Raw genomic sequence first — 144,179 nt, 5'->3', positions numbered from 1 at the left:
TACAATTAATCAATCCAGCAAACATGCAATACTTTAAACCATTATTATTCACTGTAGACATTCAGAAATATCTGCAAGTTTTGCAAATTTCTTGTACATTTTTTTACTTGCAAATATTTATTGCTGAAATCAATTTTTTATTATTTAACTAATTGAATGTGTATTTGTGTAGAATGTTTCCTTAATTAATAAATCTAGTCGCAAATGGATTAATGGATTTCAAACTGATTGATGAGTAAAATAAATGTTATTGCGAATAATAGTTGATTTACAGTATGCAGGGATTAATGGGCCTTCTGTCATTCACATTGTAAAATATGGATTTAATTGTCAAATTATGCATTAATTGCTAAATACATTTGAACTTAATTGATATACCAGATACCATGAAGTATGTGATTTAGAAGTCATAACTTATTCTTTAAGTATTTTAACCTGCCAATGAATATCTTGAATCCTCAGATAATCTCAAAGTTTTTTCTAGGTCCCATTGGGTTTGAGATATGGAGGTTTTACTGTATAATATTTACAGGCAAAGTTGGAACAATTCCATGTTGACTAGCTGACCTATGCATGCATTAATTAATGTAATTGTATTGTAAATGTTGGTAATGGATATGAAATTAAAAATAATAATAATGTCCAACCAATTTTCAAAATGAGGAATTAGGGTACATCAGACATAACATTTGTTATTGATCATGATGATAGTCTCATGGTCATTATCTTCTTTTTTGTATATTTAGGCAGTTTTAATACAGGTCCTCAAGATGAATATTATGTTCATGAATCTTGAAGGAAGTGAAAACTTTATGAGAGCCATAAAGGTATAGAGAATGATTATGTTCCTTGCATGGCATGTAATTAATTGTAATTTATAGATCCCATTGGACTATATAAAAACTCCACTGACACAACAGGTAGCTCAGTATCCCTCAGAAACTGGTAAAGGTACATAGTTTTAACAACATCTGTCTTCATAGTTTTGTCATGCGTCCAATTAACTCATTAATTAGGGAGACCAATGTCGCTGTGGGCGGCAAAGGTTTTGGAGCAGAGCTCTTGACCTCCAACTCCCTAACTGTGTTGGCAAAAAACTGACACCATTTGGCAGATAACTGTTGGAACTTCTTGTCTGTCCAGTGGGAAAAAAAAAAAAAAACTTGTTTGACAAAATTGCCCTTGTTTTTTGGATTCAGAGGAATGTTTGATCATTGGCATAATCGATTGTTGTCTGAGCACCGTGGGGTTTTGGTAGAAGCAGTGATAAATAGGAATGCGTCTACCCTAAGGTTGACGAGAAATGAAGACTTGGAGGCAGAGAATTGTGTGTAGAACAAACATTGAGCAAGTTTATTACCTCCAAACTTCTCATTTCCTGTGTGTTAACTAACCATGGGATCTACTTCTTATTGAATAAGAGAGATTTATTGCTTGTGTTTCTGGGATTAAATACAAGAGTATGTACTTTCTACTTGGTGTAGGAGATGAAAAAATTATTGTGGTCTTACATTTTTATTTACTTAAAAGTAATTTTGTAATTACATTTGAATGCATGTGGAGAAAAGCTAATATCAAGAGTGTATATTACTCTTAGTTTTTTTTTTCATACCTTGCTATTTTATCAGAGAATGGTTCAGACATTCTTGACAATTCATCTGCAAATAAATAACTATACATTTAAATCATTTCAGATACTCATCCTAAACACACCTTAGGTGGTATTGGAGTTTAACCGAGTTGGAGATATTAGGCGATATGACTCAAATCGGAAAATATATGCACCACACTGGTATTTCCGAGCCTGTGGCGCAGAATTAGGAAGTATTGATTATAGAAGTAAAGGCATCTGAACTGAATTTCTGTTCTGTTTTTCAGAGGTTGGGTAAAGATGACGATGTCATGGAACAGTCAATGAGGAAATATGAAAAAAAGCAACAAAAAGATCCGCCAGATCAAGCCCCCATGGGAGCCTCTATTGATGATGCAGATGACCTGTGTGAGGACTGCTGTCCAATCATCCAAGACATGACAAAGCTATCCTTGCTGAAAAATTCCCACCAAAGTCTTTCATACACAGGGACCAAGTCTTCTACAAACTACTCTATCAGTTTCCGGAGCACTGACTGCAATTGTATGTTAAGCAACAGTAGTTGCTCACATCACACTGCTGGACGGTGCACTTGTCAATGCAATAAATATGGGCTGCCACAACATCGCCAAAGAATAGTGCAATGTAGGACTTATTCACAATCCAATACTTCACCATTTCCATCCATAGCTAGTGAATCAATTATAAAAGACCAAACCAGAAAACATTCCAGAAACAGTATCACAAATTCATCTTCTTCATTAACTCACCCAGAAAACATTCCAAAATCTGGAAGTGAATACTCAGTTTCTAAAGAGGCCAGTTCTTTTAGTTCTTTAAGTACACATAAAATACCTCAGATTGTGCTTCAAAGGGCATCTTCGTGTGACGAATCACATGGCGGATCATCATTAGTGGAGGTCTTATATGGTGCTGATGTTGAGCTTTTTAAAAATGCCAAAATTCTCTCTGATCATAGATTTAAGGGTAAAGATGATAGTTTTGTGAGTCCCTCACTTAAGGTGGACCTGGACATAACATCACACCTTCCATTAAGCCCCAGAAGCAGTAACGGCAGTATCTGTAGTGGACGCTCCAGTAACGCAGATTCTGCCGTAGATATTCTGACTCCTGACGAGGAGTTTTATTCCGTGGGGGATGTTCAAGTCCCTCCTGACTCTGTTGATTGGTTCTCTTCCAGTGACTTACCACAAACAGACAAATCAACAGATGCCATGTGGTCCATTCCAGCGGTGGTCATCAGTGACCACAGTGAGCCACAAAAGGAGGGGCATCAAGACAATTACTGCCCAGACAGTGGGACAGAGTGTCGTTTAAATCTTAGGAGGAATACTTCTAATACATCTCTTTGTTCAGATGATTCCTCCCTTAGCTCCTCACCGGCTTTATCGAGGACCGGGTCCAACCTCTCCCTCACCGAGACCGATGAAGAAGTCCCAGAAACGAAACCAAAGGTGAGACTGTCTTTGTAGTCTGTCATCTTTATTTATTAAATGCAATGTAGTCTGATAGTTTGTGACATTTCATCACACCTGAGCCAAAGATTCTTGAAAGTGAGCTTTTATGAGTGAAGTTTGTCTTTAGTCCATCTTTCTGTTAACTTTTCACATTTTCAATTTCTTCTCCAGAACCACTGAACCAATTTCAACCAAACTTAGCACAAAGCATCCTTTGGTAAAGGAAATTTAAATTAGTTCAAATGATAACATCCTATTGAAAGGAGTGATAATCAAGAAATGGCAAAAAAAGTTAGTGTTTTAAATAATCTCCTTCTCAAGAACTACATGTACAGGGTCAAAATAGATGTTCAACTTACGTGAAAACCTCCAACAGAGTGTACATATTTTCATGTTTTGCAAATCATGCCCTTCCCCAGGGGGTTAGGATGGGGCCACAGTAGATGATTAAAGTTTAACATGAGAATATACATGATATATAAGAAAAAAAAATTAAAAATCTTATTTATAAGAACAATAGGACCATGATTACAGTATGAAGCATCAGGATCCAGCGAGGTCCTGAAGATTAGAAGTTTTTTTAACTCCTGGGATAGGATGGGGACTGTTCTGAAGGACAGCAAGCCCAAGGTGACTCAGGTGAGGGTTGTAACCCATGGGCCTCAGGTTTTATAGTTATGTTGAATGATTTACTAGTACTTGTAAATGTAAAAGAAACTTATTATGCAACCACTCACTGGTATTAAATATGACTATCATTGAAATAGATTTAGATTCTATCCTTAATTCGAAAGAAATCAATACAGTTGCTATAAGCTTAAAATTTTCGAAGGACATTGCTTGAACTGTTGTCTCATTGGCTGGCTGACTCTGTAATTCTTTTTTCTTTAAACCTCAGATGAGTGTTATGGTCTTTCAGTACCTCTTGTTTTGAAGGTATTCTGTCTAATCCTTTCAAACAGATAAATGAGTTTGATGTGTTTACACAAAGGTTGTCTAAACTGTTGTTCTGCAGGATGAATGTTTACACAAAAGGCTGCTAAAACCTGTTATTTCTGCAAGAAGAGTTATCTCTCTTATCTTATAGAAACATTTTTTTTAAGGTCAAGATCTAGTAAATAAAAGGAGCCTACAGATTTCTCAAATTTGAGAAATAAATTTCTTTAATGAAGCTTTTTAAGTATAGCTTGGTCAAATAAGGTGTTTCGGGGCATAATTTGTAGGTAAACAAGACGAAAAATCATATCTTAAACTTTCATTTTCAATGAAAAATTAAGAAAATCAGTCATGAATATGGGAGTTTTTTCCATATCAGACAAATTAAATGTATCCAGATTGCCTACAGTCTCTCAGAAAACAGTATTTTGTATGTTCTTAGCCTCTTCTTTAAAATAATATTAAATTGAATATAGGTTTCGGGATTACTTTTCACATGATTTCAAATTGAATTCCAGAAAAGTACTTTATTTTCTACATAATTCTTTTACAGCTGTAAAGTACGGGAAAAAGAAAGTTTAATTTGTTTATGACGTCATTTTATAATGGATCTAGCATCAAAAAGGCAGTCTAAAATCATTTACTAGATCTTGACCTTAAAAAGCAACACATCTGTGATGAACAGATCGAGTTCAATATTTTTAGGGTGTAAATAAACTATGTTTATTGTATTTAATTCTAGTCTATAATCATATTTTAAGGAGAGGTAGTAAAAACTTGATTGTGAATTAGATAGTTAGGTTGATAATTGGCTTCAAGCATTCAGTATACTGTATATATACATGTGTGGGAAGTTGATACAATCTTCATCAGATATAGTCACACACAAACTTGAATTTGATATCTCCTATGATCAGCTTCAGGGATTGTGAACATGAAAAATATACTTTTCAGGCACTGAGATGAGGAATCAGGTACTTGTAAGTTGAATGGGTTGTTTTTGGTAAAACTGGAATGTTTTAGGACTGAATTGGTAATTGTCGTGATCAGTTGTGCATTGTATCTTCTTGGTGCTCTCCTCAAATTTAAATGTGCTAGGATTGTTTAAACATATCGAAGTATTACAGCAATTGACACTAAGCTAACGTTTCACTTAGAAAAACATATCCTAGTATATGTGTTAATTGATTATGAGGAAACTTATTTGGTGGAGACAATATTCATTTTATAAATAGAAATGAATCAATATTGAATATTGATGATTCCTTGAGTATGTTGCTCAAGAGGAAACATTTTTCTACAAGAAGGAAATCTGTTCAAGGGAATAATTGATACATGTCTCAATCATGCTCATAAACAAGCCAACAGCACTGTAGATTCATACCTGATATGTATAACATTTATTCCTGCATCAATCTGCATTGGTACAAACAGTAGATGTTAGAAATATGTACACCTTACTACTGATACAATGCAAGTCAAATATTTTTGAAGTCCTAATTAATTTCAGTAAACAAAAACACATGAAACCCTTCCGAGTACATAAATAGTGATGAAATTAATAGACATTGAGATTTAAATAAAAATATATGGCTATAGTGGAGACAAGAGTTACAATATCCTCTAGGAATACAGTTGAATTTTGGTATGTCGAACACTGATATCTCAAGTACCATGGATATGTCGAAGTGATTTGAAAGTCCTAACCACTAATTCTTTCAGTATTTTACCTGCATATCTTGAATCCTTGGATATCTCGAAGTCTTTTTCTTGGTCCCATCGAGTTCAAGATTATGAGTTTAGACTTAGACTATACTCTAATCTTGTGAAAAATTAAATTATTTTTCTCCTACCTAAATTATAAATTTGCAAAAATTATTTTTTTGCATAGAAAGGCCTATTTATAATCTATCATAAAAAGAAATATTTTGTTGCAAAATTAAATTTAACTCCGACTCAGTTACTGGACTTTGATCATGCTGCAATGCCAGGTGCATGAGCAAATATGCTAATTGCTTCATAACAGAATTGATATTTGCTACGTAGTCTTTAGACACTTAAATAGAACAAAGAATTCTTTCCTTTAATTGCTATACTTTCTCTAAAATAAATTTGGAACATTTCATACATTTATGGATCATTTATTGTTCACTTGTGGACATTACATTGAAGCAGTGTATGACAAAGTGTGTCGATTAATTCCATACATGAACTCTCAGGGATTTTGAATTAATCATTAACAAATGAGTGAATGTATAGTTGTTAATTTTGCTCATTTTTGGGGTTACTGGTTTTGTGGGGATCGAGAGATAGAGGGGGAATTCAGGGAGACAGAGGTTATACATGCAGTATGAACCCTGGCAATCAAAACCGTGAAAATATCTCATGCACGATTTTGTGAAGCACTTTCTGATATGACTTTTAAAAAGTTCTACATGTATATGCTATATATATATAAGTAATATAACACCCATTAGTGGTTAATTACCTTATTTTTCTGTTTAGAATATGAGAATCAGATATACATCTGTTGCATTTAAAAAAAAAAAAAAGCTACAAAAATTTAATGCTTAATTTCTACAACCTCTAGTACATATACTGCAGATAACCAAATAATTTTCATAAGATGGTACGTATTTGGTATTTATATGCAAGATAAAATTTTCACAAATTCTGGTCATTTTTATATATAATCTATACTTATGAAAATATATGCAAGAGTGAAATTTTTGTGAACAGACCACCTCTTGTAATTACACGAAAATAATGTTTTCGTGAATAAAAAAATTTACAGTATATACTTCCATACAGATCAATCATTTATTTGATTTGAAAAACAATTGATCTTTATTTTTAAGGAAGAAAATGTCATTAAAATATGCATAATTTAAACAGTAATTACTGTATGAACATTACATGTGTAATGTAAATATATAGTTGATATCAAAAACTTTTTAGACATGATGTGAATACAAACTAGCCGTTAATGTAATACAAACCATTAATGTAATATCATTAAAACAAGAATTTTAATAATTTTATTATTTCCCAGCAATGATCATTATAATATTTTCAATCCAGTGTTATAAGAATCAACTCATTCAAGTAGAGACATATACCTCAATTATAATGAGAGGAAGCTCTATAGAATAACCTTGTCCATATAATAAACAGTTTAACTGTTTTATTAACATACAAAGCTCTTTTATTTCTGTTGTATTTTTACAAAGTATGAACAGCTGGGAAAGAGAACCCAGTGGCCCACATAAAAATTAAACATCGACAGAATACATTATACAGAGTTTTCATGATACCAAATTATCAATATTGTATTAAGTTTTCGAATGCATAGATCTAGTAGGTCTTTTTTCTGCCATTTATTTACAACTGTTAACAAAGTTTTAATATCATTTATCCCTTTCATGTGAGTGAGGAAAAACAAAAAAAATCAATGCAAATTCATTCTGACTGGCAAGAAAATGTAAAACTGTAATACTCATGTAAGATTTCCTTAGTGTTATTTCCGTAGGAGGAAAATGTATCTTTTGACCTACAATACATACTTTGTTTCCTGGAGATGTTGGAGGAAATAATCGCGTGAGATCAACACTGGTCTGGGTCATCAAAGGACATATAAGTTATATATATAAATAGATATATATATATACATATTGTGAACAAAATGACAGATAATGGAAAGTGCACTGTATCCTATAAAATGTTGAGTTTATGAAGAGCTGAGGTCATATTATTAGTATGTGATTTATAAATGTCTCGAAAACAAATATTTCTTCAACCTATCGTGGATATAATTGGAATGACATTTACAAAGTGTCAATTAACTTATAGAGGAACAGATGGGCAATATTGCAAGTATACAAGTAACATATAATGTTTTCCTAGTGTTGATAAGTATTTGACAGTTTGTGGTCAGGAAGTGGACAGAGGTATCTTTGTTGGAGGCAGCCATTTTTTTGTGAGCAGTGTCCGGAGAGAGAGAAAATCTTCAGTGACTGTCAATCAGAAGTCATCAAATTGAGAGGAACCTGGGATGTGTGGGTGAATGTACATAAGCACACTAAAACTTGTCCATACTATGATGGATTACTAGATAGGAAAGACAATATAGGGGCTGTGTATATATTAGCTGTGATTGACCGAGTGTAGAAGAAGTATTTACACACTATATGCCAATGACTTGGGGCTAAAGGTGATAATTCCACATGATCTGTGTTCACTCTCATTTCTTTTCTGGTGACCTTGGTGACTCTCAGCTCTTATGTACATTTAAAGTTACTCCAGGCATTTAGGATATGACTCCACCAACAACTGCCTTCAAACAACAATGTTATGTACCCCTGCTGAAGTTTAAGTAGAGTTTTCATCAACAGCTGGATATTTACAGTTTTATGGGACAATTTTAGTGCAGTTTATCAATAGACTCTGGAATCAGAGGGGTGTTAGGGGAACGTGGTGGAGTGCTTCAGGTGTTTGTTTTGTTCTGCTCCGTTTGAATCTCTTGTACCTTTAATTGAAGAAATTCAAAGCACCACAGTTCATTCAGGTGAGACACTGATCTAAATATAACCCTCACTAAACAATGTAGAAGTCTGCTGTGTACCCAGGGTTTTCAGAGATCAGGAATACACACAGCATGGAGGAAGGTTGTGAGATTCAGACCAATCCTCAGAATGGGGAGGGGAGGGCCCCAGAGAGTGTCACTGCACAGGAGGAGGAGAAGGGTCCTGAAATTCCTAATGGAGAGAACAGTTCTTATGGGGAGTGTAAAAAAAGAGCGAAGTGTAACTCTACTGACTCTCTTCCCAATGGTAAACTTGGAGAAGTGGACAAAACTTCCCCCACAGTTACACCCTCCCTACCTAGGCCAGAGGTCAGCAACCCTGTGGGAATAGAGACATTTGATGGGAATGTCCAGTACCAATTTGGGGAGCCTCCCCCATGTGAGTGTGATGAGTGCATTCTAGAGCATGGGGATGAGATCAAACCCCCAGTCAAAAAATTCTCCAGGGTAAGTTGGACTTTATTTTAATTGTCATCCATGTTCATGACAATTTCCAGTGTACATATTTGTTTGGTAAATACCTGATCAAAATTAGATGGCAGTTTTCCAAACAAATATGAGGTGGATGTTTTTACGATAATGACAGGGGACAATAATGGCTTCAATCTCTGAATAGTTGGCCCAAATATTTGGAGACTTGTTTTGATCTGCATTTGGTTGATATATATTGGTGACATTACCAGCTCTATGCAAATAATTTTTTTTTAATGTGGTGATATGCTAATTGAAGCTTTTTACTTGCTTATGTGTGGGAGTAAAGGCACTTGAATATTTAGTGTCAACATTTGAAGCAGGCATTTGTGCACAAGGAAGAAATAATTTTTTTTATAAGGCTTTGTCAAATAATACAACTTGCACATAATTATATTGAGCAATTTTTCATGCACAATATGTTTTTTCGCATTTGCGGGTTAAAATCCATTTCGTGGGCTTTACCTGAGATACCTGCGTTGTTGACGAGGACAGGTGATTAATTTACCTGTATGATCATTTCACACTCCCCCACCACCAGCTCATTCCGCTGGAAAAGTAGGTCAGAGGAGATAAGGGACGATTTAAAATCTTATGCCTGTTAGGTCAACTCTAAATTACAAATCTCTTTGTATAATGACAAAGTAACAAAAAAGGTACAAGTCTTTGTTGATATCTTCCCTGAGGGAGGTCACAGAACCAGTTAAGTAAGAAAATAGAACCAGTCAAATTCTTCAATGAAACATTATTAATTTGTTCAGATATATATATATATTTACATGTATATAACATCTTTAAAGATCTTTTATACTTTTTATACTGTAAATAATCCTTCTGGCATGGCCTGCTTGATATTGATGTACATGTACAGCTGTATTAATAAACTATGAATATTCCAGGTAAAGACATGTTTTATATGAATTGGAATGCATGCTTTCTTGTCCAGGCATTTCGTGGAAATCTCAGTTGACACACTCATCAGATTATAATCACAAAAAAGCTATAAATAGTCCTGCAGTGAATGCAGCTCTGATCCTGTAGTCTCCGTAAAATACTGTAAACATATTATATTTGGCTTTGTTTTCTATTTAGCTATTATATTTGGCTGTGTTTTCTATTTAGCGCCCTTGGCTAAAAGCAACTTTCACTTAATCAAGTACATTGCTAAATGTCATGCACATACATATTAGTCCAAAATGTTCGATGTTTTCCAAGCGTTTTTCATGATTTTGATATTTGACGTGCCAAGAAATGTCAGAACTGGCGCCATTATGAAAAATAGAAATTCACCGCCTCCACCTGGATGCGGCATTCTCGGGTTGATTTTTCAATACATGCGAACCTTAAATTAAATGTCTAACTCACATCTCATCAACAGTACAATGCTTCCATTACTCACCAATATTGCTTTTATTTGTTCCTTTGTAATATAAAGTGTCTGATGAAAACATTTTATCAAACTGTAGAGGTTCATTTTGATTTCGTGCATTTTGAAATCTCACGAGACCTGAATCGGAATCTGGAGTGATATTTTCTTTTAAGCGATATTGGTGAGAACTAGAAGCATTGTGCTACTGATAAGTTGTGAGTTTTTCATTTAATTTGATTTGTAAGTATTGAAAAACAAGTCCAGTTTGGGGTGGCAAAATTAATTTCCACTTTTCATAATACAGTGTAGCACTGTTATAAGTTCTGACAATTTCCTGGCATGTCAAGTATCAAAATCATGAAAAACATCTGGAAAACATCAAATATTTCAGACTAATACGTATTCAGTGTATGAATATGTGCTATTATTAAAGCAAATCAACACTACCTTATTGAAAACCTATTTTCCACAAAAATATCGCTAAATATGCTAAATATAGTACATTTACAGTCTTTAAGTTCAATCCCTAAAACTCATTGAATTCCAAATCTGTTGTATTTATTTTTGTTTGACTTTACTTGGAGTGGAGTTGCTTCAGTTAAATAATTTTTAGAGCTTAAATTAATGTCCTTCATGTAGAAGGATATTAACAATTTGTAACACATACATATACCTCAGCAAGACTTAATTAGTATAATCAAGGAGGGATGAACCTGATTGTGCTCTCATTTTTCTGAAAAATATTTTTTTTTTTTTGAGATCTTTCATAGGCCAGATGAGGGTGTGGTTGGTGACCCAGAAATTTGATATGTAGGTCATGGTAGTTCCTGCATGTCATGCTGACAGTGGGAAGAAATGGATGAAACATTATGTATCCCACATGCATGAGCTGTACATCAATTACTATACACTAATATCAAATGTACTATGTAAATGATGCTTGACAGCTAGCTAATATATCAAGAATCCAAAATGTGCATGGTTTTATTTTTTCAGTTTGGAACTGAAGGGGTGAGTTGTCTTAGTTCAAGACATATATTATTGCAAATATATAATTTGATGCTCACATCCAGCTTTCAGTATATTATTTATTGGTGTATACCCTTAGATCATTTGTATACAGGGAGCACTTTCTTATTCCAACTCAATCTATTTCCAAGACACCACTCTCTTTGCACTCCGAACATGATTGCTTTTAATGTAAAATACAAGACGGTTTATTAAATACAGCAGCTGCCACTTGTAAAGCTATCTATATTCATACAATTCTCTCTCTCTTTCTCTCTGACTAACACAGGGGTCATCTGGCTTGCTGACAACATTATATTGAGTGACAATACTTGCTTTAGATTATCTCACTTAGGGTTATGATGGGAAATCTGAATAGACTTTTATCTCAGAATTCTTTTTTCTTGATTGCTAATATAAATGTAAATGCACCTGTGAATCCACAGTAAAATGGTGTGGTTAAAAGCTATAGAAATTTTTAATTTATACCACAGCAGTCACATTTTTCAAAATTATTTGTAAAATCTTTCACATCCAAGGGAGTTACATTATACATGTACAATATGGAAAAGAAAACTAGTGGAGACCATGCAAGAACATTTAAAATGTACATGTATTATCATGTACGCACATATATTCTAAGGGGAACTTTTCAGAAACATGCGAACATGGAAAGATGAATTTGAAAAAAGAACATGCATTATGACAATCTTCATTTTTGCATTATTTTTAGAATGACAGTGGTAATTTGTACATGTTTTTAACAAGTGTTAACTTCCTAATAATTCGACCAATCAGCTCAGGTTGCCATGCATATAGGAATGGATGGCAAGATTTTAAAATTCTGCTAAGGAGTTCTTGTTCATGCAGGTTCAAAAGAAAAAGTTTGATATTAAGTATGATAGAATGCTCTTTAGAAAAGTTCAAAAATAGCTATTCGCTCACAAATATGATGAATTAGAATTTAAAGTACCTGTTTACATTTGCAGGCAGGTTCATTAATGATGAAAGACATGGTGACAGTACTTTAAGTGTCAAATTAGTACAGTTTGTGTTTGGTTAGGATTACATCTGAAAGTTATAGGTTCAAATCTCATAATCTGCAGTACTGAGAATTCCAATTATATACAAGCCAATTACTTGTCATGCTTGTAGGGACTATCCATTTAAGGGATGCATAAAATTACAAAATGTAATAAACTGGGGCTAATGTAGAAGATCCCTTGCTTTTCCATGGCAAGGTTTTATGTATTTGGTTGCATCCACTTTACCTTTGTATTATCCCCTCCCAGTTTAGTTGGAGGGGATATGGTAATGCCTGTGTGAGTGTGTATAAGTGAGTGAGTGAGTTTGTGGATAATGGAAGTAATAATTTACATCAGGATCGAAGTGCTTGCGGAGGGAATCCCCCACTTTGTGGTTCCCTTGTTTGTTTTAATACAGAATCCATAATACATAAAGTCATTCATGGCAGCAATCATAGAAGAAAAGAATTAAGGTGTGCTTAAAATTTGGTTTCGTAGATAAGGAAGTCTCTACTTGTATGTAAAATCTTTAATTTAATGAAAGCAATATTCAATAAAATTGGAAAGGACAACAAACTCTGCAAGTTAAAGTGTTATACTTCACTTCAATTATTCAACACCACCACCCACCCACCCCACCCCCCTTAAAAAAACAACAACAACAACAAAACCGCAAACAATGGTACTGACAGTACTACTGTGGTAATTCATCGAACACCAATTTTTGTTGTTGAGTTGATCCACAAAAATCAAATGTTCATTGAAGTTTTAATGCCTCCACTAGATTTATAATGAAGAAACCTATTCCAAAGAGGGAGGAAATCAGGAGGAAAAGAGGATTTGGGAAAAGGCGTTTAAGAGAGATACAGGGTGGGAGGAAGCAGATAAATATCCCCCACCCACCCCCCACCATTGATGTTGGGGATCATTATAAAACATAATGATGTAATAAATGTATGTTATAAAGTGATGGAAATTCAGTCCAAAGTTTATAAACTGTTAACTGCTTCATTGTATTAAATAAGTGATCAACAGCTAATAAATGTATGTAGTATACATATAGGGACAACATAAGATTTACATGTGTGTACATGAACATTGAACAAAGCATTTATTATTAATAGTTTAAATAAGTACCCTAATGTAGATTTTCCATAAGATCCGTGGAATTCCATAACAAATTCCGTGGAATTCCATGGAAAAAGTGTTCCATGGAATTCCGAGGAATTCTCGAGAGTATTGGGACGGAACTTTTTTGGAATGGTATGGAATTTCAAATCTAGCCTGGAAAAGAGCGGAACAATGCCAGAATAGAAATTTGCGGAAATAGCTGGAAATCCATGGAATTCCAGGATATTTGGAAATCTATGGAATTCCACGGAAATCCAAGGAATTCCAGGAAAATACAAAAACTGGAATAATCAAAATAATTTAAGGGCCAAATAATTACAAAAAAAAAATGACTACATCACAATTTTTCATAAATCAAATCTATATTTTCAAAATAAAAAATCATTTTTGCTTTACAATGTGTTTGGGGACAAACATTGCATACACACTTCTATGTATAATGAAAGCACAAATTTTAAAAAGTATTATCAATGAAAGTATTTTACATCAAAGATTATTTAAACAATGTTAAAAATCCACAGAAAAATATCATTACTGGATGATCACCTTGGTTTAATTAATGAGAATTATTATAATATACATGCATGTACATGTAGTAAATTACGGTCTGCATGAGAAACAAATGACTTTTGGTTAAAGAAAATCCTTTGTACCTAGAGTAATCTCAAACATATGACATTTTTTAATAATAAAACAAAATAGATTTTTAAAAAAAACATTAATTATGACCTTTTGCTTCATTGAATGACCTTGGGAAAGGTCACTAAAGCCTTAACAGGGTATATTTGCAACATTTGTATACAGTTACAATGATCTTCCAGTGGTCCATATACATTTACCATACAAAGTTAATGACTAGAGTGACAAACATATGTATTAAGTACACAAATATCTACTACACAACTATATTTGAAAGATCCCATAAAATCAACACATGCTATTTTTTTCCCCAACATGCCCCAAGATCCTAATTATTGAGGGTCCTAAACTTCTGAAGTATTGGCTAGAATCACTTCCTCACTGGTTCTGTTAGAGGGTGGTCAGATAACTGGTGTCACGAATGGATTCACTTTTGGTACGACGGCTTCAAAAGCTCAGCAAGTTTGATGTTGATCATTCCCAAAGACACTTCAAACTTTTCTTGCTCAATTTCTGAAAGAAAAGATTACCATAAAGATGTTTGATATCTATCTCATGTATAAATATATGACAAATAATAAACTAAAGCTATATAAGACAATTGGTTCTTTCAACCTGGCAGATCAGTTTAATACTGTAGAATAGGAATTTATTATCTTGTAATTTTTTGTTCAGATTAGGATTGATTTCTTTTTAAACTAATGGAAGTTGTGAAATTAAAAAAAAATGAAGAGACATGATTGTGTCTAAGTTAATTAACCTTGAATATGAGAGAGAACATTGTAAATTACATAAACTATGTACCCTTAAAAACATTCAGCAAATAAAGTTAAGGTATGAAAAAAAGTACATTAGTAAATATAATTTATATACCATATAAAACATTCAGTTTTGCCTTGTCAATGGCTCGTCTTTTGTCTCTTAAGCTTCTGATTAAAAGCACCTTGAACAGGAGTTTGGACGCCTATGCTGCCTTTGATATATTATCCTCCATATCAGCTTACTCCGTTAACTGACCCTTGAAAAGAGGAAAAGACGAATTTATAGGCATATGTAATTGCTTTAAATGCACATTGGTTAATTTACAATGTAACAAAAATATAGACAAAGCAAATAATATAAAGTGAATATATAGAATACATTTGTTCTAGGCTTCAAACATGCAAATACATGTACATATACTTTATTTTTGAAAAATTAAGAAAATATTAAATAAACTGTTATAAATACATGTAACTTCCATGCCTCAACAATTCAGTATTGAGTAAGATAATATATTAGTACATGTATACATGTGCTTCTTTATTTCTGGAAATTTATATCTGCAACGAAGGTTATAGGTTTGTGTAAGAATATGATGAATGACATTGACAAGGCGTAGGTAAAAACTTGTGAACAGGACAGAGAACTAGCTGACATAGGAAACATTAAGTTAAAAGCAACAACTTCTTAAAATAACTAAAATATATTTGAAAGAGTGGAGTCTAAGGTTCATAATAACTTTTCTCAATGCCTGGCTAACATTGATAAACACATAATTTCAATTCTTTTGATTTTATTGATTAGGAAAATGATTAAAAAATCTTACCTTTGTATAAATTTCCATACAGCTCTCTCGCTCTTGTCCTTTTTGTGAGCATTCCTGTAAATAATGCATGCATGATTTTATGTCATAGAGTATAGTCATTTTTAATATTTATACTTAAATAAAATGTAAAATGATTATGCATGTAGCATTTAGCATGTTTAGATTACCTGTCAAAAGTTATAATTGTTATGCATTATTAAGGAATTAAGAATATAAACCTCTTGTTACTTGCTCAATAAAAAAAATCTTACGCTATAAAACATTAATTAATAAAAACAATGTTAGTTTATTTGTGCTGAATGATAATTTGAGCAGGCTCTCACCATTCTCACAAGCTAGGTGACTGAATGACTTAGCATCTACATCTACATATTAGGACATTTCATCAAACTTGATGATTATATGCAGGCGCTGTGCAAATCGAGTACTTCAGCTATAAAATAATAAAAGTAAGTGCTGTGAATGATCATGAACATGCATTAAAAAATAGATACAATTATTTACAATGTACTCTGTAAATGTAAGTAGTACATGTACTAAGGAATGTTATTAGCTAATAATTCAGACCAGAGTTCTGAACTGGCCCCAAAGAGGCTGCCGACACCACTGAGCATGGAAGAGAAATAAATTTCCATAATGGGGGGGGGGGGGGGGGGGGACTATATTTAAATTATCTGTGCAAGTACTAAAGGTCTGAAAGTAAGGAAGACTTGAACAGGTCTGGGCGGCCTCCGTTTTTGGAGGATAACTAGATTCAATATGGCGGCCAAATTTTTTACCATATATGGAAACCGCATTGCATTGTAGGATAGTTTATCCTCCGATTTCAGAGGATAACACAGGTAATTTTCAAAGGCCTCGTGCCTACCTTTAATCAAAAAGTACATGTAAATAAAATTTCAAACATTAAACTATCGATTGTATGTGGCGATTTGAGATTCTATGTCTAGATATTTTGTAATTTATTTTCAAAGTTGGCACTTTTTGCGGTCCATTATTACTGAATATTTCTTGTTATTTTGTGTTATTTTTCATTTTTTCCCTACTTAAACAAATAAAAAAAGGACTTTTATATTTCTTCGATATTTTCTTTTAATTCAAAAATGGAGGACGAAAGGAAACACAAAAGGAAACGTATTTTAAGCGTATTTAAAATGCAAAATATACTCTGCCTTATGATTTAAGCAAACAAAACTATAATTAAAATGGATTGAATGAATAATTATAAAAATAAATAATTTGAATAGCATAAATAAATAAAATAATGATTTAACATGTTTGCGAAGAAATTAACATTTATTTATACAGCCATGTTTATACATAAACAAATAAAATATTACAAAGTGATGTGCTTAAGAATTATAAAATGAAAGAAATAATACATGATTAAACTTAATTTTTCCAAAAAAAAAAATTGATTATCAAAATTTCTAAACTGCTTATTACATAACTACGGTACTTGGAAATAAGCGTGGTTATAGTTTACCTCAGTCACGGGCAGGTAAGCGTAATATTTGTTTTCCAAGCTGTATACGGAATACTGATTGACGGCAATTACAAAAATATAGTTATATTGATTTAATATCTAGAATTATCCATCATTATATGAAATTATACCTTTTATTTGTTTTGATTGCGAAATCAGCGCACAGTTCATAAGTGCAAGAGTTGTGGTTATTTGTTTGGTGACGAGTTAACTGCCCTTGGTTTTGAAAATTCCGGTAGGTGGCAAGACCGCTATCCTCTGTTTTCAGAAGATAAAATCTATCCTCCAAAAACAGAGGCCGCCTAGACCTGTTGAAATGCCTTTGTTGGTGGTAGTCTGTGAAACTAAATAGAGGCTTGGGTCTACCGCAACTAAGTTGTGCACAACTTTATATCATATAGACAGCTTATAGAGCATTATTTGTCTACCACCGTCTACACGTTTTTTCTTTGTTGTAAACATGGTAAAGATAGCCAATTTAGATGTTGCATGTTGCAACATATTGGAGACACTAATAGTGTTATGATGTCTGTGTACGATGTAACATGGACTGTCGTGGCGCAATTGGCAAAGTGCCACTAGCATATATAGCGAGGTCTAAGGACATGTACGAACGGAGGAAATTTGGGTTGAAATCCACACATTGTTCAAACATATTTTGATAAGAGATGTTTAGAGTTGTACAATAATTATTAAAGAAATGAAACTCGCCCTAATGGTTTCATCGTCGGGCATTCTATGTGTGTGGTGCCCAGACTGAGGAACAGTCAATTATCCATTCAACTTCAAGAACACATAAAATACTGATTACTGTACATTGTACCTACCAGGTCTTAAAATGTCTGCATCTTTTGTCAAAATACAAATTCCATTCCAAGCTAATAATAACAGCAGTTCCCTTCTTCGTGACACTCTCTTTCCTTCTGTCCAACAATACAACACGGCAGCCGAATTGTTGAATTTTGGCGGGCTGTAGTTTAAATTAATTGTTCATCGAGCCCGACATCGATCCCGACGTAATTGTACTATGAGCCGACAGTTTAAGGAAAAAATCTAAGTTATTTTCCACAGCTTTCCAGAGCAGAAAATGTCTAAGTTTCTCATTTTATCAGCTTTTCCATAGAATTCCACAACTTTCCAAACCTCAAAATGTCTAAGTCCAAATTTGTTATTCAAATTCCAAAAGATTCCAAAAACTTCCAAAAACACTTTTAGACTCTTGTATGGAAATGTTTGGAATTCCATGGAATTCCAAAACTTTTCCAAACCCTTTGGAAAATCTACATTAGGGTATTTAATCATATCTATGAATTGTTTCATTGTATTTCCAAAATTTATTATCATGGCTTTGTAAAAAAAAAAAACATAAAATAAAACAATAAATTTGTCAGCAATGATTAAACTGTAGAGAAAGAGACAGATCCCAATAAAACACATCCATCAGAAAATCCTAGCAATTTTTATGCCCCACAGGGGCATACAGAGTTTGTCATGTCCTCTTCCATCCTTCTGTCCCAATTTGCATTTAGCTCAGTTCAAAGCTCAGTTTCAAAGAAACTATTCATGACAAGATAATTTTATCAAACTTCATATATGCTGATACATTAAGTGATGAGAGCTTTTTAATTGCGTCAACTTTTTTTTTACCTTGAGCTATCCTTTGACCTTGACCTCACTTTTCTTTAATTAGTGTTTAGCTCAGTTTTAAAGAATCCATTCAAGATTTCATATGCTGATATGTATTATTGAGAGCTATTCAACTGCATCAAAAACTTTTGACCTTGAACTTTCCTGTGACCTTGGCCTCCCTTTTCTAAAATTTGCATTTTGCTTAGTTTTATAGAAACCAATTAAGATATTTTAATGTAAGCTTATGCACTTATACATAATTTTGATGAGAATTTATCATCCATATCCAATTTTTTTAGATTTCAGTTTCAATTTTCAAGAAACTATTTAAGATATTCTCATCAAACTTCATACAGTAATGCAAATTTTCATGTTGCCAGTCTATGCGAAAGTCACCGGACCGTCGGTTTTTACCGGTAAAATTTGGTTCGGGTCGGTAAAAAAATTCAGGATCCAGGACCAAATGTCCGATGAAAAAATAAGGCCTAAAAATCTGAATTTACATGTTCATATGGTCTTATTTTCCACTCATATCCTTTATTCGATCCATTTAGCATGATTAATTTTAATCTATATCAACCCTGTCATGATCGGTTATTTCGAATTTCCTCTGTCATGGAATATAGATCTATAGATAGCTCATACTTAGATTCGGTTGGGTAGATTATTTTCATTACTAAACAAGAGTAACTATTATGAGTCACTTCAGGAAATAAATAAATATATTTTAAAGTGCATTTTCTTAAGTTTTAGAAAAAAAACTTTGACACTGTATATTTCGTTTGTATGTGTCAAATAACCAGAAAAAGAGAAAATTGTATGCATTTGTCATATGTACTACCTTTAAACAAAAAAAAAACAATAATAAGTTTGTTCATTTCAATAAAATCATTTTTTTTTAATAATCTCAACTCTGGATCTATGTAAGGTTCAATTTAACAGTGAGAATACACCCCCCCACCCCCACCCCCCCCACCCCTCTTTTCAATCTCTGAATCATAATGATGTATGAATTAATTTAAAGAAAAAGGTCGGTCTGGTAAGTAAATGCTTGGTCTGGTAAAATATATATTTTTACCAGACCGTATGTCCTGTAAAAATTTTAGACTTTCGCATAGACTGTGTTGCATTATTGATATACCCACGGTGGGGCATTCATGTCCTATGGACATGGTTTTAGTTGTTTTTAATTGAAAGCACAAAATTTTATAATTGAAATATTTTGTGTACATGCATACATGTATACACACTGACAAAAATTTTAACAGGATGGGTATACATGCTCATTATAGCCAGTGATTATAAATAAAAAACTAAAAAAAACAAATGAAATATTGATTTATTAACAAATGATCATAAAGATACAGTAAATTGTATCCTTTTGCTAAAGGACTATGTGCTGTAATTATAAAGATTACATTTAAGTGAATTCAAATTGTCATTTTTGGTACATGTATTAAAAATCAAAATATAATTAAAAAATTTATGATCTTCTGTTTTAAAACCTTTTCTAATTTAGTAAGGATTTTAGAACAGGACTTTAATTGATGAATTACTGCATTCTTTGCATTTCTGAGCGATTGGGTGTAACCCAAAAAGAGGGGCCAAAAAAGGGCAGTGAACTCATATCAATGATGTAACAAACTGTGAGAAAGGATATTAAGATTTAACATTACGTTTATCATCAACATTGTCATTTATATATGCAAATAATTACCAGTATTATAAATGAAATTGGCTTCTTAGTTTTTTGAATGAAAATGCATGCTTTTCCAACACAGGTACTGTCTGTAGCTCAGATGGTAGAGCGCTCGCTCCATGATCGAAAGGTTGTGTGTTCAAATCACGGCCGCGACTGACCTAGCTAAGTCGATAAAATAGGTAGCAGCTGTTCCTTCCCCAAGCGTTCAGCTCTTTGAAGTGAAAGTTGTGGATCCTTCGGATGAGACCTTAAAAAACAGAGGCCCCGTGTCAAGGAAGGCGTTGGCATGATAAAGATCCCTCATTGCTCAATGGCCCTGAGTGCCGAGTAAAGGTCTAAATTTGAAGCCCTACACCGGTATATGGTGACATCTCTATTTGAGTGAAAAATTCTCGAACAGGAGATAAAACAACATACAATCAACCAATCAATCAATCCAACAGAGGCTTTTAATAAAGAATGATAGAACTTTGGCTGAAACAAATTTGGAAATTAAAACATTATACTCTTGGGTAATATTGTAAGAAATAGGCATGTCTTTGTTTTATCACTTGGTTAACTATTAGACAATCCCTAAATTACTTCCTTTAGTACATACTAATTAAGTTAAGTAAAAGTTAATTACCCAAACAAGAATATAATTGTGTTCTTTGACAAGGTTTTTAATGATGTTGAAATATTACAATTAATAAAATATATATAGGCTAGCAATTACATTTCATAAGTAGTAGAAAATGGGTGTATATCTTTAATAACATTATAATTACAAGTTTCAAAAGATTTCCATGTGAGTTTAGAAAACATGTGGATTATTAAGGATAAATAACTCAAACAAACTTTTTTCACAAATCAGCAATATTTCTCATAGATTTATATTCAAATAGGTAACCTGTATAAGGTTTGCCATGTAAAGTGGGAGAATTTTGTACAATTTTTTCACAATGTTAAAAATATGTGGAAATTTTTGTATTGATCGAATTACATAGAAAACGACACAAAGTCGCATATCTAAGTACCAAAGAAAGAAAACTTACGACTTCTTTATATTTTAGGGATTTATTATTTATGTCTTTTCTAAACAAATTCAGTCAAAAAATTTATATCAATCCATGCATCAAATTTTTGTTTGTGTTATGTATCCTTAATGTTGTTTGAATATGCAGTGTTACAATGATAATCCTTTATGGATAAAAAAGTTATATTAAGCCTGATCAATATGTCAGCTGTGACGCACTAGGTAAAAATAGATTTATTTCAAGCCTGTATTAAAAGCCCAGTAATATATTGTTTATTTTTTATTAAATGTAAAGATTCTGACCACTTCATATTACACAGACAGTACCTTTTGTTCATGTTGTTTATGACCGAAGAGGATTTGCTGGGAATTTTTAAGGCAACGTAGCGAAGACTTTTAACAAGTTGCGAACGGAAGGCTAATCGGATGATATTTATAGGATACATGTGTTGCTGCGGGTAGTCCGTGTCTTTGTACGATATTATATCAGGTGATGAACAGTATAATTTTAAGGAATACCTGATTTATCGTATGTATTTAAAAAAAAAAACAAAAATCAAAAATTGTGAGAAAATGTGTAATGTCATTATGAAATGCGTAATGTCAGAAGACATATAATATCAGTATTTATAAAAGAGCATTATGCATCAGCGTTACTCAAATCAAATGATTAAAGCATGGAACAAAACGATGGTACACTCAAAAACAGACTTCCATTAAGCCACCCTAATTTTCAATTTTTATGGTCAACAGCTTTGAAAATATTACTTTAGATTTAGATACGCAGACATTTTATGTATGTGCTTTGAATTCAACGTTAACTCCGATTCCCTTCCATCCCCCCCCCCCTACATGAAGGAGGTACAGGAGAAATACCCATTTCTTCCCTTTTTTTGAGCTACATTTAATGTAGGACCTGTTTTAAATTAATTCACTATACATATGAAGCTGACTTAATCCCTTTATTCCATTTTCAAGGAATGTTGTATTATAAATTTCAGTATTCAGATCCCAACCCCCTCCCACCACCCCATCCCTTTTTTAATTCCTAAATTGCTTTGTCACTTCTGTTTTTTCCAACTGTTTTGCAGATATCTGATACATGTAATAATAATCTACAACATTTTTAGCAATATTCCACAATAGTTACCACTCTGGTAGATCCAAATATCGATAATGTTACAAATACTGTGAATTAATTTAGCTTTTATCTAAACTTCATATATGTAAGATGATACAGAAATATTGTCCTCTTAAAATCAGGTACCCTTCTTATTTGTGAGCCAAATTATATACATGTATACCGTATATACTCACCTATAAGTCGGTCCGCCTATAAGTCGGTTGTATTTTTAAAACTTACATTAAAGGGATTGACCTGCTATTATACCAATATTTTCATAACTCGTCTATAAGTCTGACAGGGGTTTTTGGACCAAAGTTTAACTCCCAAAAAACCAACTTATAGGCGAGTATATACGGTATTTATAAAGAGAGAGAGAGTGAGATTTTTTACCACTCCCTCAAGGGAAACTTTTCACACTAGTTCAGCAAAGGCTTTTCTTTTCTTTTTCGTAGAATTATTGACTTTGATACAGTATTAGTCTGCATGTACAAATCTGTTTGACAGTCAAGGAATTAAGGAAGCAATGATTCACTAAAAAATGGTGTAATTTGCATGCAAACAGTGGTAAAAATATCAGTTTTATTATCTATATCCATATCATTTGATAAAAGACTTTGCACATTTACATAATGAGCATTTACTTGTACCGTATACATGTACATTTTACAGCAAGTTTGCCTGAAAACACCTTTAAAATTGAATATCGTTGACAGAGGCTGTTATTGGTTTGTTGTTATAATCATCGGTCCGTGACTGTGTTGCTGGGTAAGCAAACAGGTTAGAATCGTCTAATGTAACCTGTGACACAGGAGCTCTCAATATCCCTTTTCTAATTCCACTTCAATTCAGAACTAATCAAACAAAAACCCATATAGCACGATGATCAGAATGTCATGTCCCTCTCTGCATTTGCGTCACAACTTAAGTAATTTTAGAGTGATTGTGTTTGCCTTCGGGGATTAATTTACATTTTGATGCACTCTTTGAGGTCATAATTGAAGACGGAGTTATCAGAGTCCAGTAATCTGAACATTTTAGGTCAGATCAAATCATCCTCTGGCAGAAATTTACTGGTATATTGGTTTGAAGTCCACAGCAATTGTTTCTTTTGTCAGGTTTAAATCCTTTATTGTTTCTTTATATACCTTTATTTGAGGTTCTGAGATTTCATTTGTCTGCAGTACAGCTTTCATTTGTTGATTTTGAATTGGAGTAAAAAGAGGCAAAGGGGGGGGGGGGGGGCTGTGTAATGAAGATTCTTGATTCCCAATGAGAAAAAAGGAGGGTGTTAAGAAGATAAAAATATGCATGAATTGTAAAATATATAAACAAATTGTTTTGGAATGGAACAGAATTAATTAAGCAACAGAGTAATTTAATTTTTTAACAAAGACTAAATGTAATTTATTTAATGAAGGCGTTTATTATCCATCTGTCTGAAAGAACAAATTTCTCCCACATTAAGTTACCATATTAATTATCTCAGGTACAACATCAGAATGTTAATTAGCTTTCATTTATTATATCTTACATTATTATTAATTTATCAATTTCTGTAAATATCAAATCATCTTAAGAAATTATTTTGATGGCGTGTTTATCGAATTTAAATCTGTTAATTGTATCATGGACGGACAATTACTTCGTTGTGGGGGAGGGGACCTTGGGGGGAAGCCATGGAGTGAAAATGACAAGAATGCCCGACTGATCTTCCTGAAATGTGCGGAAAATACCAACCATTCACATACTTACCACACATTTACATTACAATTGGAGATCTCATTTGTTAATCGTGTTATAAATATTAATGCTGCAGAAATTTAGAATATTTAAAACGTAAAAGAACCCATATTCTTGATAGATTTTACCATATCTTGGTCTTATGATTCTGTACTTCAGAATTTTCCAAATTCTTCAGACTTTTAACTAGGGCAGCAAGAAATTCACACTTTTAAGAATTAGGCCTACTGGTAGATTGAATTATTTTCAGAAAAAAATTAAAATGCTATTGATGGAACTGACATTTAATTCCATTTTTCATAGTTCTATCACCTTATGAAATACTGTAGGAAAGAACATCTATTTCTTACACTCTGACATGTATATAATGTTATAGATATCTGAACAGTAGAGCTGTCAAAGTCATTTCTATTGATAATGGTGGAGATAAGTTTCTATGAATGATATTTACAAAGAATTACAGAAAAATTAATCTTCATTAAGGTCAAAATTTATTTTAAAAGTGACCCCCTCCGCCCTCCTTAATAAGTTCTACTACTGGGAATGGGGTGGGGATCTATCTGAAAAACAGAGGTCTTTTTATCAGGGAAACAATTTTTTTCGAGGCTTCATTCAGTTTACTGATAATTATGAATATTGATCTTAAATATAAGTGTTGATCTCAGATTGAGTGTGACATTTCAGAAAGTCACAGTGGTTAAATCGTGCATGTAAGACCGTGTGTATTCCCTGCTGAAAGCTGTTTGCGTTAATGACATGGAACTAATAAAAATAAAAGTGAACCAAAAAAGTCTTGCCATTAAGCGCAAGGTAATTTGATGACAGCTGTCAGCCCAGCGTGACGAGTTATATTTTGATCGCTGACAGCGAAGCAGTGTAATGTGGGACTTCTTGACAAGGTGTAGGAGGAACTGCTTTGTGGAAGTGTGAAGAAAAAGTCCAACTCCAGTCCCTCGATTACACCTCAAGACTGTATTATAACAATCGTCATCCACATGTGAGGCTAGTCTTCAGAAGGATTGTACTAAGCTGACATATTATATTCTAGTGACTAAGTTAAAAAGGGAATATCTGATATGGTGTGGTTTAATCAGTGAGTCTTTTTATATAGTGGAATGGCTGAAGTGATGGAGCTGATGTCAACCGCTTTGTATCAGCTCCCTGGGAATTGTAGAGTGCAGGGAGAATTTATTATTGTCAAAAATGGGGATTTAATTAATGTTGATACAAAGGTAAGTTTCTTCAGAAAAGGAAAAATAATAAGATCTCACCTGTTGTTTTCAGACACCTTTTTATTTTTTTTTTCTTCAAGGCTTATACATTTAAGATGGATTATTAATTTCAAGATTTTGAAATTTTATCCCTCTAAATTCAATTAATTTAAAAAATAAAATAAAATTCTCAAAAAGAAGTGTCTCCTGGCCTGTACATGACAGTAGAACCATAAAAAATTCAAATTTGATGCAAATTTAAGCTAGAAGATTTTAAGATCAAAGACAATATGTGTCATTAGATGTGTTGGAGGGTAATATTTCACCAACAGTTGACAGCTATATTTGTATTCTTTTTGTAATTGGAATAAATTCAGACTGGGGTATATATTGGTCATTATAAATAGATCTTTGACAGGGAGTATAATGTATAGCTGTCAAGTTCTTCATAAAGTCAGTATAGGTCAAAATTCCAACACCTACAATATAAATTATTGCTTAGTTGTCTTCATGTTCCTGCAGTGTTTTCAGTAGATATTGAGATATGGTTTTATATATCTGTTTATATATTAGCTCTGCAGTGCTTGATGGAGGGGGAAAGGGGTGCTTATGAGGTGTTACATCAAGCTAATGGGGTGAATATAAATCCTGTTCTGTTTCATAAGTATCTTTATGTACCAGCCTCCGTAAAACCCTGTATAATAAGAATGGGTCAGTTTGATATATACAGCTGATGGCTATTGTGTCTCAGTGACTGTAGCTTGATGGTCTTGTATGATTTTAGATGATGGGTACTCATGTCTGTGTGTCTGGTTTCAGTAACATGGTGGCCGTATTGTTAGCAACCCTGCTGGTCATTGGATGTTGGTTTCTGATCAAACAACAGGTCAGTTTCGAGAATCGGTGTATGAGGCAGCCTACTAATAATCTGGTTAAAGGAAATAAAAAACGTTGGCTTGTGGATTTGTGATGACGTTATGGATGTATATATAAGTTGACATGGTGTACTATACAGTTTCTGAGTTCCTACTATAACTTGATGATAATAATCCACAACTTCATGACCCATTTTTGATGTCGGTGTTGGAAACTTTGATATGTGCCACACAAAGGTTGATGCGTTCCCACACAAGGGGCACTACTTGTCTCCAGAACCATCATATGCTGGACACGTTTTCTGTAGTGAGAGACCAGTTTTCTGGGGGTACCAGTCTCTAGTGTGTCATGTAGATACATAAATCATATGTTATTTAACAATGAATGTATCAGTATTATATAGTATATATAGGGCATGTCTTTCATACTGTATTGTTATACTTGCACAGAAAGGAAAAGTTGTGTGAGTCATTTACATGTAGTGTACCTAAAAAGGTGAAGTTTTTTTTTCCTTTGTTGTGTACATTTCGTATTGAATTACATGTTATTACGGTCAACTATCCCTTTGAATTAAATATATAAAGAGAGAAAAAAAGATGCTTTTTTTTTTTTATAAGATATATATACAAACTATGAAGAAACAATTGTTGAAAGAGCTACATGTAGATTATTCTATTGTGTTATGAAGAGAATGTGAGACAAAATTTTATTTTATATGGTGATGGTTATCTAAATAACATGCTCTACGATTTTGTGACACATAAGTTTAAGCTATATAGGTGTGGTATATCTGAGTGCGATTGAATCACGATCGATAGGAATTCTCACCTTTTGAATAAAAAAACAAAATTGAAGATAAACTGTGTTAGAAATGCCATATATGTACTTTTTTTTTTTAACTTACCGATGATAACAAGGATATACAATTCACTTCATTAGCAACCTATAATAGACAATTCTTTTTAAGGAAATGTTATAAAATGTTGTGCATGACACAATTATTCAATTATTTTGCACAGGTGTTGAACAGAAAATGTTGATAATTATTTAAGTAATGGATTAATTGTATGTTAATTGACCAGTAGTGAAAATGTTCAGTATTTGTGTATAGTTTTATGGAGGTACATGTAGCTATAGTTATCAAAGAGATATTCTTGTCACTTGAACATGTGGAGGTGGGAACTATCTAGTGAAACAGCAAAGAAATTAGATCAAACTCACCCAAACAGAAGGCTTGAACCAAGGACCATCAACAAAGTGTGTGGTACTCTTGGTTGCAGTTTCATTCATATGTTGTACAGTAACAGCTTGTTTGTAATTTTTTTTTTACCTTTTTGCCCTTCACTTTTGCAGCAGAGCTCGTGGAAGAAGATACGCAACATTGTTCACTGGTCTCCCTTCATCCAACAGTTCAAGAAACACAGGTATCCATGGATACAACTAGCTGGTCACCAAGGTAACAACCAATGAAGAGATTAGCTCTGTTTAAAGTAATAATTGTCAAAAGGGTGATTGGTGGAAGACATGTACATATTCTTTTTGATTGAGAAAAGAATGGATTCAAACATGGTATATTTAGACTTCTATTCTGTTGACTTCTGCACGCGGGCTCAACAATCTTAAATTATATAGAATTTCTCTGAAAAGTTGAACTTTATAGCCATTGCCTCTAAACACTTTATAACAATGTTTTTTTAACCTAGCTGTTTCATAATTGTGATGTAATGTTCAATGTTTTTGAGAATTTTGATATTTTATCAAATAAAATGGTTCTTATAACATTTACTTAAAGTGCTTTCAAACACCATTTCATTTGTTGAAAACGTGGTAATTAAAGTGACACGTACATGAAAGACTTATTAGTAGAAAGGAAAATGTGACTTGCATGAATATTGTGGTCCATTAGCTATTATACATTATGTGTGTATACATGTATTGCTATGAACTTTATTTGAAAAAGATAATTGTTTTATGTTAAAATTATTAGAGGTTTTAATATTAGATGTATTTTGATTGACAGGCAACTTTCAAGCGGGTGAACCTGGAGCCGTATTAAAAAAATATGATTCCCGAGAACAAAAGGCATTTGATAAACTAATGAAGGATGTGTTACGATCCTACGTACCAGAATATCGGGGTGACGTCTTCAAAAACAATGAGAGTATCCTTTAATAATTCAAACTGAACAGACAGTTTGTCAACAAATATGGTTCACACAACCTGAAGCTAAAAGCATATAATATAAGAATCCCTATCTTTAGCAATGTTTGATGGGTTATTCATCTCTGTAGTGTACTTTAATATGGAGAGTATAAGTCAAGCCATTCATCATGTACATGGTTTCTTTTTGAAAGATTTATTCACCAAACTCTGAAAATTACACATTAATTAAAAAATGGAAGTATAGTCATTCTGGGTTTTTTTTAAGCATACAGAATGAATTGAAAAAAGTAAAATAAAAACATTATCACCATTCTGTTTTGCATGCATGGACATTAATGTTTAGAAATTGATGTTCCATCAACTAAATACATGTAATTCAATACAAATGTAGTGTAAGAAAATCAATTTTTTTTTTGTAATTTTGGAGACTTGTTCCTTATCTAGATGTAGAATATTTACAACTCCAAGATCTTCTGTGTGAGTTTGACTCGCCGTGTGTCATGGACATTAAGATGGGGACGAGGACTTACCTAGAGGAAGAGCTGGAAAAGGCTCGTGAAAAACCCAAACTCAGGAAGGTGAGTTAAAAATAGCATTGTGTCGATGTGAATTTGATTTCACACCAAAAGTATTATGTTTGAGGTTACTAGTTAGGCTGGATGACACAATTCACAAAATATGTCTGAGCTTACTGCCAGCTTGATGACACAATTCACAAAATATGTCTGAGCTTACTGCCTGCTGGATGACACAATTCACAAAATATGTCGGAGCTAACTGCCTGCTGGATGACACAAATCCCAAAATATGTCTGAGCTTACTGCCTGCTGGATGACACAATTCACAAAATATGTCGGAGCTAACTGCCAGCTGGATGACACAATTCACAAAATATGTCGGAGCTAACTGCCTGCTGGATGACAATTCACAAAATATGTCGGAGCTTACTGCCAGCTGGATGATACTGCCTGCTGGATAATACTGCCAGCTGGATGATACTGCCTGCTGGATGACACAATTCACATTTAGCTAGTATTAGAGCTCACAGCATGCTACAGGACAGTAACCACAAAATTTGCCTATTAAAGCTCTCTTCATAGACAAGAAAATATAAACTAGTAAGAAGACAAGAACTTTAGATTTCAGATGAGTCAAGACTTGCAGATCCTTTATCCATCTCTATAAATACAAGTTACTTGTGTTTTTGTAGGATATGTATCAGAAAATGATTGAGGTAGACCCATCAGCCCCCACTGAAGAGGAGCGTGCCCAGGGAGCAGTCATTAAACCCAGATACATGCAGTGGAGAGACGAAATGTCCTCTTCAACACACCTAGGCTTCCGAATAGAGGGAATTAAGGTAATTATTTGAGAAGAACAAGATAACCATGTGATTCTTAAATTGAAATGGTAAAAAAAAAATGATGTGGTTGGGTAGAGTGATTTAAAAGTCAAAGGGAGGTTACTGCAGAGTTAAGCTCCAGTTGTTAAAAGCATTTTTTTTGCATTGGTATAGTATCTGTCTTCCATCTGTCTGTTTGTTTAAATTCTTTTTAATTACTTCTCCAGTTTTTGTACAATTTCAGTAAACAATGTTTCTAGTTCTCACCAATATCGCTTAAAAGAAAATATCACTCCACATTTCGATACAGGTCTCACAAGATTTCAAAATGCAAGAAATCAAAACAAACCTTGAGAGTTTGATAAAATGTTTTTACCAGACACTTTATATTACAAAGGAACAATAAAAGCAATATTGGTAAGTACTGGAAGTACTGTTGATAAGATGTAAATTAGACCTTTAATTCGGTTTGCATGTATTGAAAATCTAACCAAGAATGCCACTTCCGGTTGGAGGCGGCGAATTTCCACTTTTCATAGTGGCACTGGTTCTGATGTTTTCCCGGCACGTCAACTATCAGAATCATGAAAAACGCATGGAAAACATCAATTTTTCTATAAGGGTGCAGGAATTTCTTCTCTTCTGGTACATGTATTTTAAAAAGTTTATATGATACTGAGTATTTTGAAAAAAAACTTCATTTGAAAATGAGTGTTAATTTGTCCAGAAGGTACTTACTGACTTCTTGTGTAACTGTATGTGCTATTTCTTATTTTTATAAAGAATGACCTTAAAAGGAATTATACTTGTTAATTTTTGTGTAGGGCAGATCTTGTTATGATTACTATAAAAACAAAATCTGTAAATTATTTTTTCTAAATGCCACTCCTTAGTCCACCTACAGATTTGGTCTTGGATTTCAATAAGACTTTGTTTCCACGTGGACATTATCAAGATATAAAATTCTTTGCGTTATTTATATCATATTTTATATTAATCATAATTTTTGGTAAATGGTGTTACCATGTTGACAAAAATTGAATAATATTTCAAAATTCTTTTAAAATGCTACACTTAATTCCTACAGTTTTGAGCTGTTTAAAAAACCTAAAGCAGTATAGAGATGACCAAGATAAATAACCCTGTTTGATCATAATTATGAAAAAGAATTTGTTGCCATGGTTGGAAATATGTTGTCACATACTGTATAGAGAAAAATGTCCAATTCCAGCAAGAATAGTAAGAAATAACAGTCCAACTTAAATGTATGAGACTGCTATGATTTCAAGCCAGCAGAGCTACAGTCTCATCAGGGACTTCTTGTCATAGCTAGCATTGAGCTAGTTAAAATCAGCATTGACCGACTAGCATCAGAAAATCACATTTTTTTAGTTAAAAAAAGCGGGGGGGGGGGGGGGGGGGGGGGGACCTGGAAAACTAGTTTAATAACTCAAAATATGAATGAAATTGTCATATAAAGCATTTTCAAAGCTTTAGCAGTGTTAAATCTGAACTAAAAACTGAAATTCAATTATTTATTTCTGCTACCATGATGCTACTTCTTGTAGCATTGACCTACTTTTGAAATATCAGCATAAGGATAACTAGCACTGCCAGAATATGTGTCAAAAATCAGGAAATGACAGCATCTTTATATACAGAAGTATTATCTTCACAAATACCATTAAGAAATGTCACACCCCCCCCCCCCCAATAAAAAAAAAATATTGTACATTCAAAGGTTTTTGAATAGTAGAGGTAGTTTAATTGGGACATTATGATTCTCAATGCAGCCATGCCAAAAATGAACTCAAATTTTATTTTATTTTTGAGAAATAATTTTTGTTATGTCCACAGAAAATGGATGGTGCTTCCAGTAAAAATTTCAAGAAAACCAAAACCCGAGAGGAGGTAAAGGAGGCCCTCAAACATTTCGTGGGAACGGATGCCGAAGTTTACGTGAGTGGTTTATTTTTGTACAGGGAGCACATTCAAATACAAACCCAAAGAAGTTTTTAAAACTGCAAAGAAGTTTTTATACTGAAAAGAAATCTTTGACTTTTAGAAAGGAAGGGGGATGTGATATTGACTTTTAAATAAAATTTGGCCAATTTGAAGGGCTGATATATGTATATTTTTTGTTTTTAGGTTTTTGTATACAACATGTCATTATTGTTTCATCCTTCTGAATTCATTGATACATGTACATGTATCTAAGTTATGATCAATCCCATTGTGTATTTGTGTGTAATTAGGAAAGTAAAATGTTCCATTGGTAAATTAAGTTTCTGAAAGCTTAAAAGGATTGTATGATCTGAGATTGATAAAATGTCAAACATGACAGCATGTTTACTTAGAAGATGTTCTAAATCAGTCCAATAATGTAGGCGAAAATAATTGAAGAAAAGATCTGTTAAGTTTATAGATTAAAAAATGAAATTCACACCAGTTATAAAAATAGTTGTCTTTGTTTCTGAAATACACAACAGTTTCGTGTATAAAAGATTATGAAACACTTTTTTATGGCTATGACATTTACGTTTTACAAATATATTTCTAGGCTCGATACAGCAAGAGATTAAAAGCCATTAGAGCCACACAGGAGGTGTCAGAGTTTTTCAAGGCACACGAGGTTGGTGCAATCATTAAAGCAAACTCTACAGTACATTCACTTATTGTTAGCATTAGATTTATATGTAAATTTACTACTTCAAAAATATCTGTTTGATCTGAAAATAAACTCTGTTTATTACCTCTGATTTTTTTTTCGATAATGATTCATCAACAGCACCATGGTCTAGGGCTGTCACGGTTCCCCGAAATAACCGAAAACCGCGGTCCAAGTTGTTTGGTTAGGTTTTGGTTCCATTTTTCTGGATTTCCGTTCAGGTCTGGTTTATATACATGTATTAGAATATGTTTTATATAAAAAATGGCATTGAAATCAAAAGAATGATGACAATAACAGTGATAAATAAATATCACAACTGAATTATACATCATTCCATGACAAAACTCTTGTCACGAAAAGATTATATAATTATCAAAACAAGCAAGAATGATCAGATTGTAGCTAATAACCAGCCTAATAGTCCTAAACACCAATGTCAAGACGTTAACATGGATAAGATTTGTTTTAAAGGTGAATGTAATGTAACAAAAAAAGATTTTTTCTGTTAAATTCTTGAAATTAAGGTTTAAAATAGAGGTAAATAACCGAACCGAAAATTTACGGAACCGACCTGACCCGAAAAATTTTAGAACCATGACAGCCCTACCAGCGTCCCATTGTAACAGTAAAATCATTTTGTGTTCTCTAACTTTCAGATTATTGGCAGCTCTTTGTTATTTGTACATGATAAATCAGGACATGCTAGTGTATGGATGATTGACTTTGGGAAGACAAATCCCCTCCCAGAGGGGGTCAAGGTCAACCATCGTGACCTCTGGGTAGAGGGCAATCATGAAGATGGATACTTATTCGGTTTGGACAATCTAATCACCATTCTGGATGAAGTAGAGAGGGAACTGTTAAATGTAGAAGATACAGAGAAAAGTAGTGCGCCTTGTGAATAGATCTGTCATTCTTATATACTGCTGATGGAGTTGTGAAAAAAAAACCATACTCATCAAGCCCTCACATTAGGGTTGCCTGTCCTCAGGGGCAGAGACAGCCCAGGGACTCTCGGCCCAGAGAAGGGGGAGACTGCTGTCTTATTTAAATGATTAGATGTAGTATAGGGCATACCTGAATTTACTCTTTTCAAGATATTAATCCTCTAATTCCAAATGTAGAAGATTGACCAAGCTCAGTGTCTAGGTTCCAGAGATTGGATTCATAAGTGCTGATAGCCCAAACAAAAATATTTTGTACGAGTAGTAAGGAGGTTTTTTTTTCTATTTTTGAAGCAAAGTTAATTGTTAGAGATTTAAATTTTGAAAAAAAAAATGGTACAAATACCTTATAAGGTGTACAGCATTGCATTATTATATAATGTAGAAGAGTTAGGCTCATCAAATGTATGAAATGGACATGTAGATTGACATCTCAGACAGTAACAAAAAAAGAAAATGTTGGATATATATATATATATACCCTTTACATTTACTCTAGAGTAGATACCAAAGAACTGCTATATTGATGAAGAAAAGGTCACATGACTATTTTTAGGTTCAAAGTTCATTGAAAAAGTCCCAAGCACTGGTTAGTAATCAACTTCCGTTATTCAATGTATATTTGGATAAAATTAGTCTTGAAGACCATATTATCTGTCAGATATCACTTTTGTTTATTTTTTCTTGAGATTTAAATGGGAATACAATAATGATCTAAATATGATAAACAACTCTATTTACAGAGATTTGCTAATTTGTGTTCTTTTTTAATTCAGTTTTTACAAGATCTGAAATTTAAGCAAGTTTTAAAAATTTTGTGTCCAAAGTTAAACCTGTCCTGTTTAGTTCTTTGACTTTGATGTTGATGTGTTTATTTCGGAAATCAGGATCTTCCAAATGAGAGCAGCTGTATATTTCCTGTCGTTTTACTGAGTACTGATTGGTTCATTTCTAAGGGGCCTGTCCTTCAGTGGGTCATGTCTATATGTATAATATTGTATATATTGTATAGATCTGATATTGTATACAATCTTGTAGTTGCATAATCAGTCAGTGAGACTACTTGTATGTCTTTAACTTTTGTTTATACGAGAACTGCTCATCCTAGAGATGTTTTGTTTTCATCAGATTGTTATCCATGGTCAGAGTCATGCCACAACTGTTGCCTTTTATTGAGAGAGTGTAGATATATACAAACTATGTACTAAATACTTTACTACTAAAAACTTAAGATTTTACAAGCCAAATGGTTTTCATAATGCAGGTCTTGCCTTATGTAGTCATGTTGAATTGTTTTACAAAGAAAAAAAAAATATTTAATTATATATACATGAAAGAAACAGTCCAATGTTAACCAAAATATGTCTCATTCCTATAGACTATTCCAAATGTATATTTAGTGAAACTAATTAAGAAAATATGCTTACTTTGTCTGATTTAATATATCTGTATATTTATTATAATATTATTAGAAAGAGTTAGAACTTGACTCTGACATAGCTATGCGGTCTGAGTGCTGTTATTACAAGCTACAGAGAAGTGCAATATATAAAAGTGCCTATCCCTGCAGTGTGGAGAATAATGATGTATAATTCATAAAGCCTGAGATTCTTGTGGTGATCTGTACCCTTTTGTACCCCCCTTTTTTTTTGGGGGGGGGGGGGGGGGGCTTTCCTAATTATGCAGGACGTAATCCAACATTCCTTCTCATTATATTGTATGAAATCATATCTGTTAACAGTTTTTTTTTGGGGGGGGAGGGGGTGTATTATAGGTGTTACTCTACCTATTTTGTAGTTAATTTTGACTAATCTGTTAATTAAGATGTAAAATATGGGATTATTTCATAAATTATCTCGTAAATTTTATTGAGTGAAATTATTTTGAACTTGATCTTTTTTGTGTGTGTTGAACTCTGCTGTGTTAAGACCTGGTGGTTTTATCATCAAGTGTAGAGTTACATTTATTTATCAACTGCTTCTCGTGTTTGTAAAAAAGGAAATGTTTTCTACAAAATCATGAGATGTATGAGATTGAAAATATTTTAATAAAATTTATTTAATGCAAGTTGGAGTTCTCTTGTCTATTTTTGTAGATTCAAAGAGAGAGAGAGAGAGCAAGGGAGGGAGAGAGAGAGAGATTTCTTATGTACCTAGTTATTTTCTGATATGAAAATGGAATGGACAAAAAATATATGATTGAGATCAGTATAGCCACTAATCAAGGAGGGGTCTTACATAATATAAATTTTCTATGAATGAACGAAGGAAAATGAACCTTAAACAAATTATATAAAATGTATATATTATTTAAGACCCATAACTCTGGTAAAACCAATTTGATTGCAAAATATTTTCACAGTTTGAACAGACCATATATATAAAATCTGTATTATAGAAAACTAATTATTTGAATAGTGGCTATATGTTTTTTATTTAATAAAGATCATCACAGTTTGAGCAAATTAATAATTATGAAACAATCAACGGTAAGTTTGACAATCTTAGAGACATTCAAAGTGCACTCCTGAGTGCAAAAGGAATTTCTACATTAAAATCTCCATCAAGAATGTTGGAAAAAGAGCGTATCTGTCTTCAATATGTCTCAAACACTTGTAAACTCCTTATGAAGTATACTTATACCAGTGTTATATTTGTATGTTATAAAATAATGGTACAATGTCCATAATTTTAAATTCATTGTTTACTTACTTGGTGTAAGACCCAAGAGATATAATAGTTGTACTGTCAAATGATTAGAATGATATATTTGTAATAACACATGTATTAATTAACAAATCCACAAATCTAAGTAGTTGTTAAAACTTATCTCATAGTAGTTTATGTAGGGTAGGTATAGGCAAAGTATTAAAAACAAGAGGCCCATGGGCCACATCGCTCACCTGAGCAAATTGGCTAGGAAAAAGCACAAATCAGTTTAGTATTGAAAAGTTTACACGGAATGGGGGGGGGGCTTGAATTTTAAACTACCTGAGGATGCTTCCATATCAGTATAACAAAGGGCTTTGCTATTCTTGAGCAGAAGATTTTTTTCTTGTATATTCCTTTGTAAAAATTTGATCCCCCATTGTCGCCCTCCCTATCTCCAGGGGTCATCATTTGTACAAACTTGAATATACACTGCCTGAGGATGCTTCCATATCAACTAGATTAAACATTGCTTTTCTGTTCTTGAGAAGAAAATTTTTGCCTTAATATTCCCATGTAAAACTTTGATCCCCCATTGTGGCCCCACCCTACCCCCAGGGGTCATCATTTGAACAAAATGAATCTTCACTACCTGAGGATGCTTCCATATTAATAAGCCTAAACATGGCTTTTCTGTTCCTGAGAAGATTTTTTCCTGTATATTCCTACGTAAAACTTTGATCCCCCATTGTGGTCCCACCCTGGGGGTCATGATTTGAACAAACTTGAACCTACACTACCTGAGTATGCTCCTACATGTATATCAATATGACTAAACATGGCTTTGCTGTTCTTGAGAAAAAGATTTTTTCATATATTCTTTTATAAAACTTTGATCCTCCATTGTGGCCCCACCCTACCCGCAGGGATCATCATTTGAACGAACTTGAATCTACACTACGAGGGGTGATCAAAAAGTTCGCGAACTATCTCTATATTTACAAAACCACAATTCAGATCAGAATGAAATTTGGCACACTTATAGTCATACACATGGTCTATAAAATTAATAACATATGTTAAATAATGTTTTGCTCCGTGTTTGTGACGTCACAATGTGAAAATGACGTCAATATGTAGGTCACTTGTGACAAAAAATGGTTGACTCAGTCGTACTCGAGCAACGAACGGCTGTAAAGTTTAACATATATCTTGGAAATTCCTTTGCAGTAGAATATGATAATTTGTACAAGGTTTATGAAGACAAAAGACTTACCAGAAGTTCAATCATTAATTGGATTGATTGTTTAAGTAAAGACAGGGAGACGGTTAAAAATGATGTTTGTTCTGTTGTCCAGCGAAAGCAAGCCGGGGAAAAGATGTGTCCTTAGTTGAGCAATTTGTTATGAAACATCGTCAAGTAACAATTAGAAAAATGGTTGTATATCTTAACAATAATATAATTATTAAATCGCTAAGATATCGTTTACTTTAGACTTTAAACGTATGAGATATGATAAAAAGAAGGCGCCCATACATGTACTTTATCCACATTGGAAAAACGACTCTCCCGAGAGAGAGGACTCGGGTTGTGATGGGTCACCATACTAATTGTGGGAAGGGATATCCTTATCCACCCATCCTATTGCCGAGATTTGGCCATTTCTGACAGATGGACTGTTTTTGTTAAAAAAAAATAACTTGCATGGTAAGAAATATAAGACTATGAAAAATCTTTTAGCTTCTTTGAACAGATTGCTTCGGAGCATGTCACGTGACTGCCTGGATCACGTGATTCACGCATGGGCAGAACAATGGCAGATGTGCATTAAAATCGGAGAGGACTACTTTAAAAAATAATAAACACTGAAACTTCATTTTATTTCTTTTAAAGAAGTAATTGAATTAGTTCGCGAACTTTTTGATCACCCCTCGTATCTGAGTATGCGACCATATCAATTAGACTAAACTTGGCTTTGCTGTTCCTGAGAATAATATTTTTAAATTTTTTTCCTACATGTATACACTCCTATGTAAAACTTTGAATCCCCATTGTGGCCCCATCCTACCCCCGGGGGTCATGATGTGAATAAACTTAAATCTACACTACCTGCGTATGCTTCCATATCAAAATGACTTATAATGGCTTTGCTGGTCTTGAGAAGAAGATTTTTAAAGTTTTTCCTATATATTCCTATATAAAACTTTGATCCCCCATTGTGGCCCCACCCTACCTTCAGGGGTCATGATTTGAGCAATTTTGAATCTACACTACCTGATGATGCTTCCATATCAATATGACTGATCACAGCTTTGTTGTTCTTGAGAAGAATATTTTTTTTTTAAAAAAAAAAAAATCCTATGTATTCCTATGTAAAATTTTGATCCCCTATTGTGGCCCCACCCTACCCTCGGGGGTCATGATTTGAACAAAATTGAATCTACACTATGTCATTAAGGTTTCACATAAGTTTCAACTTTTCTGGCTTAATGGTTCTTGAGAAGAAGATTTTTGAAAGATGACACCAAATTTTCACTAATTCTTAATTACTTAGTATCTCCCCTTGGAATGGGGCATGGCCCTTTATTTGAACAAACTTGAATCCCCTTCACCCAAGAATGCTTTATGGCAAGTTTGGTCAAAATTGGCCCAGTGGTTCTTGAGAAGAAGTCGAAATGCGAAAAGTTTACAGACGGACAGACAGACGGACGCCAGACAAAATGTGATCAGAAAAGCTCACTTGAGCTTTCAGCTCTGGTGAGCTAACTAGAAGCTGTCATAAGACAGTTATACCCGCTCTAGCTCTCCTGTACCTGCCACAAAAGTTATTCTATAATTTACGTCCATCCCCAAATTTGCATCTTCAATAATACATAAAATATGTAAACATCTATCAAATTGAGCATAAAATGCACAGGTGAGCATATGACCATGGACCATCTATGTTAGTATTTCGAATAATAAATTCATTACCGGTTTGAAATTAAAGATTGTAATGAAGTAAATTCTGATTTGAAAAGAATGAGTTTCAGAAAAATGTTTTTCTGTAAAGAAAAAATAAGAAGAAAATCGGCCCAATGTGGAACTTGAAAACATTATTTTTCGTCCCCACTTGGTCCCTAGAGTAAAAATGAAAATTCCGAAACCTCAATGCACATATCTACAGAGACCCAAAATCATCTTGAAAAAAAGATGAGAGGCTATGCTATTGTGTGGAATGTATGAGGAGTTCTGGGAACCAGACTTTTGTAAAATGAAAAACGTTGTTTTTCTACCCCTTTTTGTCCCAAGGGTGAAAAAAAAATCCGAAACCTTATTGCACATCTACAGGACACCACCTATAATCTTGCAAAAGATGATTTGGCTCCTGCGTAAAATGTAAGAGGAGTTCTGGGAACCAGAGCAGGATAACAACAATATACCCGAAGTTTCTTTAGAAAGTGCGGGTATAAAAATCTACACTTTAAAAAGCCTTGATTTTTTTTTCTCTCTAGTTTTTCAGTTATTCGACTCTGTCGAAGTGTCCTTTGCAAACCCAGGATTATAGACATATGAAGAAAAATCGGCAATCTAAATTGAATGGTGACAAAATTTTCACTCACTTGTCAAACACAAGAATCCATTTCTTTTTTATGTTTTGCATACCCAAACTGAAAAAAAAAATCAACACAATGTAACTACATGTAAATCGTCAAGTCCTCTGACATTGTTATATTGATTGTAAATTCGCATTCAGTCCTTTTAGAAATTATAGACAAAAATGTTCCTTCCAGTCCGTTTTTTTAAAAACTTTCTGAATAATACTGAATTTGGAAAAAAGAACTGCATTTTCAACGATATTTTAAATTAAAATTGTGTTAAACGAATTAATTCACTCAGCAAAATGTGCATTCTTGGGCAGTATTTAGCATCTCCCCGCAGTATCATTTATAAAAGAAATTCGCATCTTTCACACTCCAAAACATCTCATTTATACAGTTTTTGATTGTCATTGGTTGTATTTTTTTTTTTTTTTTTGAAATTTGCATAAAATTACTTCTTTTATCAAGTTCGGTAACTCAAACTATGTCCCTTTGAAGAACGATCTTGGTTTTCTGCTATATATTATGCAAATGTTCAGTCACCGTTAGAGAGCAGCAAGCTTCTATACTATATAAGAGTTTAAAGACTTTCAAAACTTATCAGTGCTCCTATAAAGTCATGTGTTTATGTGAGTGTATCTCACTAAACAAGCACTGCTTAGGACGTCAAGCAATCTTCAACGAAGATCGGCGCGTTTGTTCTATCCATATGTACAACTACTTCTTTCAGAAATATTAAAAACCCAGAATTGAGGTCATTAGATGAAAAATCAGCACTATGTCCGTTCTTTCAGACCAAATTGGGTTGAAATCATTAACTCTGACCAACCAGTTACAAAATTCTCATTCATCTAGTGTGTTTAATAATATTAATATTAGGAAGTTTCTTTGCATTGCTTCCAGTTGTCATTCCCAAAAAATCAGTGGCCAGCATCTCAGTGTCGTGTGATGAGAAATCAGCTCTAAGTATGGTTCCCCGTAATTCATCACTCTGCTCAACTGCATCAACTAGGTCACAAAATCTTTATTGATCAGTCAAACTCGAGAACTCATTATTTTCGATGTTTTGCATACACAAACATAGTTTGATGAAGAAATCAGCACCATGTAACTTCATAAAAAAAGTCTTTCGACAATATTATTCATTGCAACAGTTTGACTGCTTGATAGAGTATAAAGCAGAAGATTTTTAAATATTACATTTATTTTCATGGTTTTAGCCCTACCCCCTAAGCCCAAGGGGGGCAGGGACTATATATAGAAAACAGTCATTTTAGACAATATAATATATAAGCCATTTCATGCATCCAATTTGTCTTTCAGAACACTGAATTATAAAAATTATCATTTGTTAACCATATTTTTAAGTTAATATGGAAATCGTTTCCTTGTTATACAATTTTTATTTGTACATGGTGCTACTTTTTTGAAATTTGCAAAATTTAACTTTTGTTATAAAGTTCCCTAACTCAAATTATGTCCCTTTGAAGGACCTCTTGGCCTTCTGTTTTATATTACGCAAATTAGTCACCGATAATGAATAGCAAGCTTGTATACTATACAAGACTTTAGAAACATTTAAAGTTGAGCAGGTGTTGAAGTCAAAGTGACTACCGGCAATGTCACGTGAAAAGCGTCGTGTTTTAATATGGAGTTTAGTCATTAGAACATGTACATGTAAATAGTGAACGTTTTTCAGCATATAAAGTGTATGCCAAATGTAGCCATGGTTACCACATATTTAGAAATATATTCCAAAAATAAAAAAAAACTTCACATCACAAGTGGCAACTACATGTAGGTGTAAAGTTTTTGTGTTAGGAGTTAATTTCTTTTTCTTAGTCCTTGTTAAGGCTTAATGATGATTGAAATGAAATATAAAGATAACGAATAGTAATCAAGCTCAAAGGTCCACTGGACCAATACAAATTGGGAACAGAGCAACCAAGGACCTCTAAAAACACCAGAGGTGGGATCAGGTGCCATAGAGGAGTAAACTTCCCCTGTCGACCGGTCACACCCGCTGTGTGCTCCTTGTCCTGACCAGATAAACGGTAAAATCCGTAGACAATTCAGTGAAAATAATGGTCTGACAACTTCTGTCAACATTCAACTTATCTGCTAACAAGGTCATTGTATCGACTAAAGAATTTGCGAAATGTTGACCCTAAATGAGACTGTTGATATCCTTGTATCATCAACTTACTTGTCAATAGCTTGCCTCGTTTTGGAAATTGTTCGTATGTGGAACATGTTTTTGCGTATCGAATCAACTGGGAGACGTGTCTGTGTTTAAAGACGGAGTCGGTAAATAAATCGGTTATTGTTTTAAATTTCTAATATCTCTTAAACGTGATTGATTTAAACTGTGTAATTTACAGGAAAGTCCTATCTTTATAAAAGATCTGCTAACAGGAGCACAATTAGTAGCCATGAGAATTCCAACAGATTGTTGGAAGACCAGGTCTTCAAAAACTACATAGAAATTGTTAATCAGAAAGTCATGCATCTTCTTTAATATCAACTTTGGAATACTTGTGGTAGAATCAGAATGTTGTCATCAAAATAATTTTGCAGATGACCAATGACAAGGTATGTGAATTTACGAGTTCCATTTTTATTGAAAGAAGATCGAAATCTCAATTTTTGAAAAAAAATTCCATTGCAACCAAGACTCATAGCATCCACATTTTGACTGATTTATGTTTCTTGTGTCAAACTATGATAATGAGCAGAGTCGAAGTTTCATTGAAATCGGTGACCATGCGTGCCAAAAAAGTTAAATTGTTCTTAATGTAACTATGCGAGTTAATCTCAGTAATGACCGCTAAGCAGGACTTACTACTCTACAATGAAAATAGAATCCCCCATCCCTCTCTTTTAACAGGTGAAAATGTACATGTACCAATGCATCTTTATTTGTGACTATTAAAACCCAATAATAATAATAATAATAGCCAATTCATAAAAAAGCAGCTTGGAATATCCATAGTTTCACAAAATGCTCGGCTTACAATATTATACTTAAACGCAAAAGACACGCAACATCCTATTTTAGGGAGAAAGAATTTATACAGGGTTTAACTTTGTACTTAAAACAGGCCCGTAGGAAGCAAATTCAGTTTGGGGGGCACAGCCATACATTTTCAGTTGACAGCTGAGGGGGCACTACCAAAAAAAAATTTCCTGACAGAAAAAAAAGAAAAGGTCATCAGACGTTTTTATAGTATCTATGTTTACTATAATAATCAATATACCGGCAAAATTGGGGGGGGGGGGGGGGACGGCAGTCCCGTGCCCATCCCCGGTTCCTACGGCCATGTGAAAAGTAAGGACATCTTTAACTTTGCCAAATCGGTAATTCAACGGAAATCAAAAATCGCATGTTTAACAAAACATTTGACAATAATTTGGGTTTTCAAGGGTTTGTATCTGTTAATCATAAGTATTGCACTAAGTAATGCCAAGATTTCCTCAAAATGACTGAAAGCACGCATTTCCATTGCTCTTGCTGGAAATTCTCAAAATAAAGGTAAAGGAGAGTTGTAGATGCAAATATGCACTACATCACAACTCATTACATGTAAGCTCATACGTATCACAAGCATGAATGACAGTTCCTGGACCGGAATTCCAAGGGTTACTACACTGCGCCAGGTTAGAGAAAATTCTACCTCAGCATCTGAAAAACAGGCATTTAAAATGCCAAAGAATATTTCTTTCGCTCAGATCAAGAGACAGATGAACCTACATGTAATGCATCGTACAAATCGAGCTGCAATTGTTGTGGTTGGCAGACTTGCACGCTGTAATTGAATGGTTGGAGGGGGGCGGGGTAACAGTTATATGTTACTTTCCGAGGTTTTAAAATAACATTCAACGTTTAAATTAAATCTCTGATTTTCTAAATTTACGTTTTACCTTACTGTAATCATTTTTTTGAAAATTATTAGATAAAAAATTCAGATATTTGTAGCTTACTGCTTGTTGCGTTTCTTTTGCGTGTCAGTATATCATTGACTGTGATCAACTATAGTTACAATGTTACAAGATCAAGAAGGAACCCCCACCCCCACCCGACTCCAGTTTTGTTTTGAATTAATACCGCTTTCCCAAAGTTGTGCATATACAGGAAAATATTATAACTGTTCTGCAACCCGCAATAAAAATCTAAATTTGCGTTAATTAATTTTAGTCTAGTTTCCAAGAGTGATTTTGTTTGCAGGCAAAAAAATATATTACATATGCACTTTTTTTTAATCGTTTTAAACTTTTTTCCCCCAATCATTTGATATTCATTAAAGGCGTATGGAAAATTACTGCAGATTTCCTCTAAAATAATATACCTTGACCACACAACGGCCTATTTTCAAAGTATCAGATTGAGCAAAATTCGTGAAAATTGGAGAACATCTTGACAACAGCTTGAAATTTCACTTGTTAAGATTAATCATGAGTAAAAAAATTTAAAAATCCAGATATTTGACAAAATTAGACTCAATCCAAAAGCAAGGTCAAAATCTTGCGATGCTCACACTTTAACATTAGGAAGTTCTCGCTTCCAGCTGTCACTATAAGAAATTGTAGTACCAGACCCAGCATCTGTTGTTTGATGAGAAATCAGCTCTATAAGTACTGTTACTCAAATTGATCCCAGTATTACCCTTCACTAAGCTCAACTGCACGTAATAAAAATTTTCACTCAATGGTCAAACACGAAAATTTGTTTCGCATACTAGCTTAAGCTTAGTCGTTTGATGAAAAACATCAATTAACACTCTGCAATTCAAATATAGGCAAGGAAAACAATTATTTAATTATTTTTCTCTGCTTATTAAAAACAAATGCCATTCATTATTAGGTTGCTGACCGATCTCGCATCAGGCTATTCAATTGCGACTTTTGATGCATTATGTAATTCTTTATCTAATTTGTTAGTCGGAGAAATGAATCAAATGCATCTAGCCCATTAGAAATATAAATAAGTTAATCTATTATGCATGCTTTTGTTCTCACTTTACTATAAATATATCTTGTCGATAACGAACCCACGAGAGAATATATTCAACATACAGACAAAAATAGTGCATAAAAATCTGGAACATTACTGCTGAATTTTTCATGATGTAGAATTTTATAAATACGCAAAAAAAGAAAAAAAGAACAGCAGCTTACGTAACCCTGAACATTGTGTGTTCCCATTTCACTTTCCCCATTAGACAAGAATAGATATGGGTTACCCCATATCCAAGATATTCGACTTTTAATTTATTCGAATTTTCATTGTGTTCAGATGATTTCTAATAAAAAAAGAAAAACAAGTATTTACTGACAAAACGTCAGAGATACTCAAGCTGTAGAAAGTCAACTATAAAAGTGCCATATACATAAATATCCTAAAATGACATAATATTTAGGCTACTGAGTTTCAACATCTTTTGTTGAATAAAATATGCATATAGTAGGAAACAAACTGCATGTACATATATAACGTTACATGCATGTAGTGACATTATCACAAAGTTGCACATGCATAAAAATAGTTTTAATTTCACATTGAACATAAACTAAATATAATTAATCGTATAATATTAAAAATGTATTTAACACCTCACTCATTTTCAGGAATATTTAATCCAAATAGCATGTTACAGGCCTATAGCAACGTTTTCAAAGTGAAAGGGGGGGGGGGGGGCTCCCAAAAAATCCCGTACTATGGGCCTGTGCTACATGTGTACCATCTAACTTTCCAATGATAGAATCTTCTGTAAAAAAAAAATCAAATCAAGTTCAAGCTGTTATGGATTATCAAAGATAGCCCATTTTCACAAATAGCAAAACTTTAGATCTATCAAGGATAGATTTTAATTTATTTTTTAATTTTGTGCTATTAAAAAGTACTATCACTCAAAGTAAAGGCAGATGTTAAAGATGGTCCAACCTGTCACCTTTTAGAGTAATCAATGAACTCGTCCAGTGATGCATTGACGGCCGTTGTTAAACGCAAAGGAAAGCGCGAGATCGGTTGCGGCTATGGAGCATCACTGAATATTCCTCCACCATATACTGATTTTGAATATACAGACGTTTTGAAGATAAACTTCATTTTTGTTTCTAGAAATGTTTTTTATTTACAAAAATAGTACATTTTCGTGTAGATCGATGACCATAACTCAGCCCCTCTAGCCCAGTCTAGGGCTTCACCTTGAGTAAAAAACCTGCACTTGTTATGAAACTGGTGTATAGTTCTAAACTTCTTTATGTCCGTAGCAAGTACTGATACCCAGTCTACTGATCTAAGCGTCACTAGGGAACGGTGCACACACCTGTTCTTGCAAGACAAAATAGCCTAGGTCTACACACGTGCGAAGATCTTTCTGAGCTCGGAAAATCACGTTGCTTTGCCGAGAAGTGTTTAGCCATAATAACCATTCCGTTATTTAAAAAAAGAGAGAAAAAACACACACACAGTTAATGATTAACATTCTAACTCAAAAGAAAATATACGGCAATTAACGAACAATAATCATGACAGTAATATAACTGGTGAAAAGATTTATCATTATCAATCGAAGTGTGACCTATATATTTTCGTGAAAAAGACTGAGGAGGCAGCGAGCGTAGGAATATGAAAACTTTTTATTTGCTTTTCTGGGGAAAAAGTGATTTTCTTAAAATCTTTTAACGTTAATTTTGTTTTCTTTAACGTATTAAATATACATGATTATTCTTAATATTTGTTGTAATGTTTTATCTACTGATCATGAATGGAACTATTTTCTTCGGAGCAATTGTGTGAAGAGTACCTGACTTTAGTAATATATCTTGAATAGATAATATGCACTGATCGAATATATTAAAAATTAGAAAGTATTAATTAACTTCCAGTACAAATGGGAACTTGTGATCATGCAACTCCTCAAAAGAATTTTTTTGAATAAAAATTTCACTATTTTGACTGTATTTGTAATAAATATGATTCCCCTTTATTAATTTTGGAATCTTATATACGTCAAAATGCAAACAGAAGAGTTGTCTCCAGTTGCTGACCCAAATTCTAAATGACCATGCCGTGTTTGTAAACAGACATAGATAAGCATAGTTGGTTAGTCCAGATATCACCGACAATGTCCGACGAAGGAGCACACGTGCTTTTGGGCCTCTCGGCGGTCTCCCTCGCGCGATGGCTAGCCTCTGTATGGACCAGTCGTATCAGGAGGGAGAGCTTTGTGAAAGTGGGGAAAGTTTCAGAGTTAAATATATTCCCCGTGAAGTCGTGCCAGGGAATTCCTTTACAGAAGGCCAGGGCAGAAATCACAGGTCTGGTATCGGAGGGAATGTATGACAGGTATTTATCTCTCTCTCCAAATTTCTCTCTCTCTCTCTCTCTCTCTCTCTCTCTCTCTCTCTCTCTCCAGATCTTTCTTTTTCTATCTCTCTGATGCATGGGTATGCATAGTTCTTTATATCATACATTCATCATGTAAGGCAAAAGGACGGAGGACAGAAATTAATGAGAATTAATGTTTACATGTATGGTGCTTGTGTTGTCAATTTCTTTACCTTTTTGAAGCTCCAAATGAGATAAGTAGCTTAAAAATAAGCTTTAATATGCTTTTTAATTTCTCGTAATGAATACCTGAATATTATTTCTGTCAGATGATTAAAATATTAGTCGACAGACAGTGATTATCAAGTTTTCACACTTAGCCTCTGACATATTATTTAAAACTTTTTACGTTTTATTGTTTTTACCTTTCAGGATAAACTCTGATAAGTAAATGTTGGTCAGTGAACGCGATCGAAGCCATTTCTAATGCTCCATATTTCCTTCCTCTCTCTCTCTTTTTCTCTCTCTCCTTTTTTTGTTAAAGATATGTAAAATACAAAAGCATTATTCCTTTTCAAGAAAATGGGAAGGGGGGATGGGAGATATAAAGGGGGGGGGAGAGGAACAGATCGAGGAGGTGGAGTAGTCGCCTGCATGTCCACAAATATTACGGCATGAGATTAGACTTAATCAATGAAGCCCCCTCCCCGATTAACTATTGCCATAGTAGTTTTATTAGATGTGTTTAAATTAAGTCAAGGAAGTTGTTTTTGTAAAGTGAAATTTTCAGATGACTGGTCACACACTATTTTGAAGTTTGTCAGAACAATCACTTAGAAAGATCACATCTTACAATAATTAAGGATCACTTACTTGTACTCAGCCCTACATAATATACTAAACCCATGAAAAGGAAACAGAAATTAAGGATTTCTAAAATAATTTTTCGTTCTGTACTGTTCCGTGGAAAATTGATATTGATATGCAAAAATACCGTAACACTCAGTGATCTGTTTGCTACATGTAGTAATAAACAGGCAACCCCACCCCCTTTCAAAAAACAAGCAAACAAACAAAAAAAAAAAAAAACAAAGAAAATCAAATACACAAAAAATAAAATAAAACAATAATAATGATTAAAACAAAACAAAACACAAAAGTAGAATATTATAAAAAATGATAATAATAAGTACATGTATCTAAGGAACAACGATGTCGTCTGCATAAGCAATATTAAATGTTATATACTAAATTATAGTTGCAATCTAAGAAGTTAAGTTTCGGTCTTAATTCTGTGCTCTAATACATGTAGAACCTTTGTCAAATAGGACTTAACCTCTGAGAATCTCAAAAACTCTCTCAAAGTAACTTATTTTTTCACAGAAATATGTTGTTCTGTTATTACTAGTATCATGCTCTCCTCTTGAAAAAGGTCAGCCGTAAATGTCATGTTAAAAAAAAAAGAAAGAAAAAGAAAAAAAAGTATTAGGCCAAAATCAAGGAACATGTATTTTCTAACCGTTTCTTACAAACACACATACATCTGAATATTGGATATCAAGCCTCAGTCCACAAGAGAGAGATACGTACAGAATGTTTTTCTTTTCAGAAAGTATGATAAAGTTCAACGTCAAGGTCCAAGGTCGAATTTTTAAGAAATATATGTTTCCTACCTTAAACAATATAGATTATGTATGGTGTACATTCATTGACATAAAAAAAAGGTCCCAGTTAAGATCAAGTAACCTTGAATTTTTTTTATCTCTACCTCTCTCGTGTCAAAGGTAGATCAAAGGTCAACATGAAGATCATGAGGTCATTAATTTTATCATTTTAATGATTTCTGAAGTGAAATATGACAAGTTATAAAATCTGCTACACATCAAAGCATAAAATACTTGGGGTATAAAGAAGGTCAAAGATCAAAGCAAGGTCAAATATCAAGGCTAAGGTCACGTTGTCATTAACTTCAGTATTGTGAAAAGAAAAACACATACAGACTATAAAAGCCACATCTATTACAGATTCAGGGTATGACAGACAGACAGACGTCTGTTTAGTTTAGTTAGACATTCAGTTTAGCTTTATTATTTCGGACACTTACGGTCAGTTTAGTGATCTGGCACAGTCAGTTTAGATTTATTGCTCGTGATGTACATTCAGTTTAGGTATAATACCTACATCGCTAATCTGGTAAAATCGGCGTTTTCAGTCTGTCATATTAATTATTTCTCCCGGTACAGCTGAAGGCAACATTGAGATGAGTACATATCAACTCAGGTTCAGCCAGAGACATTGACTAATATTCTGGTACAGACGGTGTCACTTAACTTTCTCTAACTGAGGTATAGTCAGCGGTATTTAACTTTCTCGGTTTAGTAAATGACAGTTACCTATCTCTACTGGTAGAGTCTTTGGCAACTAACCTTCTCCGTAGAGTCAACGAGAGTCATCTTTCTCCACTGGTATAGTCAGTGTCAATTCAGTTTCTCGGTAGAGTCAACGACAGTTATCTTTCTCCACTGGTATAGTCAGTGACAATTCAATTTCTCGGTAGAGTCAATGGCAGTTACCTATTTACACTGGTGGAGCGAGTTGCAATTAACAATAACCTCACTGCCACAGACAGTGGCAATATACATTTACTTAACCATCAATGTTAAAAATGGTAATCTACTGAGTCGATGGCAATCAATTACATTGTACCTCCAATGGTAAAGATCTCTACCACTGGAGCATACGTGTTAATGCCAATGACTGTACATTGAGGATATTTCTTTTATAGTCGCTGGCAATTAAAAATCTCCACTGAATTAGAATTTTTCTTCAATGGCACGGTATGTGATAACTTTCTCTTCAATGGATCGAGTGGTCAGTGATAATTTCGCTATCCATGTTAAGAGAAATAATAGTCAAATGACTGTACAAGGTCGATAATAATTTCAAACTTAATCTTCAATGGGCCGGTCAGAGTTAACTTTAACTTCTAGAGTACAGAAAAGAGGCAATATTAACTTATTTTTCAATAGTACAAAATGAAGAATCAGCATTTACAAGTACAAGCTGTACATGTATGAGCATCTGCTAAAAATCACGCAATCAACTTGTCGCCCGCGTGGCCCAGTGATTAGAGCGTCTTAAGAGTCGCGGTGTAAGGAGTTGACCCTTACGTCACGGGTTCGAATCCCACTGCGGGACGTGGAGACCGGTCCTTCGGAAGAGACCGTATCGCAGAAGGTGCTGGCACGAAAAGATCCCTCACTGCTCATTGGCCCTAAGTGTCGAGTATAGATCAAAGTTTGGCAATTGGTGGCGTCTCCATATGAGTGAAAAATTCTCGAGAGGAACGTTAAACAACAATCAAACACAATCAACTTCTAGCATACGATCAGCATTGCTGACATTTAAATCAACGAAATTTGATAAATGTTGTTTATAAGTTATGGACCAGCTAAGCACAAATTCAGGGAAATTTGTCTATATTGTAAATGCATATCACAATACCCCTCAGAAATATTTAGAATTCACAGGTTTGCATTGCTGGAATTCAAACTCAGCAAAAGAATCAACGCTGCTTCCTGCAGCATTCACTCAATTACACATGTATACGATAAACTTGCCTAGCATGCATATGTACTCAACAAGCAAGCATCAGCGTGCAAGAATTCAAAGGAGTCAGCTATACATTAAAAAAAAATTCAGCATTAATGATCTAAAAGAAATAAGCAACAAGTCTTGCAAAGATATATCTTATTACATTAAGTGGTACATGTAACTATACTTGACTTGTCTATAAGACTTTGCCCCTATTAATAGTATGGTTAATGAGCAACTGTGATTAATTAATTATATAGTGAGTATTATTAATATAATGAACTTGCGGACTTTGATTTGTTGTTCTTAATTTTTTTCCACTGTATACATGCCCTGTTGATCTTTACCATCTATATGACGCACAGTCTACCACTTTTTATGCCACAATTTGTGCAAAATATATGAAGGCTTGCGTTGTTCTTATCACGTACACCCTTACGTTTTGCTAGATGATAATGAATTTGACGTCATCGTGGTTGGAATAATTTTAAGTTGAATTTTTATGGCATGTATTAAACGGTCGTCTTAAATTTATTTTATTATAATACGCAGTATATACACATCTGTATGCTGGTCAGGAATTTTATTGATTATTATTAAAGTCTTTACAATAACCCGCACTCAAAACAATGACCCGAAAGTTTATTGTCAACTTTTAATTTTAACTCCATCGAGTTTCATAAAATCTTGCAGTAGTAATGACTAGAGTATTAAACAATAAAATTTAGGATTTGATTTTGTTTTAACTATATTTTATCGTTCAAGTAAAATTGAGAAGAAAATTAAAGTTCATTTGAAACTTGAATTTACCCTAGAATTGATAGGAAAACCAAAGTCAACGTTCAAAATGGCAAAGGGTTCAGTGATCTTTAAAGGCCTGATATGGTCCTGGACATTCATTCTCACATAATACTGTTTCAGTATGTAGAGAATATGTTTCTCCAAAAATATTCGAATAGCACACAAGATCAAGTTCAAGGTCACAAGGTCGTCAAAACTTAGTATATTTTTGACAAATCCAATTCCACGCTAATTATGAAAAAGTAGGACTTTTATGGTCCAAAGATCAAAGGAAAAAGTGATTTATTTGAAGTAGGTCAAAGCCCAAATTCAAGGTCACGATGTCTGTTAGCTGAATAATTTTTGAGAATTCTTAAAAAATCCTAGATATCGAAGCTTGACTCTTTATACTTCAAAAGGTGTAGGGCATTTTTTTTCTTTTTGAAGGTCACATGGTCTATAAACCAATTCTTTCTGAAAGAAGAAGGTATCAAAACCTGACATATGACTGCTCTTAATATAAAAACTAAGGGTCAATGTACATGTAAGTAGGCCAAACGTTCAACATCACAGTCATAGTCTGTAAGTCTATTTTTAAGAAAGATTTTTAAAAAGTATTACACATTCTTAATATCATCACCATATATAGAATATTTTGAAAAAAAATAGTATTTCAAATTATAAGTTCAGGTTCCTAAAGGCAAGGACCCTGATATATTTTTTTTAATTGAGAAGCATTGCCATATATTGGTAAATATCACAGCCCTTCCCCTTTTCATTAAAAAGATACATGTATGAAATATTTTTGAGAAGTAAGTCAGAGGTCAATTCAAAACCATGAGGTCAGTAACACTGCCACTTTACAAAAGCCGTTACGCAAAGCTTTTTCAAACCATCAAACCCAAATCTCGATATGCATGTAGGCTGTGATAGACGGACAGACAGACTCTTTGCAGCGATTCCCACGTATTGATCTACTTTGCAGGGGGTATTGAAAACAGTAAAACGTGGAATTCCTTATAAATCGTATTACTAATTAGACATGAAAATTAATCTTCTTACTAAATAAAATAAATTTTAAATCAGGCAATGGATGTTGGCAAGACCAAACGGGGACTTTCTGAGCCAGCGCCATTATTCAAAGATGGCCTTAATTCGAGTATCCAGCCACAGGGATTACATCCACCTGGATGCCCCGGGACAACCCACCCTGGTATTAAAGAAGAATCCTCCAGTGGATAAATCAAGATTGATTATGACAAGGTGAAGCTGAACGTTCATGAAATAAATGTTATTCCGCTGCACTACTTTCTTTAATGTACATGTGTATGTGTAGCTTGTTTTATTGATAAGTCTGGTGAAGTAACAAGAAAAAAGGGATATATTTGTGCGATTGAGATAAATATTTAGGTACAGATATACTTAAAGAAAAAAAATCATGATGTTAAGTACTATTTGTTATAGAGTATGGGGTCTTCGTGTTCTCGGAATGGATTGTGGAGACGAGGCTGCCCGCTGGTTCCAGAAATATCTCCAGGCAGAAGAGGGTGTTCGATTGGTTGTGTCTTCCGAATCTATGCCAAAGAAAGATTCATCAAAGGAAATAAAACCATGGGGAAATCCTGCACAGCCTGGCGATATGGTATTTTCAAAGAGACAGTAATCACACAATACGCAGTTCTTTTATTTTATAGCTCTGTTCTATTTGATTAAGCGGTACAATTATGTTAGCGTTTTAGAATCCATAGGCTTCCATGAACAAACTCGCCAAATTTAGAGTGTTATCTATTTAAAGATTCTTTGGGTGTTTAGATATACCAGCAGTGTAACTATATATGAACCCTGTCTCTGATTTGGCGAAAGATTTTGGAAAAAAACATTAAATTAAATCGAAAAATAACGTCTAATTTTTTGTATGAAAATCATTATAATCTATTATAATCCGATGTCAGAAACATTTTTAGTGTATGCAATTACATGTCATAATCATGTTTTAGTGTATGCAATTACTACTTCTTGCTGACCTCAATATATCCAGACCCCCCCCCCCAAAGCATGATGATATCCTCTAATACACTTTAAAATGTTTTTATAATGCTGACCATTGATGTTGACAAAGATTTCCTTCATCTTCAGTATCTACTGAGAAAAAATTATTTTTATTGAAAATAACAAAATCCCACAAATTCGGATGAAATATGCATACTATTAGTGTACGTTGATGCGACTGTTCTAAAGGACACGTTTCGCTTTCTTGGCAAGAAGGTAAGAAGGTGAATAAACATCAAATACATGTATGTGAATTTTTGGCCCATAATAGTTGTATATATATATATGTAGTGACTTTCAAATTTCAAGAGATTTCAGCATCAGAGAATTTCTCGCAAGAATTCTGTGACCGAGTGAAATGAAACAGATTTTGAGTAACTATTATTTTCTTTGATATTTTGCTAATAATAACATAATTATAGACCTTGGCCGCCAGACATTTGATGCCACCTGTACCTGAGTGAATGTGTTGAGTATTATTCAATTATATGTTCCTCTCTTTAGAGTTCCACTTCATTGTTATTGTTTCTTTCATCATTGTTTACCGGTCATAATTCCTTACGTTGCAAATTAATTTCTGTACATTTTAAGGCATTGTTTTCTGATTTTGGTGGATTCTTGGTGATGAATGAAGCATCGTTAGACGCGTTAAATGAACGTCTAGAGAAAAAGGTCACCTTTAGAACTTTTCGACCCAACATCGTCGTATCTGGATGTGAAGCTTTTGCTGAGGTATTCCTTTATCGTCAAAAGTAAACCGTCATATCAGAATCAGAATTATTCATACTAGTAGGGAAGGTATTCGCACACTTATGAAGTCTTATCAAGTTTCAGTTAATTTTTTGTTTATCATAAACAAATATATTTATTAAAACTAATCACAGATTCTTCTATTCATTATATGACAGTGAAAGTATCTTATTTAACTTCACAAAAGAGTTTTTTTGTTATAAAGTTTATCAATTTTAAGATTCAAATTTTATGTTACCGATATAAGGTTCATTTTATTTTATTCATGGAAAATTGTCGTATAATATTAAGATGCACCAAGTCCTGTCCTGTCCTTTATGGTACATTAATTTTCCATATTTTTTACTTTATTTGTAGGATTGTTGGGAAGAGCTTAGAATCGGGGACACGAATCCACTCTCCTTAAGAATACTGGATCCCTGCACCAGGTATACTAGAATCTTTTATGGTGTAAACATTTCTTTTGTTCTAAAAATACATGTATTATAGATTTTGTGAGCGTACCGTTGAACTGCAGACATTTGTACATATTTCAAATAAAAACATAAAAGAAACCTGTATTACACACACACACAAACAAAATGAACAAACAAAACTCCATCTAAATTTAATTAGCAACCGCTTTCAGTTGCCACAAATTCTGGTATTGTAGTATAAAAGCTGAAGTAGAGTTGTCTATCATTTTTGAATCTCTAAGACACAGAACATGAGGAAAAGAATATCAAAAGGGATCGGGTAAAGACATTAAATAACTGCTAATCCGTCTTCTTAGAAAGTAGAGGAGTTGCTGAAAACTACCATTGTACATATGTTAACATTTGGGTAGGTGTGTTCTAACGACGGTGAACCCAGACACGGGAGAGAGGAATAAAGACAGACAACCCCTGGAGACCCTCAAACAGTAAGGATAACCTTGCATTCTACTGAATATTCATAAGATGATCACAAAGCTTGTGGGAAAGGAATATTATCTCTGTTGAATATTCATTAGATAATAACAGAACGTGTGGTAAAAGAATATTACTCTACTGAATATTCATTACATTATCATAAAATTTTTGGTAGAGAAATATATAATCACTCTCTATTAAATTTTCTTTATATAATCCAAAAGTTTTTGGTCAATGGAATGCATTTATTGCTTTTTTTTCTATTCCTTGGCATGTTTTGATTTTTGTGCAGGAATTCATACGAAATTTTCTTGTAATGTTGAACTAGGAAAGGGGTTAAGATCCCATACGCAAAGATGACCATTTTCTGCTCCCAAAAGTGTTGTTTAATATAAAAATCATTTAATAATGTCCTAAATGAAAGCAATGCTTATAGAAAGGAGAAAGAAGATTGTTAGCCTTAGTTAATTAGTTATGGAAAATGATGAAAACGTAATTATGTATCTTGTAGATTCCGTTGTTTTCCCGTTTACGGTAACGACCCGATATTTGGAGTGAACGCCGCATTAGACAACATAGGGAGCATACAGGTCGGAGATTCCGTGTACGCCCTTCGAAAATGAGACCAAGAAGTCCGTGTACGCCCTGAAAAATAAGAACCGGAAGTTTGCAAGAAATTTGCCATTGAGATAGGTTCAACCACTTCTATGATGTGCAAAACTGTACAAAACAGCAAAAGCAAAACTAAATAAGCGTAAAACAAAAATATGAACAAATATAAAAGTACATGTATAGCTGAGAGTAAGCAATCTCTTGTGAACTCGTTCTAATATAAATGGACATATTATATACAATGTATGTATTCAGATAGTTAAAAGTACCTGAATAAAAATGTAGATATACTGAGTGTTTTAATGAAGTGTCGTATGTGTTAAGGTTTTTAAAGTTTATAAATGTCAGCACACTAAGAGGATCGTGAGAAAAACCAGCTCTTGAGAATATTAACATTCTCGACTTTACCTACTCAAAAAACAAACAAACAGAAACAAAAAAAAACACACACACACACACAAAAACAACAACAACAACAAAACAAAACAAAAAAAAAACCGCTCAGCTTGTCCTTGACTAAGCTTAAAGCTTAGACTTTTTTCGTCTTTGAATTTAATCTCCGGATCCCTAATGTAAACTTAAGATATTTTTATTAACTGTTAAAACAAATGAAAGCTTAACGAAGAACAAATAAACATTGTCAAACACAGCTCACGTATTCGCACTACGTACTTCTCACACTTAGTTTAACAATAATAAAACTAGAAAAACTAATAATAATAGAAAACAAACAATCAAGAAACTGCGCACATCTCCTTGTACGCTGAGCATATTAATATGAATTTTACTCCTCTCCGATTCTTAGGTAAAACACGGGATACATGGCTCAGGTGTAAACAGACTAGTTCTGTAATACCTTTTACATCTGACTGTCCAAACATAAAGCATGCATAATTATCTCACTGTACATGTATATTATAAAATGTATGCAATTCTCAGTTTATCCAGTCCTTCTCTCTCTGACCTCCCACCCCAACACGCACACACCAGTAAAGAGGTACAAACAAGAATAAGAAAACATATGTACATCTAAAATGAACAGATATGGGAAAAGAGTTATTTAGAGGTACATTATGTAAAATATGCTTGTAATTAAAAAAAAAAGCAATGTTTTCAGATGTACAATACATGTGGATGTTAGCAAGTCAAAATATTTCAGTATATTATGTTTCTAATAATGCATGTATTTTCATTTTAAACTTCGTTTATTTTAGCTGATAATGATTCCAAATCATAGTGATAATAATTGCAAATTAGACCAGAATTACATAATTTACACAATCATTTAATCTGAAAACAGAGAAATACTAACGAGTCGACATTTAAATGTAACACTGATTAAAATCATGGAAAATAGATTGTATATAGAATAATTGTGTCTGGTTTTGCTTTCTTTAAAAACATGTTTTGAAGTTTAGTAGGGCATTTCTGCTGAAAAAAATAACATATCACTGCTGTTGTTCATTTCCTAAATATCCCCTTAAATTAGGAAATTCTCACTACATGTATGTATACAAGAGAATGACAAAGGTATATTTTTACACATGTATCTGAGTGTCACAGTTTGTGATTTCGTCTTTAAATTTTACTTATCAGCATGTGTGCATATCAAAATGGGTAATCTTCTCCGATATCTTAAGCTAATACGTATCATGGATGTATAGATTTTTATACTGGGACTGGGTGGTGGTGGTGAGAGGACATAATTTTTTAAACATGAGAAGTACTTCAGATGAAAGCAGACCACTGTAGTTTATTTAAACCAAATTGTCAAAATACTTAGCATTCATGATATAATATACCATTACCATTTTTTTAATGTATGCAGATTTCATTTCTGTCGATAATCTTCCTCTTCTCTCTCTCTCTCTCTCTCTCTCTCTCTCTCTCTCTCTCTCTCACTTTCTTTCTCTCTTTCACAAAATCCTGTCCATGAGATTCAAAAAAAGAAGAATCCTGATATATCTTGTTGATTTCTTTTTTTCTCCTACGTACGGTAATGAGCCAATATTTGGATATTAGACAACATTGGGAGCATACAGGTTAATGATTCCGTGTATACCCTCCGAAAATGAGACTCAGTCTGGGAAATCTGCACACGCCCTCACAAATGAGACCGGGGACCGTTGCTACAGTTTAAAAGATTAATTTAGAGGTACATCTTGTATAAATATGGATAGCAAGATATGTTATCTTTTATTGTTTTGAATTAATAAAAAAAAAAAGGGTTTTAAAGTTTCAGATGCATAATACTAGACAAGTAAAAGTCAGTAAGTCACAGTATGTCAAATTCTGATAATATTTTAATTTAAAAATTTGTTTATATGACCTGAGATTGATTCAAAAACATATATATATTTATGACATTTATAGCGAAATAGATCAAAATTACATAACTAACACAATTTTTTTATTCTGAAAACGGGAAAATACTAACCAGTTGACATTTAACATTTAAATCATGGAAAATAGTTTGTGTATAGTATAAACTTGCCTGGCTTTGCTTTCTTCGAAAACCTTTTTAAAGCTTAGTGCTTTTTAAAGGCATTTCTGCGGGGGTGGGGGGGGGGTGTATTTTATTATTATTGTTTATATCAAAATATATGCATAAAAAAGTTATAAAACTAAGATTGATTGATTGATTGATTGATTGTATGTTGTTTTACGTCCCATTCGAGAATTTTTCACTCATATAGAGACGTCACCATATACCGGTGAAGGGCTTCAAAGGGGGAGTTTCGATAAGGCCGCTTATCGGCCCACTTATTTTCATAAAAATAAATTTCGTTTTATTTCTTGAAAATTGGTTTAGAATTCAAGATATATATTTTTGTTATTTATATTTTAAGAGTTTATATGAGATGAATTCACGCCGCAGTTGGCACATTCTTAGATGTACCCTCAAATGCTTTAACATTAGGCTAATGGGAAAATATAAGAGGGTGGCATATATTAATCGATGGTTAGAATATGAAGTGCATGAGGGACACTCACCTAGTTTTGTTCAGTAATTAGATATACTATGCACACTAATATCTTAAAATATGATGAGTGTCGCGTGTGCACTTCATATCCAAAAATTGAAAATTGTCTAAAATTTGCATATCTAAAATCAGAAGCTCCTGGTTACTTGATCTTACGCCGTGTTAAAATACAAAGCCAAAAGTAGCATATTTTTTCTAAACCAAAGAGAACTCTCGAAAATATTAACATTAGAATACATAATCGTATCCTATAGTTATTTCCATACTTATTTCGTCGCCCACGCATAACGTTAACGTCACATATTTAGCTCACCTACACGAAGTTGGGGAGCTTTTATAATACCATCGTTATAGGCGTTCCAGGTTATTAAAAGTTTTTAATCAATTTTTTCATATCACAGTCGCCTGATCTAGAGTGTTTTCTTGTCATCTGTCGGGTTTCAGATGCTGCATTTTCAGTTAAAGAATGTCCAGGTTAATGTTTTTAAAGCATGCAGGTTAATGTTTATGGAGCAGTGCAGCTATAGCACTTGTTGAGAAGACGCGCTTCATGATGCATCTTCGGATGCACACTGTCAGACTTGCTTCAGATGCTATATCTGACTTACATTTTCTTGATGAATGCTCAGGGTATATATTTTGAAGCATGTCTTATTTTCATGTAATTATAATCCCTATCTTGAAGAAATATGCACCGATGATGCATTTAGGGTTTCACATTATCAGAACTGTTACAGATGCCGAATCTTAGATTTTCCGAATGACTGACTGAACTAAAGAGAAGTTTGAGGATTAGTCCATTCATTAACGTTCTTTATCAAGGATATGGTTATAGCCATTCCTTTGAATAGAAACCCTCCTCGCTTCAATCTGTTAGAGAAGGTTCACATATATTTCCGTGTGGTCTACATGTAGGGAACGTAGATTACATTTAAGACTGGATGTTGATTTGTACGTTTCTACAGGATATGATTTAACACATACATTTGGTATTTACAAATGTATTTTAAATTGCGGCTATGGTCTAGCAAATCAAATAGTGACTAAAGTTGGTGAAACAACATAAGCATCAAAAGGAAGTTGGGAAGCGCGAGGAATTACATGTAGGTACTCGCTTGCCTGAATTGTCTCATTTTTACTGAAAACATAATGCACCTCTTAAAGTGCGTAAATACTTTTAAGTTTAAGAATGAATAGAAGACATGAACTCAATGTGTTTTAGTTTTTTTAATCATTTGGCTATTTATTCACGCATTCTGTAAGCACTGCATTAGCAATAATTGTCCACTATCGGCACACCAAGTATAACCTGGTTTCCATTAAAAATTGAAAATGCCCTATTTGAAAAATCATTGAAGCGGAAGAAAATGCCAACTTGATTTATAACTCATATACCAAAACAAAAATCAGCTCAATATATGCGATTTTTATTTTTTAGAAAAAAACAAAACAAAACAAAAAACACCGAACCCCCCCCCCCTTTTTTTTTAATTTGTAAAGTGCGAAAAACTAAGTGGAACAGACTGACAGATAGACAGAGGGACGGACGGACAACGGACAGACGATGAGGAAACCTATAGACCCCTCCGGCTTCATCGGTATGGGACTAACAATTACTATCTTGACAAAATATTTTGACTGGTAGTAATACGCTTGGTATTATTAAATACAATGTACATTGCAGAATGATTCTTATAAATATACTATAAAAATATAAATAGCTGCATTTTTTAATCGTACCGAATTCCAAAATCTGTTAATTTCAAGATTTTTTTAAAATTCAATTTAATGAAATTACGGTACATTTTATTAATACTATAATTAGCACAATAACTTTAGTTGACAAAAATGTGTTGCAAACAGTGTCAAACACCTGTCAATGACAGTTTATGTTTATCTATCTCTTGTCTATATATCTTTACATTTGCTTTTCTACATACGGGAAAATGTTATATATTGATTATTAAGTTTAAGTATAAACTGTCGATTAATTCATTTTTTGAAAATTCCTGTCTTTATTATTCATATACGTTTTATATGTTACATTCATCCTCTTTGGAAGAAGAGTTACAATTAAAACACGAGAAAAATCTTGCACCTTAAAACGCATTCAAATAAAATAAATATCATTAATTTTCTGTAAAGAAAAATATTGAAATCGGTTATTTGATGCCTTTATTCACATTTGTAATATTTCATTTATGATTTTGACGTTAAATAAACTCCATTACCCCCTTTAAATATGACGCCTCCAAAAATCTAGGGAAGAGGGTATACTTAAATTTTTAATTATCACGTGACCAGAAAATGTGCAGTATAATTTTTTTTCATATTTTTAGGAAGATAACACTTTTATCTACAACATATCACAATTTCATTATATTTCTTGAGGGGCCGAAAAACAACCTTATCGAAACTCCCCCTTTAGACCTTTACTCGGCACTCAGGGCCATTGAGCAGTGAGGGATCATTATCGTGTCAACGCCTGCCTTGACACGGTGCTTCGGATTTTAAGGTCTCTTCTCGAAGGACCCGCAACTTTCACTGCAAATGACGAGCGCCTGGCGAAGGAACAGTTGCTACCTATTTTTTATAGACTTAGGTAAGTCGCGGCCGAGATTCAAACTCACGGCCTTCCGATCACGGAGCGAGCGCTCTACCGACTGAGCTACCGTGACGGCTATAAAACTAAGAAACTATCTCAATTGTCTCCTTTACTCACTGTGTATACAAGGAGAATTAATGACAAAGGTTAATACACAAGATCGGTCGACATGGGATGCTTACTCATCCAAGGCACCTGATCCCACCTCTGGAATTTTCGGGGATCTGTGCCCTCTTCATAGATATGCATTGTTTTTTGATATTTTGGAGATCAATCACTGTTCGTTATATTCACCTTTTTTACTTAATTATGTGAGTCGCCCGAGTGGCGCAGTGGTTAGAGCGTTCACTCAAGAGTCGCGGAGTAAGGAGTTGATCCTTACGTCGCGGGTTCGAATCCCACTGGGGGACGTGGAGACCGGTCCTTGGGATGAGACCGTATTCATAAACCGAGGTCCCGTGTTGCAGTAGGTGCTGGCACGAAAAAGTTCCCGCACTGCTCAATGGCCCTGAGTGCCGAGTATAGGTCAAAATTTGCAGCTCTCCACCGGCAAGTGGTGGCGTCTCCATGCATATGAGTGAAAATTCTCGAGAGGGACGTTAAATGATAAAAAAAAACAAAACAAAAAACATAATTATGTGTCACAGTGTGTGGTTTTGACTTTACTTCATTTTAAGGTAGCTCTAAACACTGCACACTAAAGAGTTCTATTTGTAGGGTAGTTTTATTGAGTTAGAGTGATCCGCCCTTAGAAGAAAAATAGAATAAATGGGAATTAAAGTATTCTTAATGTTATGTTAGGTCAAGATTAAGTAATTGAATACATCATTTCCATTAATTTTCCCGATGCAAGTAAACAACAGTGATTTCTGTTCATGAATCGTCCATTGTCTTTGAACATTTTTTCTGCAGAAATAAGGCAGGTACCCTATGTTGAAAATGAACTAGATACACTGAATATGTGCACCTTTATATGATATATTTTTTTCAAAGTCCAAAAAGCATTTTTCGTTTATTTAGTGTTTAGAGCTTCCTTAAACCTCCATGTGCGCTGGACACGTCCAAAGGTAAAACTCGTGAAAGTCCATGGATGTGAATAAAATAATGCGTGGAAATGGAACAAACAATATACATTAGATGTCTATAAATTTCGATCACCTTCAAGCACCAACAAGCATTGAAAACAGAGATTCAGAAAACAATGAATTATAAGAATTTTTTTAAGTCTTAGAGTAATAATAATCAAGAAAATTGGACAATTGGCATGAATGACGAACGGAAAGGGGTAAGACTGTTAGCGGGGGTCATTTAATGGTAGGGACACGAAAACATCTATACATAAAATAAATACATGTATGGGAGAAGAGTTATTTGGAGATACATATGAATAACAGGGCAGATTGTAAAATCCAGAAAGTCTTTTCACAATACCAGTGGATGTTGTCAGTAAGACAAAATATATTTCATTATTGTTTAGGTTTCTTATATAATTACCATTTTGAAATCTACTTTATTATTGCTTATACATGTAATTGATTCCAAAACAAAAATGTGTAAATTGCAAATCGGAGAAAAGTTACACATTTCATATGTTTCATGTTGAAGAATAGAAAAAAATAAATACCTACCTGTTTATATTTAACATTGAATCGTGGAAAATACATGTATGTGATTTTAACAGAAACCTCTGTAGTGTGTTTTAGGTCTCTGGTTTGCTGTCTTCAAAAATATGTATTGAAATTTTGTATATGTTAGCAAAATATAAATGAGAAACAGGTTTTTCTACAAAAAAATAAACAATTTATTGCTGTGGTTCATATGCTGAATATTCATAAAACAGTGCAACATGTGATAGCTATTTTTAAACGTGATAAAAAGAATCTCCCCTGTGACTTTCAGTTCAATTGATTATACATTCAAAATATAAATAAATGAATAAATTGCACATGAGGTACAAAACAAAGATGAAAAGCATAATATAGACAAAGGTTGATATTATGTGAATAGAGTTATATAGAGGTACATTATGTAAACATATGGAGAACAGAGAACATTAATTATGATAATTGTAATGAAATAACACAGCCTTTTCAATATTAGCATATGTCAGTAGGTCACATCATTTCATTTTAGCAGGTCTCAAATAACATTTCCATGCATTTAAAAATCTTTTGTCAGAGTTGATAATGAATGACATTCCAAAACATAATGATATTAATGACAAATACGGCCATAGTAGCGTAATTCACATTTATTGTCTTTTATTTTGAAAGCAGAAAAAATATAAGAACTATTCTACTTTAACATTAAAATAGAGGAAATTAGGTTATTTTGACAGACACCTTTATAGAAAAGTCTTGGTTTTGAAAAGCAAAATGCCGTTTGAAATGTATATTTTTAATCCTTAATAGCTTTGGATTTAAAATAAAATGACGAATAAACCTTTCGAAAAAAACATGTAGTTAGGAAATATAATTGATGAATCTTTTCACAAATGAGTAAAGACATTTCACCAAAAAAAGCAAACAAACCAAATCAAAAACAAGCAGGATATGTGTGTGTAGCACAGGTGCCCACAAATACGATTTAGCTGTATCCATGAACCTATACTATTCATCAATTTTCTGGGACAGTCTAAGTTATTGCGTTAAGTAAAAAGTAAAAAAAAAAAGATAGTTACGGAATCTTCTTTGTATTTCTAAACATATATAAGTTCCTAAAACGTATTGCAATTGTTCACTGTGGCATGTAAACTAATCGTCACGAGCCCAGCATCATAGAGAATTGAGGAAGTAAAATTTTTGTTGCATTTATGATTACCAAGTACACTTTCAAACTAAAAAAAAGAGACGTATGGTTAAAATAGACATGTTTAAATTTATCTATACAGAAAATGTTTAAGTAGAGTAAAATCTTCAAACTGTCCATTCTGTGAGAGAGAAAAAACTATTCTCGACCCTACGGGCCTCGAACAGTTCTTTCTCTCACAGAATGGACTTTTTTCTGAGCTTTCTCCTTTACATAATAAAGAATTAATGGTGAAACATTAACTTAAACATTTGTTACTGAGGTAATATTGCAAATAAAATATGATACCTACTGATGAAGTTTAAAATTCATCAATTATTGTTATTAGTCAAACTTTCTAATATAATTTAAATTTAGTAAAGGCTTTTGCAAGATAGTTATCTAACTTGGACAGTAATGACCGATATAAAATTAAAATTAAGTACAGGTCCACGTAAGAATCAGGCAATCGGTGATAAGTCGAATATTTCATATTCGGCCAATATTTTTTTATATTATTACTTGATACAGTAGTAATTAAAATAAATCATGATTTTTCCAAAAAGGCACATCCAGGCTGTGATATGTTACTATAAATAGATTCGGGCATTTATGGGCCAAAATGTCAACCAAAAAAGAGGAAGTTAAGTACAGAAGTAACAAGTGTTGTTGTTTTTCATAAATTATCTAACCCTATTTTATTTTGAGAGGATTCTGTATCCTTCTTGTATTAGTTGTCATGGAGTTGGTATCTAGGTCGTATCCATAGTAACCATTGTAATTATATGTCGAGACATTTTGGATGTCACAAACATTGTGAATTTAAAACAATATTATTAAAAACAGCAAACACATTATGTAGCTTATTACACATGGAAAAATAAAACAACTGCTCATTATTAGTTTTCCAGTTTAAAAAGTGTGGAAAAATCAATCAGCAGTTTTTAATGAAAAGGAAAACTATTGAGAAATTTTGATAAATTGCTTGAAGTTTGACAAGATTTTTTTCCTAAATCTAAGTGCATTGTGTGTAAAATTTAACTTTTTTTGAATTGTTTCTTAATCACATTTATCACATTATTATGAATTTTTCTATTCAATGTACCAAGTTTACTCTAGAAGTAATTTTATTTCTCTAAAATAGTTTTGGGGAGAATTATGATCGGGATCGAAATTCTGTATATTAAGTACCCAACTTTGATGATTCCAGATTTTTTTCTGTTTTTATTTTAAACAGCTGTTAAAACTAAGCAGGCACATCCAGTTTTCTTGTATTACTTTTTTCATATAGTAAACATGATGACCAATCACTATCTATTTGGGTGATTCTTCTTATATAAGCATTTTTTTTTTTCATTTAGATTTTCAGCTTTTATTGTTTGTCAAATACTAACTTATATATAACAACAGAGAATACATTATGCTAAATGAAGATATAATTATTATGTATAAACAAGTCAGAATATGTTGGTCTCTGCTAGCAATGTCCTAAAACTCTCAACTTTTATAGATAAAATTATAAAATCATTAAGTTCTTTGACTCCTTCTAAATCATACTACATGTATATGAAAGGAATGTAAAGGATTTTGTTCAACTGCAGAAAATGATGCAGCTGCAACATTTGATTTACTGTACCATTATATGAGTAGCAATATGATATTTTTAATTGCATATTTAACAAATATGTCATGTTGTTCAACATACTAAACTAAATGTTTTAATATGAAAATTTCCAAGTTTATTCTTAAGAAATCAACAATGACCAATTTGCAAAAAGGTTTACATGTTTATTAAATGTTAACAATTTACATGATTTATAAATTACATTGTGCATTATACAAAGATCAAAATTTGTAGAAGAAAAGTTGTTACAATATCAGTTCTTAAAAATCATCATTCCATCCCATGATTTAAAAAAAATGCTTTTTAAACTACAGTACTTTTCAAGCAGACATGCACAAAATTCTGAACTTGATCAATTTAATATATGGACTTGTGGTGCTTCTACTTTTGGATGGTTTCCGTTGTTTTCTCATATAGTACTCGCCACTCTAAATCTCAACTGGTATGCTATTCCCCATGTTCCCTTTGTTTACAAAAGTTAATGAGCAATGTAGGACTAAAGTTCTACCTACACTACTGTCACTAGCTTTTATGATGGTTAAACACAACAAAAGGCACCAGAATCACTGCTCGATGTGATTTTAGAAAATTCTTTCATTCGTAAAGTTTGTTTCCTCGTTTTTGAGAAGACCAAAGAACTCTTCTGCAACTTGAAGTTGTCTGAAAAATTAGATGCAGTGGCATATTACCCAGTATTTTAAACTCTGAATAAGCATAAAATTTAATATTATGAAACAATTTAATTACTTATCTATAAAAACATTTTTAAAGTCTTAAGCAAGATATTTTTTTTAATTGGTAGTTTAAAATAAAATAAATATCTATACCCATTTTATAAAATGGGGTTCTCCTAATTCATAGGAAGGATTTCCAAGAAGAAAAAAAATTACACCCAACTTTGAAATAATTTTGAAAAAGACCAAAAATTAAGGCACTTAAATCTTAATGGAAAAAAAGCTTGCTTATTATTTTTGGTTGACATCAAAAGGGTTTTCCTCACTGTTAGCTTAAAAAACTACTTACTTGCACATGTTGCATGTTGCATCACATGAACTCCTTTTTTGGTGAGAAGATAATTTCCATATTTCAGCAGAATTTCGGGAAATAAATCCATAAAAGTTAGATATATAATTGTGTCTTGAAATAACCACAATCAAGTGTTACATACGCTATGTTGTACTTGTTGTTCTCAAATCGAGTGTCGCATAACTCGAAAAGTCCGCATTTCCTCGCCAACATGACTTTATGATTGAGAGTTTCAATAAAACTGCTGTTTTGCAACGATTGTTTAAAGTGCGTTGTGTAACGCGAAGACCAATTTTCTCTGAAGTATGTTATAAACTCTTGTGCATCTTTGATAACGCAGTCAAATTGTAAAACTATAATAATCCTTCCCAAATCCGCATATGACAACAGACAAGTTTCGAGCAACCTGAACCCGATCAAATTTGACACCCACTGTATCGCTAGATTTCAAGGAAAAAGATGTTTGGTTTGAAGTTAGACATTCCTTAATTTTCAGTAGATTAATTAAACTAAAATAAAATGCCAAATTCGATGTTTAATCAATTTAATTCTGTTTTTTCGGCATCAGCGTACTTTACAACGGAGCGCCCTCAAGCGACAAATTAAGTCATAAATCAAGAACGATAACTGAAATTCACTAATATTGGAAGTAATTATCGGGGTAGTAAACGCTAGACTCGCAATTTTCCAAACTTTTTTAAATTTAAAATTATAATTTTTAAATAGCTGTTTCGTTGTTCATTATCACTTTCTCTTATAACGTTTGCTGTTTTAATTTTTTAAGGTTTCAATATCCATACCATTGTATAGATTTGTACTACTCATGTTTATAATATTTTCTCAATATATTGCCTATTAAATTAGAACAAGCCTGAATATTTCCAAATCATTGAACATATGTAATATATATGTCCTGATGCATAACCATGTGAAGTTTCAAGTCAATTCTCAAACACTGACTTATCACGAAAATTTGATTTTGCCTGATTCTTACGTGGACCTGTACTTAAACTGCAAAATCAGCATGAGAATCAATCCTTGTAGGCGATTTTTGACAAACATCTGTAGTGTTTTATAATCATTGAATTTCTCCCTGATGTTTGCGATTGCTATGTTCTTTTGTACCGTCAATTCCAGCTAAAACTGACAAAGTAAAAACACAAAGTATTTTAATAACAAATGCCGTTATTGACCGGTATATATATTAAACACTGGTTTTGCTTACACTGGCAAAAGACAATACAGCTCTAATGAATGGCAAAAGCACCCAGATTTATAAATACTGATTGAAAACTGCCTAAGATTTTAAACTTTAATAAAGATCATACATCGGTTTCCGGAAAATTTTTCTGTTCTTTAAAAGAAAGTGAAGAGAGCAAAGTAAAATGAAGTTAAAGGCTCATGGTCATCTACTACAATTTTCTCATTTATAGAGTCGAAATGATATGTCAAATTTAATCCCATACACACTAGTTACCACATTAGTCACAATACATGTATTAATGAGTCAGGACATTTAAATAATTATTTATATAACACTCTTGGACAGATTTAGACTGCTAACCCATTACACCCTCTCCATGCATTTCCAGTCATGAAGGAGTTCGAGTACTCATATACTGAGGTGAGATTATGAAGAAAGCAGGTTGGTTTTCCTTGGACATACATGTACCCGTGTGTGTTTCAGAATACCCGTGAAGGGTGGAACAGTTCGGTAGGTGTAGTAAATGTTCAACTAATAGGGACATGTCTTACTCTGTTAGAAAATCATGGCTCTTTCTGTTTCTTTATCCAAAGCACAATAGATAATACATAATCTGATAAGTATTCGTCATTTTTAAATGTCTTTGGGTTGTTTATGTTGGCGACTTATTTGGAAAAGGTGAAGATAACTTGATTGATCTTATAAATCCTTTAAATAATCTAATTGTGAATAGGACAAAAATTTCGGACCCCCGAAACACAAGAGGTGGGATAAGGGGGGCCTAAGAGGAGTAAGTCCCCCCATTACCGTAAGCTTTTGTATTGATCAGGTAAATAGAGTAGTCCGTAGTCAAATTCGTATTAAAACAATGACCTTAATATTGGTATATCAATATTTATCGATTGATCCAAAAGTGATGTCACATCTTTAATAATCAAATGTTATCAACAAAATCTGACAAACAGACACCCCTGTCTATTCTGATTTTTGCCTTAAAATTTCATTCGATTATATAAAATATATATTTTTAAATATTATAAAAATACAACTCAATGTTTTGTCTATCGCTACACAGCAAGACTGTTACCGACGTCGTTTAGACGTTACTTTTCGGCACTTATTTTCAGTTCATCCGCATATCTTTTTAACCTCTCTCATGCTCCATTTTAGTAATCTTAACTGCCATTTTGCTATAAACCGTCTTGTTTTGAGTTGTAGCATTAAAATTATTTGAACTTTGCCTAAATGCTTTTTCTAAATTCATTCCTTTCTGAGTAAATCTTATGTATCATTAGATTCAAAATGAGTGTTGAAGAGAAACGTCATAACGACTTTGGTACATTCTTGCCGTGCGGCAATAGACGAGACCCAATGTTGTGTGTATTTGAGTATTTTATAAAGTATTGCATATATCTGAATAAAATTTTAGGGCAAAAGTCAACTTACTTTGTCAATAACCTGTCCCGGTTTGAAAATTGATCGTACGCAGAGCATGCTCTACCGTGAGACATAAACACCGTAAGTAGGTGATAACTTGAAAAATATTACTAAAGGCCGGAATACACGGTAAGAGCTGTATTATAAGATTTGTATTATGATACAAAATCTTATTTTGTATACACCCTTAATACAGTGTATCATAAGATTTTCGAATCTTATATAAAACTTTTTTAAGGATAGAGCAATGCTCTATTTATTAACACAAGTCTTAACTTACCTTTCCTTTCAACCAATCAAATGTACTCACACTGGGGATCATCCTATTTTTATCATTACTAAAAATAGCACATATTAAATAATGATGGCCGACGTAAGCTGTAAAGATATCGGAAAACTCGTGATTTTATGAGGAGGAGAAGATTTGTGAAATATATCAGGTGCACATGCAGGTTCTAGTAATCTTTCTCAATAAAATTCTGGGAACATATTGTTCAATCAAACTGTTTCTAATTATTATCAAGCGAAATATGGAGGGGGAACACGTAGAAATACCTAAAGTCTATTTACAATCTTATAAGATATGTATTAGTGTGTGTACAAGAAAGAATTGTAATACAAAAGTATTATAATACTTGTATTATACTACAAATCTTATTGTGTGTACCGGCCCTAAATGAATTATAAAGGGAAGCTTACGATGGAAAAGCTAAATCATCCGTCGATCATATTGTATGTGTTAGTTGGCCAATAACGTCTATATAGTGAGTAAAACGTCCAAATATGAAACAAGTATGGTAAACTCTGTGGGGTTTTTTTTCGAGTTTACTGAGACCTTTGAAATTATCGTAAAATTTGTTTCTATCAAATTCGTTTCTTTTATTGCAAATTATTTTATTTTATTCAATATTGCATTGTTCTTCAAATTGGTTTGGTGGTTGCATTCATTTTTAATTCGTCTGATTTATAAGCTCAAGTGAACTTTTCTGATCACTCATTATTCTAGATTTATAAACTTGTCACATCTCTAGAACTACCTGGTTAATTTCAACCAAACTTGCCACAAAGCGTTCTTGGGGGAAGTGAGTTCAGATGAATTCAAATAAGGGACACATTCTCTTTCAAGGGGAAATAATAAGAAACCAGTGAATTGGTTGGATTTTAAAAAAAAAGGTCTTCTGGTTAAACTTCTTTGACATATTCTTTATTAAGAGGAGCTCGGGGATAAAGATTTAATAATGAAATGCATGCATACAGGAAAAAACTTCTTCATATTGTACAGGAAGGTCATGGGGTCAATGTTTTTTCCATAGGAATAAAGAAGAACAAATTTAAAGAAAAATCTTTAAACTCTTTTGAAGAATTGCAAAAAGGATGATTTGTTAGAGCTTTTTGGCGTATGGGCCTCTTGTTATCAAAACTCACTATGCAGCTATACAAACTTACATACTGCAATAGTTTCTATTTAAACACACACCATACTACCCGCTGAACAGAGAGTTACACTTTAGAGAAAGAGCTGATCATTTTGAAGGTATAAGTATTGCCAACCTACACACCACTTCTCACGTGAGCTTTGTGCATTTTCTTTGCTATCTTTATTGGTTTTCTTTACAAAAGAAAGCGTGGCTAATATTCAAATTAGTAAATCTATCGGATAGGAATAGAAGGACCAGAGGCAAAAAAGCTTAATTTTAACCATTATTAGAAATTAATTTGAAAAAAAAACCCAATCACTTATCTCATACAAATCTGCATCTAATTGTAGATTTTGGAGAAACATGGCAGAAAAAGGTTTGTATCGATTACCCTCTCTTAGGGTGACTGTGAAGAGGTACTATAAAACTCATTACAATGAATAGAAAGAGAGGTTATATGTAATATAAGAAGTTAATTTTCTGTGAATAAAAAAAAATTATCATAGACAATTTAAGATAAAAACACAGCTTAGTTTATAAATTTTTTTACCATGCAATGTAACATTAGATAACATGGGATTTTCTTTTTTCTCAAAGAATCCAGTATAGAGATATAGAACTGTATAATTATTTAGACATTTTTTTGGTCAACAGATGAGAAAAGTCCAGATGAAACAAAAGAGCAGGTATAGTGATTGATGTTTAGTACTTTGACTAAATAACAGTTATTTGGATTGAAATATATAAATACATCAATTTTTATTAAATATTTGTTAGATGAATAAATTTTGTTATATACCTCTTTATTTTTTTAGGATAAACAGAAGGAAAGGGTGCACCCAGGTGAGTTTTAACAAGACACCATTGAATGAAATGATTGTTAATTCAACATCTAAGTCTTCAAATATTCGTAAAAGTGTTATTCAAAGCAAAGATCCTGTACTTACTATTATTTGACTTTTCTTTTGCCAGTTAATTAAGTTGTCGTTTCTCCATCTGTCTGTCTATTGGCTTGTCAACTGTTTGTCCATCAAACTGTCTGTGCTCTATCTATACATCTTTTTGCTTGTTGTCCATCGTCTTTCCATCAGACTTTCTTGTTCTCCATATCGATCTCTATCTATAATTGGTTTGTATTTACACAATTTCTTGCCTAGCAAACGGTCGTCGCCCGCGTGGCGCAGTGGTTAGAGCGTTTGCTCTAGAGTCGCGGAGTAAGGACCTTAGGTCGCGTTTTCGAATCCACTGAGGGACGTACATGTAAAGACCGGTCCTTCGGATGAGACCGTATAAACCAAGGTCCCGTGTCGCAGTAGGTGTTGGCACGAAAAAGATCCCTCATTGCTCAATGGCCCTGAGTGCCGAATAAAGGTATAAATTTGCAGCCCTCCACCGGCAAGCGGTGGCGTCTCCAAATGAGTGAAATATTCTCGAGAGGGACGTTAAATAACAAACAAACTAACTAACAAACTGTCTATTTACTTGTTTGTCTATAGTCTGTCTTTCAAACGTTATAGTCCTCTATCTGTCAGTCTGCAGTGTATTGGCTTGTCTCTATCTGTCAGTCTACAGTGTATGGACTTGTCTCTATCTGTCAGTCTACAGTGTTTTGGCTTGTCTCTATCTGTCAGTCTACAGTGTATTGACTTGTCTCTATCTGTCCGTCTACAGGGTATGGACTTGTTTCTATCTGTTAGTCTACAGTGTATTGGCTTGTCTCTATCTGTCAGTCTACAGTGTATGGACTTGTCTCTATCTGTCAGTCTGCAGTGTATTGAATTGCCTCTATCTGTCCGTCTACAGGGTATGGACTTGTTTCTATCTGTCAGTCTACAGTGTATTGACTTGTCTCTATCTGTCCGTCTACAGGGTATGGACTTGTTTCTATCTGTCAGTCTACAGTGTATTGACTTGTCTCTATCTGTCCATCTACAGGGTATGGACTTGTTTCTATCTGTTAGTCTACAGTGTATTGGCTTGTCTCTTGCCTGTGCATCAATTTTTTCAATCCTCTGTGCGTCTATCGACGTACACTGTATGTACTTTCTGTCCATCAAACTTTCTCATCCTTTGTATATCTCTTAGCTTATTCATTGCTTGTCCCTAAAACTATAGAACTTATAACGATTTTTAGGCTGCATACATGCACATGCATCAGTCAGTTGTAATTTGTTTTAGCTGATATGGGCTTAGAGGATTTGATGAAGTACATGAAGACGAAGGAGCCACCTGAGCAAGTGTTATCCTCTGTGGACCTAGAAGGAATTGTTCAGTTTATCAAAGACAAAAAAGCCAGTAATATCGTAACAATGGCAGGGGCTGGAATCTCGACATGTAAGAATTAACAGCAATTTAAATGTGCACATTATCTAAAATAAAATTACAATTAAAAAATTGTACAATGTAAATAGAATGAATGGTGAAGCTTTAATGTTTGTTAAGATTAAAATGTTCATCAAGGATTAAAAAAAAACATTAATATAACAATGGTCGGAGCTGAGACCTCTATATGTAAGGAGTAACAATTATATATTTGTGCATATGTTCTTCTAAAATAAAAGTTAAATTGTAAATAGAGAGGTTGGTGAAGTTTTTAGAAATATTTGTTGAAATTAAAATGTGAAAGTAACTTTTTTTGTACGCCGTTGCATCCATATCATAACTATTTTGTAAATTGAGATGACAGATTTAATTCGTCTTCTGTATAATTTTCTATATTTCCCCCTCAAGCATGGAAGTCATTTTGCTTAAGTTTCAATCTTTAATTAACTAAAGCTTAAAAGTATAACAGAACTATTTATAATTTTTAGCGGCTGGTATACCAGACTTCCGATCCCCAGAAACTGGACTCTACCATAACTTAGAGAAATACAACCTGCCGTGTCCCCAGGCTATATTTTATCTGGAGTACTTCAAGGTGATGACCTTTATCTTGTTGTATTACTAGAGTCATGGGAATTTGGTTCCAGTCTATAAAGAAAACAATGGGGAAGTTTTATTCTCGAATGTTATTATTTTACTTTTATTTCCTTTGGAATTACTATTGCCTTTATTTTTGAGACATAATGTTTGTATAGTCTCTGTATAAAATAAGTTCACTTCTCCATGGCACCTGATCCCACCTCTGATGTTTTTGGAGGTCCGTGTTTGCTCTGTTCGCGATTTTTATTGTCTTAATGGGCTTTGAGCTTTAATGCTGTTCGTTATCTCCATATTTCATCATAAAAATTGATTCCTCCAACTATTGATAAGATTTTCATTTCCATTGGAAGACAATCTTGTAAAATTGGCTTAATTTAAGAATATGTTTAAGGCACAGAAGTAAATATTCCTCACGAAAAACAATATAACATCTGAGTGTAAACAATTCAAGTTACTGTGCATGATTATCATATAGTGTAATTGTAATGACCCGGTATGAAAACGTTTGCCAGTGATTGTTTAATTCATAGGAGTCACTTATACGTCTTGTAATTTTATTATATCATGCATGTAATTTGCTACATATAGATTAACAGATATGTTTATATCAAGTATTTTTTCTATGATGTTGCTGTTTTAGTTTCACTAGTCTCCACTGCAGAATAAAATTTAAAAAAAATATATGAAGAGAAATTTGGACTTTGATTGAAATATGAATGAACAAAACTGAGTTCAAATCAGAGCTTAATCACTATAAAGTAAAAGACTATAAAAGCTACAATAAATAACCTTTGTTTAGGTAAGCTTTATAATTTCTTATTATCTAGTATGTTTTCGAACCTAACTGGTTTTTTTTTTTATTGTAATCACCTTATTGACCTTTTTATGCTACACAGCTCTATTTCAAATTTATAATAACTGAGAGCCATTTTTTTTTTCAGGAAAATCCTGAACCCTTCTGTATGCTGGCAAGGGAACTTTGGCCGGGAAAGTTTAAGGTAAAGATAGTTCAACAATCACTGTATTGCCTAGAGGGTGTCAATCATTTTGATAAATAAATCAAAGTTGGCTAGTGATTCACTCTTTTGAACATTTGATGTTGTGAACCAGTTTTACTCTGAAGAATGCATGTTAATAATAAAGGAAAATGTCTCCATCACAAATATTTATTTAGATATAGTCATGAACAAGTTTTAAGCCGAAAATCAAAAGCATAATATTTTTGTCCCGTGTTTCTGTCTACAAAAACATTAATATTTGACTTCAGCTTTTGAACCTTCGTATTCGGTAAACTCTTCAGTTCGAGCTTATTAAACTAATTGTGAATTAAATTACCATCTTGCCAACAGTTGTAGAAGTAAATAAAAACTAGGTGGCATCGTGATGGGTTTGACAAATAACAGGAAATGGTAAAATTTCAATTAAAAATTTTTTTGCCCTATAAAATGTTGTAAAATATAATAAGTAGTTTATCCAGGAAGTGTTGTTTACATCACAAATTAACCATGTCAGGGGGTATTGTAATTTTTGTTTTCAATAATTCTCGAATGAGAATCATAGGGTATTGTTAATTTACAGTAAATGTCAAGAAATGAAAGTGATCAATTCCATTAAATTTCTCAAATCATTCAACAAACTTCGCATGGTATTATTTTTTTTTAGATTAAATAGCCAATTGTACACATTCATAAACGTTTCAATTTTCTCCATTGTAGCCAACACCATGTCATTATTTCATTAAACTTCTGAATGAACATGGACTGTTGAAACGCCACTACACACAGGTATATCTCCTACAGTCATTCTGGTGATATACAAATACATGTTTATATCTATAACATACATACAGCTAAAAAAATTACTTAACCTTACAGTCATGCTTTTGTAAACAAATTCACATCTTTGAAAGAAACATAATAATTCTAAACAAAGACATTATACAAAAGATATAATGGATTTTGCAAAATAATGATAGTTTTTATGTTCATGATTGATACTGCACTTTGTAGTATCTCTTGTTACTCCACCATTGTCACGTATAGCAGCGTAAATGCGACTTTACTGAAAGATATTACTAAATGTACTAAGTGTTCTTGCTTAGTGGAATCAGGAAAATAATTTTTATTTCAACAGAACTTGGCATAGTGCCAAAAGAAAGTTTCTCAAACACAATGCAGTTTCTACCCTTCAGTGGCTAGGAAACAGTCCTGATTTAAATCCATGTGAATCATTTGAGGTTGAATAAAAAAGATCATTTCTTACAACATGTCATTGATTAAAACGATACATTGAAGGTATTCCAGAAGGAAAGGTACTTATTTCCACAAAAAGTTCTCTGGAAGTATAACTCGCAGTGTGCATAGTCTCATGTAGGGTATTATTTGTGCCAGTGGTGGAGCAACAATAAGTACCACAATGTGTCATTTATTAATTTTTAATCTAAAGTTGAAATGATAATTTTTCATGCAATAATTTTCAACTTTCAGATTGAAAATTAATAAATGACAAAAGTACAATATCAATTATGAACATAAAAACAATAATGATATTGCAAAATTTATCATATCTTTGTTTAGAAGAATTATGTTTCTTTCAAATTTTGCTCACAAAATCTTGTAAGGTTATGAAATTTTTGAGTTTTATAATATGCATATTTGTATAGATTTGTTACACATAAGTAAATTTTAAGATTTCTTTTTCCTTCTAATTTCTTTAATGATTAATGATTTAATAGTTTTACGGTATTTGTGTTTTCTTTAAAAACTTGATGACTGAAACATAGTACATTCATGTACTCCAGAAGGATAGAAAACATAGATGTGTTTTACCAAAGTGTATATTACATCACAACAGTTTTGTATCATGAGTGAACAATAAGCTAATATTTTTATCGACTGTCTCTAGAACATTGATACTCTGGAGAGTGTGGCTTCAATTGACGCTGATAAAGTTGTGGAAGCTCACGGTTCATTTCGCTTGGGTCACTGTCTGGAGTGTAATGCTGAGTACACACAAGATTGGATGAAAGGTGAGTAAACACTAATCTCAAAGTCACGTGTTATCACAGCAGTCACGCCCACAACTAACATGTGTTTACATCCTTGTACAGAATCACTAAGCTGTATCTATTCGATCATTAACACTAATGAGATAATTATAAAGCAAGTCATTTGCACAAATACCTACCCCCTCCCGAAAATAGAAATTTAGAGAAGCAGCCTTCTTTTGCCAAAAAGTTATGTCAGAAATTCAGATTTGGTGGTTTATTGTGTTTTTATTGTTTCAAAAACAATAAAAACACAATTAACATGAAATATGGAGATAACGAACAGTATTCAAGCTCGAAGTCCAGAAATGCAAATCGAGAGCAGAACAAACACAACCTCCAAAAACATTAAAGGAGGGATCAGGTGCCATGGAGGAGTAAGCATCCCCTGCCGACCGGTCACATCCGCCGTGTGCTCCTTGTATATCTATAACTGACATATTCTCTTACATGATTACTCTAAGGATGCATAAAAAATACTCTCATTAACCTAAAATTTGGCAGTTAGATTCATCATGCATTTTCTAGATGTTTGTATAGAAAATTATCAATGTGCATTTTTTTAATGATAAATGCAGTGCTGCTGGATTTTCTTGTGAAACTTGTACATAAATACATGTTAATGTCTATAAATATTCTAGTCTTTGTCTCATTTTTTCTTACCAGGGAAAATTTTAAGTAAAGAGCTTGAAATTCCGAAATGTGAGAAGGAAGGTTGTGATGGAATCGTCAAACCTGGTAAAGTAAGATAAAACTCATTTAAAAGGATGTCACTGTGACCTCAAATTCCTTATAACAGAGATTCTTTATATCCGTAAACATAGTGAAAAACATAGCGAAAAGTCTTCTAGGGATTCGTAAAAAGTTCCCTATAAGCGAGATATCCTATAGAGCGAGTTCTTTATAACCGAATTTTACTGTAATCATTTTTTTTTCGCCAAAAATTGCTTTTATGTATATATCAGGAATAACATACATGCACTGGTCATTTTCAAAGTCATAATACAGCGATGTGAATACAGATTTTCATGTCACTGGTAATCCCAAATGTGTTCCTCGTGTAAAATGTGTTCTGACAATCTCATGTATTACAGATGTCGTTTTCTTTGGGGAGACGCTGCCAGAGAGGTTTGCCAAATGTGTGAAAGAGGTGAAATTAGCTACTTCATTTTTACCCTGTCAAATTGCAGAAGAAAACTGTTTTTAAACATCTGCATAGCACAAAAATGATTTCTTCTGTTGTAGGATTTTAAGAAATGTGACTTACTGATAATCATGGGTACCTCTCTAGTTGTACAACCTTTTGCCTCACTTACAAGCAGGTAATTGCAATTTATTCGCATCATTTACATGTAAATGTCTTTAAAGTGGTTATGGCGGCAGTTTTCGATGAAATATAAAGATAACGAACAGTGTTCAAGTTCAAAGGTCCATTGGAAGAATAGAAATTTGGAGCAGAGCAAACACGGACCTCTAAAAATATCAGAGGTGGGATCAGGTGCCATGAAGGAGTAAGTATTCCCAGTCGACAGGTCACAACGGCCGTGTGTTCCTTGTTGTAATCGAGCAAAGAGAAAAATCTGTAGATAATTCAGTTTGAAAATAATGGCTTAAAATTTGTATATAAATATAAGGAAAAGTATTTTTGACTTGTTTAGAACGTTTATGCAGAGTTATGACTCTTGGGGCGACAAAAATTCTTAGATATACAGATTTATTTCACTTTAATTTTGCTTAATGAAATTACTTGGTCAACTTTCAACAACTGTTACAAAAACCAACAAAAATACACTTTAACTGTATTTACAATTGCAAAAGACATAAAGCCTTATTGATCATAGCTACGAATTGAGTTATGTTCTAAGTGAGTACTGTCTCATCAGAAATGATTGGTCAAGGACATTCAAACCAATCGTATGGTCACTGATAGTTTTTTGGATAAGTATAGCCAGTTCACAGGAATGGAAAGCTTTCAGCTTACACTTTAAATAATAGATTGTCTGTGAAAAACATTTAGGCTCTGAAAATCCCAGGGGACCTCTCTGACTCCCCGCTAGATCCACCCATGACATTGTATGTGAAAAACATTTAGATTCGGCTACCCATGTGTGTTTCTTATTGCAGACGTATTAATAAAGTTTTTTTTGATATAGGGTTTGGGAGGAAACACCAAGGTTGTATATTAATTTAGAAAAGACAGGAACTAAACCGGTAAGTTCACTCATAAGTGAGATGAGGAAATATACCTAAGTGTTCTTGAAAAAGATATTTTTCTTGATTTGGTATACATATTTTTTTTAATGTTTTTGTTCGATATCTCTTTATAGTCTTTCCTTGACTACTTTCTGATTATCTATTTCAAAACAACTTGAAAAGTTTACATACAACAAAGCAGAGAGAGAGAGGACGTCATGATAATTTTGTCTGTAAGGCGCTTGCTCCGTGATTGGAAGGTTTTGGGTTCTTGCATTGGCCGCGACAAATATAATTCGATAGAAAATACTTCGCCAAGCATTCGGCACTTTAAAGAAAATGTTGAGCGTCTATAGGATGAGACCTTAAAAACTGAGGGCCTTTCTCACGACATGTGTTGGTACGATAAAGGTACTTCAGTGGCCAGTGCTGAGCATTGATCTAAATTTGAAGTCTTTCACCGAAAATCGGTGTCATCTCATATGAATGAAAAAATCTTGCAAGGGGTGTTAATCTACAATCAATCAATCAATCAACAAAGCAAAGGATTTGTCAAATGGAACATCCGTCCTCTTATTTGGTTATTCACCGGAAAGGCAAAGGTTCTCTGTTCAACAAACTACCAACATTAAAACTATAAAACAGTTTATTTTGCCTTTGTACATGGCACCAAAATTTGATACTACCTGAACTAAATATTTAAGTGATTATTTTAACCAAAAGTTTAAATTTATGTCATGTGTCTGTCAACTACCTTTTATAGCTATTTTGAACGTCTTCTGTGCTAAAGTATAGAAAATTTCATTGTGGAAACTTTAAGACGGCAGAATTGGATCTCATAAATCACATCACTTTTCATTAATCACATCATCTTTGAGAAAACGCTATCTCTCACCTTTCCCTGCATTTTTGGTACAATTTCACTGAGACATGCTATAAAAATTAAACTAGAGCAAGATACATAATTCTAGATATGAGTTTTTATTCCGGTGAAAGGATTTACTATGTTTAGCAAAACTAGAATAATTTTTTTTTTCAAAACTCTATTTCACCTAAAGTTTTCATCCGTTTTTCAGTTTTTTCAATAAAACGTCTAGACTAAACCAAGATAAATTATTCTCTTGATCTTGATTCCATAAATGGTGTTTTCATGACTTAAAACATCTTTGAAATTCCATTAAAATTGCTATACTTTTCCTACTGTTTTGGTACAATTTCAATGAGACTTGGTACACAGGTATATTACATCAAGATACATAATTTCATGCATCGGATTTTTATTTTGATGATTGATACTGAAATCTGATTATCAAGGTTATAATAATCTGAAATTCATGAAAGTACTACTTGTCCTACACTTTTAGTATGGCTGTAAATTAACTTTGTTACAAGTTTAGAAAATATCAAAGTACAGGATTTAGTAGATCCCCTACCCCTAAACTGGCACAAGCCAACGTTTTACTTTAAAGCTTTTATGAATTCAAACCAGCATAGCTATTGTCTAATCAGACATATGTTGTTTTTTTTCCCAGACTAATGGATTTGCTATGTTAATGTTTGGAGGGGGTTTTAAATTTGATGCTGAAGATAACTATAGGTAAGTATTACTCAGGATATATAAAAGCAACTCTAAACAATAGAGCAAATTCTTTGTTTTGAATATGATTCAGCATTTGACTATCCTATTAATAATGTCTTCTGTATGTTAAAATTTGCATTTAGGACAGATCACAAACTTGATTTGCATAAATTGTATTACTCTCCCCTGTCTTTGTCTGACTACCCCCTGCCAATCCTTATATGGCCTAGATGACATGTTATTTGGTAAATATAGATACTACCCCCTCCCTCTTTTTTGACAAAATGTTAAACATCACTTCTTCTTCCATTTTATGCCCGACTATTCCCCATGGCCATCTTTTTATGACCTATATGTAAATATATATAATGACATGTCCTTTGGTCATTATAATCAATATAAAAGCATCTTATATCTGTAGACACATTTAAGTCATCAGCAACAGCAAAAACAAGTCTACATTAATTCTAGTCAAGGGTTCCGAACTTATGGTATAGTCATAATTTTCACATCATTATGACGTATCATAACGAGTCATAGGCCTTTTTACAAAGATTATACGACTTAAAGACCAAAACTTAAACTTATCGTAAATTCTTTCAAAATTACTTATTCTATAAAAAAAAATTCCTTACATGAAAATTTCTTTTAAAATTCTTTTTAGAATATTAAAACCGTTTTCGTATTAATGTAAAGAAGAAAGTTATTTACAAAATCATATACGTTGATCTTAGTCAGTTAGTCTTCTAAAAACTTTAAGAAAATTTAAAATCACCAAATTTTAAAAAGTCAATAACATCAAAGTGTACGACTTTTCGACATTTAATACAACCATTCCTCACGATAACTTGAAAACTAGGCCTTCTCATGTCATAAACAACTGCTTCTTCAATGAAATTAGAACTCGGAAATAGTCATATCTTGTGTTTGGTCATCAACAAAATTACTTTGTAAAAAATTACTCTGATTCTACACACAAGTACTCTGAATACTAAATTTTACTATGGAATGTTCCGTCTACCTGATCAATACATAGGGCTGCTCAAGGCCGATCAACAGGGGACGCTATCTCCTCCTAGGCACCTGATTTCAGGGGGTCCGTGCGTTATGCCTTATGCCCTATTCACAAAATTGTATTATGTTTAGATTTTTTGAAATCGATCACTGTTCGTTATATTCACCTTTTCATTCGCAAGTTGTTTTGTAAAATAGGGCCCAGAATCATAATACTCTAGATTTTACCCTTCAGCACGTATCAGTACTTAATGCTTTGTTATAAAGAACCATAAAAGTCCCTTTCTTTTCACAAACCATGAAAAAATTCCAGTTTTAAAATATTAACATATATATCATGAAAATATTCTTATAATTTTTTTCTTATGTTCCTTAAATATTTTAGTGAACTTACTCTGTGTATTGAAGGGATGTTTTCTTGGAGGGCTCTTGTGATGATGGTTGTTACAAACTGGCAGACATGTTAGGATGGGGCGTAAGTATTGGTTAAAGATATGTTACAAACTGGCAGACATGTTAGGATGGGGAATAAGTATTGGTCAAAGATATGTTACAAACTGGCAGACATGTTAGGATGGGGAGTAAGTATTGGTCAAATATATGTTACAAACTGGCGGACATGTTAGGTTGGGGAATAAGTAATGTTAAAGATCCCTTTCAAGTTCATCAGTATGTTTGGATTTGAAGTAGTATAGATCATGAATCTACTTTATGCTAACTAGTGTGTTTGCAAGGAAAGTACTTGTAGAACAAAGCTATGCTACAAGCTGACCAATTAACATATCATTATTGGGGTACTCACAATAATAATATGTTGGTCAGCATGTAGCATAGCTATGTTCTACAAGTACTTTCCTTGCAAACACACTAGTTAGCATAAAGTAGATTTATGATGGTTGTAACACTTTGAAAAACATATCAGTACTAAAGATAATAAGATTGTAACAAGACTACCAACACATTTGGGTTGAGAGTATTGTAGACAAAAGCTATGTAACATTCTGGCAACCGTTTTTGGATTGGTGAAATTGTAAAAACATTGTACATGTACTAGAGGTGCAAGACGCTGACATAGTACTACAGATGAAAGAGGTGATCAACATGTTCATGTAGATCATACAATTGTAACACGCTGATCAAGACATTAAAATTGGTGTAACTATATAATATGCTAGCAAATATTTAAGGATTGGGAGGGGTTTGATATTCTAATTTATTATACTTCTATTCAAACGTTTCCTATATAATGTTTAGGAGGTAGAATTTCATTTCTTAGTCTGCAAATCTTTGTATATATTTCCAAGCTATCCTCTGATACATTATCAATGCTATCCATCTCCCATAAACTTATTTCTCATAATTTGCTTTTCACATAGTATAGCAAAGCTATACAATGTATCCTATAAAGTGTACTATCCACCCCTTAGTAAGAATATATATACATCAATAAAATAAAACAATTATTCACTGGTTGTAAGAGGGATAACTCTTTTGTTAAACCCTTGACGAGAATTGCTATGTAATCTCCTCGAGCAAGTCCTCGGTGAATAGTTTTTGTTGTGGTTTTGATAAAATAAGTCTTAAAGCTATCTGACCACAGCCAGTAGATAAGATTTGAATTTACATTCACATATCTAACAGGAGAAAAATGGTGATAAAAAAGGATTGTAGTATGACCATTGGTCATATCAGAACTTCTGTATAAGTCTTTTTTTGGCACTTTTAGAATTTTACAAATTAAGTTAAAACAATTATGAAACATTACAGAAAATAATTATATGTACAATCAAAATAAATTTTGATAAACATTAAGATAAAACAAACTCGTCCAGTGATTGAACATGTCTAGTTTTATTTCTAAAGTTTACCGTTAAACTCAATTCCTTTTCTATTAAAAAAAAAAAGTGAACAACTCTTCAGTTAAATCCCAATTTGATACTAAAATTCTCAACAATTTTTTTTTTTACTTTCGGATGAGCTTCGTTAAAAAGAATTTAAGTAAATAAGTTAAACAATCTTATTTCGATGGAAAAAGTGAAGAACTTTTCAATTCCTAATTTGACAATAGAAGTTCAATTTTTATACTTTAGGATGAGCTTCGGGAAAAAGTGAAGCAGGAACACAAAAGGATTGACAATGAAAATGCAAGAGAGGATCTCAGGAGGATTGACAGTGAAAATGCCAGACAAAAGAAACAAATTAAGTCAACTTCATCTTCATCAAGAAAAAGTACTTTGACACCATCTTCAAAAAGTACAAAAAATACTTCAACTCCATCTTCAGGAAGTACTTCAACGCTGTCTACAAAAACAAAAAGTACTTAATCAAGTGAAGTTTAATGTTGAATTTATTGGGTAGGGGTAAGAGCAAGGAACTGCAGAGTTGTTATTGTCTTGGGGAATTAGCTGATGTGCAGGACGCTCAAGTCTTGATGCACTGTGTGGAGGCAGTATCAATGGTATCGATACATGTACGTGTATTTGTCGACTTGCTATTGAATGCATTTAACAAACAAGTCATAACACAATAAAATAAGGAAGGACAATCATAGAATGATATAACAACTTACAACGAATTAACAATTACGTTTTTGTGTGTGTCTAGGAAATAAAAAAATTAAAGTTCTAAAAATGGTTTTGTTTTCTACAAGACTTCTTTTTTTATTTCTATAAATCAAAACATTTTCTGGAGGCATCAAATTAATAACTATTCAACTAATGTAAATATATACTTTTTACGCTGTAAAAAATGGCGCTATGATTATTGCAATATATACCAGGTATCCCGAGTGATCAATAAATAACTGTAAACACTGTAAAGTGTTGAAGGCGTTGAAATATAACAAGTCTTCTTTTAAAATTATTTTTATCTTTATAGAGGAATGAAGTATAACAATTTTTTTTTAAAAATAATATTTATCATTATAAAGGAATGATTTTTTTTTCTGCTTTTGATTTCCTAAAGTATTCATTATGATAAAATTTCTTTACGAAGAAAGGTTTTTAAATTAATGGATGGAGTTTAAGGTATTTCCACCCTCCTATGATGTCATGGGTTTTTACAAATACTTATTAAATTTATGTCCCATTGAAACATATCTTTTAGAAGAATGCTTTTCAATGGGTGTAATAACAAATATTGTTTAATAAAAGAATTTAAAAAATTGAATATTTTCTCGGTTTAATCAATTATTCAATCTTAAAGAAATGTTGCTAAGGGCAATAACTTCTTCTCATGTATCTATATGCAGCATTTTCCTTATTGTACTTCTAATGCAAAATGGTTTCCCTGATTTTCCCAATTCAAACATATTTATAAAGAAGCAATTATTTTGGAACTTTCAACATCACGATTATGTATTTGAACCAGTTTTTACATTATTTATATAATACTGTTTACTAAAAATGTACGATTTTTAAATGCTGACATATGCTTCTGTTTATTTATGTCTTACATCTTAAAAATATGGCAATCAATATATTTTTTTGTGATTATTTATTAATTTAAACTAATTCGTGTCACGGTAGGCGTTGGCACGATAAAGAACCCTCACTGCTCAATGGCCCTGAGTGCTGAGTAAAGGTCTTAATCAGTAGCCCTTCACCAGTATATGGTGACGTCTCTATATGAGTGAAAAATTCTCGAACAGGACGTAAAACAACAATCAATCAATCTACTTTTAACCCATAAAATTGCGAAGATGCAAATACCTTAAAATAAAACATTTCAACATAATTCTAGCACAAGAGAAATTGTAATGATAGAATGGGTCACAAATGAATTTTGTTGGCTCGTTTAATGATGTTTATTTGTTTTTGTTTTTGTTTTTTTGTTTTTTGTTTTTTTGTTTTTTGTTTTTTGTTTTTGTTTTTATGCCCCGGATCGAAAGATCCCGGGGGTATATTGTTTTTGTCCTGTTTGTCTGTTTGTCTGTTTATCTGTTTGTCTGTTTGTCTGTCTGTCTGTTGTCAACTTTAACCTTGCCCATAACTTTTGATTGGTTGGAGCTATGACTTTCATATTTCACATGTGTATTTCTTTCTTTTGGGTACCATCATATTTGACCTTTTGACCTTGACCTTGGAGTTTGACCCGCTTTTGCAAAATTTTATGAGACTTTAACCTTGGCCATAACTTCTGAACAGTTGGTGCTTGGGGTTTCAAACTTCACATGTGTATTCTTTGTGACAAGGCCTTCCTTTGGATACCAACCACTTTGACCCTTTGACCTTGACCTAGGAGTTTGACCTTGAAAAATTTTAACCTTGGCCATAACTTTTGAACAGTTGGTGCTTAGGGTTTCAAACTTCACATGTGTATTTCTTGTGACAAGACCTTCCTCTGAATATCAACCACTTTGACCCTTTGACCTTGACCTAGGAGTTTGACCTTGAAAAACTTTAACCTTGGCCATAACGTTTGAATGGTTGGAGCTAGGGCTTTCATACTTCACATATATAATGCTTGCGACAAGACCTTTCTTTTGGATACCAACCACCACTTTGACCTTTTGACCTTGACCTAGGAGTTTGACCTACTTTTGAAAAACTTTAACCTTGGCCATAACTTTTGAATGGTTGATGCTAGGGCTTTCATACTTCACATATGTAATCCTTGTGACAAGACCTTCTTTGGATACCAACCATTTTGACCCTTTGACCTTGACCTAGGAGTTTGACCTACTTTTGAAAAACTTTAACCTTGGCCATAACTTTTGAATGATTGGTGCTAGGGCTTTCATACTTCACATATGTAATCCTTGTGACAAGATCTTCCTTTGGATACCAACCACTTTGACCTTGACCTTGACGTTTGACTTTTATTTAAAAAACTTTAACCTTCGCCATAACTTTTGAACAGTTGTATCTAGGTCTTTCAAATTTCACAGGTGTATTCCTCGAGACAAGACCTTTCTTTGGGTCTCAACATTTTTTATCTTTTGGCCTGGATTTTGACTTGCATTTGAAGAAACTTTAACCTTCGCCATAAGCTGCCATACGGGGGCATCAGTGTTTCACAAACACATCTTGTTGTTGTTGTTTTTTTTGTTTTGAATATGTACTCTTTATAAAATATTTTTTTAAAATGTATTGAATAAGATTAGCAAGGAGAACATCACTGTAATGATAATCAATTAAGCTAAAAGAATAAAATCTTGCATCAGTCAAAGTATTGAAAGCACTTCAAATTATACAGCAGTTTAAAAGTTAACTTGTTAACTCTTTTAGCACAAAACAACAAAAATCATAAAAAGTCAGTCATTTTTCTTTCCTCTAGAAATTTCCTTGTAACGGTGTACTTACTACATTTACATGTCAATTATACAAATACCAATATTCTTTTTTATGAAATTATTTTTTGTGATTTATAATAGAGTGAAAAGAAGCTTTTATATTCCTTCTTGTATAAACACGGGTATTTTCTTTACATATTACCCACAACATTCTTGCCGATTGTAATTCAGCTCGATAATATTACCTTCAGTAGCTTTGAGTAGTAGTGGGAACCAAAATTGCTAACAGAACCCCTAAAAACAATACAAATAGATAAGAATGATGAAAATATTGCCAGGATGTCTATCTTGAGCTTCAGACGTTAAAAGTATGCAGTATCATAAACTATTATACTAGCAAATACTTGTGTATGTTGTTTTTGTTTGTTAGGTAGTTTTTTTTTCATGAAGGCATCTTCGCTAGCCAAGAGTTTCTGATACACTACCCTCCTCACAAACCATTGACCAATGGTTCTCTCAAAAGTGGGAATTGTTTACGTCACGTGATCACGACTCTTATCACGTACACACAAATTGCGTCATCGACAGAAATATGCGTTTTTTAAATATATTTATTTATATATATTTAAAGTATAATTAACAAGCAGGTATCGAGCGATGTTTATTTTATTATGAAGGGTGCATATCCATATCTGCAATATAAATTTCTGCAGATTATGTGCATATCTGCTGAAAGTTAGATGACACCATAGCTATTTATAGAATGGCAAGTTATCTTACGGAACGTTATTTACTAGTGCTTTTTATTCCCAAGACTAAAGAGTCAAGACATATCCCGAACGGAGATATCATAATTCAAAAAAGCATTCTCTGATTGGTCGAACAATATCAATTGATTCGAATTAACTCAAGAAAAAAATCCCGACTTTATGATAGCACTATAGGCCAATGGTTTGTGAGGAAAGTAGTGGATCAGAAACCTTTGACTAGCGGAGATGCCATGAAGCTAGACTTTAGAATAAATCTAGTGTTGCATTTGTTCTATTGCCAGCGACTGATATTTAAAACTGTTTTTCGTACTTCAGAGTGAATCGTTGCAAATTACTAGTAGAATGGTGGTTTTTGAACCAGTGGCATAGAGAAAATTATTTGTATTGCTTTTCTACACACAAATAAATGAAGAAAAAAGTAACTACCATAGGAACATTGGACTTTATTTGTTTCAAAGAAGGCTGTTTTTCAGATGATTTTGGAATATCTGGTATTAGAATAATGAGTAACAATGTTTTCATTATTTAGTTTGAATTCATTTTTATTTCATAGTACTCACTTGAAAACCATATAATTTTATTGCACACCATTTGCTCTAACATATACTGGTACAATGTATCAGAGTATGAAATATTTAAATTACTATGTATAAGAAACTGACGTTTTAAAACTTCTTTTAATACTTCCCTTACTTATGCAGCAATATACCTTCATCACCTGCATACGGGGTATATATCTCTCAGTTGATTCGATACGCAAGAGCATGCTCTACGTATGTACAATTTCTAAAACGAGGTAAATTATTGACAAACAAGTTGATGAAACAAGAATATCAGCTGTCTCGTTTAAAGTCATCATTTCGGAAGTTCTATTGTCGATACAATGACCTTGTCAGCAAATACAATTTATCATTGAGTCAAATGCTGACTGACGTTTTTCATACTAATTGTTAGGCCATTATTTACACACTGAATTGTCGACGGATTTTTCCGTTATTTCCCGATCATGACAAGGAGCCCACGGCGGGTGTGACCGGTCGGCAGGGGATGCTCACTCCTCCATGGCACCTGATCCCACCTCTGATATTTGGAGGTCCGTGTTTGCTCTGCTCCTATTTTGTATTGTTTAATGGACTTTTGAGCTCGATTACTGTTCGTTATCTCCATATATTTCATTTATATGTGTCATCTGTAAAATACTTTTGATATATGAAGCTTTACATGTACCAAAACTTTTACATGACATTGTTTTTAATCGTTTTAATTTATTTTGTCCTTTATGTTTCTTGCAGTCTGATTCAAATCAACCCTTCACTAGCTCCTTTTTATTTTAATTGTCACGTGCAATCAAAATAAAAAGGAGCTAGTGAAGGTTTGATTTTATTCAGACTGTGTTTCTTGTTGTTAATAAGTTATATTGTTTTTTATATTTGCTGTTTGTAAGCTTATTTTAATGTATATTTATTTAATGTATCTATTAGTTAGCTTATCATGAATTAGAGATGGTCATGTTTACATAATATCATTTCAATAATAATGTTTTGTTCATGGATGTGAATTAATGCGCTGTAGACAGTGTGTGAAGATTTAAAAATGAATCCCACCAAACATTATGTATATACAGTATAATTATATCCCCGCTCCGAAGGAGGGGGGTATATTGTTTGACTCTTGTATGTCTGTGTGTCCGTTTATCTGTGTGTCTGTCCGTAACAAATTTTTGTCGCAGTTTTCTCAACAACTATTCATCGCAGATTATTGAAATTTTAGAAAACTCTTTGTTTAGGCATGCCATATGTTGGGATTCATTTTTGTTCGAATCCGATGTCAACTTCGTGTTTATCCGTGAGTCTCTCCGTACCAAATTTCCGTCGCAGTTTTCTCAGGAACCTCTCAACACAGATGCTTGAAATTTTAACACACTCTTTGTTTAGGCATGTCATATGGTGGGTTCATTTTTTTTAATCTGATGTCAACTTCCTGTTTATCCGTGTGTCTGTCTGTATCAAATTTCCGTCGCAATTTCTCGGCAACTTACTCATCGCAGATTTAGGCAAGTCATATGATGGGATTCATTATTGTATGAATTCGATGTCAACATGAGAGAGTATATTCACATCAGAGGGGGTATTGCTACTGAGCATTCGCTCACAGACTTCTTGTTTGTATTATAGAGCTCATGATATTAAAATTTTGTCTATGTATGTGTTTGTTCATGTACAAAATATTTTTTTTTTATTTTCTTTGAAGTGCATTGCTAATATTCTTTTAAATTAAAAGTCTGTTAAGAATCGGTTTCTTGTACAATTATAGTTTACATATAATCATTAAATAACTATATGTAGTTTATTGTGTATTGGAATGATAATAAAAAAAAGGGTGAAGAAAACGATCAGTGATGGATCTCATAAAAACTTCAAGCAATACAAATCTGTAAACAGGGCATTAACAGGGCATAAACACTGACTCCTGGGATCAGGTACCTAGGAGGAGTAAGCATCCCCTGTTGACCTGTCACCCGACGTCAACATTTCGCAAGTTCTATGGTCGATACAATGACCTTCTCAGCAAATACAAGGTACTAGTAACGTTAAGACAAATGTTGACTGACGTTTTTTCATACTATCTGTTAGATCATTACTTGCATACTGAATTATCTATTTGCCCGATCATGACAAGGAACGCACGGCGGGTGTGACCGGTCGACAGGGGATACTTACTCCTCCTGATCCCACTTGATGCTTTTAGAGGTCCATGTTTGCTCTGCTCCAGATTTGTATTGTTTCAAAGGAGTTTTGACTTGATAACTGTTCGTTATATCCATATTTCATCGGTGAGAAAATGTGCAAATGTTCATAATACATATTGTCGTCGACGACAATATGTGCCGATGCATGACTGTAAATTTTGTTGTCCATTATGAAGGAGGGAGAAAAAGGCTTGTCTCGGCACATAATGTCGCTGGCGACAATATGTATAAAGATGGATGACAACAGGTTTTGGGTAATGCTAAATGTAATGGTAATGCATTGCAATGTATTATTTCAAAATGAAAGTAATGCTAGTAATGTGTTATGCCAAAAAATCTGCATTAATATTGGCAATTCTCAAATCTAAAGTAATTTAATTCTGACATTACACAGCACTATAATGCATTATTCTGTTTATATACTGAAACGCAAAAGAAACGCAACAAGCAGTAATCTACAAATATTTGAATTTTTTATCTAATGATTTTCAAAAAGGAATACACTAAAGTAAAACTTAATTTGAAAACATCAAAGATTTGATTAAAATGTTAAATGATTATCTTTTAAAGGGTTTTTATCACGTATCTAAATTTCTTAAAAATGAAACACTATTATATTCTTGAAACATTTAATTATCGTTTAATTATGAAATAATGTTGAAAACGGCCGTAATTAGACGATAAAACGCCCGTAATATAGGGTCCTCGAAGTAAAAATCTCCACTAATTAGATAGGGGTCACGTGGTACTGAAACGTCATAGGTGTCAATGGTCAATAGAACTCGTAAAGCTTATCGTAAGAAAAAATATATTGAATAGATTTTTTACGCTAAATAAATAGAATATACAGTATGGCCGGTTGAAATTTTGACATCGACTATATTCCTTTGGTTATGGACGGTCAATCTTTTAGGTATGAACGTCTAGCAGAGAGAAATAACCAGAAAATATGCCGACAATTAGAGAGAGGTCACCGAAGACGAAGCCGTTGACAACTCGGGACTTCAACTAAATAGAACGAATTACTAAAGTTTAACTTGGTAAACATTTATAAATATGGGAATTTTAAATTCTCATTCATTATTATTTTAATTGATTATGAAAAAATAAATCCTGTATATCTTCTATCTGTTCTAGCAGTGAATATTATATACTAGAAATGACACTTCTTCAATGGCGACGTACGCCATTACAAAGTTCACAACATTCCTACTAGATTCTGTGCGAATTTTAAAAAATGTGTTTGTCATTTATTATTTTTTTTTTAAAGTATCTTTCCTTAAAATATTTTATAGTACAGAAAAAAAATTGTGATCGATTGGGCATAAACGATTGTTCTGAATGGAAACGCCATAGCATTTGCAGAGAAAGACCCCCCTCTCATCTCTCGACCAAGTCCAGAAAATGTGGAAAAAATTCTTCCTAAAACCTTTCTTATGCACATTTGTGCACCATAAAGTCATACATTATTCCTTATATGCTGTCAATTATTCAATTATCACTTAATTATTTTCAAACAGGTTTAATAGACACAACAAATGAGCCCTTTTGCACACACAATAAGTACTTCGCTTGACCAGGATTCACACCTATGACGTCAGCGCGATGGCGCGTAACATCGGCGATCAAAATATTCATATTGAGAAATTCAAACTTTGAATCGCCGAAACATCAAAAATATTAATTTTCTAGCAAAGATCTTTAAATATATGATTTTAATAGCATGTAAACTTTGTCATATAAAAAAAATTTTGAGACCTGATAAAAACCCTTTAACTTTAGAAAGTAACACAAGACTGTAAAAACAACCCCCACCCCGGCCATTCAATTACAGCGTGCAAGTCTACCATGCACAACAAATGCAGCTTGATTTCTACGATGCAATAGGTTCATCGAACTCGAGATCTGAGCGAAAGAAATATTCTTTGCCATTTTTAAATGTCTGTTTTTCAGATGATGAGGTTGAATTTTCTCTAGCCAAGCGCAGTGTAGTAACCCTTGGACTTCCGGTCCAAGGGCTGTCATTCATGCTAATGATACGTAAGAGCCTGTTGAGGCGTGATGTAGGTCATATTTGCATCTGCAACTCTCCATCACCTTTATATTGAGATTTTCCAGGTAGAGCAATGGAAGAAGCCATTTTCAGGAATCCTTGGCATCGCTTACGGAAAAGATAGGGGAATTTATTTTTCGGAACATTGCTGATTTACTTATGATAAACAGATACAATACCTTAAAACCCCATAATATTCCCAAATATTTTGTTAAACATGCAATTTTTGATATTTGTTAAGCAGACTCAAATTTAACCTCCGGTAATGGTATGAAAATCATTCAACCGTTAAATTACCGATATTTACAAAGTTGAAGAACTTACTTTTTAGATACAAAATTATATCCTATATGTATTATTTCCCCCTGAAATGTGATGTTGCGTTTCTTTTTTGCGTTTCAGTATACTTGTTCTTTAAAATTACAAATGGACATGCAGTCAATGTTTAAATAAAATATTTTTTTAAATAATAAAAATTAATTAAACAATTTAACGTATTGAAATAAATTCTCTGTATATTTAAGTGCACTAACTTTTATAAAATATACAATTACTACACATTTAAATTTTTATACTATTTTAGATAAACCTTAACTTCAAAGAATATTTAATAACGTTTAAACTTTCATTAAAAAAAATAATTTCAGTATGAAATATAACAATTAAGGTACATTGTAAACAGATAATTGCCATCTGGTGAATTGAGTGTCAACAAAACACACAGTTTAGGATTAATCTTAGAATCCAAGCAATGTACTGTTTTGAGAAGTGCTCCAAAAACCGGTCGCTTTCTCCTGGTTGTGTTAATGAAAAAATAATTGAGCTGATCTAGCTAGAACTGATCATGACAAATCCATTAGACCAAAAAGGAAAAGAACTATATTGTCGCCGACGACATGTACAGAACAATATGTACCATCACACCCCATCCTACCCACGGCCATTATTTAAACACTTTTTAAACCGACAATTATCACAGTCAAAATTCATTATAACATCCGTAGAATTTGCAAAAAGCTGAGTTAAAATCCTTGTATCATCAACTTATTTGTCAGTAGCTTGCTTCGGTCTAAGAATTGATCGTACTCATAGTATGCCCATTCGTATCGAATCAGTAGGGAGACATAAACAACATTTGCAGGTGATGTTGGAATATTACTATCACGTGAATATGGGAAGTTGATGATGGAAAAGCTGAAGTCATCCCATTTGTCAAACAGTTTAGTTATTAGTTGTCATTATCGTCTATAGTCAGTAAAACATCCAAATATGACACAGATTTGGTAGACTCTGTAGTGTTTTAATTTCGAATTCACCGGGATATACTAGTATTAAGTCGACACATGAATGAAAGTAACTTTTGTTATTGATACACCGTCGTCGATGTATTTTAGTGTCGATTGAAGGTCACAGCAAGAGTTTTCTTCTTCTAATGTAGCATGGCCAAAGTTTTTGAATAAATTGTGCTTCATATGAATATAAATACAGGTCAGCTAATAACGGGGGCACAATTAGTTCCCATGGAAATTTCAAAAGATTGTTGAAAGACCTCGTCTCCAAAGACTAAATAGGTATTGTCAATGAGGAACTCGTAATAATTATATCAATGATTTAACTTAAAATATAATTTTTAGCTCACCTGAAACAAAGTCTCAAGTGGGCTTTTGATTACAAAATGTTCGTCTGTCTATCGTTTGGCTTGTCTGTAAACTTACATATGAACTTCTCTAAAGAACCAGAAGGCCAATTAGAAGGGGATTTATAGATTTATTGAAACGAAGGGCAAAGTTTTTTAAGGGAAGATAAATAAGAAATATTGAATTTGGTGACCTTTCAAAAGTATGCCTAAGAACCACTTAGACAGAAAAGAAAGTAAATTAGGAATAAGCTTCCCAAATAAGTGTAGATTCTAATGTGTTCAAATCCTGGCCCCCAGGATAAAGAGGGGTCACAGTTGTGGATCTTTTTTTTTGTTTGTTTGTTTGTTTGTTTTGTTTTGTTTTGTTTTTTTTTTTTTGGGGGGGGGGTGTTTTTTTGTTTTGCTTTGTTTTTTTAACATTGGGATACATAGGAAATCACCTTAATTTTAATCTTCCTTTCAGTACAGCAAGGCCATGAATAGTGATACAAATATGCAAACATCTTCTTTTACTGCAGATTTAAATTGTCTAAATCGTAAGTCCCCCAAGGGGAACTTTTAGACCACAATAGGGGATTTAAGTTATACATTGGGATATAAAGGGTTTTTTTTTTTTTATTTTAAAATCCTCTTCTGAAGAATCGCTAGGCCTTTAATTACTAGTAGATATTAAAGTAAGAAAGCATTCTCTGGTAGTGCAAATTCAAATGACGACCACCGATGGTAGGATAACTAGGCCATGATTGGCAATATTAATATACAGGCATGTTGATGTAGATTCAAATATGTTAATTCATAGGCCCTAGGGCTAGGGTGGGGCTAAAACAGGAATTTTAAAAAGCTTTATATAAGTATAGGAAATTAAAGAAAAATTCTTTTACATTGTAACGGGGCCAAAGTGTTTGGATTCAAGTTTTTTTCTTTCAAATTATGGACCCGAGTTAAGAGGGGCTAAAATTAGGGATCAAATTTTACATACTAGTATGGCATGTACAATGTATACAGAGGAAAAAAACCTCAGAAACACAAGGTCTAGTTTAAAACTGATGTATATGATTCCCGATTCTCACTCAAATTTAATAAAGCATTCAATCTTTGAGCAGCTGCATGAAGCCAGACTTTAGTCCCTTTTGAGCTTAAAGTACGACTTAAAGTGTGTTCCTTTGCTTAATGTCTGGCTTTCAAAGATTTTAAATGGCAAAACATCATGATAGAGTGACCTTTGATAAAAATAAAGACTAGCATTTACTTCATTGACACTATGTAGCATTTACTTCTATTGACTCTATATCTTCCTATCATCTCGAGAGGAAAAACAATCTAATTCAGGAAATCTGTGTCCCTTGCTTCAGGGGAAAAAATGGTAGAAGACCTGAAGACATGCAGTTAAATTAAGAGAAAAAAGGTTGACCTCGATCTTTCAGCTTTTGGCTTTAAGTCAGTAGAGGTCTTTTTAAGTTAAAAAAAAATCATGAGCGTACGTTGAGAACTGGTCATCATCTGAAAACTATGTTTGCAATATATGAATTTCTTACCTTTGTCTTTGACCTTTTGACCTCAAAATTAATACCGATAATTTCAGTCATATTGACTAAAGGTATAATTTTTCAATTTCAAAACCTCTCAGAGAATTAGTTATCACTAAGAAAACCAATTTATACATGTACAAGATTTGAATTTTTTGACCTTGATTTTTTAGCTAAAACTCATTATAGGTCTTCTTTAAGTCATTGGGAGTTATAAAAGACTTCATAGAAAAAGCTCATAGAAAACTAAAAGTTATTATTTGGAAACCATTTTTTGCAATGGACAAATTTCTTACCTATACCTTTGGACCTAAAAATCAATAGGTGTATTCTTTTAAGTCACTGATGTAAAATTTCAGTGAAAAAACTCAAAGACTTTTTGAGATATCGTCTGCAAACGAAATGACAGAATGACAGAGTTGTTTTATGTCCCATTCACGAATTTTTCACTCATACAGAGACATCACCATCCACCGGTGAAGGGCTTCAAATTTAGACCTATACTCGGCACTCAGGGCCATTGAGCAGTGAGGGTTCTTTATCGTACCAACGCCTGGGACCTTTGTTTTTAAGACCTCCTCGGAAAGATCTGTGACTTTCATTTCTAGTGCCGGGCGCTTGGCATCTTTGGTTTGACGCTGCGCGTCGAACGACAATCGAACCCGAGCCTTCCCATGATGGACAGAGAGCCCAAAATTTAAAATACCTCCACTTTCAGTGAAAGCAGGGGACGAAAAAGAAATAGAAAAATGAGGACAAATGAAGCACCTTTTAGAACAACTTTATTGGTACTTTAACACACAACATTATAACATTGGTCCTTATTAGTTATATAAGATTGGAAGAACCTTTTGTTTGTGCTGTCTGTATTATTAAAGCTGTCTGATGTAATAAAAATAGTATATCAACAGGTGTAAAAAAAAAATTGGGGGTCTAAAATCGGGGGGCTTAAAATGAAACACCAACATAAAAACTGTAAAAATGTGAAAGAAAACTTGCAATAATGTGCTATAAATATTGAATACATGGTATCAGTGTTTTATCTCTGTAAGAACTGTAGCTCTAAGAGTAACAGATTATTTGTTTTGCAGAGACGACAAAGTAAGACCAACCTAGTAAAATCAAGATAGCAAAATTCTTAACAGCATAAAAACACAACAGAACATATCTATATAAAAAGGATTTCATTATGAACATGATTTACATTGAAGATTAAGCATTGACGCATTGTGTAATCTCAGTTTACATATAAAAAAAAAAGAAGAAAATCAGGCACAATTAAATATCTTCCATTGTACAAAAAACAACTGTCATATCCAAAGAATATAAAAGTTCCCATATATAATGAAATACTGGAATCGGAGAAGTTAACAGTATGTCTAAAAAGAAGTACTATCACCCACTCCCCCTTTCTAGTGAGAAAAAATTCCATTTGAAAAGCAACCAATTAATAGCCTTCATATGTTTTTTTTCTGTTCTGACCTTCTGTACATTAAACAGCACAACAATATTATCTGCTTAAACTATCAAGGACATCTGCTACTCTAATGTCCAAAAATCAAATTTGGTTTCCATTTTTGCAATGACAAAAATAAAAACAACACATATGGACTGTACTGTTGCTTCTGTGAACAATTCGCTTTTTTCTTTTTTAAATACTTTTTTTGGGGTGGAAATAAAATAATTTTTTCCATTAATATACCCCATAGATCAGAATGGCGAGTCAAATAAGGAGGGGAAAATTATCAAGTCATATAAATCAAATATATTATGGAAGAGGTCTCAAAATTTTTATCATAAATTATCTCTTGATATTGCCCAGATATTTTCTACAATAAAAGTACCAGAACTTTTTAAAAAAATTATATTGAAGTCATATCAGTATGGTTTTCTTGTTCTCTAAATTGATAATCACATAGACTACCCTTAATTAAATCATCAATGCCTATATGCTTACAAATTATGAAATAATGGCCAGTTCACATATTAAACGCAATTCCAGGAATTTCCAGTCCTATGTAAGATTTGTTTTTTTTTCAGTCCCACCATAATATTCATTCTTTGGCTTTTTATTTTTAGAACCCCCCAAAAATTGTACATTCAGCTCCCAGAATTTACAACAAGTCCTCAGAACCACTTGTATGAATAACTAAAGTACTGCTAGTAAGCAAATATTGTTGCCATCTCTGTAAACCAATTTGTAAATATAACTACAAAAAATTACTAACTGACGAGTGAGTAACAAAATGATGACTAGGTTTTTTCAGTATTAAATAGATAAACCAATGATAAAACTAGATGGATGGAGTATAAGAATTAAAATTGACAAGGCTTTTTTTAATTGATTGTATCTCAGCTAAGTAATCCATAGCATTACTGTGAACCTCAATAACATTCATTTCCACCAGCAAAAAAAATACAGAATTTGACATCTTTCTAGTATTTGAGACAGAAACTGTAATATTAAATTTCTACCAGAAAAAAATTTCAGAATTTGACATCTCTCCAATAAAGGGACAGAACTGTAACATTACATTTTTACCAGCAAAAAATTACTGAATTTGACATCTCTCCAGTATATGGGATAGAAAATGTAATACAAGTATTCTCCCATGCAGTCTCTACCAACCTTTTTTTGGTCACAATAAAATAATTGCTTTAATTATCTTGGCAAAAAAAAAAATCTGATAGCTTTGAAAATTGTGTTACTTTATAAATAAGGTGTACTCTGTTCTCTGGTACAGTAGCTGATGGTTCAAATCATAAACAGAAATTTTCTGAAGTAAAAAAAAATATATCCATTTTAAAATTTTTACAAGGAATAAGTGCCTTCATGTAATAATAAAAAAAAATAATAATTCTGAAAATTATACTAGACCTATCTGATTGAAATTGATAGGTTAAATTATTTTTTTAGATTGGTTGATTAAAACTATACACCATCAATTGTATGCAGATTATATCCCTACAAATAAGACCTCACCAAAGCATAAAATACTTAAGCAACTTACACATAAATATAACACCTGTTCTACCAGCTAAAAATGCAATCATATAATGATTTCAAGACTGATTTCAATTACACCTTAATGCTTCCTGTTCCTTTCTCATAGCTTTTCTTAATAGGGAAAAAGAAAAAAATAAAGAACATTATAGGCTAGAGAAATTTGAAATCAATAAAAAAAAGAAACAAGTGATTTTTTTTTCTATTGCTAGAACAATATTGCACCAAAGACAATATTTGGACAACCACAACAGAAATACAGATCTAACAAAACAAAAACATAATTACATATAATTTTTTTTTTTTGGCTGAAATAAGTATCGAGAACTGATTGACTGACAACATGAAAACAGAGGTAGATTTATAAAAGACAGTTTTTTTAACAGCAAGGATTACTGTTCATAATAACTGCATTACTAATTGACAACTTTGTCTAGAGAGTATGCATATATAATTTATTATTTTTCTTCGAAGAAAAATATATATATAGATCAAGGAATGAAAAATTGTTTTTACCTAAATAATTCTTTATCTTAATACTGAGATTGCATTTATCTACCATTCTGTACAATTCTCTGGTCACATGACCACATAACTCCTCCCCTTGTGTCACATGACCATGCGAGTATGCTTTTAAGTCATTCCACCGGTACATTAGAACAGTTCATCAGTATGTCTCACAGACTCACTCAGGTATCCACCAAAACTCTTGCTGCTGTTCCCATGAAATGAGAACTGCTCAAAGTATGGAAGTTCCCCCTCCTCATCAATGGCATCCAATTCATGCCTCATGCTCTCTGACAAGTGTTCCTGGCCTGGTGGTGTTAAAATCGTGTTCTCACGGGCGAATTCATCAGGGATGTATTTTGTGTCCCAGGCACTCTTCACATCAGGTTTCCATGGGGGCTGAATCTATCAATGAAACGTTCTTTGTTATTTTTCCTTCTAATGACATGCTCTTTAATCAAGTTTCATAAGAATGAGAAAAATATATAGATCCACACTTAGGTTATCTTACTTTTTCATAGCATAGGAAAACACAAATCAACATATGGACAGTTGCATTTCTTTCAATATGTCTAACAAAGTACTTGGATGAAAAAGGAAAATTTTATGATCACACAGATACTGAAATCTTTATTTGTTTATTTCTTAGATGTATATTAACAAAGAAGTAATATCCCAGATGGTATTTAATTTTTCTGTCATTCCATCTATAATCCCAACACACCTTATATTCTTGATTTTTATTTGACACAAGCATCAAGATTGGGTATACAACTATATCTGTCTCCCCAGTCCATCCCCCCCCCCCATCCCCACTACACAAAGGTTAAATAGTGTAATATCTTTTCACTCCTGCTCACAGTCATAATAGGAGCTGGATTACAAATAACCCTCTATTCAACCTTGTCGCATATTTTTACGACTTTAATTTTCTCTCAGAACAGGCCCTCATTTTCTCTAGTTCATCATCCAATGTATACTAGATGGAGACATTGCATGTATATGTACATGTATGAATAAGACTAGATGTAAGAAATATCCCCCAGAAAAGGAAATGACAAGACAGTATGCTTCACTTTAACAACAGAATAAAAACATTTGGTCAATGCATAACCTTTAATCTAAATATGCTGATAAAAATCTATGATGAATGGTAATAAAATTTTGCTTTTAGTGAAAACAAGATGTGTTTGTGAAACACTGATGCCCCAGTATGGCAGCTTACGGTGAAGGTTAAAGTTTCTCAAATGCAAGTCAAACTCCAGGTCAAAAGATAAAAAATGTTAGTACCCAAAGAAAGTTCTTGTCTCAAGGATTATACCTGTGAAATATGAAAGCCCCAACACCAATCATTGAAAAATTATGGCAAAGGTTAAAGTTTTTCAAAAGTATAAGTAAAAAATCAAGGTCAAGGTCAAATGGTGCCACAAGGGTAGGTCTTGTCATAAGTGATACACATGTACATGAAATCCCTAGAACCAAACATTCAAATGGTATGGCCAAAGTTAAAAGGTTTTTTTTAAAGTAGGTCAAACTCGAAAGTCAAGGTCAATAGGCCAAAATTGTTGGTAGAAAGAGGATGGTCTTGTCACAAGGAATACACATATGAAGTATGAAAGCCCTAGCACCAATGTTCATAAGTTATGACAAAGGTTAAATTTTTCAAAAGTAGGTCAAACTCCAAGGTCAAGGTCAAAGGGTCAAAATTGTTGGTATCTTAGGGAAGGTCTTGTCCCAAGGAAAACACATGTGAAGTATGAAAGCCCTAGCACCAAATGTTCAAAAGTTATGGTCAAGGTTAAAGTTATACAAAAGGAGTTCAAACTCCAAGGTCAAGTGTCAAAGTTGTATGTATTCATAAGGTCTTGTCACAAAAAATATACATGTAAAGTATGAAAGCCCTAGCACCAACTGTTCAAAAGCTATTGCCAAGGCTATAGTTTTTTTTCAAAAGTGGGTCAAACTCCAAGGTCAAGGTCAAACAGTCAAAGTTGTTGGTATCCGAAGGAAGGTCTTGTTACAAGAAATACACATGTGAAGTTTAAAAGCCCTAGCACCAACAGTTCAAAAGTTATGGCCAAGGTTAAAGTCTGATAAAATTTAGCAAAAGTGGGTCAAACTCAAAGGTCAAGGTCAAATTTGAAGGTACCCAAACAAAGGTCTTTTCACAAGAAATACACATGTGAAATATGAAAGTCATACAAGTCATACATGTAAGGCCAATCAAAAGTAATGGGCAAGGTTTAAGTTTTTTGCAGACAGACTGACAGACAGACAGACAGGGCAAAAACTATATGTCCCCTAATGTTTGATTATGGTGGCATAAAAAAAGTTCTAAACAAGTTGTCTACAGATAAACAAACACTTGAGGATAATTGCTGATCTGCCTCTAAAATGTTTTTTTTTTTTTAATTTATCAAATGAACCTTTTAAAGAAACTGAGAAATAATTGGTGTTAATTATTTTATTGTTAAATTTGATACAGTTTGACATTTGACATGTACATTGAGTTAAGTCTCTGGTTACTATATGCTCTCTCACTCTACAGGCTCTTTATCATAGCACTGGGGCCACAGTATGAATTATCCAACAGTTCATATAGCAGTACCATAGCATGAATTAGGTACCACAAATTATCCAACAGTCATAGCAGAACCACAGCATGAATTAGGTACTACAAATTATTCAACAGTCATAGCAGTACCATAGCATGAATTAGGTACTAAAATAATTATCCAACAGTTATACAATGTAGCAGTACCACATTACAAATTATCTATAGTTACAACAGTATGAATTTCTAAGCTACGAACACCACAGAATAATCTATCAAATATTACAGTGTGAATTATCTTGTAGTACAAGCTCTACAGATTCATGTCATTGAATAATTTTCATTTTAGTACAGAGAAGTATGGTATTGATCGTATCAAACACAGATGCATATATGGTGTATTCACAGGCACCTGTTGTTCTAAACATTTTCTTTAATGTTTAGAATTTCAAGCACACAGTGGGTGTACTCCCTCTACTGGTGCAATAGGGAGTTCCGTTGTTCACTTTATAATTTCAAGTCTACTTCTACATCTCTGCAGAACTTATAAAAAAAAATATCTTATCACAGTGGCTTGTTTTCAACTTATGACAACACAATAAATTAACATGAATTTAGGTTTTAATAGAATTCAAAGATCAAAAACTTTCAATACCTTTCAAGGGGCAAAATAATTACAAAACTGTTTTATTAGTATCAATTTACACTCTTAATCTTTATCTGGAACACACTGGCGTCATGTCTGAAATAATGTACTGCATGTTAATTTTATAAGGTAATAACTTTAAGGTAATAATTTTATAAGGTCTAACAATAACCCTTAAGATTGTTCACAGAACACAACAATATAGCAGAATTAATCAAAGAAAACAGTATGTTACTAACCTATGAGATATTCCTTCCAACAGTAACATGAAGAACAGGGATGTTTTGACTAGGGATGAGCAATTTTATCGGTATACCGGTATATCATGATTTTTATTTGGGTGATACCTATCTTGATATGGAGATTAAAATACTGGTGTTCAGCTACACAGTTATAAATTCCAGAAATTATTCATTTATTTGTTCAGTCTTTGAAATTATAATTACATGAAGTGTTAAAAATGTTGAAAACGGTAAAAGAATGACATCCTAGCATCCAAAATCGTGATATTCTGGGAAAAAATCGTGATATGTGAATTGCAATTTGAAATTTTTGGCGATACCCATCCCTAGTTTTGATCTATACAAAGACAATCTGCCTCAATTTCATGTTGTCTTCTTGCATACTGAATATGGCATCTTCAATTTGAGATATTCTAAATGTTTGTACTGTACATAAGAATGTCCAAAGGAAAATAAGCAATCCTGACCTTGATCTTTGACTGGCCTTGACTTTTGACTGACCTTGATCTTTGATTTAATAAAACTTAAACATGTATTTTTCTCTAATCACCTTCCTCCTTTATATTAAATATAAAGAAATATGTTAAATAAAATATCCAAGTTATTGCATCAACTATGTAATTCTGACATTTGACCTTGACCTTTTAACTCCAAAATTGTATCTATCTTTCATGTTGGAAATATAAAGTTTGTATATCATAAAGCATACTTAACTTTTTGTGTCAGATAAAAGTGTTGTCAGATAAGCATAGTACATGTAATTACAATTTGGCAACTACATATCATCATATTTAAAAATCTTTCAAATTCTGAACAAATCAAAGGATAAAATGGACTTGAATCCCTTTCTCCTTATTTATATTAATCTATAGTACCTTCCTAATCTAGCATTTCCTTTTGAAATTGACCTTGCAGTCATCTTCCTTCAGCTTAAATCAACAAATCTAGTATGTGTTGCAGTGTGCATCTGAAGTACACATTTACAGTGCACTGTTGTCATGTTCATATGCAGTACACTTAGATAGTTCATAACTGTGGTACATTATTGTAGTAAAACTATGAAGTACAGCACTAAAGTACACTGTTGCAGTACATTATAGTTGTAGTACACTTGTGCAATACACTGTTGTAGTATACTATTATAATACCATACTGTTGTAGTACATTGTAATGATGCACATCTTTATTACCCGGCCCTTTCTTTATAAAAAGGTAAAAAACCCAAAATTCTCTCTCTCTCTCTGATCATAAAAACAACCTTTATTAAAAGGCTGGTTGGTTCATCTCAATATAATAAAACAAATTCAATAATTATACACAAACTTTTTTATACATGATATTAAGGTTTGATAACTCTGTTAACATTCTCAATGTTCCAATCTACTGGTGCTATATATCTTTATGTATCATACTGATCACTTTACTTATACACACATTTACTATAACAGCATTAAAATATTTTGACAATGTCAGATAAACATAAACATCAGATAACAGTTACCTTGTCAACTAATTTTCTGTCATTTCTTTGTCATTTTTTGTCAATTATATAAGTTACTTACTACTTACTTATCCTCTCTGTACCCTAGAGAACACATAAAACCGTTAATTATGTTTATGTTTTAGTTGACCAATATTGTCAGATTTTAGAGTAATAGTAAACTGGTGGACTTATATATGTAAACTGGTGGACTGATTTTGTAAGCCTGATGGTTCATTACTTGTATGTAAACTGGTGGACTGATTTTGTCAGCCTGATGGTTCATTACTTATATGTAAGCTGGTGGACCGATTTTGTCAGCCTAAGGGTTCATTACCTATATCTAAACTGGTGGACTGATTTTGTCAGTCTGATGGTTCATTACTTATATGTAAACTGGTGGACTGATTTTGTCAGCCTGAGGGTTCATTACTTGTATGTAAAGTGGTGGACTAACTGATTTTGTCAGTCTGAAAGTTCATTACTTATATCTAAACTGGTGGACTAACGATTTTGTCAGTCTGATGGTTCATTACTTATATCTAAACTGATTGACTGATTTGTCAGATTGATAATAAATGACAAATTGTTCACAAACTGCACACCTTTCACACATAATAAATAGATATACAGTAAAAATCATTGTTTAAGAAAACTCACAGAAATTCTTCACGAATTTGAGACTTGCTCTTAAAACATCAAATAAAAATCATCTCTCCTGGAGAGTCTATAATGAATAAAGAATCATTAAGATTAAGTAATATATGTACTGCTAAAACTGATAAGCATGGTTTTAATATAAAAATTGAACACAAAATATATCATCTTATTAAACATTCTTAAAAAAACATTCATGAACACTTTAAAAAAAATTACATGTATTAAAATCTATCACAAGAACAGAGCTGAGAAAATATCATACAAAACATTCAGAAAAGAACCCTGACAGTTTTTTTTAAAAATAAATTAAATATTGGTTCCTTGCTTACTGGCCTCATTCATCCAGAAAATAACAACCTTTATTTGTTCCACATTTTATACTAAAATGCTCAATACAGCTGAAGACATATCTCTACATTTCTGGGCAAAAGAAGACTATATATATTTTTGTAAGAAAGGTAAGAATTGCTGGTTTTACAATTTTCAAAAAAAAAAATTACACCTGTGTTCTCTTTAGCCACAGCTGGCATGCCAAGCTAAAAGGAAGCCATCTAGCAATACTCTCATGGTACAAAGCCTTCAAATCTTTTTTATAAAAATCAGCTACAATAAATTTCCTTTCTCATCAAAATAAGCCAGGGAGCAAAAAATCTGTAAAAAGTGAAATTCTATTCTAACAACTTATTTTTGTCATTTGTTTCAAACTAACAAAGTTTGGGGGGTTTTTTAATGGTCAAAATTTGACAGAGCAAAAAATGCCCTAAAAATTTGTTTGAAAAATTCCTAATGTGGTGAAAAACACAGATGGAACATGGTTCATATATATAAAAATTACATACATTTACATGACATTTCATCCTCTCTCTACATCTGATTAAAATGAATGAAAATAAATTTTACGTAAACTTAGGGCAGGTTTTAGTTTTTCCCAACCTAAATTAAATCTTTATATAATCATAGATTTATTTCTTTTTCATCTGAGTAGATCATAATTGAAAGTAAATAAAATTTTGTGGCTTTACTCTCGGTGAGCATTTTTTTGGGGGGGGGGGGTTTGTTTTGGTAGTAAGATATTATTCAATGATAGTAAAATGTTAACTTGTTGTTAAATGGCATACAATAAATGATATTTCATACAACCTGTCAACACAGTATGCCAAACAAATTATGTTGTACATGTATTACAAATGATATATAACTAATTATATCATGCAGACATACATGTACATTTGTTGATTACATGGTATGTCATGACAGAAAACATTATGTAAGTAGTGTAATTATTATGAATTTCATCAATACCATCTTTGTGATCCATAAATCTGCAATATGAAGTTGATAAAACCTCACAATGAAATTATCTGATTCATTGACCAAAAAAAAGTCCCTGTATTAGATGTCCAAAACACAACACAAATTGAGATGTTAAATCAGCAAATCAATTGCAATGTAAACCATTTAAATACATGAATTTAGTTCATTTGAAAAATTCTTGTAGGTAGCACTTGCACTCTAAAAATACGACCATAGGAAACATTCATTCATTGTAGATTTACATTGATTAAGCTCTTTAAAGGGGAAATAGAATTCATTTAATTATCCAACCTACATAAAAACAAAGCTTACAGTTTTCACATGTACTATAGTGAACACAAGATGCTCCAGGCACAAATATAAAATTCCTATTGAAAACAAATAAAAATCATATTTCTATATTTGATGAATCTTATTTCCATGAGGAGAAAATTATTAACTTTATATGAACAACCTTTCTTCTTTTCTTCTAAGCCAAAAATTACTACCTGTATTATTTCCTTAAAGAATAAGAACATTACAGAAAACATATATACTGTATTTCATCAACTTACGAACAATGGTAGCATAAAAGTTTCTCATCATTGAATTCATTGTGTATTGAAATTCAATGACACACATTTATGAAGACTTGAAAATAATTCCAAAAAATATAATTGGTGATATAGCAAATGCTCATCGTGCATCTCTCAAAACCTTTTTAACATTAAATACAGTCAACTTATATTTTGAATACTCAACACATATACTCCTATGCTCCAACTAGTTGTCCTGAGGCTTTGGTTCCCGTGACGTTTGATCATGAGCTCCATGACGTATCAAAACTCATGACACTATTATGACTTTGGGCTAGGCTCATCTTACTGCCGTGATAAGAAAACTTCTCAAAATACGGCATGTTTTCCATTTCGGTCATATCTTCATCAATTCGATCAAGGGAGTAACTCGAGGCCTCGTACTCCGGCATTGCTGGTGCCTGGGGCGGGGTTAATTCCACGGACTCCCCAGTAAAGGTGTCGTCAAAATACCTGGTGTCAGTTTCAGAGGTCACCTGAGGCTTGAAGGGCGGCAGAATCTGAGAGAGGAACAGAACATGCTGAGGACACACAAAAGACAGAATTCTCCTTTGGCATGGTGCACCGCTCGCTAGCGACCCGCTATAACCTGACTACAGTTATCTGCCCCTTAACTTGTCATTCAACCAAAATTTTTTTATGATATGCCATGATGATTGTTAAAAATGCAATGCAAAATGAAGGTTAAAAAATATACTCATGCCAAGCTTAAGAAAAATTCTGTCAACTGAAGATTGCAGGATTAAAATAAAATAGGGAAGCAATGTTATGCTGAAATGATAAGCTGTATTTTTGTTGTTTTATTTTTTTGAATTTTCATACAGATTATGCACAGACAACATCAAGAGATAGGATTAAATGCTAAGAGAGGATAAATGCAGAAACTTAAGAATGTTATCTGGCCTCTTTGTGACCTCTGAACTGACAGGGGTACAAACCGCGATTGGTCAGCATGGTCGCTATTGAGAAGTCCAACAGACCACAAACATTAAACGATAGCTGAACAAATAACACACATGTATAACCAGACATTTACAATATTAAAGAAACTGTGAGCATATTTTCAGGGGAAAAAGGATATAATACACTGTTCAAATAGGAATTTCAAATAAGAAATAGCATTTATTAACTTAACCTGAAGTCTTCTTTTTTTAAATCCTTTAAGTTAAAATACAAGTTATAATATGAAATCAGCAACCATAAGACATTGTCTTGGCTAACACTACAATGTCTCATTTAAATTATACATTTAATGTTATGTCTAATGATGCAGTTATTTTCTACAATAAAATTGTAGATATTTTAATTATATTTAACATGTCACCGAGATTAAAGGTTCTAATGAAAAGCCCCATCCTCACACCTATATCACCTAAGGTGTATTGCTGATATATCACTTACGTGTTTAACTAATATGTCCCCTATGTTAAGTGTATTACTGATATATCACTTACGTGTATAACTGATATGTCCCCTATGTTAAGTGTATTACTGACCTTCTTTTCCACTAGGTCCTGCCAGTTGATACTTTTAAAGAACGGGTGAACCCTAATGACATTGACGTCGTCCTCTGTTCCTCCCAGCCTACAAAAACAGCAGAAAACTGTAAACACGTGTCTCCATACTGATTAACCAATTTCTCTTATCTTGAAATCGTAGAGATTAGAAGTCTTATTCATGATGTATCAGACAGAGCCAATTGAGATCAGAAAAAATTCAATTAAAGAAAACAATTGTAGTGGTTTAAAGTCCATCTTATATATCCACCCTCACTCACAAAAAATTAAAATTCCACCTCTTTTGCTATTTTGTTTCAGGTTCTTTTTAAGGTCTATAACAGAAACTGCTATCATCAGAATTGCTCCTCTTAGTAAACAAAACTCACACTGTCCTTGAGGAGAGAATCTCTACATTCACTGAGAACTGACCTTTGTTTGGGATCCTTGACCAGCAGGCCCGACAACAAAGAGGTAGCATCTTCTGACAACGTCCGAGGAAATTTGACTTGTTGAAGCAAAATAAGTTCAAACAAAATGTCATGATCACGATTATAAAATGGCAGTCTACCACACATCATTTCATACATCACAACTCCCGTTCCCCACCAATCCACCGCACGACCATAGTCATTGTCTTCAAGCACCTGTCAATGGGGAATCAATCAGGGTTACATTTTCTTTTCTTTTAAGTATTGTACATGTATAAATAATGTTTCATACATAAATCACCAAAGAAAGGTATTTTTTCACAAAATATTCAGAATGACCTGTACAAATTCTATAAATATTACAATTTTTCACAAGAACATCTTACACACTGAATTGATTTTTTTTTAATTTGGATCTTGTTTCCGAAAAAACAATATTAACTACATGTAAATGTGATCATTTTTACCTCTGGTGCTAGATATTCTGGAGTTCCACAGAAGGTCTTGGTACTAGCACCATAATACATCTCCTCTTTACACAAACCAAAGTCTGCTATCTTAATATGCCCATCCTTATCCAGTAATAAATTCTCCAGCTACAACATTCAAGTGTATTTCTTACAGGCACATGTATGTGACCCTAGTTCAGCAACTATCTTACTGCTTTAAACTTACCATACATTGAAGTGGAAATATTGTTTACCATAAAACTAATGTATACATCTTAAATTATGAAGATTTAAATGTAGCAATATCCTATTCTTATACTCCACTAAAAAGATATCAGTCACATCTGCAGCTCACATTAAGACTAAGAGCCACTAAATATACTAATAACCTTTTAATTATTGTAATTTGCATTTAAATAACAAAGTTCATAAGCACATACAGTACATGTAAAATTTACCTTGAGATCTCTATATACGATATTATTTTCATGTAAATATCCCAATGCTGAAATAATTTCAGCACCATAAAACCGTGTCCGGTCCTCGCTGAATATTCGTTCTCGTGATAAATGAAAGAAGAGTTCTCCCCCATTGACATACTCCATAACAAAACATAGTCTGTCGGGCGTTTGGAAAGAGTACTTCAGTTGCTGTAAACAAAGAAGAGCAGTTCAGTATTTTGAAAAATGATTCAACATGAAAAGTTATGGAGAAATGATCTTCTAAGGGAGATAAGTCTAAATTTGATTTTACACTTTTCTTCAAAAAATTTGTTTTCTTTATTACAAGGAAACTCTAAATTAGTAAACGAAGAATCATTTTCCTTTGAAACAGAATTCTTTTACATTGTAACCGCAAATATAATGGATATTAAAATTTCAAAGTGATCCCCACAAACACATTTTTTAACATACACTAGAGATGCCAAGTTTGTTTATGTCCTACATAGAAGACTAAGAGCCTTACTGTTAAAAATGGATGTTTTGTGGTCTGCAAAACTCTGTTTTCTGTGAGGGTGTGAGCCACTTCATCCTAAACAAATAAAACACACAAGATCTATAAAATAAAAAGAATATGGATTAATATTCTCCTTTTCTTCATTTCTAGGTTTGTGATTATTGCAATTAACGACAGAATTAACTACAGTTGTACTTCAGCATCTTAAACATAAATATCTTGAATACAAATCTAGAAGTGAGTTTGAAGTCCCAACCACTTTTTTAACATATTTTAACCTATCTTGAATCATTGAATATCTCAAGGTTTTTCTCAGCCCCATTGACTTTGGGATAACAAGGTTTGACTGTAATTGATATAACTCCTACCTTGGCAATGATGACCTGTTTTTTGAGGATCTTGATGGCGTACAGATGGTTGGTTGTCTTCTCCTTACATAGAATGACCTTCCCAAATGTACCTTTTCCTAGGACTTTGAGGAATTCAAAGTCATCTAATGACTGCAAGTACACACAAGTAAGTGCATGTAAGTATATTTGGAATAATATGACATTCTTATCTTAGTTCTACCACCATTTGCCTCAAAAATAACATTATTATTTTCAACCTTCTGTTTGTCTTGAAATAAGGACATTATTTAATAGCATGTTTTGATCGTCTACCAAATAAAATCAGTATTTATAATGATCTGGTTGTCTACCACTAAACAAAAATCAATATTTACAACCTTCTGTTTGTTTAAACATAACATCATTATTTACCACTATCTGTTTAACCAACACATAAGCTCATTATTTACCACTTTCTACCTGCATACCAAATAAGATCAGCATTTACCACTTTCTATTTGTATACCAAATGAGATCAGTGTTTACCACTTTCTGTTTAACAACCACATAAGCTCATTATTTACCACTTCCATACCAAAATGAGATCAGTATTTACCACTTTCTATTTTTATAACAAATGACATCAGTATTTACCACTTTCTATTTTTATAACAAATGACATCAGTATTTACCACTTTCTTTTTCTCCTTTTCCAGCATCCCTCCCTCTTCTTCGGTGACCTTGAGATTTTCGGCCACAGAACGAATGGCTGCAATCCAGTCCTCGCGTTCATCATTACTCTCCACGTAAAACATTCGCTCCACTACCACCGTCCATTGTAGGCCACGTATAATGAATGTATTTGGCTTTGGCTTCTCTTGTTTCATTAACTGACAGTCTGTAATACAATACAATTCAACACTCAGTTTTTCTTACCTCTTCAATACCATTGTAATTTATCATTAACATTATTTAACATCATTACCTAACGTGTCTAACAAGCTATCTAGAACACTGATATTTTGAATATTATGACGTCAAGATGATGTGAGTTTGAAGTCCCAGCACTTTTTCTTTTTGTATTTTAACATGATTTCTATTTTTAGACTGACCTCGGACGGTGAAGTCATTAAGGGGGTCTCCCAATCCATGTTCAGGTTTGGCTCTGTATCCCAGGAATGAACCGTCCTGTCGTAAAATAAAATATCGCTTCCTCCAGTTTTTTATGTGCTCTCCTACAAATAAATATTTGTACAAATGTAATATAAAATCATAAAATTTTGTAAGCTGTAAACATGGTAAAATTATATGTTATACAAATGATATGAATTCCCCAATCTTCTGATTGTAAAGCCATGTAAGCCTTCGAAGAATTGGAATATAAACAACTTAAAACTTGAACAGTTCTTGGAATGAGTGAATTATTTTAATATTGTATGATATTACTTTAGATTTTGTTTCCTTTGTTTTACAAACTGTACAAACTACAAAGGTCACACTTATACTAATCATACTTTGAATAATCTGAAACAAATGAATTTCCTAAATACAGGCATAAATTTGTATTTCAATCACACCGCTATTTAACCATCACCTATACGCCTCCCTCTTAATACAGGAAGATCAACATTCTAACATGTAATAAAATTGCAAATGACCTTGAGAAAACAGAAAAAAATAAAGTCGTTAATTTCCTCCTGTTCCTGGTCAATGCAAGATCTAACACTGTAAATCAATTGATCTTGCTGATGTGTATACACAAAGATACTGGCACGGACTGTTACAATGCATGTTCTCCGACATAAAGTAAAGGAAGCAATTACTGACAAAGCTAACCACCTTTTCTTATTTATTTTTTTTAATTTCTGCATCCACAGAAAAAGTTGTTATAAAATAATGGTCACGTGCACTGGTCATTCAAGCATATTGATCAAAAACATTCTTGTGATGCAATGAAAACAATAATTATTATATAGGTACAAGTGATTTTTTTAATGAAATTTGAGCATGCATTTATTTTAAATATATGACACGCCAACCCCCCAACCCCCTTCAAAAAAAATTAAGTTTCAATGTGAATTCTCAGAATTTCTAAGGACTCTCTCATCTCATTTTTCTTTTTTTTTTTTTTTTAGATATAAACCATGTCTGACCATTGGTACACATATATATTGATAAATCATATGCACTTTAAAATGTGATAATTATCCAGACAGGGTCATTAGCAAGTTTTTCGTGATTTCAAAATCTCTGTCACATTCATTATCATCATACACAATCAATATACATGTATAGAAAAACTGTTCATTGAGCTCTTGCGCACGGTTATCCAACGAAAACACAAAAAGGGCAATAGCAGTTTAAAAATGTCTTTTTCCCTTTTTTTTAAAAAAAAAAGATTTAATTTTTACATTGGATATTTCCAATCCTTGGTTATCTTGAAGTATTTTCTCGGTCCCTTCAAGTTCGAGGTAACAAGGTTTGACTGTATATTACATGTATGTCCCAATGACAGCAACAGTGTAAGAAGAATTCTTACATAAAAAAGCTTTTTACCTGGACTATTTATTATTGATGAAGTTCTTGGTCTCACAAACTGAACCTTAATTTATTTTTATACCGGCACAATGGACAGACTAAATTTTAATTTATCGATCCTCCCAAATATTTATGGGTCTCAGGCCAACGGACAGGCGAACACTGAACATGCTGGATAAAAGTATTATGTAGACACCAAGGCCAATGCTAATTTATGTTTGACTTCATTTCAAAATGAAAATTGTCAACATCTGTGCATTAATTGGACACATAAAATAATGAATGTGACAGTATTATGAAGATGCATGGAAAAGGATTATTTTTTTTATAAATATTATCCTTTTCTAAATTTTAGTTTATATATATATATATATATATATATATATATATATATATATATATATATATATATATATATATATACATAAACATATGCTTTTATATCTGCCTCGTCAAATATATTCAAGCTCAGGAACTCTTTCAGATAAAAACCTATAAATATATCACCAAATATGAAAATCTCCAGTGCAAAACGCTTTCTTGATACAAAGCTAGTTAAGTCATAATGTAATTATACTTTGACGATGTTGAGTATTGTTTACGAAAACCATGGGAGAATAACTTCAGAGCTCTTACACTTCTGTACGTTATATGATTAGGAAGTTATTTGTACAAAAACAACTTTTTTTCTAAGTGCACATAATTGCTGTTTCTCTGCTTTTATAGATGCTTATAAGTGTTTTTTGAAATGTGAATAACAATGATAAACACATTACATTTAATGACCCGGATCATTCCTTCCTACCTCTGTGAAGCTTTTACATACATGCTTTTCAGTTAATAATACCTCTTCTTTGTACTACCTTCATAAACTCTTTTCAGAGATTTTTTTTAATTACATAGTTTTTATTGTAGAATTTTTTCAAATCAATATCCTAAATACATGTTAATGTAAAACATAGGTAATCAAAGATTAGGAAGCTCACCTTGACGATTGTTATCTATAAGTTAAAACAAATCTCACATCATATTTTTTTCTAGTTAGTGTCACTGTACATCCCAAGATCAATATCCATGTAAGTCTGGTTTAAGTAGGGCTTATAGTTACTTGGAAATAGACATGCTTAAACAAACTTTTAACCTGTTTACTAGTAAAAAAAATTTTGGTCAGTTCCAACATCCAAAGCAAGTCTGGAAGTTTTCATCCTTATACAGATGCACTATCTATGCAGTTTAATCATAACATGCCATAATATTATATAGCTACTCCAAAAAAATTACCCTAGTCACTCATCTGGAAAATGTAGGCCAGATTCAGAATTGAAAGCAAGTCTGGAAGTGTCCATCCCTAGATACATCATCAATGTTAATTTGGTTAAAATATGGCTAAAATTCACTCATCTGGAAAATCTAGGTCGGATCCAGCATCCAAAACAGGTTGGTAAGCGTACATCCCTAGATGCATCATCAATGAAAGTTTGGTCCAAGGTAGGGCTTATAGTTATTTTGGAATGGACCTGCTCCAAAATATTTACCTGGTCACTCATGTGGAAAATCTAGCTCAGATCCAGCATCAAAAGGAAGTGTGGTAGTGTCCATCCCTGGATGCATCATCGAAGCAAGTTTGGTCAAGGTAGGGCTTATAGTTACTTGGGAATGGACCAGCTCCAAAATCTTTAACCTGGTCACTTATCTGGAAAATCTAGGTCAGATCCAGCATCTAAGTGTGTAGTGTCCATCCCTATATGCATCATCCATGCAAGTTTGGTCCCGGTAGGGCTTTTAGCTAATTGGGAATAAACCTGCTCCAAAAACTTAAACCTGGTCACTCATCTGGAAAATCTAAGTCAGATTCAGCATCTGAAGCAAATGTGGTAGTGCCCATCCCTAGATGCAACATCCATGCAAGTATGGTCCAGGCAGGGCTTATAATTACTTGGGAATGGACTTGCTCCTAACACTTTAACCTGGACGCTGACGCTAACTCCTATGCCAAGGCCAGGGTTTTAGCATAAGCACATCTCAACTTATCGAGGTGAGCTAAAATGGTAAAGGTTGCATAGAAGATAATTTTTCCTTTACATTATCTGAAAATACCATCAATGTTTCAAACAAAGAAAAATTGCACAACTTCAAATCAATGAATATAAATTTTATTACTGGTAATTCAAAACCAACCCGTTTCAAATTGTTTAACATTTGTTTTTTCCTCAACATGTTAGTAGCATGCATATGAGTACCAAAAACACTGAAATATGTAGTCACATGCATCTAGCACAGTAGATTTTTTTTGGTGGGGGATGGGGGGCACAGCCTCAATATCATGTGCAGGGTTTATACTCCCCACCTCAAATAAAGCAAAACATAAATTAAACACATTTTTAAAGATCTATGAATTGGGGTAAATCAGGAAACTACATCAGAAATTTCTATTTCACATTAAAGATGTCAAAAATCTAGCTCCAGTCACTTCAAGTTTGGAGTATCTTTCTTCAGTCAAGTTTTTTATTAGAACCTAAGGGGAATAACTTGTGTCCAATCTTTACCAATCTGACTTGTCTCCCATACAGAAGAAGATGATCTGCGTACCACCACAGAAACCAATGCTGGCCTTGTGAACATCATGGTTAGCAGAGTGATTTAATTCAAACCCGTCTAAGAGTCTTACCCTTTTTCTACACAAGCTACACTTGTTCAGATATCCCAACCCATTCTGGAAACTAAAAGATACCAAAATTATTGATTTCGAAGACCTAGTAGTGACCTACCCCTGTCTATATTGATCATGATCATGTTGATGGGGGAGAGATACAATAAAGAAAGAAATCTTGCCAATTTTTCACATTTAGAGATACGCACTTGTTGACACTTTACCCCCATTCCAAAATAAAGAAATTCATGTACCACAACTGTCGATGCCTTACCCCTTTCCACATTGAGAGATACCACTCTTATTGATGCCTTATCCCCTTTCCACATATAAAAGAGATACCTGTTGAATTTCTACCTATTTTCAACAGGGACACCACAATAATGACTTGTTGATTTGAAGCCATATGATATTACACATGTGGAAAACCTTTTTTTTCCCCACACAGCAATTATTTTAAACCTTACCCCTTTTCCATAGATACCCCTCCTTGACCACAGGAATGGTGTCAGAGTTACTCATCTCACCGGCCACTTCAACCTGTCAACGATTTCTACAAAAGAAATAAAACTATATTTATGTTACAATTATCACTACTTATATGTAAAAGTATATGTATATATACAGTAAAAAACACTTATAGCGAACATGCTTTTAATGAATTGATGCAAATTGCTTATACAGCAAAGTAATTTTAATTCCATGAGGTTTTAAAATATATTGTAAACTTAATGGATATAACGAATTATGCTTATAACAAAGCAAAATTGTCCATCCCTGTCACTTCATTATAAGTGTGTTTTACTGTAGCATGTATAGGTTGGTGTGAATGTACAAACTAAATGTACACTCATTTTCAACTTATACAAAATTTTGAAAATGATTGTCTTCTTCTCATAGATTTCGAAATATTTTGTAGGCTCATTTGAACAATTTTTATATTTTTTACAAAAACAAAAAACCCAAAATTAACACTGTGGTGACTTGTAAAAAGAAACCATGAATGAAAAGTGAAGTGAGAACAGATACTGTAAAAGAAAACATGAAAATAATCAAGTCTGAAATGGAATAAATCCCACTTAATAGCTATTCACTGCAGGTAATGCCATTTACATGTGTACCAGTATCTGACATAAGTCACCAACCAAAATCAACAACACCACCCTTTTAATAATTTGTTTTCCTCACTGGTATGTCTAAAGTTCTGATCATCATTTACCAACAACTTTTTTTTTCCAAAGACTGTTAATGTTGAAGCAAGACTGAATGGTTTACAATAGATATATATAATGTAAGTATAAAGTAAATATAGCCAAAAATGACATTCATTTCCCATACTCTTTCTTAACCTTGTTTCACAAGAGGAAATAGAAAATGTAGTGAAATATGAGATGAGAAATAAATAAGGAACCCCGTACCAGGTCAATTTCGTTACAAAAGATTGAGACATAAAATTCTCAGTCAACTCTCTTAGAAAACCAAGATAGCCTGAGAAATTTAAGGATAAATAACACAAACAAACTTTTTTTTCAGAAATCAGCAATATATCTCATAGATTTATATTAAGATAGGTAGCCTGAATAATGTTTGCCAGGTAAAGTTGGAGAATTTTGAAAGATTTCATCACAATGTTAAAAATGGGTGCAAACTTTTGCAAAGAATTAAATAAAAAACAAGAGGCCCATGGGCCACATCGCTCACCTGAGCACATTGGCTAGGCAAAAGCACAAATCAGTTCAGTATTGAAAAGATTACCGGGGGGAGGGGGGGGGGACTTGAATTTTAAACTACCTGACGATGCTTCCATGTCAAAACAACAAATGGCTTTGTTGTACTTGAGAAGATTTTTAAAAAATTTTCCCATATATTCCTTTGTAAAAATTTGATCCCCCATTGTGGCTCCTCCCTATCCCAGGGGTCATCATTTGAACAAACTTGAATCTACACCATATCAATATTACTAAACATACCGCTTTTCTGTTCTTGAGAAGAAATATTTTTTCTATATGTTCTTATGTAAAACTTTCGATCCTCCATTGTGGCCCCGCCCTACCCTCGGGGGTCATCATTTGAACAAACTTGAATCTACACTACCTGAAGATGCTTCCATATCAAAATGACTAATCATGGCTTTGCAGTTCTTCATCAGAAGAAATCTTCCTATATATTTCTATTTCAGACTTTGATCCTCCATTGTGGCCCCAACCTACCCCAGGGGGTCAACATTTGAACAAACTTGAATCTACACTACCTGAGGATACTTCAACATAAATATGATCAATCAGGGCTTTGCTGTTCCTGAGAAGATTTTTAAAGATTTTTCCTATATATTTCTATGTAAAACTTTGATCCTCCATTGTGGTCCCGCCCTACCCCCGGTGGTCATCATTTGTACAAACTTGAATCTACACTACCTGAGGATGCTTCCATATAAATATGACTCATCATGGCTTTGCTGTTCTTGAGAAGAAGATTTTTAAAGGTTTTTCCAATATATTTCTATGTAAAACTTTGATCCTCCACTGTGGTCCCGCCCTACCCCCGGTGGTCATCATTTGTACAAACTTGAATCTACACTACCTGAGGATGCTTCCATATAAATATGACTCATCATGGCTTTGCTGTTCTTGAGAAGAAGATTTTTAAATGTTTTTCCAATATATTTCTATGTAAAACCTTGATCCTCCATTGTGGCGCCGCCCTACCCCTGGGGGTCATGATTTGAACAAATTTGAATCTACACTACCTAAGGATGCTTCCACCTGAATTTCATCTTCCCTGGCTTTGTGGTTCTTGAGAAGAAGATTTTTTAAAGATGCTATTAATTTTTCACTAATTCTTTATCATCTCCCCTTGAAAGAGGGCGTGGCCCTTCATTTGAACAAATATGAATCCCCTTCACCCAAGGATACTTTGTGGCAAGTTTGGTTGAAATTGGCCCTGTGGTTCTTGAGAAGAAGTCGAAAATGTGAAAAGTTTACAGACAGACGGACGGACAGACAGACGGACAGACGGACTACAGACAAAATGTGATCAGAAAAGCTCACTTGAGCCTTCGGCTCAGGTGAGCTAATGACACAAAGTCGCATATTTAAGCACCAAAGAAATTTATGATTTCTTAATATTTAAGGGATTTATTATGTATGTCATTTCCATTCAAAATCAGTCAAAAAATATATATATCAATCCATGCATCAAATTTTTGTGTTAATAAGTGTCCTTAAACTGGAGTCATTCTATCAACAAGTTCCATTACATACAAATCCTGTGTAAAACAGTGAAATAAAAGTGGATGAGTTGCTATCATTATGCATGTCTCACCTACATAACACTTCCTGTTAGAAATGTTTAGTGTTTGGGAAGTTGTAAATCAAGGGTACGTTTTGTAGTAAACCGTTTAAATTCAAAAGTGAATTGAATCAAGCTTTCTCTTGACATGAATGGAAGCTCCTTGGGGTCATCCAGGGCCACGTGCATTAGTACTTCAATTGTTGGTAATAGTAGTTGTAAGTACACTACACTGTGTTCCTGATATAATCATGATCACATTACATGAACACTAGTAAACAAAGACAGCCCACATTTTTTCCTGTTTACAACTTCGTTCAATGTCACTTGGATCAGGAAACTTAAAGCTTGTTGAGGCTACAATAACATTCTACTGAGAGAACAGCTGGAACTTGCCACTGAGAAGCCTATATTTATACATAACAAGAAGAATGACCCAACAATAGCTCTTTAGTTAGAAGACATACTATGAAAACAGTTTACAAAAATATCACAAAAGAATATGCTAAGCTCTGAAATTGGTAGTATCTACTTCTAAGTAATGCAGCCAATATGTTATTTAATACTATAGACAAAAATAACACACTAAATATTCATACTGCTGCTGTAGAACTTAAGAACTAATACATTGACTTTTATTAATAAATAGACCATGGATTCAGATTGCAGCAATTAAAACTCTGGCTTTTCCTTATATTGTAAATATTTAAGAATACTTTATTATTTACAGAATTGAGTATATATGTGGAATCTGACTTTTGGCCATTTTGGGTGTCACTGACTAGTAACAAAATGATGTTTACACAAGCTATAAATGCACTGATTAAGATTGATCATAAATTAATTAATGTACTAATCATGCTAATTTAACTCAGCAAAATTTACACAACTTTTCTTATGCTTTAATTACTCTCAAAAATGCAAAACACATATAGTATGCACCTTGTTTGATCATTTTGATAGTTAACTGACTTCTGAATATCCAAAATTGATTTCAGTCTCTTAAGGCCTGTTGATCTTGCCAAAACAGTTTTCTAAATCATTATTGTTGAATGACCAAGTTCCCCTAAAATGATAGTAAAATCTCTTTGAGGCAAGTAGTGAAACATAAATGTGTTTTCTTTCTGCTTCTCAGACAGGAAAAGCCATGTTTTCATTTGACTACAACTTTCAATGGTATTCATACCAAAATTGTTCTGTTTTCACGAAAAGTCATATGTCAACAATCTCAAGAGCATGTAGAAATTTCAAATGATTTTTTTTTGTCCTTTCATGGGCAAGTTCTTAGAAAAATAACCATCTTTATCATGCTTATGTTTCTATCAGATTTTGTTTCAATGTTAATACATGAATTGCACAGATAAAGCAATTACATGAGAATGATAAGAAAAATAATTATCAGAAAATATTCCCTAGCTTTTACAAAAAAGTGAAAATAATTCCTGTGCTAGTACGTAATTTGTTCAAAATTACTGGCCCAGGAGATATTGATCAGTTATATGCCTATTGTGCATGCATAACAAATATCAAACAATTAACTGAAATCTTATAAAAAAAAAAAAATTAGATCTAATATATTTTTTGTAAAATCTTGGATTTACTTGGATGTTTGATAATTATTTGTATTCAAAACAAAAACAGCATTGCAGAAGCATCTAATAAGAACTGTTTTTCAGCCAGATATATTTGTGCAGTGTTGGATTTCAGAACATATGTGGCACATTGTGAAACATTCACAGTGTAAAAGATTTAATGTTTCTGAAATATTTGAATTCCCTATGAATGAAAAGTTCACATTAACTTTGATAAACTATATGGCTGTGAGGTAGGGTGGGTTTGTTTGCCAATGACCAGATAGCTCATTTGGTAATTAAAGCACATGTCTAGAGTTCATGAATCCAGAGTTCAAATCCTGGTCTGGTCTGACTGTTCATGGCATTTTCTCTTTCACACTAATGAAATAATCTAAAAGAAGCATTCACAAAAGATGACTACACAAAATATCCAACTTTCCCATTACTAACACTACTTCCATCATATCAAGTACTGAAATAGTTCAGGTATATTTAATAATTGTACAGTTTAATGCCTAAAAATGACATTAAACAGAGAAGGTTAACAATAAACTAACAGTTTACTACATGTATGTAATAGGTAGATTTTTTTCACCTCTTACCAAACTTACAAAAAGGAAAAATAGGAATTCATGAACATCTCCTGACCTATGCTGAGAAATTGAAATGATAATGATGATTATGACACACTGTATCATGTCATGAGAATGATAAGAAGCTCCAAAACTCTGGAGGAAACTACTAGATGGGACCATACACTGCAGTGAAGTGTAGATCATCAACAATGCAACAAATATCATACTCAAGGATACTTAGGCAATAAACTGACACCATAAAACATAAAATATATATTTTTGTCCCTTTCAGTTTGAGTTAAGTGACAACACACAACAGTGACTGAAAATTTCTCCATTCCATACTACATACTTAAAATTAACATTCCGAAGAATATGACAATATATTCTAATAGTTGGATTAATCATTGGTAGTTCGATGTCTATTTTGTTGAATAAATCATTAATGAGATATGAAGTGATTAAGATTTTTAAGTCATCATTCCATCGAAATAAACTCCAAATTTATTTACATCAAATTGTGTTTTTCATACCCTGTGTGTCAAAAGCACAACCGAACTTTTTTTAAGGTTGTTGAATAAATAAAATAAATCAAGTCTAGTTTAAAAAGTCAAAGCCTAAAGTAAGCATGCATGGCCATGGTTCATCATTTCACCAGCACTTTAAGCGTGGATTATATAAATCCACGACCTTGAAACATAAATATATGAACTCTTTACCTCTGCATAGTAGTAAGATCTAGAGGAATTGTGGTCTGATCCTAAAAAAATAATTAAAAATTCTTTCTATTTCAATCTGTTGATCAATTCCCTCACGTCGCGTCGAATTCTCGTTCATAAACGAGATTTATGTAAAGCCCGGATGTTTAGTTTTACTTTCGCTTTAATCACCCAGACGAAAAATGAAAGTAGATGAGATATTTATCGTTTCAGAACGTTCTGTTGTAATAGCTTATAAAAGTTGTATCCTTTTAAACTCTATGTTTTATAGCATGTGCCTAAGAAGCATTTTTTTGTTTCATATACTAATAGAATTGATCGATTAGTAATAGAATATGTCGAATTTTTCTGCATGTCAGGTACAACCTTACATGTATCATACAGCAGTGCATCACAGATGTCTGTGCAGGGGCTTGTCACGATTAATTTGTCCTCTTTCTATTTGACCACCCATAAAATTTTATAGTATATGGGCAAGTCAAATAGAAAGAAGACAAATTAATCGTGAGGAACCCATGTGCATGTATCTGTAAACATTGTCAAATATACAGACTTTTAATCATCTGGCGTAAAGATTTAGCGAATATTTACTTACATCTGTATACATGCATAATTGTTATGATTCATTGCATCAAATACAACCAATTAATGCTGCTGTACTTGTGGTTATTTATTTCTTTTTAAATCCCAACCACAGACACTTGTTTCTGTAATAAATTTTTTTAACTCATAGTATAATAATAACTCAAGGTATCTAACTCCGAAACACATGGAGTAACTCCCCCCCCCCCCCCCAAGTATTACAGTCATTTACACTTTCAGAGAAAATGCACTGGCAAACTGTTTATTACCATTGTAATATTCTACAGATTAGTACATGGATACCACTTTATGGCAGAGTTTTGATGCTGTTTGTGGAGATCTGAGAAAATAAAGACAAGCATGCTATGGTTGTGTAGATAAATTATTGTAGAAGACAATGGTAATAAACATGCAGTTTGCCAGTGCATTTTCTATGAATTTCACAATGTAAATCACTGTGATTCTTGGGAGGGGCACTCCAGAGTTAGATATCTTGTGTTATTGTTATACTATGGGTTAAAAGATTTATTACAGAAATAAGTGCCTGTGACCCCAAGTTCAAATTTTGATGAATTTCATTAAACAACATTTTAAGGTGAGAATTAATTCTCTTCTATATCTTTTCCATTTGTGTAATTTTGTTTGTCAATGTTTAAATATATACATCATCCCCCCCCCCTCCCCCCCGGTGACAGCATACTCAAGATGGAATTCATCAATAATCAAGGGTTCCTACACCTTGTATCACTCTCTTATGTCCAGTAACCTTAATAGGGTAATGTATGCTCTTGAAAAGAAACCATGACCTCAAGTCCTCAACAACAACATATTCAACTGGACACTAGTTCTTTATCTCACTGCCTATGCAGCGACCCTCACTTTGGAGATGTAACTTTAAATCTAGATCATAACATATAGTACCTTTAGGACATGAATGTGGACAACATTTTGACAAATTTCAAACAGGGTTGGAGACCTATGGCCAGACATGTCTTTGTAATAGACAGACTTATATCCAAATTAATATGTCATTTCCTTGAAGGAGACAATCATCAACACCACAAAACCCATGCATTTTCATGGACTCACAAAAAAAAAAAAAAAAAAAAAGATAACTCAAAAAATAAATTCCTGGTGTTCCATTTTATGTGGGATTTAGTTTAGGTAAGACAATTTAGTGCATGCTCAATATTATCATATTTCTGTTGTATTAACATCCTTTTTATATTGATCCATCTTAACACACTATTAGATACACTGGCCAGTAATACATTTTCTAAAGATATTTTTCTTCGGAAACTGAAGGCAGGGGAACATCAAACACTGCCATATTTTGTAAGTACTAAACAAGAGAGGATTTATAGACCATCAATTAAAATTTTGAAATTTAATCAGCTTAATAATTAAGCAATGTATTTGGCTTCTTACATAATGGATATTTTTATATTAATAATCAATTACAGACTGAAGGGAATAAATGTTTTCATTTCATCAGACGTGACAGACTGTTTTTCGTTGCCACAACAAGCAAGGAAACGTCACCAATTCTTATTGTAGAGGTTCTAACTAGGTAAGGTTTTAAAAGGGGAAGCAATATTAATGAAGGATAATGATTGACTATATGTTGTTTTACTTCCCATTCGAGAATTTTTCACTCAATGGCATATAGAGACGTCACCATATAGGTGAAGGGCTTCAAATTTTGACCTTTACTCGGCACTCAGGGCCATTGAGCAATGAGGGATCTTTATTGTGCCAACATCTGCCATGACACGGGGCCTCGGTTTTTAAGGTCTCATCCAAAAAACCCGCAACTTTCACTTCAAAGTGCCGAGTGCATGGCAAAGGAACAGTTGCTACCAATTTTTTTTCGACTTAGGTCAGTCGTGGCTGAGATTTGAACTCGCGACCTCCCGATCATGGAGCGAGCGCTCATTTACTGAGCTACCATGAACGGTTGAAGGATAATGAAGATACAATGAAGCGCATTGAAGTGGTAAAATTTTTTGTTTGAATAGAACATTTTGGTCTTTCTTATCGAATGTCAATTGCTGCATAGAGACATGCCCATTTCTTAAGAAACGAGAAAGAAATATTCATTGCAATACTTTTAAGACACCTCACTCTCTGCGACTAGCAATATTAGTTTTGCTGAAATGGATATTTTAAGAATGTTAGAAGAGAGAGAGTTTGAGACACCCCGCTTCAGTATTGCATCCATGTATTGCAACGAATATGTACATAATTATGAATTTATCCTGTTTATTGAAGTTTATCATATGTACCGGTCGAACACATGTTTATTCGGTGTTTATGTAGACTGCCAATCTGATTGGCTATTGTATTTATAGAATACCTGTTCTACAGGCATTTGTATGAACCTTTTGACCGAGTTTTTTTTCCTTTCTGAAGAAATGGGTGTGTCATTATATGACAATCAACGTTCAAAGAAAGACCAAAACATTCCATTCAAACGCAAAATTTTACCCCTTCAGTGCGCTTCATTGTAGCTTTATATATACATCTAATCATGGGGGCAAGATGTATGTTGATAAACCTCATTGCCAATTGAATTTAGTTATTTGAATAATTTGGTTGATGCATTTTAAGCCATTATTTATTTGGTATCTTGTAAATATTTCTATCTTCAGTGTTCTGCTTTACATTTTAGACTATTGATAAGAAATAAGGTATCATGTTTAAACTTTTATCAGGATGTAAATACAGGTTGGTCATGTGATCAAATCCCATAATACCTGAAGGGCTTTTTGGTAGATTTGATCATGTACCAGCCCATATTTTCATCCCAATAAATGTTTAAAAATGAAACCTTATTACTTATATTTATGTGACTATTTAAACATTTATATAACAAATGTTTGTGTAGTATACTAGTTTTGAACCCATGAAATGATTTAGTTTTTTCAAACCTAAATGGTATTTATTGAATTTGTTCAAAACATCCACCACATATAACGTACATCACTGAAATTACATCATTTATGACTTGATAATGAATTTATGATCATGTGACAAACCTGTTTATATACAGACTTAAATATACCTTATATATATATATTATATAAAGGAAAACATTTGCGAATGTAAACATGACCAATAACTACAAGATAAAGCATTTGTATCTGTAAGTTTTTCATTAATCCATGTCCCTATACTCTACAGATTATATCGCGTCTTTAAGGATTTTTGTGGTGTGGTATCAGAGGAATCGTTGCAAGAAAATCTGCTCCTAATTCTAGAGGTCCTCAATGAATTCCTGGTGAGTAAAATCTCCTCCTAATTCTAGAGGTTCTCAATGAATTTCTGGTGAGTAAAATCTAATTCTAGCGGTTCTCAAATGAATTTCTGGTGAGTAAAATCTCCTATTTCTAGATGTTCTCGGTGAATTTCTGGTGAGTAAAATCTCCTCCTAATTCTAGAGGTTCTCAATGAATTTCTGGTGAGTAAAATCTCCTCCTGATTCTAGAGGTTCTCATTGAATTTCTGGTGAGTAAAATCTCCTATTTCTAGATGTTCTCGGTGAATTTCTGGTGAGTAAATTCTCCTCCTAATTCTAGAGGTTCTCAATGAATTTCTGATGAGTAAAATCTCCTCCTAATTCTAGAGGTTCTCAATGAATTTCTGGTGAGTAAATTCTCCTCCTAATTCTAGAGGTTCTCAATGAATTTCTGGTGAGTAAAATCTCCTCCTAATTCTAGAGGTTCTCAATGAATTTCTGGTGAGTAAATTCTCCTCTTAATTCTAGATGTTCTCAATGAATTTCTGGAGGGTAAAATTACCTCCTAATTCTAGAGGTCCTCATGGAATTTCTGGTGAGTAAATTCTCCTCCTAATTCTAGAGGTTCTAAATGAATTTCTGGTGAGTAAAATCTCCTCCTAATTCTAGAGGTTCTCAATGAATTTCTGGTGAGTAAATTCTCCTCCTAATTCTAGAGGTTCTCAATGAATTTCTGATGAGTAAAGTCTCCTAATTCTAGAGGTTCTCAATGAATTTCTGGTGAGTAAAGTTCCTCCTAATTCTAGAGGTTGTCAATGAATTTCTGGTGAGTAAATTCTCCTCCTAATTCTAGAGGTGCTCAATGAATTTCTGGTGAGTAAAATCTCCTCTTAATTCTAGAGGTTCTTTAATGAATTTCTAGCGAGTAAATTCTCCTCCTAATTCTAGATGAATTCTAAATGAATTTCTGGTGAATAAAATCTCCTCCTAATTCTAGAGGTTCTCAATGAATTTCTGGTGAGTAAAATCTCCTTCTAATTCTAGAGGTCTCTTGGTAAGTCTTGTTATTTTACAATAGAGTCTGCATAGAAGGTCATGTTTTCTCTTATTTTCGTAAGCATGTTTTAAATATTAGCATGTTTTTTTTTTTTTGGGGGGGGGGGGGGGTTGTATTATTAAAGGTTGCAATAATTGCAGAATAAATTTATAACCTTCATAAGGGGGCTGTATAATTTTTTTTCTGCAGTAGTTGCAACTGTAATTTTGCATTAATATACCTAAAATATTTTATTATTGACCTGTACATATATTTACATTTCTTTGTCTGAGATAAAATTACAAATGATAACACCTTGAATTCTTTGATCATCCATAAATCTATTGGTTCATTTATAGATGTGGTCAAATTTACCTATGGAGCGGGATTGAAAGAAAGGGAAGTGGGTGGGGCTAGAATCGAGCATTTACAGAATCATGTACATTGTATAAAAGGAATAACTGTCTTTTTTTTAATTTTATGATGAAGTTCCAGCATTTGGCTTGTGTGATAATTTTTATGCAGAAATGCCTTCAATGAATGTAGTTGCCTTGGCTACTAAAAATAGAAATTTCAGTTATAAATACTTTCAAAATGCTACTCCTACATTTTTGGTCTGCTTTCAATATAACTTGGCAGGCACACTAATAGACTACACCAAGATACATAATTCTACATATCGGTTTTTGATTTCGATGAACTGGACACTAGGCTACATTTAATGATTTATGTTGTGACCCAACACATGTATACTTGAATTGTGTGTCAAAGTGGAAGGCTTCTGATTACATAAATGACCTGTGAGCTTGTTTATATAAAGACTGTAGGTTTAATATACAGTTCTTTGACACAGGACTTTGGATATGTCCAGCTGTCTACTACAGATAAACTACAGCCTCATATCCAGTCTACACCGGTACTGACCAGAATAAACAGGCAGCCAACACAGGATATTACATCACGAGTGGTGAGTGCAGTTAAAATGCTCACCCATGTCACATTATCAGATTCATATAAAGTTAGAAATTAAAATGGTCACCAATTTCCCTTTACTAGATTCATACAAAGCTGGATTGTGTTGTCTAGTTTGCTATGATCGCTTGATCTCTATACATGCATGTATATCATAATCTATTTTGTGGATGTTTCTTATTGTGAAATAACAATGCTGACTAGTGTGTTATTTAACTTTTGCAATAGATGCTGTACTAAATAGATAAAACTATAAGGATAAATTTTTTAAGAGTTAGATTTAAGAGTTGATCGAATTATATTTTTCAGTTTGGCATAGAAACAAAGACTACCCCTACTCCAGCCATCAACAGACCTGTCATTGGTCCCTCTGTCCAAAAGGTACGCATGATTTTAAACTATGGAACAAAAGGACAGACTCTCTGAGAGTATTTTAAAAGCAGTAATGAAGTACTAGTATTTACATTGAAGATGTAGCACAGTGTATTAATCTGGACCTAGCAACAGTCGTTAATTAATTCCTGATGACTTCTTTGAAGTCCATAAAGTTTCGGGGGCAACTACCTGGTAATTATTTGTTTATCGCCTATTTACTGAGGATATTTTAAAACTTTAGGACCTAGGAAGTTAAAGGGGATAAACTGATTCAAGGGTGACCGCTTGAACATTTTCATGAAATATTTTTTTTTTGTTAAATTAAAAGACATTTAGAACACAAAGTTATGACACATTTAAAATCTGCATAAATGTCCATTCAGATTTTTAAAAATCAATGCTATTCTATTGCCTGTAGTACACTGATGGACTTCACTGCAGATATTTGATTTTCTTCACTTGATTATTTCTCTCTTGAGCAACAAACAGATTGTCATTTGTATCTGTACACAGTCCCAAGGGATAACTCAGTCCACAGTTTATGTAATGGAGGAACTGTCCATCCTGGTCTATGATGTGGACACAGTGATTGTTTATATCAGCTATAAGGATGTGACTCTGACTGTCTGTGGTGATTCCTCGTGGATTGAATGGTTTGTTCTTCGGAGCAGGAGTATATCCAGAGTACTTGAATCTCAGTTTCCCAGCCTGAGTTACCACAATTACTGCTGTAGCTCCACTGTCAGACACACAGATATCCAGGTTCTTGTTTTCAGTGATATATCTGTAAAAAGGACCAGATGAATAGAGAGGTTTACCTTTATCATCAAACTGAATGCTTTGTTTCTCCAAAAAGCCAGAATAACAGATAACTTTTGATTGTTTGTCTTCAATACTGCCCATGATAATCAGGAGGTCACCAGAGGAGGTACTACAGACACCTTTAGGTCTCCAGTTCTGTGGTCTGATCACCTCCTCTATCTTCTCATTCTTCACAATATTCACAGTTCTATCACTGTACTCAGTATAAACTAGATCTCCACTTTTTGTCTCTGCTAAGTCATATGGTCTCTTGCCTGACTTGGTTTTGATTGACTTGAGTAGTGATCCCTGATTGATGCTGAAGAATTTCATGATGCTGTTATTTCCACTTGTCCAAATTTCTTCATCACTCAGACAGGCCACACTATAGAGTCTGCCATACCCAGTGTCTATGGTGGTGACAGTTTCTGGTTCATCAAGCAGTTGTTTGACTGGAGGAGAGGATCCATCTTCTTTTGATTTCTGATGTGTTGCCTTCATGCTGTAGCCATTCTTTTCTAGAGATGGAGAAGTTAATGATAAAGCTCCAAACAGCTTACTAAGTTGCTCTCCTTGGATTCTTCCTTGAGTGAATGTAGGTGAAGAGAGCACAATTTTATGTGGTAGCTGTCTATACTTATCTACAATTGATGTAGTGCTAAATAGTCTGGAAATATCATGCGAAGTGACAGCTATGTCAATTAAATTGATTTCTTCTTTGATTTCAACAATTTTTGTGTTTATTTCATCCAGATGTTTTTGTAGAGTTTGTAACTGTGTGTTTTTCATCTCATCAACTTCAGTTTTAAGTTTCTTGACAAATTTGTCAATTTCTCTGTGCCAGTCCTCTCCATGTTTTGTTATGGCTGTTGAGAGATCCCCATATTTCTTTTCTAATTGACTCGTTCTGTTTTGTACATCGGAGGCAATGTCCTGGTAGGTTGGATAAATTGTATCATTTAATTCAGTTTGATCTTTGGTTAGCTTGTCTTTTCTTTCATCCGAAACTTGCAATATATCTGATAATTTATGACCTAAATGTTGATCAGATGTGATACACTTGGTGCAAACAGGAATGTTACAATGCTTGCAGTACATTTTACATCGCCCTGTATCATGAAATGTACATCCAGAGTAGAGGGGCGTAGATTTTCTGTCCTTGAAATCAACAATTTTATGAGGTTTTGAGAGATCAGCAGAGATGTGTTCTCCCACACAGGCCTTACACAGGTTGACAAGACAGGTATCACAGTGCATCTGTACCACAGCAGTCTCACACAGGTCACATCGCATCACATCCTGGGCACTGGCATGGGGGTCCATGATTAAATTTTCAACTCTGAAATGTAGAGTTAGTGTAGCATTTATAATCAAGTTCTTTGTTCTAACCTCTTGAATTATGTGACATACTGAACTTTGTTTTAACTCAATAAAGTAACAGTTTATTCAGATTGCTGAATGTTTATTTTGAAATTATTTGGTAAATAATATTTGATAAATTGTGTTGCATGATCAAAATTGGTTTCCAAATTATTTCTTCTGGAAGGCAGAATGGCAATTTTTGGGGGGTAAGAATGAACAAAGAATTTCTTTTAATCATACTATTTTCCTGAAGACAACAGTTCCATTGAATAGGAAAAAAATTACACTTTATACAGCAGGAACTGATTGATTGAGGAGGTGATTGACATTAAGAGGATCAAATGATCTCCATATCTGGATCATGCAAATAAAGGTCAATTTATGTTTGAAATTTAAAGAAATGTTTATGTCTCACAGGATAGGTACGTTATTTTTCTGATCAATACCAGTATGAGTTCTATATTCAGAAAATACTTCATATTTTGTTACAGAGTTCAGCCATTTTTAAAATACCAATGACACAGTTGCTAAAATATTTTAACAAATCAATTTTAAAATAAATTTTTCAAGGAAAATATTAGAACTTATCATAATGCAATGTTACAGATTCATGTAAATATTACCTGACTTTAGATAGTAATGGCAGGTGTCCTATCGATCCTGTTGCTAGACATACTCTATAGTTGCCTCTGCGTATCTACTATCTAGATCAGGTGACTCACATATCTGTGTTTATATCTGGACAAGTTTTTTACTTCCTCGTAGAAGGGATCCTTCACTCCTATCATTTTGTTATTTCTTTTACAGAAATTACAAGTTATAATTAAATTATTATAATTTCAGGATAAGACAAAAAATGAACTCTATGTGGACGTCATAGAAAAAATTACAAGTGTTGTAAATGCTGATGTAAGTTTATTTCTTATTGTTGGTATTTTGTATTAACAGCTCTATTTTAAACATAGTACATGATACTCCAACACAAGTTGAGAGAACACTGATTTTTCACATATAGTGGACCTATTAGAATTGACTTTTTTAAAAATTCATTTTAAAATTTATTTTGTAAATTTAAATATCAATAATAAATATCATATGAAAGCCACAAATTTTTGTGACAAGCTGCACTCATAAATAAAAATTTACACTTTTATTTTTCTGTTGCTGAAATATATGTAAAACTCTGGAACAACAGTCCATTTGCAAATTCAAGTTCTTCTAACTTGACGTCTATGATTCATTTTTCGATATTTTAAAAATTTTCGTGTAAAATAAGAAATCAACAGAATGCATCAATTAATATTTAATACACATATTTTATTAAAATATAAGTTATAGATTGCTAATGATTTTAACATTCTGTATTTAACATTCTTTGATGATTTACCTATACTACCTGAGGATTTTTACATATGACAATGATACATGTAAAACCATAATTATCTTTTCTTTGCAGGGGAGTGTTTCTCGCTTTGAAATCAATGGTGCTATGAAGGTCAAAAACTTCCTTTATGGCAGTCCTCAGGTCAAGGTCATTTTAAACAACAACATCATAGTTCAAAGGAATTCCAGAATTAAAGGTATGAAATCTGGAACAAATGAAGGATACAACTTTTCATGTCTGATTGTTAATACAGCTTCATTACATCTAGACACTCACATCTATTTCTCTAATATGTGATTTTGTAAACTTTTTATTTACATTAATTAACACAGCCTATGGAGACAGTGTCCAGCTGGATACATGTGTGTTCCATGAATCTGCCAAAGTGGACAATGTGGACACACCAAGTGTACTGACAATTTGTCCTCAGATAGGAGAGGTAAGTTATTGTACCAGACAGCTGAGGTGACAATTTAGACACACCCAGTGTACTGAGCATTTGTCCTAAGGCAGGAGAGATGAGTTATTGTATCAGACAGCTGAGGTGACAATTTAGACACACCCAGTGTACTGAGCATTTGTCCTAAGGCAGGAGAGATGAGTTATTGTATCAGACAGCTGAGGTGACAATTTAGACACACCCAGTGTACTGAGCATTTGTCCTCAGATAGGAAATTTTTGTAAATTTTTGTTTAACTTGCATTAGTTTATTAGCTGTGGCACTAATATTTCAAATAGTCAGATATATGTTAAAGCAAGTCTGTGGATCTTATCTTATTCATCTGTTCATGTGAATCTCAATGCAATACATATATCTTTCTTCTCCCAGTTTTTGATGGTTTTGTCATATTTGAGATATTAAGATTTGACTGTATGTTTAGATCAGTATAAGTAGTAGCTACCTGATCGTGATTAAGACTACATTTTTATTTGATTTGTTGTTTACCTTCTATTTACAGTTTACGTTGATGTCCTACTCTGTCAGTGGAGAAAGCTGCATTACCTCCCCTTTTCATTTTGTCTCCTCTGTCCAGCCATTAGAACACAGCAGGTCATCTGAGAGTTTTACTAGTGTTTTGTCAATTTTAAAGTTGAAAAAAGTTCTTTTTCAATTAAATGCTTTCAAAGGATATGTAGAGTTTAGTAATATACTGAGTAATAGTCATCCATATACAAATATTCTGTATGCTGTGAATTATTTCACATATTTTACTCCATAACAAGATGAGCATTGAATTTATTCAATATTGATAATTTTCATGTATCCTCCATGCAAAAAAAGTATTTAAAATTTTGCTTTGCTATTATTCACATGAACTTTATTTTCATTTAGATTCTCACAAAATCATGCGAAGTTTTAGGTCATAAATCACCTTTATTTGATAGAATATGCAGCATTGTGACACTCTATAGCTGTGTATTTTTTATTCTATTTTAGGGATGTTATGGTGAGTCTGAGGATAAAGAACATGTTACCTGTCACCTCTATCAATCTTAGACTGAAGTTTGGGGTCCCTCAGTCTGTCTCCAAGTAAGTTTTCCCCAGAGTAAAGGTGTATTTTTATATTGTCCCAGAATGTGAAATTAAAGCAGACATAATTTTTCGAATACAAATGCATGTATGAATTAATTATTCTTATGCAACAAAGACAGGTGTATGTAGAAATCTGGTGATTTTTTTATATTGTATAAATAGTGGTGCGGGTAAGTTTTATGTCCTTTTTTCGATGGATTTTTTTTCCATTTTTGAAGTATTTAATTTCTTTGTTTTTTTTGAAAACAAAGATTTTAGAGTGAAGCATCTACTGTGCTATTATATATTATATACATCGAATGAATTTTCTTCTTTAGCATTTCCCAGCATCTAGACAGAAGTGAGCAAACAGCCACACTGGAAAAGACAGACAGTACAATTCTATGGAAAATAAAATCACTGACTCCAAACACTGAATCTGTCGCTCAGTTTAGGGTAGGTCAAATCCATGTATCTGATATTAACTTGGACTGAAGTACATGTGCATTTTTTTCTCTATTTATTACTGTGGTTTCATCAATATTCGTTGAGCACCAATTTTCGAGGATTTCGTTGTTGGGCAGATCCACGAAATTAAATGTTCATTGATTTACGAAATATGTTATTCATTTGTATAGGCAATGCTTTTGTCCACGAAATTACGTATCCTCGAAGACGTCTGTTTTACAAAATACACGAAAATTGATGCCAACGAAAATTGATGAAACCACAGTATATATTTTTCTCTAATTTATTGTTGATCTCTGAAACAACAGTTTGAGGCAATTTTGCAAATCAAAACGATTCTTTCTGTTAGAAAGTACACATGGAATTTGAATACCCTCAAGTATTAAAGTAGATTGTATTCTGATTGTATATTATGAATTGCAAAGGTTTCTTTCAATCTTTAAGTTTCTAACCTTAAGTTTTTACTGCTTGTGGCTATTAAAGATCCCGACAATGCCTTATTCATGCATAATGTAACAATTGTTTTTCTACTACTCTGTTGATTTTAGTTAATAAGTCAAAGCAGTGCACTGAACAGGGAAGATGTTGGACCTCTTAGAATGGAGTTTGAAATTTCTGGCCACTTACTCTCAGGGATGAAGATAAAAACAGTGAAAATCGTGAATCAAGAGCAGACAACTCCTCAGAAATGGCTGAGATACATAACTGTCAGTGATTCATTTCTTGTCAAACTTGTGTAGTGAAGAAAATGGACAGGAGATAGACAAAGATGTTATAAGACAAAGTGTGCAATTTATTTTTGTGATAGCTTATTAAAATTTTATTGATTATTGCAAAGTGTACAATTTATTTTTGTTTCAGATACAAGTAATTTAAATCTCATTAATTGTTTCTAATTTGTAGATAATTTGTAGAAAACCTCAATATCCTCACTCAGATGTTCAAATGAAATTACAATGGTTTTCCATAAAGTTCGTGGACAGTGATGTTTTTGTGAAAGTGAAATGACCTAGTTATACTTATTGTATACCAAAGTATTTGTTATGAGAATAAGACAGAATAGTTAATTTTGGTTGTTTTGTAAAGATCGCGGTCGTAAAGGTGGCAGTTAGTGTGCACGGCCCAGGATTAAAATGTCATAAGCTTTAAAATAAAGTTTTCTGATTAAAATGATTTTCTTCATAAAATAAGCCAAAACTTAATAAAATGTAAGTGTCTCAAATAAAGCGGTTGTCATCATTTTCTGATATCTTTAGTATTGCTTATTAGTCAGATAGTGAAAAATTAAGAAAAACCCACAAGAAATATGTTTCAAACATTGAAAGAAAAAGCGAAGTCAGTCAACAAAATGGAACAGCGTGGAAACATAAAATTAATTTTAATATGATTGAAACTATGTCAGAGACAAACTAGTTATTCAAATAACTAGAAATTATTAGAATATATTTAGTTAATACAGTGCGTTTATTTAATACTGATGACGCTTGTAAAATATCATTAATTGTTTTTTTAATTTTGAAAAACTTAACTCAGTTCTGGTCATTATGTAAATATCATCGCAAACGCTTATTAGTACGATAAAGAAAAAATAGTTTGTGTCAACGAATATATATGTTATAAAAATGAAAATTCCATAATTTTATCATGAAATAAGTAACATCAGACTGGGCCTTGCAGCTTGCATAATTATACAATCTATGTACTTCTATAACTATCCCTGGGGGGTAGGGTGGGGCCACAATAGGGAATCAAAGTTTTACATTGAAATATATCTTTAGGAAAAATCTTCTCAAGGACTGCTGGACCAGAAAAGCTGAAACTTATGTGGACGCTTCCTGAGGTAGTGTAGATTGTAAATTATTCAGATTCTAGTCCCCGCGGGTAGGGTGGGGTCACAATAGGGATTACATATGGGAAAAATATGCAGTCTCGTTTAAAGTCGTCATTTCGTAAGTTCTAGGGTCGAAACAATGACCTTGTCAGCAAATACAATTTATCATTAAGTCAAATGCTGACGTTTTTCATACTAAGTGTTAGGCCATTACATGTATTTACACACTGAATTGTCGACGGATTTTTCCCGTTATTTCCCGATCATGATAAGGAGCACACGGCGGGTGTGACCGGTCGGCAGGGATTGCTCACTCCTCCTTGGCACCTGATCCCATCTCTGATATTTTAGAAATCTGTGTTTGCTCCTAAATTTGTATTGTTTAATGGACTTTTGAGCTTGAATACTGTTTCTTATCGCCATGCATTTCGTTGAAACTCCTCTACTATAACAAAGCCATGATAAATCATTTTGATGTGGAAGCATCTTTCTGGTAGTATAGGTTCATTTTTCTTCAAATCACGGCCCTATAAATAGGGTGGGACCACTAAAGACGATAAAAATTTTACATAAGAAAACATACTGGGAAAAACAATCTTATGCAGAACAGCGGGGCTAAAATGACTCAGGTGACCGTTGTGGCCCATGGGCCTCTTGTTTATGAAAATATTGTAAAATACGAAATATAAATCGATATGGAAAAACAGTAACATGAATATTTCATCATTAAAATGAGAATTGCACTCCAGACACTTCAGCAAATTTCTATAATCTTCCCATCACGACTGTTGTATGAAAAGCAGCTACTTTCAATTCATTAAAAAAAGAGACCGGTCACGGTACCTTCCCATCATGATTGTTGTCATGAAGGATGTAAACAACATTCAATCAATCAGTCAATTTAATGACAACAAATTTTGTCTGCTAAATTCTGCAGAAACCTGTGAAAAGGTATGCTATCAAAACGAAGAAGATATTTTAGGATTTTCAAATGGATTCTTATATACATAAAAAAAACAGTAACAAAAGAATCCATGGTAGTAATGTTCTACCTGATGTGGAATTCAGTTAAACATTTGTTTGGTGATAAAAGACACGGGAATTTACTATATGCGCTATATATTATTATAACAGTTTGCAGAATTGACTGTTTTCAGTTTTTAAAATGGATTGCAACATTGACCCCTTCCCCCTGTAAGTGGGTAATATATGAAGGAAATAGTATTCCTATAAAAAGTAAACTCTCCCTCTCACACAATGCAATAGGCGTTTTGTGTTTGTTCAGTTTTGTTTCTATCAATTAGCTTGTCAAAAAATTTCTGAGTGGAATTTTTTTGAGTGGGTAATGATCAGTCACCCCTTCCCCTAGATTTATTTCTTGGTTTCCGCCCTTATACATCATGATAAATTTTTTTATATTTTACCAATGACAGATTGAAGGTATCTTTTAAGCTTTTAGCTCTAGAGGTCAGAAACTAGAAGAGCTTATGCGATAGCAAGGTGTCCGCAGTCCGTCAGCTGTCTGGTTGTAAATAATTTTTCAAAACGCCATTCCTCCTACAGTTTTAGTCTGACTTCAGTATTTCTTGGCACATAAATAGACTACACTTAAGATACATAATTTTATATGTCATTTTTTTAATTTCGATTAACGGTGTTGCTATGGTTACAAAAAATAGAAATTTCTGTGAAAACGTTTAAGTAGGAATTCTTGTATAGTTTCTGACTAAATGAAATATTTAAAGTATACATGTATTTTCTTATACGTCTTAAATATTTTGATTTTTTAATTAGAATTGGTGATCTGAATTTTAAATTTAGCAAAGACATCGTGGCGGAACGGTGGCGTATGAAAATATTTCATTTTCTGCTTCTTTAAATTACTACAGAACAGTGAAATTAGTTAATAATTAATAATAATTAAACAATCAAAGACTTAAAGAAGTTTTGTATTGTAACTAAAATTAATAATCATGTACTTAAGTTTTAAAATATAACAAATAAATATGATTTTCCACACAAATTACAATCTTGTTAGCTTTTGAAAGCCTCCAATCTAAGTACAGACTGGGGCAAAAAAATCAGTAAAAACTTTTTTCTCTCTTAATGAACGGTCAAAATATTTTGTTTTTGTATCATGATAATAACTAATATTCCCTAAAAATTTTAGAAAAATAGACGTAATTCAGATTAGCCATTATCTATTGGCTCCAGTATTCCTTTGTTTAAACTACCAATAGATAAGTGATCAGTTATTGTTTAAAAAAAGAATATTAATTTAATTTGCACTTAAATACAATGTATTTAGTTAAGTCAATAAAGAAAGTATGTCAATTTGGTAGTATCATCTGATAGACCCTATATGGTAACATTCAGACCTGGGGTCAATTACTTTGCAATGTAATGCATTAAATTACAATTACGTGGGAATTTTTACCATTACAATTACCATTACCATTACTCTCATTCAGAAAATTAATTAATTAAATTACAATTACTTTGTAAAAGTAATGAATTACATTATACATGACATATTATAAGAGAAAAACACAACTTTTGTGACCACATTATACATTACATATTATAAGAGAAAAACACAACTTTTGTGACCACACAATTTATGGATCTATAAATCAACTTTCTCACACTGTGCTCAGTCAATATGTTTTCGTAACATAAAGCTTGCTAAGTCTTTGACTTAAGTAGGGTCATAAGTATGTTTTAGGTGCAATCTTAAGACCTGCCTAAGTACTACTTAAGTATGTCTTAAACTGTAACATAAAACGGACTTAACTAGGTCTTAGCTAAGTCAAACTTATGTTCAAAATATTTTTTATGAATCATCCGAGTTTATTTCAATTTATTTACACAATGTAAATATATTTGTAAAAATGATTTAGTTACGTTTATAATTACACATATAATAAAGTTGACATCCTTACCTAACGGTTTTAGCTAGGTTAGATTAGATTTCGTATTAAAAGTATAATTCTGTTTAAATTATTCTGAATATTTGAAAACAAATATTGCACGGTCACAAAGTGGCAATAGTCGTTTATTGTAAATGCGTGAATATTGTTTATCACTCGAGACTGTGATGTTTTCACTTTACCGTTTGTTGTTATTCTTTTCTTTTGACAAATGTTCACTTGCTTTCAAATTGTAATTCTCGCAGACATGGCACAATAACCGAACGTCTATGTACTTGAAATTGAAACTCTAATAAAAAAAAAAATACAAATCAATAGGGACATGTTTAATTTTTTTTTCTTCCCCTATCAGCAAGAAGAGACTACAGACGTTTTATGATATTAATATTTATTTACAATTTAAAGGATGGAAAAGAATTTTTTTAGAAAACAATTTTTCGTATACCTCCAACTTCTCAACTATCTGTCTCTCTTTAACTTTCTCTCTCTCTCTCTCTCGCCTCGAACGGTAGTGAACCCTGTCTGAATCCTCGCTTGTTGCGTTCTACATTCAATCTAATTTACAGACAATCTTTATGAGTTTTCTTTAATTCACCGACAATTTTTAAAATCTATAATATCTCATTTTTTCACAGTGAACAAGCAAATTCATAATTACTGTGTATGATTTACTTAAAATTATTAGTGTTTATAACCTAGGTCCCGCTAATATTTCAAACGTATCCCCAAAATAATATTTTGCATTTAAATGTACTTTATTTAGAGAGTGATATTGGAATCAGTGATAATCCCCCCCTTTCTTATACCAGTATATTAAATAGAGAAAATTATTTTTTTAATGCATAATATAAATAGGGGAATGTTTTAACATTGAAAATAAACCTTAAATAGTTCTAAATGTATGTTGAGGAAAGTTAAGACATGCTTAAGTCACCTCTACTGGCTGCCTAAGTTTTGCTAAGATTGTCAAATCTTAGCACGTTTCTAGTTACGGTCTTAAGTTTAAGACTGTACTTAAGTCCTACTTAAGCATGGTCTTACACTTAAGTACCCTTTATGTTACGACCCCCACAGGGGGTCGTAACATAAAGCTTGCTAAGTTTTTGACTTAAGTAGGGTCATAAGTATGTTTTAGGTGCAATCTTAAGACCTGCCTAAGTACTACTTAAGTATGTCTTAAACCGTAACATAAAACGGACTTAGCTAGATCTTAGCTAGGTCAAACTTATGTTCAAAATATTTGTTATGAATCATCCTAGTTTTTCAATTTATTTATATATATATTTGTAAAAATGATTAAGTTACGTTTTTAATCACATATATATTAAAGCTGACGTCCTTACCTATCGGTTTTAGCTAGGTTAGATTATAGATTTCATGTTTAATTAAAGTTCATTCTGTTTAAATTATTCGAAAAACAATGTATTTGAAAACAAATATTGCACGGTCATAAAATGGCACTAGTGGTTCATCGTAAATGAGTGAATATTGTTTATCACTCGAGACTGCGATGTTTTCAGTTTACCGTTTGTTTCATTCTTTCGTTTGACAAATGTTCACTTGTTTTCAAATTGTCATTCTCGAAGACATGGCACAATAACCGAACGTCTATGTACTTGAAATTGAAACTCTAATGAAAAAAGTGCAAAACAATAATAGGGACATTTTGAATTTTTTCCTCCCCTATCAGCAAGCAGAGACTACAGACGTTTTATTATATACTTATTTACAATTTAATGAAGAATGGAAAAGAACTGTTTTCAGAAAATAATTTTTCGTATAGGCCAAATAAAAAAATATATGTGGTTCCGGTTACCCGACCGTCCCTATTTTATACCCCCTACCCTAAACTTTTTTTGGCAATTTTCATATTTTTTCCAGAATTTTCCCCGATTTCCATCAATAGCTCCGGTTTAAGTTTTAGTTTCAGCAATGACGGCCTCCTTGCAAAACATAGTGCAAGTGTTTAATAGTGTTAAATCCAAAGCAAGCTAGCTTGTAGGTGTCCCCTACCAATATTGACTAGTATATAATCACACCACATCTAAATGCCACTTGCAAAGCAGTGATAGGTATATTTAGAAAAATTAGGAAAATTATTTTGTTTAAAAAAAAAAAAAAAAAAAATCCCTACCTACCTACCCTAATTTTTTTGGAGGTGTAACCGGAACCACACATATTTTTTTGTTTGGCCATATCTCCAACTTATCCACAATCTCTCTCTCTCTCTCTCTCTCTCTCTCTCTCTCTCTCTCTGAAACGTTAGTGAACTCTGTCTGAATCCTCGCTTGTTGCGTTCTACATTCAATCTATTCTCTTTAGAGAAGTGGACAGGCATTCGCCTACATCCACTTCTCTTCGCAAGCCTTCAGTTCATGTTTTGATTCTGGAAAACGTGTAAATCTCGAACCGGTGACGGTCTACACTTCAACTGATATTTCGTCTAAAATACTCTGAATGTACGTAATGGACGTGTTATATTAACAATTTTAACATAAATACACACAATTGTCACAAGAAAACTGACCTTTAAGTATTGTTAATCCATTTTCACAAGTTCCTCATCCCGGATTTAAACTAATGTTTATCTACCACAGCTTATTAGAAAAAATTGAAAATTTTAATTCGGATAATTTGGAAAAATTGGCGAAGACGTATTTTAATGTTCAAAAAAAGTTTTTGACAATTCACTTTTGATTTAGCATATTATTCAAAATTAAAATTATTACCTATACTTATTTTTACTATTTTAATACAATTTAAATGTAAATTTGAGCTTAAAAAATACTTCATTACTTCCTCACTGACAATACTAAAAAATATTTTATTTTTAAAGGATATTAACTCTACCTTTCCCGAGGAATGAAAAAAGATTTAAAACAAAGATCAAAAGAATTTGAATGAAACTTGAGGAAATACTGTCTCATTAGTTTAAATAGAGTAGACGATTTCTCTCGTTTCATTATTATGTTGTAAAAATAGTTTCCATTTTTATCCGAATTAGAGATTTATGAATACTTCAAGAGTTACTTGCACATAATTTAAATCCGGGATGGAGAGCTTGTGAAAATGGATTAACAATACTTAAAAGTCAGTTTTCTTGTGACAATTGTGTGTATTTATGTTAAAATTGTTAATATAACACATCTATTACGTACATTCAGACGTATTTTAGACGAAATGTCAGTTGAAGTGTAGACCGTCACCGGTTCGAGATTTACACATTTCCAGAATCAAAACATTCAAGGTATCACACCGGTAATTGTTTTCACTATGTAATTCTATATAGAATAAAAAATCATTAAAAATCAGGTATTCGAATTCATGAAAAAATATTTAGCAGGAAGTGTTAAACGTTACCAGTTACATCAGCTGACACCAAAAAATAGGGTACCTACACGGCATTTTCTGATTTTTTCCATCCGCAAACAGGAATACCCTCAAAACCACGTGTATTCAATGTGTTTATAAACATCCTGTGTGCACCCCAGGAAGTGGCCTCCTATGCCCCGAAAGAAATAGTTCCTGTCAAAAACCTTTAATATTTTACAAAGTACATAAAATATCCTAAGCACAGATACCAAAAATGTAAAAATAGAATAAGGGAAATTAAAAAATTTCTCACAATAAAAAAAATATTTCTTTATTATGTATGGAACTACAATTGACTAAGTTCATTTTGATTGGTCAATTACCGGTGTGATACCTTGAAGGACCTTTGAAGTTGTCAGATTTTTTTCATTTTTGCACCTGAGATTTCTTAAATAACTGTCACTAACATCCTGAAGTCTGGGGATCTAATTCCCATTATTGCTGGAGATATGATGCATTTATCTCCCTTACTCCAGAGCAGTCAAGAATACACACTGAGCACTCTGACAGAAGTTTTTTGTGCATATTTTGAAGCAGAATTTCATCCTTAATAGACTAAGCCTGGCAACCAATTTTGTATCCGTGGAGAGTATATGCATTGTTCTTCACAACAAACAAAAAATAATTCACAAGTCTGGGACCATTATGCAATTATTACATAACAAAATTGCATTTTACCCTCCTAAGAATGACAGAATTTACAGAAATTGTTAAATATTAGGCTGATAATAAAATCTGCATCTGGTCAATTTATGTTCCAAATAAAGCCTAGGTACTTGTCTACAACCTGCTATGCAGAAGTTTATCTAAAAGCTGTGTTGTAACACAGGGCAGTTCAAATGATATCAGCATCTGGGGAGGTTCTGGACAGCTCTGACACTCCATTAAACTTGCTTTGATGATAAGAAAATGGAGAAAACAATTCAGATGTAATTTATTGTTGTGATTTATGTAACTAGCTTTCTCTGCAGACACAAATTAGCCATGAAATTCCAATTGAACATACATAATTATCCTCTTTTCATTGAATTACTCAGGAATTTTAAAGGTGTTGGATGAATATGCATGATTAATTCAAGATTACAGCTTTTTGTTTCACCAAATTTACATAAAAATTCAACATTTAAATTTAAAAATATAAATCTTAAACATTTTTATGGGTCTTAACACTTTTATATGTGAATAAAAGCAACAAAGAAACTAACATCAGGCCATCCTCCCTGATTCTTGGAGGTGGGTGGGTGTACAAAAACTGCTGATAAAATTTATAGGAAGTGACAAAAGAAGAACAGGGCACTTTATTAGCTGAATTATGGTTATTCTGATATTTTGATTGTGTAAATATGTCAAATTTCTTCATCACTTTAATTTGTAATTTATTAATATTTCAATACATTAATGTGCTTAACAAATCATGCTAAAATAAACATCCTGACTGAGACTTAATTTAAAAGAGAGGGTCAACACCTACATAAAAGTGGTAAAATGACAAAAAACATTCTCCGGCAAACCGAAAAATCTTGAATGTCAGCTGCGAAAGCATGGAAAAAGTCTAGAGAACCATAACAGGCATACCATGGTGCTAAGTGACATTCTGTACTACATGTGTGATGCATGGTTGGAACTCAGAATAAGTATTCACTCTCATGCCCTGACAGTATTTATGCATTTTTGGTCATAAGCTTCTTATTTTTGAAAAATTCTCAATAAATTTTATTTGTGCATTACTTTTATTAGACAAATTTAACTCATTTCATTATTTCTATTCCTCCACTCCAGTAATAAATGAATCACATAAGGTGAATAAAATGAAAGTAAACCCAGTCTCTGTAAAATTTAACACTTTTTAAAAACATGTTTTACTTCTTCACATTTTATCGCAGTTGTCGCTTTTGTTGAAAACTCATTCGCAAACCCAGAATTAGTCTTTTCTTGAAAAAATCAGCCTAAAGTGCTTTTACGGCAAAGTCTGTATAGACACTATAATTGACTGCGGTCAGGTGGTGCACAGAGTTTTAAGTCATCTAAAATAAAAAACCAACATTTTCTAACTTCTTTCTACATGTCAGATGCATAATCCTACTTTGAAAGTCATAATTTGGAGTTTTGAGGGTAAAACATGACATAATATTAGTATTTTACATAGAAATCTGTATAAATTAATGTCAACCCTGCTTCTAAATTTAAAAACATGTGCTTTCACACAGAAAGTTCATAAAATGACATATTTTGTTAAAATATGCCTTTATAAAATTAAAACTGCCTTTAATATGGGTGTAGATGATTTTACACAATCACCTTCAAGGTATCACACCGGTAATTGTTTTCACTATGTAATTCTATATAGAATAAAAAATCATTAAAAATCAGGTATTCGAATTCATGAAAAAATATTTAGCAGGAAGTGTTAAACGTTACCAGTTACATCAGCTGACACCAAAAAATAGGGTACCTACACGGCATTTTCTGATTTTTTCCATCCGCAAACAGGAATACCCTCAAAACCACGTGTATTCAATGTGTTTATAAACATCCTGTGTGCACCCCAGGAAGTGGCCTC

General features: G+C 33.0%; 5 protein-coding genes and 1 long non-coding RNA gene across 9 annotated transcripts in view; 4 read left to right on the top strand and 2 right to left on the bottom strand.

The window, feature by feature from the left end:
- The window catches only part of LOC133175191 (inositol-trisphosphate 3-kinase B-like), a 39,202-nt gene extending 3,412 nt beyond the window's left edge, over positions 1 to 35,790 (top strand). Inside the window, exons 2-9 of one of the 2 annotated variants that reach the window (XM_061310307.1) lie at positions 1,879 to 3,066; positions 27,957 to 28,059; positions 28,624 to 28,764; positions 29,217 to 29,344; positions 29,977 to 30,126; positions 31,966 to 32,067; positions 32,669 to 32,740; positions 33,436 to 35,790. In XM_061310307.1, the coding sequence (XP_061166291.1) occupies positions 1,879 to 3,066; positions 27,957 to 28,059; positions 28,624 to 28,764; positions 29,217 to 29,344; positions 29,977 to 30,126; positions 31,966 to 32,067; positions 32,669 to 32,740; positions 33,436 to 33,684 (2,133 nt within the window). In that variant the 3' untranslated portion in view covers positions 33,685 to 35,790. Of the gene's footprint in view, positions 1 to 1,878; positions 3,067 to 8,644; positions 9,035 to 27,956; positions 28,060 to 28,623; positions 28,765 to 29,216; positions 29,345 to 29,976; positions 30,127 to 31,965; positions 32,068 to 32,668; positions 32,741 to 33,435 lie in introns of those variants that run through there. The other variant, XM_061310310.1, reaches the window with a different exon arrangement.
- Positions 13,993 to 16,324, bottom strand: LOC133201772 (uncharacterized). Its single transcript, XR_009723143.1, has 4 exons — positions 16,142 to 16,324; positions 15,819 to 15,872; positions 15,104 to 15,248; positions 13,993 to 14,743 (listed from the first exon to the last, which is right to left on the bottom strand). It is a non-coding gene; the product is annotated as an uncharacterized LOC133201772 (long non-coding RNA).
- Positions 35,791 to 47,023: 11,233 nt separating the features above from the next.
- On the top strand, positions 47,024 to 56,219 carry LOC133201764 (mitochondrial amidoxime reducing component 2-like). The gene is made up of 7 exons (XM_061337565.1): positions 47,024 to 47,301; positions 52,744 to 52,920; positions 53,122 to 53,299; positions 54,298 to 54,438; positions 54,814 to 54,884; positions 55,283 to 55,357; positions 55,858 to 56,219. The coding sequence occupies exons 1-7, from the start codon at positions 47,081 to 47,083 to the stop codon at positions 55,967 to 55,969; spliced, it is 975 nt and encodes a 324-aa protein (XP_061193549.1). The 5' UTR covers positions 47,024 to 47,080; the 3' UTR covers positions 55,970 to 56,219.
- A 17,118-nt stretch (positions 56,220 to 73,337) lies between these two features.
- LOC133201754 (NAD-dependent protein deacetylase sirtuin-2-like) lies at positions 73,338 to 83,950 on the top strand. The gene is made up of 11 exons (XM_061337552.1): positions 73,338 to 73,377; positions 73,854 to 73,960; positions 74,907 to 74,963; positions 75,681 to 75,749; positions 76,870 to 76,993; positions 77,678 to 77,749; positions 78,106 to 78,161; positions 78,257 to 78,333; positions 79,165 to 79,222; positions 80,737 to 80,801; positions 83,888 to 83,950. The coding sequence occupies exons 1-11, from the start codon at positions 73,353 to 73,355 to the stop codon at positions 83,907 to 83,909; spliced, it is 732 nt and encodes a 243-aa protein (XP_061193536.1). The 5' UTR covers positions 73,338 to 73,352; the 3' UTR covers positions 83,910 to 83,950.
- A 12,582-nt stretch (positions 83,951 to 96,532) lies between these two features.
- LOC133175162 (RAC-beta serine/threonine-protein kinase B-like) lies at positions 96,533 to 121,875 on the bottom strand. 2 transcript variants are annotated; one of them, XM_061310289.1, is made up of 11 exons: positions 121,756 to 121,875; positions 116,067 to 116,152; positions 111,524 to 111,646; positions 111,104 to 111,309; positions 110,451 to 110,582; positions 110,092 to 110,157; positions 109,584 to 109,775; positions 109,144 to 109,272; positions 108,678 to 108,892; positions 108,246 to 108,333; positions 96,533 to 99,683 (listed from the first exon to the last, which is right to left on the bottom strand). In XM_061310289.1, exons 2-11 carry the CDS (start codon positions 116,119 to 116,121, stop codon positions 99,426 to 99,428), a joined length of 1,464 nt encoding a protein of 487 aa, XP_061166273.1. In that variant the 5' UTR covers positions 116,122 to 116,152; positions 121,756 to 121,875; the 3' UTR covers positions 96,533 to 99,425. The 2 variants fall into 2 exon arrangements, with proteins under 2 accessions (XP_061166273.1, XP_061166267.1); XM_061310283.1 differs by lacking the exon at positions 96,533 to 99,683 and adding an exon at positions 106,959 to 107,249.
- Positions 121,876 to 121,908: 33 nt separating this feature from the next.
- Positions 121,909 to 134,389, top strand: LOC133175146 (uncharacterized). 2 transcript variants are annotated; one of them, XM_061310275.1, is made up of 14 exons: positions 121,909 to 121,998; positions 123,590 to 123,672; positions 123,801 to 123,907; positions 125,521 to 125,599; positions 126,338 to 126,355; positions 127,465 to 127,578; positions 127,893 to 127,964; positions 130,965 to 131,030; positions 131,578 to 131,701; positions 131,838 to 131,944; positions 132,465 to 132,556; positions 132,944 to 133,036; positions 133,357 to 133,474; positions 134,035 to 134,389. In XM_061310275.1, the coding sequence occupies exons 1-14, from the start codon at positions 121,938 to 121,940 to the stop codon at positions 134,224 to 134,226; spliced, it is 1,326 nt and encodes a 441-aa protein (XP_061166259.1). In that variant the 5' UTR covers positions 121,909 to 121,937; the 3' UTR covers positions 134,227 to 134,389. The 2 variants fall into 2 exon arrangements, with proteins under 2 accessions (XP_061166259.1, XP_061166254.1); XM_061310270.1 differs by lacking the exon at positions 126,338 to 126,355 and having other exon boundaries at positions 125,521 to 125,617; positions 134,035 to 134,388.
- The last annotated feature ends 9,790 nt before the right edge of the window (positions 134,390 to 144,179 follow it).

The sequence above is a fragment of the Saccostrea echinata genome, unplaced genomic scaffold, assembly GCF_033153115.1.
Source record: "Saccostrea echinata isolate AGI-Se365-2 ecotype Australia unplaced genomic scaffold, CSIRO_AGI_Sech_v1 ptg000002l, whole genome shotgun sequence".
In the NCBI taxonomy this organism is placed as follows: Eukaryota; Metazoa; Mollusca; class Bivalvia; order Ostreida; family Ostreidae; genus Saccostrea; species Saccostrea echinata.
The sequence above is the reverse complement of the archived record's forward strand: the minus strand, read 5'-3'. Positions and strand labels throughout refer to the sequence as shown.

Coding starts and splice junctions, on each gene's coding strand:
- LOC133201764 (XM_061337565.1), top strand. CDS start 47,081: ATGTCCGACGAAGGAGCACACGTGCTTTTGGGCCTCTCGGCGGTCTCC. Junction 53,300..54,297: donor CTGCACAGCCTGGCGATATG/GTATTTTCAAAG, acceptor GTACATTTTAAG/GCATTGTTTTCTGATTTTGG. Junction 54,885..55,282: donor ATACTGGATCCCTGCACCAG/GTATACTAGAAT, acceptor ACATTTGGGTAG/GTGTGTTCTAACGACGGTGA.
- LOC133201754 (XM_061337552.1), top strand. CDS start 73,353: ATGGCAGGGGCTGGAATCTCGACAT. Junction 74,964..75,680: donor TTTGGCCGGGAAAGTTTAAG/GTAAAGATAGTT, acceptor TCTCCATTGTAG/CCAACACCATGTCATTATTT. Junction 78,162..78,256: donor TTGCCAAATGTGTGAAAGAG/GTGAAATTAGCT, acceptor CTTCTGTTGTAG/GATTTTAAGAAATGTGACTT.
- LOC133175162 (XM_061310283.1), bottom strand. CDS start 116,121: ATGAGTAACTCTGACACCATTCCTGTGGTCAAGGAGGGGTATCTATGG. Junction 111,310..111,523: donor TAATGACTTCACCGTCCGAG/GTCAGTCTAAAA, acceptor ATTGTATTACAG/ACTGTCAGTTAATGAAACAA. Junction 107,250..108,245: donor AGGACCTAGTGGAAAAGAAG/GTCAGTAATACA, acceptor TTCCTCTCTCAG/ATTCTGCCGCCCTTCAAGCC.
- LOC133175146 (XM_061310275.1), top strand. CDS start 121,938: ATGAAAGTAGATGAGATATTTATCGTTTCAGAACGTTCTGTTGTAATA. Junction 131,031..131,577: donor CAAGTGTTGTAAATGCTGAT/GTAAGTTTATTT, acceptor TTTTCTTTGCAG/GGGAGTGTTTCTCGCTTTGA. Junction 132,557..132,943: donor CAGCCATTAGAACACAGCAG/GTCATCTGAGAG, acceptor ATTCTATTTTAG/GGATGTTATGGTGAGTCTGA.